The sequence below is a fragment of the Perca fluviatilis genome, chromosome 1 (genome assembly GCF_010015445.1).
Source record: "Perca fluviatilis chromosome 1, GENO_Pfluv_1.0, whole genome shotgun sequence".
Lineage (NCBI taxonomy): Eukaryota > Metazoa > Chordata > Actinopteri > Perciformes > Percidae > Perca > Perca fluviatilis.
Genome location: NC_053112.1, coordinates 23,752,409 through 23,881,314, shown reverse-complemented (window position 1 = coordinate 23,881,314; position 128,906 = coordinate 23,752,409). Strand labels below are relative to the sequence as shown.

At 40.3% G+C, this 128,906-nt stretch overlaps 2 protein-coding genes across 4 annotated transcripts; one reads left to right on the top strand and one right to left on the bottom strand.

The window, feature by feature from the left end:
- Positions 1-9,895: 9,895 nt before the first annotated feature.
- Positions 9,896-60,103, bottom strand: plppr2b (phospholipid phosphatase related 2b). 3 transcript variants are annotated; one of them, XM_039814944.1, is made up of 8 exons: positions 59,503-60,103; positions 55,099-55,209; positions 36,724-36,912; positions 17,705-17,825; positions 16,990-17,240; positions 15,314-15,490; positions 12,696-12,826; positions 9,896-11,982 (listed from the first exon to the last, which is right to left on the bottom strand). In XM_039814944.1, the coding sequence occupies exons 2-8, from the start codon at positions 55,207-55,209 to the stop codon at positions 11,874-11,876; spliced, it is 1,089 nt and encodes a 362-aa protein (XP_039670878.1). In that variant the 5' UTR covers positions 59,503-60,103; the 3' UTR covers positions 9,896-11,873. The 3 variants fall into 3 exon arrangements, with proteins under 3 accessions (XP_039670878.1, XP_039670887.1, XP_039670897.1); XM_039814953.1 differs by having other exon boundaries at positions 12,680-12,826; positions 59,503-60,102; XM_039814963.1 differs by lacking the exons at positions 55,099-55,209; positions 59,503-60,103 and adding an exon at positions 48,604-48,629.
- Positions 60,104-70,293: 10,190 nt separating this feature from the next.
- Positions 70,294-108,459, top strand: palm3 (paralemmin 3). The gene is made up of 9 exons (XM_039794043.1): positions 70,294-70,723; positions 96,697-96,749; positions 97,888-97,968; positions 102,486-102,607; positions 103,210-103,282; positions 104,481-104,511; positions 105,442-105,483; positions 106,504-106,654; positions 106,689-108,459. Exons 2-9 carry the CDS (start codon positions 96,705-96,707, stop codon positions 107,497-107,499), a joined length of 1,356 nt encoding a protein of 451 aa, XP_039649977.1. The 5' UTR covers positions 70,294-70,723; positions 96,697-96,704; the 3' UTR covers positions 107,500-108,459.
- Positions 108,460-128,906: the final 20,447 nt, after the last annotated feature.

The window sequence follows — 128,906 nt, the reverse complement described above, 5'->3', positions numbered from 1 at the left end:
TGCAATGAAATGTTGATTTTCTAATTTATAATACTTCGCAATAATGCTAATGCTCCAAAAATGTAATTCAGGATGTTTTATTCCAACACCTTTGCTACCTGATTAATCAGCCAACCCTGACGTCCAAGAACTCTTCAGACCCACACCTCAACTTGATCAATAAAAGACATAAACATCCATCATTCTGACTAAAAATAGTTTCCCATAAAATCAATCAATCCCTTATTTCCCCACTGGCACATGGACCCAGTGAACCTAGCTGCAGTGTGTGTGCATTCATACATATGGGGATCTGTCTGTATGCTTGTTTTCACAAGATCCATCAATCCCATATTTCCCCACTGGCATGTAGATCACGTGAACCCTCATGCAGTTTATATACACGTGCGGGGGTCTGAGTCTCCATCATGACAGCCAGTCAGCTGAGCCGAATGCTGAAATGTCAGCCACGGGTGCAAGTCTTGACATGTCCTCATGTGTTACTGTCTCCTGTTGCTGCTACAGGCATCAAACTCTCACACATTTTTAGCATGAGCTGGGGAGTAAAAAATAGGAGCGCAAGAGTAGTTGGTAGTGCAGTGGGTTGATCGGTTTTGCACAGCTAACAATGTACCATCCCATGGCATCGCAGTCATTTAAGTCCGAGGAGCCAATTTTGCAAACTTCCAATTTCTGTTCAGTATGAGGAAAATGTTTTGTGGAGAGTGTGAAGGGCTGTGAAAGACACTCATCAACTGATAAGATTATAGGCTCACTTGTAAGCACGACTGACTGACAAGGGTATGTAATCAAGAAGGTTTGGAATTAACGTCTGAGTCTGAAGACTTTCGTGTTAAGCTCCCTGAACTAATGCCCGGGGGTTTAGCTTAGTGGCACGGTGCAAGTCCTCCCCACCAGCAGTTCTGCAGGAGAGGCTGAACCTGGCCAGCGAAACAAACTCATTTCCTCCACAGGTGTAAAGAGTGACATGGTTGATAAATCTACGATGATAAAACCTTTTCAGTGGCTGGATTTGATTTGGCTAGTCCTGATTGCGTTCTATTTAAAAACCTCTCTGATTGAACAAAATAAGCCTTTCCCCATAAAAAGTAACCTCTGGGTGCTTATTAATTAAAAACAGCCCAATGTCTGTGTCACCTGCTCAGCTTGGCCATACATTTATACTGTATGTGTCTGCCTGGTTTCCATTCTTTGTACTCTACCGAATAGAGTTCTGCTTTTGGTCCACTGTAGACGATAAAGCTTCCACTCGACTACGCGTATTCTCAAGCAATAACATCCACATCTGTATTATCAACCCAAGAATACCCGTGGTCGAGACCGGAGCAAAGAGGCCCACCTCCTTTCTCTCTCCTCTCAGCTCTGGATCTCATTCTCCTTGTTTGCGTGCATCCCTTCAGCTCCTGCACTCTGAATAAGATTGCAGTTTGGACAGAGGAGGTCTGTCTATGTGGAGGCATATCTTTAAGAACAGCACCTAGAATAAGAGAGACAAAAGAGATCATATTTATCCTTGAATAACAATGCAGCAGTATTGCTCAGGGGTTATAATACACATTTCACGCACACCTCAAGTCACATCTCGAGCTCATTGTTAGACTAATAACCAGGTTGTAAGCTTTAGCCACACATGCATGCACACACACACACACACACACACACACACACACACACACACACACACACACACACACACACACACACACACACACACACACACACACACACACACAAGGCAGCCTGCTATGCATCTACAGTACATGAGCTGCAGCAAGTAAACAGATTGCACTGCCAACAGCTAGTCCTTTTGCTCTCGCTGGTATCAAGCAACCATTTAGCCAAGCGCTGAGGGAGAGGGCAGACTCACCAATTATCAAATAGGTGTCAGTGTGTGTTACACTGCACTGAGGGGAGAGACTGATTACCAAACAGATGTTCAGCTCTCACCTCCATACCCTCCTCCTCACCTCATGTCTTCCTTCATTCCATTTTCCATTCCTTTTTTTTCCATCTATCTCTGTCTCTCCTCTCCTCTCCTCACTCACTTATTGTTGGAAGGCTCCCTTGTATGTCCCCCATCTCCCTCCCCCTCACACTTCTTCTCTTTTCCTTGGTCTGTCCCATGGAGAATAAGCCTGGCTCTTCCCTATCCACACTTGCCAATTAGAGACACAGTAGTTGTCAATCAACAGCTGAGGAGGAAAAGAGGAGGTGGGAGACACTGTGTGTGTGTGTGTGTGTGTGTGGGGGGGGGGTTTGCATCAGCCCCACAGACAGCTCCCCATGGAAAACTCAGGCTAGTTTACAAACATGACTTGACTGTCTCTCTTTTTCTTTTTTCTCACTTCCCCTTACTTTTGCCCCTGACCTTTCCTCTCTAATCATTGTGATCCCTCTGTCGTCTTTCTCGCTCGCGCCCTGTGTTTGACATTTTACCCCTCTCTTCCCTACTTTCCCGTCCTCAGATCAGTGCGTAGATCCATCCAGACGCATGTATAAATCATACATCCATCTCTGTATCCCTTCACCTATCAAAGCTGCACACCATGAAACCTGACACTCCCGGAAAGATCTCATTTGCCTCTGACAATGCTTTCACTTCTCACACCTGTGGCAGTCTACATCCTAATCCCCTGTCATTGCAAAGGAAGTAACAAAAAGTAGCCGGGGCCATCATGTCTAGAAGAAGATCTTGACACTCGTCTTCCTCATTACCCATACTCCTCTAGTTCTCTCTCCTCATCTATTTCTCCTCGCCTCTTGCCTCCATCCTCCATCCCAACTGTCCATGTCTGGGCTGCTGATGATGACAACTCAAGTGGACGTGTCTTCTGTTCTCACCAAGAGCTGTGAAGAGATGCACGTAGGTGTCAGAAATCTGGCGTAAAAATACACCCTGCTGCTGCCCTTTTCACTACACAGGACCGGTCTGTGTCTTTCTCGCTGTCACTGGAATGTCCCTTTCTAATTTGAAGACATGCTTCAGTGTAGTTTTTTGCAATGTGGGGGCTAAGCTACGAGGGAATGACTCTCACATACAATGGGTGTGCCTGCAGAAGCCGTTTTGAATGTATGGCCTTTTTTTTGTCCCCTCAGTTTTACTTTTCCATTCCTATAATCTGACTCTGCATCCATTTATTTACAATGATGCCTTTATTCCCAATAATAGCTATGTAGACTGGATGTGAACTTTATTTCATGGTGAAAGACATCTGGTGTGCATTTATAAGAAAATCCATTTCCTGGGTTGACTTGATTGAATGTGAACTGGCTCCAGCTGGAGGGCCTAATGAAAGACAATCGGTCTGTGTTTGATATTTATGTCTGATGCAACAGACTTATCAATCCTTTAATGTACCTGGCGTTTCGGATGGGATGCAGAATCACAAGTGGCTGTGCCGGAGGCAAAGACAAGACAGGCTTGAGATGGAGACAGAGACTGAGCGGACGCTGCTGCTGCTGCTGCTGCTGCTGCTGCTTGCACATTACTGCTTAATTGCTTGGAACTAAAGGCGCTGTTATGAGGATGTTTATGCTTATGCCTGCAACAGCAAATCTTTCCAGTCATTTCGGCTACACTGTGGAGTCTAATAGTCACTATACCAGACAAAAAACAAATGACCCAGAGATGGCTATTGCAACAAATTCAGCCTAGAGTGCAGAATAAGAAACTACCCTCTCTGCCTTTGGCCACACTTTCAGTGACAAACTTAACAGAGACACTTTGGTTTTCTTAATCTTGCTGGGCCTAAATGCATGGGCTCGAGTTGGCCTACTAGCCCAGATAACCACACACAACCACACACCACTGTAAAATCGCAGACAGCCAGCACCTGTCTTCTACGTGACAGGCTTGGATATTAAGCTTTCTTTGTTTGTAAATACATCCGCTCCCACTGACAAGGAGAACCCAGTTCAGAGTGACAAAGCGTGGATTGAATCTTTAACCCTTTGCAGGGTGTGTGAAAGGGATTTGAACCATCTTTGTTTTTTCATCTAACAGGCTACAAAGGAGGAGCTGACATGCTGTTGGTTAAACATTAAGCTGCGTGCAGTTGCAGGTGCAATTCTCGTCAAGTAATTTGGAACTTGGGAGTGATGCTGATAGGACCAACCTGTTCAGTTATCAAATCATAAAGCGTGCCAATGAGATCGGGCGTTTTATCCCATGCCATTCAGTGCTAAAAACCGGCTCCTTAAAGCTTACATCTACAAGTCTTGTTTTCTTCACTTAAGGGATTTTCAACAAATATCTCTCTAATATTAGGACAGTGTTAAGTAATGTGACCAGACGCAACGCCGCGCGATGTGTGTCCAAATCGGGTTTTTTGGGGGGGGTTTCATGGTAAATAGCGAAAAAAATATTTAACTTACCGCTACCTCCACCTAGCTCCCCCTGAAGAAGACCCTCCATATGCCATACATTGTATCCATGCTGAAGTGTGAGAATTGTGCAGGGAAACGCCCCCCCGCCCCCTCCCCTGCTAGTCCTTTCTCTCGTGTGCGCTTCTCCTCCTGCTAGTGGGAAATCACATAACCACTCCTTGTTTTTTCCGTTTTCTCCGAGGGAGGGATGGAGCGATGGAGCCTCTATATGCAGCAGCATCAGCATCCCATGCAACTCTGCTGCAACCTCTCACCTCTCCTCTTCTCCTCCTCCTCTGCTCCTCTCCTCCCCCTCTCTTTCTCTCGTGTCCATGTCCAGCCCTGGAGCCGAAGAGCATGCCCTCTAGAGCGACGGTTCCCAGGCTTGGGTCCGGGGACCTCAACGGGTCCACGATGGAGCTCTGCCGTAGCAAAATAAAATAAAAATAAAACAGTTTGGGGTTGGCATAATGACCGCACGTGTTAAAGTGGCAGTAGGCTACAAATAGCTTTTTGTAGCTACTGACGCTTACATGGGGGATCTTGTCAGATGGGAGCCTTGAGGTGTTTTGTGACTTACAGGGTGTTTGTGTTTCTCACTAGAGAGTTAATTGGACCTGTTCCATGATGGTTTTAATGTCCCTAGGTTGACATCATAATATAAAATATTAAGGTGAATTATATTGCATTGCATCTCTCTATAGTATTGTTATTAATGGAGGTGGACAGACCTGAAAAATACAGTGCAATCCTGTGCAACAGCCATGTAATAAATAATTAAGTCTGCTGCCTTTTTAGAGGCTTATAATGTTGTAAAATATATTGCTTCAACTCCATGGTCATATTTGAAGTCAGAGTTTGTAGGCTATTGGTTTGTTTTTGTTTACACCCTCAGGATAAGTTAGATGCTTTTGGGCAAAATAGCAAAAATGCTTACAATGTGCAATACAATATAGTATAGTGGTACAATTGTTTCTATTATTTTGTCCAAGAAGTGGACACAACAATATTAATACAATATAATAGACTTACAATAGGGATTGTAATATAATGCTGTCCAAAAACACACATTAGAAACCGACAGCTGTTGACACAACGTTAAGGCTTTGTTGCTAGGCTATTGCCTTATACAATTTTGCATTTGCAAACATTTACAGATCTACTATTAATTTTACTTGTTTTACACCTTGTTTTGATTCTTTGACTTTATATTTCTTTTTTTTACATATAAAAAAGGGACAGAGGTGTATCAGATGCAGAAATAGAAGAACATCATGTGAGACAAAGCCACCGCTCTGTCAGTCATTAGTGCTGAAATCATAATAGACTGAGATGGGATTCAGTTTGCGTGTCCTGAATGGTGTTCCCTGCAGGGTCTTAACAGAGGTTTCTACATGAGTTGAGGTGAGTGAGAGTGTGTGTGTGTGTGTGTGTGTGTGTGTGTGTGTGTGTGTGTGTGTGTGTGTGTGTGTGTGTGTGTGTGTGTGTGTGTGTGTGTGTGTGTGTGTGTGTCTTTTTGTGTGTGTGTCTGTGTGTATTCCTACTCCCTACTCCCATTCCTAATCCAGTCTCCTGGGACCTCTGTATCCGGTTGATGGTCTTCCTTAGCAGACATGCTGGATGGGATTGGCAGTAAGGCCTTTTATAATCCTCTCCTCGTCTGGTGGCCTGTAAAGGAGCTGCCCCTCAAAACCCAAAATGTGTGTGTGTGAGTGCTGAATGCTCAGTAATGATCCATACCAGCTAAATTGGCTTTGGTCTTTTCTGTAAGTTATTTTTTTTAATTCACTTCCATTTCTTCTCTTCCCTGTTTCTTTTGGTGAAAGATGTCAGAAACAGAACAGCAAACCGACAGCAAACATGTAAATGTCATGTTTTGAGAGTCCAAGGCTGAAGCTGTAAGGTTCTGGTGCCTTCAAGTCCATAAAATACCCATAACAGCATATTTCCTCAAATAAGCAGCCTTTTACTTTCCCTCTCTTTCTCTCTCTCTCACACACACACACACACACACACACACACACACACACACACACACACACACACACACACACACACACACACACACACACACACACATGCACATACACACCACACTCACACAGTGTTAATGGCTTCATAATTGTCAGAGGCAGACCATTGAGCATAATCAGGAGACTGCAGCAAGGCGAAGACCAATATTTGTAATTTACTATGACAGATAGTACATTTTTATTACCCAGGGGCTGCTGGTTTGTTTTGGGTTGCGATAAACCCACACTCATCCATATACTTTGTATTACTGTCAGTTCACATGCTTTTTTCTTTCTTTCTTTCTTTCTTTCTTTCTTTCTTTCTTTCTTTCTTTCTTTCTTTCTTTCTTTCTTTCTTTCTTTCTTTCTTTCTCTCTCTCTCTCTCTCTCTCTCTCTCTCTCTCTCTCTCTCTCTCACACACACACACACACACACACATACACACACACACACACACACACACACACACACACACACACACACACACACACACACACACACACTCTGGTTCAGCCCCAGACAGTGTGTGACCTCGGGGTCAGGAACATTACGCCAAACAGACAGACACTGAGTCAGGGAGCAAAGTTCAGCTCATCACAGGAAATCACACACACACACACACACACACACACACACACACACACACACACACACACACACACACACACACACACACACACACACACACACACACACACACAATCCCACTTTTTATTTATTTTTTTAACATTATACTCCTATAATATTGCCAGACTCATAATGGGCAGTTTTAAAATTCCATGCATTCCCATCCTTTTTGAAACTACAATTTCAAAATTACCCACAAATCAACTCAACTGTGTTACAGTATGATAGAAGCGGCTAATGTATCTTCGAGCTGCTAGCCTCAAGCAAAGTTGAGGAGCGGGCTACAGAGGTCTTTTAACCTTATTTCTTTCTCAACGTTTAAAAAATATATATATATTTTCCAACTTGTCTTCAGCCCTAAGTGATGCTGACTCAAGTGACATCGCTTTTATATAGTTATCTATCAGATTTATCAAATTTCGCGCAGCTCCCTCTGGAGCCACAAAAGGCTTTAAACTACTTTTTTGCCCATATTCAGCAGTTCTCTTACCTTGCCTGGCAGCTGGATATCCCGAGATCACGCAAGAACACATATCATACGAAAATCCATCTTGTCAGGCTTCAAGTAATGTATTTGTGTCTGATATACCAGCTTAGAGCTGATGGCAGCTCTGGGCATGGTTTAGGTGTGTGTAACCTTATAATAGGCCTACATGTGTGTGACGGCCGCAACTGTTCGTTCAAAACAACAATGCCGGACAAGATAGACTCCATCCAATCACCTGCCAGGTGTTTTTTTTTTAATTGTCTGCCCTTTTCCAAACAGTTTCCAAACAGTATCCAAACAGTTTCCAAACAGTTTCCAAACAGTTTCCAAACAGTTTCCAAACAGTCCAATGGCGGCTTCTTTGATGGATCTGTGTAACAAACCATGCTGCAGGTTAGTAGTTCACCCCAAGACCTAAAAACAGACTTTGATTTTTTTTAAATTGATGGAGTTCCCCTTTAATATGGTCTACCACACATACATGTTTTTTCTTAAAAGATAGTAACCTATGTACCATGTGCTAGCGTACATGTTTATGCCATAACGTACATAACAGTACGTCATGTCACTCCCGCTCATTTAGGTTTGGCAGCACTTAAAATAATTGATGTTAATGTGGAGGCAACTAAACCAAATAAAAATCACTTCTGTATCTGAGTAATCACTTTCAAACGTTTAAGTTATCAAATAACTATGATGAGAACATTAAATTACAATAAGTAGGCACAGCATTTATAATTAAAAGCTTGTTTGCACAGAATGCCCAAATTTAGGCAAAGATTGTATGAATAACCAAAATTAGTTTCTCATTTATCTCTCATGGAGTAAACCCGGCCGGCTCACAGCAGTGACATGACATTTTATAAAATATCTTGTTTTCCCAATGTGTAATTTTGAGAGAGAATTACTCATGTCCAAAACACTGATTTAGAATACACATGTCAATTATTAAATTGAGTGGTGCACTCTGATGCAGAACTTTCAAATGTCAGTGATTCACACTCTAACTGGAGTGGAAGGATGCTTGTGCTGCTCGGTAGTCAGTTTGTAGGATTGGGAATGGGGAAGCTGGCAGTCAGGATGCAGAAAACAGTGTGTGTGTGTGTGTGTGTGTGTGTGTGTGTGTGTGTGTGTGTGTGTGTGTGAGTGTTAACAAGAGAGACAAATAGGAGACACAAATAGGAACAGAGAGAGAGAGAGAGAGAGAGAGAGAGAGAGAGAGAGAGAGAGAGAAGCAGGTGCATCACTAATGGCTTTTTAAAAAGGTTACAGCGTAGAGCTCTTCTTTTCTAATGGGGCTCCGGCTGTGCTTGAGAAGCAATTTCCGGAAAAGATAATGTTGTCGAGAGAGTGCAGAGCGTTCTCTGTTTGTGTGTGTGTGTGTGTGCCTTGTCATTAACAAGACTGACAAACACAAACTCAAAGGAACACAAAGAGGGGGCAGGGAGACACTGGGGCAATTGAGAAAGCGAGAGAGAGAGAGAGAGAGAAAGAGAGAGAGAGAGAGAGAGAGAGAGAGAGAGAGAGAGAGAGACATTGCCTACATTTCAGAGTAATTGTGCCATTGCATTGTATGTATTAACTTGATGACTATTGCCTAATGTGGGGCAGCGGAGGTCTCTGTGAAAAACATTTTTGGTTTCCACCAGGTTTCCACTTTCTTCAGGTCAGCATGGTAAACACAGCCACCTGGTGTCCACAGCACCTTACTGCAACTTTTTGAACTGAGGTGGTCCCCCATCTTTGCATAGAGGAGTAAATCCACTATCTCCTATAGTACATTTTTCAGAGCTTTCCATCACAGAATTTACTGTACACATATAATCGTATGTCAGAAGACATATACTAATTACACATTTTAAATCTAAATTATAATATATAATCTCTAAGAATAAACTGGGTAATGGCCACTAAGGGGCTGTACTTTCCCATTAGTATGTCTCAGTTCCTGATTTTCATGGGATTCACATTGGAAAGCTGACACAATTAACTACATTAATAGTAAATAATATTGTTTGAGTGTATCATGTAATCAATTCTATGTACAGAAATTGGGACACAGCTCCATGTTTTTGTTTCCTAAAGCCCTAATACAGATCTCCAGCCTTTACAACCTTTACACAGGTGTAAATAATACATGAATGATGGCTGAATTCAATGCTGCTGCTTCAGTTTCAGGGTCCTGGTGTTGTGCATGTTGGCTCACTGTCACACTGCCATGACTTACTAGGACATTAAATAAAACAGAGCCATTGTTAATGTTATTAGTGTTATTAGTGTGACCTGTGCTTTTCCTACTATGACAAATCATAATGTCTGCTGTCAAAAAGGTATCTTGCTAGACATAACCTCACTAAAGTGTGCAACAAAAAATCAAGTGAAAATGCAACTCGGGCAGCGATGTGTGGTAATTGTAATTTATTTTGATAAATAAATACAAAACAGAGACATTTTTAACATGAAAATAACATTTTTTGAACTGTTATGGTGTTCTCTACCTCTTCAGTTCTTTACAAAAAATTCAGACTGAAAAGTTTCACTGTAGGTAATCTCAGAGCTATAATGAGCACCTTCTGCTATAACAGGCATTGTTAGGACGCCTTGGCAGGGGTCCTTTGAAGGCCTGCATTTACACACAAGCACAAGTGTGTAATTATAGCAGCTACTTTTGACAGTTTAACTTAAGAAAACAGATTGCACAATTAACAGTTATGCTGCCATACAGTGTGCTCATTATGAACATACACACAAATCCCTATAAGCACACACACATACACACACACATACATTCACACACACACACACACACACACACACACACACACACACACACACACACACACACACACACACACACACACGCTTAATAAAACTGTAGCAATGTCTTCTTTATATAACCCATTGTGTACTGTCCTACTAGAATAACCTGCCTGCAGTGTACTTTTGAACAGAGCAGAACCAAAGCAAATTGAGCCAAACACACCAGCTGTATGCTGTTAGGTTTTTACACACCACCGCGCTACATTCCTGCTTTAGACCAGGCAACTACTCATTTTCCTACAAGACAGCTTCAGGTATAGCTTCACATTGTTCACACAATTTAAACATAATGATAATGTAGTATATACTGTGTAAAGAAACCTATATACTGTACAAAACTATACAAAACTCAGAGGTCTTACCTGTGTCGTACACACTAGTCTGTGCCATTGGTTTCCTAAAGTCGGTGTAAGGAAAGGATGGTGGACTGAAGCAGGAAATAACTGGATAGATGAATAAAGAGTGGCATCAACAACTGATGTCAAATTACTCTTATAAAACATTCATCTTTGGAAAGCAAAGGGAGTAAATACATTAACATTTAGATAGAGGTAATTTAAAGAAGAAAAAAAGAACAGGCATGAAAGTGTTAAAGGGGGTATGGGAAAAAGAAAGTGAGAAAACGAACACAAACAAAGAACTCCACATGGTAATAGGCAGTAAGTGAAATGATAAGACCTTCCAAATATTTCACAGCATGGACGTAGAACCTACCGACATTTAGAAAAACACACCTGAATAGTAGATAAAAGATATTTGGAAAGTAAATACAAATGTAGTAGTTCACTTCAGGGATGGATGAACTCATGCCCTAAAACAAATGTGGCATCACAAGCACAGCTCTAGTGTGTATAAATCTATCTTCTGTCACTTAAAACAATATACAGCAAGAGATCAAAACCAAATCCCCCAAAACAAATAAGATCCAACACAGTTTACTGAACACTAAATTGGTCCATCTGTGCTAAAATTTACAAAGGTGCTTTCCTCTTTGACCGCGACTCGACAGAAATAAAAATCTGTACCCTAATACTAGACGGTACCTGCATTTTGATTACATAAAGGTCTTTGTTTGTCCCTTTTCCATTGTATTGTCCTGAGAGTTGCAAAATGGTCTGTTGAGGACGATCCACCAGTGATTGGAATTCTCTTTGAAACCCTTTTTAGTTTTTTTCAATTAAGTGTTTTATCAAGTCATCACCAGCCAACAGTCTTTAGAGTCACTGTCAGGTCTTTGTGGAAAACAGGACAGGGAAAGAGGACACAGTATTGCTTCAACAGCTCTGGCTTTGGCGATTCTTTCATTCGGTCTTTTACACCTGAAAGAAAAAGGAGGCCATCTTGGAGGACAAACAGGACAGAACAAGACAGAAGGACATGTATCCCTCTCCTATTGGTCCTTAGCGGATGACAGGTTTCAGCCATGCTTGCAATGCGCAGATGTTGCTGCTCTGCCTCCTGTGATTGGTGGACCTTCAGACCTGCGTGGATTTGACTCGTCTGAGAGGATGTCGTCCTACGGGGTGGGCAGGGCAGGGCGGGGGGCATTCAGTGGGCAGGTCTAGACTGCGCTGGTGAGGCAACGCCGTGAGGGGAGGAGCACATCGGGAGGGGCGGGGGACGGGATTGGCTGATGGTCATGTGATCTCAGAATACGGTAGCCCTGGAGTCTAACAGGAGGGAAAAGGACAGAGAAAAGATTAGGAGAGATAGAAAGGGAGAGAACTAAAGAGTATAAATCATTTCAAAACTAACGAAAATTAAAACCCAAGGGAATAGAGCAGATACATTTTACTTGACTGAGACAGCGAGAGACAAGAATGCAAAATGATGATGTCTAGAAATAGGGTGCACACAACAGAGATATCAGACAGAAAGAAGCATAAATCCAGATACAATGCAACAACCAAGGTTATCAGTGAGGACAAAATAGAGTCAAAGATAGTCCCATACACATTTAAAAACAAGACTGAAGGTCTAGAGCCATGCTAGCGTCTCTGTGAGGCTGTTTTTCAGGCTAACATCAGTATGCTAACAGTTTATCATGTTAATATGCTAACATATGCATCTCTAAATGCAAAGTACAGCTGTGTCTGATGGGAATGGTATTAGTTTTCTAGGTATTTTTACAGGTACATTTACGAAATATTTCACGTCAGTAGGATTATTCTTCTGGGAAACATGAATGACTCATAGAGATATTTCATTTTGGAGCAAAGCGGTGGACTCACTCATCGACATTTCCAAAGCCATGTCGCTAAGACACTTTTCAGTCAAAAACAAATACATCATGGACACTTAGTGCTGCTATACATTATTTCAACTATATGGTCAATGTTTTTCCATAATGTTTTTCCCACCCCTTACCTGGAGGACACTTAACTTTTCGAGTGGACTCTCCACGCGGGGCAAGCTGAGGAGAGGAATTCCGATCGGGGCCTCTCGACGCTGTGGGGGTGGAGGAGTTGGCATTGCTATCTGAGTTTGCTGGAAATTGTTGATCACACATGACACCTGATGGAGTGGAGAGCATAGAAAAAAGGTAAAAGAAAAAGGAGGGGTAAGATTCGCTCCACTGCACTACGAAGATGAAGGATGGATTTTCTGGTGCGTGAAATGCCTGTGTGCATAGGAACAGAAACTAAAGAGGACACTTGCTCTACATGGGAGGTATAGAAAGAGATAAAAGAAAGAGAGAGAAAGACATATTATGGGAGGAAAGAAAGGGATGAATCACAGGGATCACTTTGATCTTTACACCCTTTCCCGAAAATAAATTTTTTATTAAGCGAAGAGGTCCCAAGACCAAATTACACTATTTAAATGTACCACGGTAAAGATTCAGATCAGTCCATTCACATTCATAGATGTGAGAAAGTATGTGTCATCTATCACACAGGCAGTAAGGCTCTTTCAAGCTCGCCTTAATCATCAGTTCATCCTCCATCCCTCCTGCACCTACAGTATGTCACACCTTTCTTTTACTGTCTATGGTCACACCACACTGCTCTCCCTTCTCTGATGCAATCCTTCCCCTCTCTCTTCATTATACTATCCTGCCGTACAAAGACAAAATGCAGTAACTAGCTATTTAGCCAAAATGAGTTAAGGGTAGATTTTTTTATGCCTGTTTTACCATCTAAAGAATAGTATGCCACAGAAAGGAAAACAGCATGTAAAATTAGCAGTAGCTACACACTCTGTCACAGACCTAAAGCAAGCAAGCTAGGCTAGGCTATATCAAGTTCAAGCTAGCGAGATAGCCACAACTAGACTGTTTCCTCATTCATTTAAAGACAATTTTTTGGGGCATTTTGGCCATTAATTCCACAGGACAGATAAGGGGCATGACATGCAGCAAAGGGCCACAGGTCAGAGTCGAACCCGGGGCCGCTGCGTGTAGGAATAACCTCTATGTGCACTTGCTCTACCAACTGAGCTAACCTGGCCAACCTCATTTATTTATTAATTAAAAAAATATCCACTTTAATAAACTGACATCATTAGTTAGGTAATCCACATAACTACACATAACTACATTTTAGCCAGAGGCAAAATCAACCATGATGAAGAGAAAAACCCAGCTAAACTCCTGCTAAAGCTAACTAGCTTACAGAAAAATAGTTAGGCCTACTGATATCCCAGGTTTTGACTCTAGTGAGATTCATGCCAGTTAGTGTTATTAAGCTACCTATGAGTCACATATTTAAATGTATTAAACTGTAAACAGATGTATTTTACTTACACTTGTATTATACTTTTAAATATAAATAATAACAGACAGACAGACAGACATATAGCTAGCACAACAGATAGGCTTACTTAATTCCTATGAACCACGTAATGTAAATAATGAAATTAGGTAAGTAACACTTTATTTATATAGCACTTTTAAAAACACACACATGCGGTTCATTTTTTAAAACTAGTTAAAGGAGCAGTGTGTAGGATTTAGGCGGACGGCATTAAAAGACAGTCGTCATGGAGGTCGAGCAGCACAGAACAGTTGAGCAGGATGAGCATGATTTAAAAGAAGCCATAATACAACACCCAATGGTGACAATATAATCGCAGAAGAAAAAACCGGTTATCTCAAGGTGGCTGAGTAAAAAAGGGAGACGAACAACGCATGTACTGGGGATTTATAGGGGGTGGGTGCCATAAGGTTCTACCCCTTGATTGAGCGATGAGTTCAGAAATCTTTTTTAGGATGCCGAGGCGGAGCCTCACGAGGGTAAACCAGTGGGGTAAACCAATAGCGAAGCATGTTAGAGTGCGAAGTACATACAAAATAGAACTAAGAATTGTTGTGTTTTCGAGGGAGTGGGTTCTCTTGGTCCTCTTCCCACGGAGCCTGCCATGTTGCACTGCCATGTTTCTACAGTAGACCCGAACAGAACGGCAAACCAAACGCTGGCTGTAGAGAGGGCATTTTGTGTTTATACGTTACCCGAAGGCCACCACTGAATGCTTGGAAAGGAAGAGGTGACCAGAGGGGTATTCAGTTGGTTGCAATCTGCAACCTCACCACTAGATGTCACTCTACACAATGCTCCTTTAAAATGGACAAGAGAGGTGAAAGAACACAGCTTGTTTGTATGTCTTCTCACTTCTGAAGATAATGAAAAAGCAGAGTTTAGTATTTAAGGTGTTATTTAGCATATATTTTATGTCATTGATAAATAAATCTGCTTAAATGTCATAAAAGCTAATAATAACATTACAACCTTTCCTATCAGAATAGGAACCTTCCTATTCAAACACAGTTTTCAAGCCAGTCTAAAACTCTTTCGACCATTCTTTTAATCAACTTCACTGCATCTGTACTGCCTTCTTTGCCTTTGTAGGGCAACATCTTTTACTCTTGTCTTTCTACCCTTTTACATCCATCTACCACTATCTCCCCTCCCTCCAACCTTTTTTGATCCCTGAAATTACACCCATCTCTTTTTACAACCCTCCTCTCCCTCCCCATACCACCCTCCCTCCTGTCCTTCTCACCAGGAAGGCAGCAATGGCCCCTCCAGTGACAAACCCAGCCAGGACATCATTCCAGTGGTTTCTGTGTTCAGTCACCCTCACCACCCCCACCAGCACGGCTAGAGAGAGCAGCACCAGGCACAGGGTGGGCTTGGTCAGACGCGTCCCTTTGGTCCGGAAGACCAGGGTCACGTACATCTGAAAGACAAATTTATATTGGAAATTAATCAGGTACAAATCTTCAGTCAGCCAGCTGAGATAATTCAAACGGTGAACAGCTTGAATAAGCCACAAGAGGCCGCGCTCTGCAGTGATTTCAGAGCAGCTGAAGGGTTTGATAAGGTACAAAAGAACAAAAACAATGCCATGTTTATTCAATGCTTCTAAAAAATGACTGGAACACGGCACTGCAATTAAAGAGAGAACAAAGGCTCTGTGCAGCAGTACTTTAATCATAACTAGATGTTTCTATGGATGTAATAATAGAAACTCACATGCCCAAGGTTTATCCTGGGAAAGGAGGTCATGGTGTTCAGGTGACTCCCTGTTCCTTTTTGATTGTGGAATGAGTTTTTTTTTTTTTTTTACAAATTACATTTACTTTGACTTTACTCATGTAAAACTTTGTGTACACTAAAGTGATTGAAAAAATGTGATACATAATTAAGCAATAAAGTCCTCTTTGTTATATCTTTATTCACACTGACATTATAGCCATAATTTAATAGTATTATGTAAACTGACCAATCAGAAATTGGCCAGCTGTGAGGCTAGTAGATGTCAGTCGTAAAGAAAGCACTTAATCCTTCCCTTTGGAAGAATATAGTTTTTTTTCTGTCGTGTCTTTATTGTCTCGTGTCTGTCGAGGTAACTTTTCTGACACCTCCTGCTTAAAACCCAAAAAGTCAGAAGTATTGTGCAACATTGTTAGCTTTCTTCAGAAACTTTGGTACTCCTTGCTATTAGGGGAACCTTTATAAAGGGAGGATATGTTGTAACTTAAAGCTTCAGTGCGTACATTTTTTATTATAACGAACATCCGTTACATTCAAGCCATTGCCAAATGAGTTGATACAAAGCTAATTAAGACCATCAGCTCCACACAACTCTCTGTATTTATCAGTATGGCTATGTTCAGAAAATGGTGTAGTCCGACGACTTTCGTGCACAGAAGCTCCAGTGAAGATAATTACCTCTTCTGAAGAGTCCAACATGTTTTTTGAATCCTCTGTGTCCTCCTTGGCTACTAGCAACTGCGTGGAGGAGGGGTGGGGGTGGTGCACGATCACGGAAGGCTTGTGTTATGTGGATGCGCTGACAGTGGTGTTACTTAGAATTCCTCATTGGGGAGACAGAAACTACGCACTATAACTTTAAAGTTGTATTAATGGTAAATAAATCATATAATACTGATGCTTTATAAATCAGTTAAGAAAAACTTTTGGGCTGCCAGGTTGTACATTTTGTTTAAAGTTATTCTTTCTAATGGCTCTTAACTGATGAGGAAAGCACAAAATGATTTACCAAAACTTTTTTTCTAAGTTGTTCTACTTCTGCTCTAGTAACATTTTAGTTAGTATAGTTAATTTGTTTGACCAACACAAAAGTCAGGCATCAACATACACAACATCATCATCATATCCCACAATATCTCTGGTGTGTCTCCCGCCCCCCATCGCCCCCCAAAAGTTCCCTACCACTGTGTAGATAGCGGAATAAAAGCTGAGCGCTGCGTCTTTGGAAGGGAAGGATTTGCGGGCGGACGCCACCAGGTATGGGTTTCCTGTGCAGGCTCGGCGCTCTGCGATGTAGTGCAGTGGAGACTGGCAGCCCAGAGCCGTGTAGTTTGGCCTGCAGGCAGACAGGAAGTGAGGCGTCTGGTTTCCTGTCACCACTTGACCTGCATTGGCAAAGATGGTGGTGGTGAAGAGGCCGAAGGAGTAGACACCTATGTAAAAAAAAAAAAAGACGGACAAAGTGAGAAAGAGGAAGAAGTGTTTGTATGTAAACTCAAAATAAGTGAATCAAATGAGACTAGTAAGAGTCAGAAACAAGCACTTAAATGGGAATTAAATGCTTGCGCTGACTGCTAACTGTGTGGGAGTGATAGGCCAGACAGACATAGCCTTTTGTTTTATGCTTTATATCTACAGTCCATCACTTACATTTTTATTTATGATAAATAAATACAGGCTACAGAGATAATCAAAAAAAGATCACAGAACATCAACAGAATAGGACATAAAGAGAGGGGAAATGCGTCTACAGGAGACCTAAACTAAGGACAAGGGCTCTTTCTAACCTCATGTTAGAGGACTACTGGTGTAAGTCCAAATGAGCCTTGGTCCTAGAGAACAGAGGCTCTATTGAGTCAAAGCTAAAGAACCTCTGATATTTAGAACTATAACTGACCCAGAAAACGTACTATCCTTCGGAGGAGAGGGTTGAAATAACAGCAGTCAGCGGTCACTATGGTCTTCTCCTGAGCTCCCTCTGCCTTCACAAAGAAACTGGTCACTTCCCCAATCAGAATCTGGGACAGAAAAAGAGACAGAGAGAAAACAGAAATGTTTTTCTTTTGTCAAACAGAAAGCCAAAATGCGTGGTTTGATCAGCTTCACTGAATATTCTGTCAGTTAAATATGGTGCGCAGCAAAATTATTCATGAGTGTTCCTCCCTCAGCCTTGCAACCATTACGTTTTTCCTTGGCCAGCCTGCTTTATGTTTCCCTCACCATTTGGCCTATTTTATGTTGCTTTAGTAAATCCCAACATTAATACCTCCCATTCACCACATCAGTGGGAGTCTCATAGACCTTCTATCTCTCCATTTCTCTTTTTTATCTGTACACATTAACTGCAGCTCTATTAAAACCATGACTACACTTTGATTAATAATGTCATGCGGGTTAATACCCTCAAAAGCGAGCACTGTGGGTTTGCCAGATAACATAAATCTAACACATCTTATACTATTTTCATGAAATATTTGAAATGTATTAACAAATGTTTTACCCACCCTGATCACACCTACATTATATTTTTACTATTATAGCCTTGACACATTTAAACCACCAATGGAAATTTCAGTGAGAGCTGTGGCGCTTGTGTGTCAACAGAAATGATGTCTTTGGAGTATGACGCGACCCGAGTGCTGCAAAGCTATGCAGCCCTGAAGTCATGTGGGTTGGTGAAAGTGGTTCTGGGTTCCTTCAGACATCATTTCAAAGATGTTTTTGCAGTGATCTGCTCACCTTCTGCATAAATCCACAGTAACACTTACTACAAAGTTCTGGCACTTCATAAATTCTTATAGACAGGTACATTCGATCATTAACTGACGAGAAAGAACATTAAATTTTTGGTTCTTTTATACACAGTGAAAACCTCACCTCGAGTATATGGCATGGTAGTGGGCTTTTTTATAAATAAACAAAGAGAGACAATGAGTAACATTTTAACCTGTTCAAACAACTGTCAAGATGTCGTGGAGCAAATCTCCTATTAGGTTAACCCTTACTGGACAGCCTCAAGGTGAGATTGTGTGTAAAATGAAACTGTTAAAGCTCAACAAACCTAAAAAAAAAACTATAGAGAAAGAAAAAAAATCTACAGAGAATTGAAATGGTCTTCAAAAACTGGCGTACAATAAGAATTTGCTTGAATATTCTCTTCAACGAGCAAACACAAGTTTGACTATGTGTCATTTTTTATTTCTGCAGGAAGGTTTGTGTGTAGGGTCAGCTATAAGTCATTATTCCTGGAGCTGATGGAGGATTTGGCACCTTGCTTATGGCAGGGTTTATGGATGCCAAAGACTAGAACGCTGGATTATTTGCAGCACATTTTTACCTCCAGGCTGCTCCAAATTCACATCACCCACTGCCCATGATGAAAATGACTCCATACTCCCACCAACGGTACAACTGAAAGCCTTAAGAAAAAGCAAGATGAATGGGTATCAGGTTTGGATGTATGCTAATGTTTTATAGTAAAAGCAGTGTTCATTATGTTCGATTGTTACGGTCTAGAATTGGCTTGATGCTAAAATTGGTATACAACTGTTAATCTCTTACATCTTTTAGCTGACAGTCATTGTACAGCCCCCAAATGCACAACAATACAACAGTATATAGATTAGATCCATCTTATTGTTTGGAACCTGAATGGCACAGCCTGGTCTGGCACACAGGCTTAGTTATCATCCCTTTTTTCAGTCATTTCTTGGGTCAATCTTGTTTTTTTCTTTTTTAACTTCATTTGGGCGGGGACTGTGTTCATTCATCCTCTCCTGCAACGTCTCCTGCAGAGAGCTAGATGATGCCTATCAGTCCCAAAGTGCAAGCTTCCTGTTATGCAACAGAAACAGACTTGCGCGATGGCCTTATATACACTCTACAGCAGGTACTGTGAACAAATGGTCCTACTTGTCCCAGTGAGTATTAAATGTAAAATTGCCTGAACCTGTTGAGCCCGGTCTGTGCTTATAAAGTACGGTCACAATGAGTTCCATTGAGAAAGCAACACTACAGAGGTCTTGGTTTCCACAGGCCTCAGATTTTCAGAGAGGCTGTTTCAGAGCTTTGAGCTGCAGGAAACGAAAGCAGCCTTCCCTCAATTCTTTGAGCTGGATTTATGTGGTATAAAATTAAATCAGAGCATCTGTGACCTGTGCCAGAACATGTGAGGTGATTATATACTCAGAGAACAAGACACCATGAAGAAAGTAACATTGCAGTGTCTCTACAACAGAAAATACTGTGTGACCAACTTTAACTTTAAAGATTGACGTGTGCTCTCATCTTGGCTCATGTTAAAACTCTGGTAGTCTATATCTTTGACGTTACACTTCCAGGATTGATCCAGTGCAGCAGGAAATTCGGCCGGATACATGTATTTTCTGTTTCCTTCCGCTTTCTTTGTGTTGGAATTTTAAATTCGGTAGATTAATGAGGACTATTGTTGACTGCTCCTCAGATCTCTGCATGGTAAATGGAGACAGCTAGCTGGACTATCTGTCCAATCTGAGTTGTCTCTTGCACGACTATTTTGCAGCGGCTCTGTGCGGATCTTAGCGCCGCCTATGGCAATTCTGACTGGTTTAAAGAAATGTCATTAAACCAGAGCACGTTTTCATCCCATCCCCGAATGCTATGTGGAGTAGCCAGACTGGCAAAGTGAGACTAAAACTCTGGCGACAGTGTTCTGAAGAAGCTGTTACTGTCCTGCTGTATTTCTGGGAGATGTTCTTGTGAAGTGAGTGCGGAGGAGAATAAGAGGAAGAAAAGCAGTGGAGGAGACAGCAGCAACTGATGATAGTCAGCTAGCAACCAAAAGGGCAGAAGGTGCAAGAGACTTGCAAATGATTTTTGTTGGCAATTAATCACCATGAAACTGAGATTACAGATGAAAGAACAGAGGCTGATTGCAAGATAATTCAAACTAAAAACTCATTCTAAACTTCCCAAACTGGTTTCAACAGCTGTCTTTGTGGCAGCGTGTTTAAAACATGTTTAAGTGGTGTGCATTACAACAGGAAGATTCATACAACAGAATTTTTTTTAGAGTTATAACTAGCATAACCTCAAAAAGGAAGACATCTCTGCTGGGCGGCAGGATGTGTAACCAAAACGGCTGCTGCAGCAACAGACCTAATTAACACCCACGACGTGTACTAAATAGCTGCTGCACATACATATCCATACACAATGGCCAAAACATAAATGCAGTGATGTTGAAAACAGTGACAAAGAAAGCGAATGAATAGTGTTGAAATATCTGTATTTGTCAACGACTGGAGCCGATTTTTTTAAAGTTCCTTAAACAAACCCAGGCAGGACTGCTTCGTCCCAATTTCTGTGAAACTCTGTGAAACATTAACTCTTTGAAAATGTTTTCCAATTCTCAAGACTTTGCTTTTTACTAGATTGTCAGGTTGCATAGTGACAATAAAACATTTTCTAGAACCAGCCGACATTCATGTTTTTCACTCCATATTTGGATTCAACAGCGTGGAGCCTGAGGCCCCTGATGATACCTTGAAGGCAACATCAAACCGAAGGAATAAAATTCAGAGAGACTGAAGGGCACAGTGTAGGAACACAGAGGGAGGGATTTTGTTGAGAGCTTGTCAATGATATAGAAGCTCCTGGTGTTGGCGCTGACTTGTTGAAACATGCATTTGAGGGTTTACATTTGAATGAATTATTCATTTTGCTTTAGAGCTTGTTGTATCTTATAAAGCTAAAAGATCGGACACTGAATCGTCTTGTTACTCCTTCTCTGGCATGTTCTCTCACTGTGATGGAGCATGAAGTCTACGTCCTCATCAGGAAAGCGGTTGCCATGTCCACTCCTTTATCATTCGCTCAATTACTTTTTTCAACTACTTCCAAGCTACATTCATGGGCTCCCATTGAGTTGTTATATGCTACATTTCTCCCACAGCCATGTATTCAAAAGTAGCTAGCATCAATACTAATCCCTTTTCATACTGATCTCACTGAAAGGTTACTTCCTGCTGTTCCACTTTAATCACAATAAAAGGTCCGTAATAGAAATAAATAAAATGTATTGATAGCACTGGGCTTTGAAGTAACCTTGGTTTTCTCCAGCAGCTTGTAATTCTAAGTCTCTGTGTAGTGATCAATATACATGCAAAGAGCAAAAGCTACAATCGTTTGGTCTTTTATACTGAATGTTATCAGCTTGCAGATATTTAAAGCCTCTGAACACCCACACAGGTAATTTCAGTTATTCTGGCTGATTAGACCTCTGCTCAGGTTAAAGGGGGGCCGGAGCTCAGATGGGAATTTATTAGGTCACAAATCTTTTCTAATGAAAAGAATGATAAAGCTGCAATTTGTCCTGCAACAGGTGCAACAAAGCTAACATAACATTCAGGAACATGTCAATCAATCAGTCTAAACACACCCACACGGTCCTGGGAAGAGGTCCAATTAACCAGATTAAATGAAAACGCCTGTGTGGGTGTTCAGGGCCTTTAACAGACTTTTTCGCGGTGCCTCTGCATTTAATTGGATATCTAAGTAACAGTCAGGACAGGAAGTTTAATGTTCTGCACCTGATACTGACAGCTTTCTACTAGCATGAGCCTGGGTTTTTGTTTTATTTTGTAGGTTCTTCTCATGTGTCATGTCTTGGTTTACTTCGTCCCTTGTGTGTTTTCCCGCCTTTGCGATTGTCTGCCCCACCCTGATGTGTTTCACCTCTTGTGTCACCTGTCCCTCGTTACCACCCTCCTCTCCTGTGTATATTAGTCTAGTGTTCTCTTGGTCGGGTTGTCTGTGTTTGTTCCTGGCGCTCGGTGTATCTTCCTAGTGTGTTTCTTCCAGTGTTTTGTCTTTCTAGTGTTTCTGAATTTTCTTTTTCTGCCTGCCTGATTTTGATTCAGCATTTTGTTGTTAAAGCTTGCTTTTTCTATCAACCTGCCTACTGGTCTCCTACATTTGGATCCCCCTTTTGAACTCGCAAACTATGACATATACTTAACGAATGCCTTGAATTGATATTTGTTCATGCGCACTTGTTACATGTCTTCTGAGCCATCGTAATGGCGTTTAACAGACAACGAATAACGTCCATGGGATGGGATTCCTATCCTCTCACTGTTTTAAATAGCAATCTCACAAATATGTCACCGGAAAGTTCTCCTGAGTTAGTGACCAGCTGGTGAACATAGTGAAGCATTTAGCAGCTAAAGAGCCAAATGATACCCTCAGAGTTGATGAAGACCAAAACCGAGCTAAAAGGAGGGCGAATATTGAACTTACATTTGTCAGGTGTGCAGAAACACAACCCCAAATGAAAGCTAAAGTTGATCTGTGTCTGTCGGATGTGTAAATAGGTAACTATTTAACATTTTCACCATAACAGCTTTAAATAGTGGCCAAAAAAATGCATTAATGCTGTGGTCTTATGACCTGCAATTTGCATTCCACGTTGTTTTTCAGGTATAAATTATTATCAATTTTGATTAAGTACATTTTAAGGGATCACATACAACACTAGCACCAGGATGTTTATGCTAACATACAATGTGCTGTAATGGAATGTATTATGATTAATAAATAGTCGAGAAAAGAGCCTATGGATTGCAAATATACATAAGACATACTGTTTAAAGTTTTTTACACTGAATAATCATTGTGAAAACTTTGTTTGAATCAAACATGACAATAATATACTATCTTGCTTCATTCGGCAGCGTGGCTCTCTGTCTGCCTGCTTACATTCAGACCACAGCTTAATTTCAGCAGAATTTCTCTCAAACCTACATAAAAACAAAGGGTCATATGCACTAATATAAAGTTAATGAAAAAAAGGTATGAGTTTGTGTGTATGTGTGAGAGAAGTAAGATTTTTTAAGAGACAAGATGATCAGACAAAGTGGGGAGAGATTAGAAAACAAAGCCACAATTTAGAGGAGGAAGATTGGATGGGCCTACATTCAGCGATCCTGAAATAAAACATTAAAAAAAACAGATTTCCTCTGCTTCAAAAGTAATAGGCTGCCTATGAGGAGAGGATGGTAATTTGAGCTGAAATACACTCTGTCCATGCTGAGGCATTCAGTCTGTGGATATTACTTTTTAAACAATGCATGGTCAAACTTTTGTCACAACAAAATATGCAAGCAAAGAAATGCCAGAGCAGCCTCTAGTTACCAACTAAATAAATGTAATGCCATGCAAGTCTTCGCTATGTACTTCTGGCAGTGTGGGAACTTATTGTCATCAGTGATTCTCTCCCCTCATCTAAACTCATTTAATTAAAATGGTCTGTCAGTTATATTAAACTGGAATTAAATCAACAAACAACTAGAAACAATAGTGCAGCAACCCTCAAGTCTCTCACTCCAAACCAGCTATTTAGAAAATACTCAAAATGGGTCTTGATCCTGGTTTGAATTTGAACATATTAGTCACCATGATTGTGAACTAAAACACTGAAATAGTCAATGATGACAGATCCTGGTTGACACGAGGATACTTCACTCTTGAGTAAGAGTAAGATCATTTAAAGCAGATGCTTCTGTTTGATAAGGGAAATAAAAATGCATCCAGTTTCAGGTGCTGTGATAGTATTGAAGTAGCCAGTGAAATATGTTTTCCTAACATCTAAATGCACAAGGCTGGTTATGAGAGCCAACGGGTTCAACAATAACTTTGAAACTATATTATAATTTCTAAAAATAGTGGAAGCTAAAGTTTTATTCTCTACTGGAAATCAACTGGAACAATGTAAAAAAATCACTTGGCAGCCAAATAGATTGGAATAGATGTTGACTGTGTTCTGGAGGCAATCGCTATGCTTTTTTTTATGCTGCATTTATTTCACCCTCGGAAAGTCAGAGTGGTAAAGAGGGATCTCAGCTCGTTAGAGGAGATGGTGTGATTAAGATACAGGCAGACGTTTGTGTGTAAACATCTGAAGAAAGAGAAAGGGATGAGAAGACAGAGACATGATGGAGAACAGAAAATAGGGCGGGAGAGAGTTGGAGTTGATGAAAAAGGGAAGATGAAGAATGACTGATACAAACCTTCTAAGAGAGCAGAGATCACAGTGTCTCCTTCGTTGAGAAAAGTAGTGCACGTGTTTGTGCACAAACGTGTGTGTGTGTGTGTGTGTGTGTGTGTGTACGTGTGTGTGTACGTGTGTGTGTGTGTGTGTGTGCGTGTGCGTGTGTGGAAGCTGTTAGTGAGAGTCTTTCATCAAGAGGATAGAAACTCTGTTTTTTCCAACTCTGACAACTATATTATTATATAGATAAGTTGAAAGGGTGAGGGGGGACACAGAGGAAGAAGAACACATGAACGTGTTTGTAGGAGAGTGATAGGAGAAACTCTGGAGGCTGAGTGCGACTTAATTGGCTTTCTTTGATTTTCTATCTTTTTGTGACAAGTTGACGGTTGATTGTAGGATGTTCTCTTTGCTTTTGTGAGCGTGACTCCAAACAAGCGTGTGTGTGTGTGTGTGTGTGTGTGTGTGTGTGTGTGAGAGAGTGTGTATGTGATGAAGTGTGCAGTCTTGCTAGACAAAAGGAGGATTAAAAGCCGAAAAACGTGAAGAAAGAAAAGGATGAAAAGGTGATAGTAGCATATAAGGAAGGGGACTTCAGGAGAAATACAGTCAGAGTTGAAAACCTAATTTACCAAGACTGTGTAGCGAGACAATAAGCTCTGACTGTACAGACGGGAACTGTAAACTGGTGTTTCTTTTAAATAAAAGTATCCTGGAAGCTCATTCAATCATCACTTTCAATTTACAGCCCTTTCTATAAGAAAGACACAAGTGGCTTAAAAAAAAGAAGCTTATAGAGACACATTTAGGTAAACATGTAAACACATGTAAACACCATGTACTGTGAGTTAATACTCACAGCAATCAGAATAGGAACAAGTGATGCAGCATTAAATGCCGGTTTGACGTCATAACATATAAAAAAAGACACTTAAGCTCAAGGGGGAGTGTGGAAATTTACGCTAGTGTCTCCATGCATTTTTTACAGATATGTATGGAATTTATTACAATTAACAGCTTGGGGATATTGTGAGAAAACACTAAATTTAGATACGCATTTACATCATGAACTGCTACATGGTGAATCATGTATCTGGTACAGTGTTAGATTCCTAATCTATGTGTTTCTACGTATGTGTGTCATTTACAAGTAAAGTACATTCTAAAAACGATGTAATTCTGACTGAAGGCAGCTCTTCAATGTGAAAAGAAACACAAAAACCTTCATTAGGATTACGCCATGTCTGCATAAAGTATCACATGACATTTGTTGACATTGCAAGCCCAGTGCTCTCACACACACACACACACACACACACACACACACACACACACACACACACACACACACACACACACACACACACACACACACACACACACACACACACACACACACACAGGCAGTCTTGTCACACACTGGTGATGGTAACCATGACAATTTAGCTGCTTCAGCTTCAACATCACCCACACTCTCTCCATCCATCTCCTTTTCTCTGTCTCACCCTGCTTTTATTCTGTTATTTTTTTTCATGGCCCAGCAGCTTTCCCAGGTCTTTGTGGAGGACAAATTAGGCTACCAGAAACATTACTAACAGTTTATTTCTTCCTTGATTCAAATATAAATTGTCCTTTCTCGCCTGCTTGATGCTCTCTCCTTGTACTCAGTGAGGTTTGAGGTATGACCCCGTTAGTCTTTCCCCCCCTGTTCTTTTTTTGTCTCTTTGCATTTTTCTCTTATCCCTCGAGTCTCTCCTTCTCTATCTTTATCCTGCTTACTCCCCATCTCTCTCTCCACCTCCTCATATTCTCCTTTTCTTTCTATAGGTTGTGTTTATTTCGATATGCCTCCCCTTAAGAAGAAACTGAGGGATCCTGGATCCATGTGGGAAGAGACCTTGAAGCTAATCTACCATAGTGTGAGTGTGAGTGTATTGCTGGATTAGGGTTCTCATCTATGGGTTAGAGCATGTCTTACAGCCTATTGCAGTGGGAGTGAATAGCTGGTCAGGCGTATCGACATGGGGCTACATGGCCTGCTGTCTTCATCTCACAATCCTCTATCCAGTGTGATTGGCAGTGACAGGATAAAGCCGTGATTATCCCTCTTATCCCTGCCCTTTTTTCACTGCTCCATCTCATGAGCACGACTGCTGACGCACTGATCGGTCTGGCTTTCTTTCTCTCTGATTTTCTCTCTCTCTTACACTTACAAACACACACAGGAAGAGGAAGAGCTATACATGGATGGACGGTCAGACAGATGGTCATTGGCGAAACAGAGTATACCAGGATTTTGTAAATTCTCATTTAAGAATAAAACCTACTGTACAGGCCAAAAGTTTGGACACACCTTTTCATTCAATGTGTTTCTTTATTTTCATGACTATTTACATTGTAGATTCTCACTGAAGGCATACAAACTATGAATGAACACATATGGAATTATGTACTTAACAAAAAAGTGTGAAATAACTGAAAACATGTCTTATATTTTAGATTCTTCAAAGTAGCCACACTTTGCTTTTTTTGATAGCGCTGCAAACCCTTGGTGTTCTCTCAATGAGCTTCATGAGGTAGTCACCTGAAATGGTTTTCACTTCACAGGTGTGCTTTGTCAGGGTTAATTAGTGGATTGTTTTCCCTTATTAATAAAAAAGCAAAGGGTGGCTACTTTGAGGAATCTAAAATATAAGACATGTTTTCAGTTATTTCACACTTTTTTGTTAAGTACATAATTCCATATGTGTTCATTCATAGTTTTGATGCCTTCAGTGAGAATCTACAATGTAAATAGTCATGAAAATAAAAAGGAAACACATTGAATGAGAAGGTGTGTCCAAACTTTTGGCCTGTACTGTATATTAATAACATCTCTATAGTCAACAAGAGCAACTTAAAATCTGATACAGTTAGTTCCATTATTTTTGGACAGCACTGGCTCGTCCACGTAGCATTCCAGCATGGGAGAAAAACGTGCTCTAGTTAATTGGCATGTCTTTAAACCAATCACAATCATCTTGAACGGAGCAACAGGGCCCCTGCAAAATAGCCTCGGGAAGCAACTTGTTTTGGTGGAACGTGTACGTTTAAAGGTTGTTTTAGTCGTGCAACAGAAAAACTCAGATTGGACAGATAGTCAAGCTAGCTGTCTGGATTTACCCTGCAGAGATCTGAGGAGCAGTTAGCCATAGGCTTCATAAATTGACCGGAATTCAAAATGTCAACACTAAGAAAGCAGAAGGTGACAGACATCCGGCCGAAATGAAAGACATCCAGCGGAATTTCCGCTGGCACCTAAACAATCCCAGAAGTTAAATGTCGTGGATATAAGCTGCATCTCATGCCCCTTATTTGACAGGTCCTCGACTCCTCGGTCCTCGGCTGAACCAGAAATTGTTTTGTCCCTCCTCAGTGAGGGCCTTCTCAAAGCTCTTACTTCTGCCCCGAGGACTGAGGAGCGAGCATCGAGGAGCTATAGCCGAGGATACACGAGAGCAGCCTTCCCGGAAGCCGTGCAGCTGAAGGAGTTGTTAACTTCGCCCATACAGCTGACACATTCATGTGACGCTTCAGAGGAAAGGGCTTCTCATTCCCCTAAAACACATTTGCTCGTTGCCTCTCTCCTCCGATGATTTCCTGGGAGGCAAGTGGAGGAGTCGGGGATGCAATTTAATGGCTATGGGACGTACTTGACTACCGCCTGGAAACACCGGAACAACAACTCGGAAAGCTGACGAAACTTTTGGTACACGACTTGTTGAGTTGAAGTAATATTAAATGTTGGGTTGATGGTAAAAAACTTTTTATTAATACACGCATTGCATTTCATTTTCTACTCACATGTTATTGGCAATATGGTATTAGGTTGTAACCGTCCTAGTCAGGTAAAGCAATATTTTAGTGGTTTTAGGGAATGTACTGATGCAGCATCAAGTCATGGAAGCTCTGAGCAATACAATACAACACACCTTCCGTGTGTTTCCACTTTACGATTTAGGAACACACTGAAGTCGGAAGAACAACTTGCCAACTTAGGAGATGGGACCAGGGGTACTTAAATTCCCCGATATACCAGCCACTTTCCCTCCGCTCCCTGCTCCCTGTACATTGTCTTTTGTGCTTCTTCTCTGTCTGTCTGTCATGCTGTAAATTTTGTTTTAATTCAACGAATGCTTGTTATGACATCCAAATAAAAATCACATCAGGTCTTACAGATCTATCAAGTGAAAAGTGGACAATTTAGCTACTTTGCTAAAACTCAGATACAGTAGGTGTATTTCATAAAAAAAATGTTGGGCCCAAAGACAATGTTATTCCAGGGGTCCCCAAAATATGTATCACAAATAAAGCTAAAACAGCCATGAATTGTGACGGGTGGCAAAGCATGATGTCACGTGCCACTTCGCCAAGCCATGTCATAATACATAAGATATTGTCTGTTTTTTGATTCTTCATACATACACATGTAAACAGTGCCACAGAGTACAAGTAATGTGTTGAAACACAGTGTCTTTAATGGTATCTACACTCATTGTGTTTTCACAGCACATTTCACACCAAAATCACTTTTGTCTTTTTCCTCTCTTCTACATCCTCCCTGAAGAGGAAATCATCAGGGAAATGATCTCCCCACAAGCCGATAGAAGAGTTTTAGTGTCACACCCAAATCTTTTCTTCCGCTCGATGGTACTTCCCAATCCTCCTCTGTCTGTCATATGTGACTCCATTATTCATGAAGGATTGTCCCAAGGCTTAACGGTATTATCTGGACAATTTGCATATGGACATTGGACTGATTGGTGTATAAGGAGTCTGTACTAGTGTGTGTGTGTGTGTGTGTGTGTGTGTGTGTGTGTGTGTGTGTGTGTGTGTGTGTGTGTGTGTGTGTGTGTGTGTGTGTGTGTGTGTGTGTGTGTGTGCGTGTGTGTGTGTGTGTGTGTGTGTGCGCGTGTGTGAAAACACTTCCCTAGCTTGTGTGGTAAAATACAAGACCGATGACAATTGCAAGCAACTGGAAAAATTTCAGAAGAAGAAAAAAAAAGGATGATAGCACGAATGAACTCCTGATTGAGTTCAAGATCTATGAAGACGCTTACTTCAGTCTTACTTTACAGTGCATACGTGGGAGTGTGTCATTGTACGTCTATGCCAATGGTGTGTTTGTGTGTGAGCGGATTTCTTTTGGGTTGCTTGTCAAAGATGACAACTCTGATTACAATAACAATAGAAGGTAAATATAGAATAGAGAAAGGCGAAAAATGAGAACAGGAAAAGCCCAGATTTTCTGAACAACATAATTTGTTAAACATTAGCATAACAATGTAGCAGTCAGGGAACTATGCTGTCGCAGGGCTCACCTACAGCCTCCCACCACCAATCACATGTGTCTACCTCAAATACCTAAGCAGGGAGAAGACAAGTAAAACAATTTCTACATTCAAGTGTTTATGACGGCGAGAGAACAAAAGTGTAGCCGACTACAGTTAGATCTAACATTTCCATCTTATTTCTGAGATTCAATCAAGAAGATTGAATGTGGTGATTTTGCTGCATATTATCATAGCTAGAAGACTAGCCAAATTAGTTCATGTCTCCATGTTTATCTGTGTGGGGGAGAAGAGAAACCACCAAACAACAGAATCAACATTTCTAAAAACAGAGCCCTGCTTCCTTTCCCTCTAGCTCACCCTGACCTTTGGCCTCTGGAAGCAAAAAGGATCACCTTCCTTAGCATCCTGCATTTACTTAATTCTGCATCTGCTTTACTTCTGCCAGACTTCCTCTTCAACCCTGACCATTGTCCCCCTTCATCTCTTCCCACGGATGTTGGACTACATGAAGACTATTAAAACACACAAAATGTGGCTTTGACCACATCCAGCATCTGTTTTCGAAGATATGACGGCAACAACAGCAAAATGCAGTTATGTGTATCAAGAGCTCTCACTTAATAAACTCTGGCATGGCGTGAATGATATGGTTTGCCTTCATGGTTTGCCTCAATCCCCATCTTGCTGTCACATGGAGCTGCATAATGCACGAAGGCTTCTTCTCAAGGTTTACCAGACAGCAAACAAAACTTGGAGCAGCGAGTTGCCTCTGACTGGTATCAGGCAGACTCTCTTGTTCCCTCTTTCCTCTCCTTCACTCCTCCTCCTTTAGCTGTCTCCTCTTTTAGGTTCAGCTTTCTTTTGTTTCCTCTCTGGTACCTCTGTTTCTTGTGTTCCTCATTCTTCCCCTTCCTCCCATTGTGTGCTGCATTTTGAACCCAGCCTGTCTCTCCTCTCAGACAGCACCCTCCCTTTGCCTCCCCGAACAGTTTGAAAGGCTTTTTTTTTTAGCAGCATTAGCTCTTCAAGGCAAACGTATTTAGCATTATGCTCCTGACCCACATAAAAAAGGTGGTGACTAAACCTCTTCAAAACTTAATTCATTCACCGCCTCATATCCTCTTGCTTGAGCTTACAAGTGTGTGGTGCAGTGTCAGTCTCCACATGCTACAGAGGCTCACATTGTGCCACATGCATCTTAAGCCTACAATTACCACCATGTCACCTGTAGCCTACTGCTACATGATGTTGCGTGTATTGTATATAGGCTATACACTGTACCTGTGTGTATGTGTGTGTGCGATATAGATCGCCTGTAGCCACTCTGACTAGTATTCAGATCCTAGCACTAGTCAGACACACACACATCAACTCCCACCTGCACACACAAAAATGTTTAGTGGCAGTGGAGGAGAGTGTGCCGTCATCCGCCCACACACTTACCTTCACTGATCCACTGAAACGTACAGCACATTTGCCAAGTACCACACAAGTGCTTCTATTTCACTCACCCTCTCACTTCCTCTCTCTTTGTCTCTCTCTGCCTCACACACACACACACACACACACACACACACACACACACACACACACACACACACACACACACACACACACACACACACACACACACACACACACACACACACACACACACACACACACACACAGTATTCTGCTCTAATGCTAATCCAGTAACTACATCAATATTCAAATTGTGTCGATTCTGGCAGGTGTTGCTTAAATCCTACAGGTTCAGTTTGACACGAAAGCCCAGAGAGATCACAGCTGCTTTTCAACATTGTCAGTTTCAAGACTTTTGATCAGGCATAAGAGACGTTGTTGATTTTGTTTTAACCTACTGCTGCATTATAAAGCCCAAACCCAATTATGGTACAACTCACATTTTCACCTTTCAATGGCCTATGAGTGTCATAAGCTGTTTTTTATACCTTGGCTGTAATTGATAAATGTATAATGTGGGCTGTCTTTATTGTCCAATGAATGAGTTGCTGTTCTTTAACTGTTACTACTACTACACTTGGCAGTTTCCTGGCTTGAGTGGAAATTAACTTCAAAAGCCATGTTTACTGTACTGGAACGAAATGTGAAAGTGGAGCTCAAAAACAATAATCATTGAGAGAAATTGCAGCGGGAGTCACCATTAGTACAAATCCCCAAGCTGACTGGATATTTCGAAGCTGCGAGCCCCGGGGTTTAGAAGGCCAAAAACCCTCCAGCATTATAGTAGCAGAGTTGGAAATTGAAAGGATACCGGCAAAATTTCCACCTGCTTCCACAGTTTATCTAGCAGGCTTAGGTAGTTAGCTAGTTTTGCATATAGCCAGACCTATTTCCACACTTCAATTTAGTGCTGTGCCAGCGCTGGAAAAAGTAGTAGGCCTAGAAGTAGTAGAAGTAGTAGTAGTAGTAGTAGTAGTAGTAGTAGTTGTAGTCGTAGTTAGCTAATTAAGTGGTTCCAAAACATTTTCACGTGAAGGACCCTTAAACTGACACAAATTAGAACACGGGCCCCCATTTGATAAGATTTTTGCTTTTAGATGTTTTATTTCAGATAGTGTATGAAACCTTATGGATGGAATTATAATGAAAACTTTATTATTTATAAAAAAAAATGATTCCCCTTTTTGCTGGGACCCCCTGGAACACCCTCAAGGACCCCTGGGGGCCGGTTACCCTACTTTGGGAACTACAGAGCTAACTAACATTAGTATAGTTATGAATTCAGGGATTCAATCTATTCAAGCACATAAAGCCAGGACTTTAATATATGAGGTTATAACTGGTTGATTCGTGCAATATTCTTATACTTGCACCACTTGTGAGTGGACAGAAGGAGGCATGCAGGCTTCACCTGCCAGTGTTGTATGAGTTTTGTTTTTGGACATTGTTGCTCTCTTGTATTATGTCCATTTAGACTTTATGGCATTTGAACTTATTAAGCAAAGTGTGTGTGTGTGTGTGTGTGTGTGTGTGTGTGTGTGTGTGTGTGTGTGTGGTGCATTCCTGCGTGCGTGCACATATGCGTGCATTATTTGTGAGAGAGATGGATATTGGCCTACAGTGAGCCAGCCTGTACCTTTTGGTGACACGATTTCAGGCTTCACTATGGGTTTATAATAAATATATAACTTGTATTTTTTGCTGAAACAGTCATACAATTTAACTGCAGTCATTAGTGATTGTTGATGCAATATTGTATGCAACCCAATCTGTCAGTACTGTATATGGAAGACTGCAGTTGTTTACTTAAAAAAAAAAAAAAAATGTATTCCTCACTGCAAACACTAAAAACACACACACTAGTCTTGCATTGCCAGACATTCACTCCCCGTGTCCTTGAAGGGGGGGTTTGCCCCCCCCCTTTTTCCCTTACTTTCTTTCCTCAGCGGGGGGGGGGGGGGGGCGGGGCACAGCATTCTTTGATGGGAGAAAAACGTGCTCTGGTTTATTGCCATTTCTCGTCATGGGTGGGGCTAAGCGCTGGAGAGAGCCGCGGTGCCGCTATAAAATAGCCTCAGGAAGGAACTTGTTTTGGTGGAACATGTGTACGTTCAAAAGTTGTTTTAGTCGTGCAACAGAAAACTGAGATTGGACAGAAAGTCTAGCTAGCTGTCTCAATTTAGCCTGCAGAGATCTGAGGAGCTGTTAACCATAGTCCTCATAAATCGACCGGAGTTCAAAATTCCATCACAAAGAAAGCAGAAGGTAGTGGACATCCGGGTGAAAAGAGCGTGATCCGGCAGAATTTCCGGCAGCAACAGAGCAATCCCGGAAGTGGAATGTCATGTATATAGACTACACACACACACACACACACACACACACACACACTACTGTCTAGCGCATTGATGCTATGCTGGGCTTTTAAGGGATAAATTATGTGTAAATTTGCAAAAAATATGTCAGGACATCCAGAGTCGTGTCTATGATATTGTCTCACCTCACTTTGTGTGCAAGCAGCCAAATGCAGCCTTCAATAACTTTTATAAAGTCATGAATGTACAGTACACGTCAAGTCAAAGCAGCATATAGTAGATTTTGAGAAATGAAAGTAATTACAGAATGATTTACGTTTATGTCACTTTCAAGCTTTCATTTGAATAGACTTTAATGACTTGGAATCAAAGCTCTACCTCTACAGTGTGCTCTAATATGTACTGTATGTGTGGCAAACTTGAAAGCGGGGGCAGCATCATAAGTGGCAGGTGTGGGCAGGGCAGTGGCTACCACAGTCTCTAAGTGGAGTGGACTACCCTCAAAGTATTATATTCTCAACAAAGATTTAACAGATTCACTTAAAGGCGGTGCAAATTCATGCAAAGACATTTCTAGAGGCACTCCACTGATTTTTCTCATCATGAAGGTTACTACTCAGCCTGTGAAAATGGTTCACTGAATAACTTCTTCAGTGGCTCTGTAGGGAGTTTTGTCAAAGTTTAGAAAATAACCCTGGTGATCTGGGTTATCTGTGATTAAGCTAGGAGAACTACAGATTTAGGCAAACAAACAGCTTGCACTACAAACAGGGGGTGCAGGCAGGGAGGGTCTGATGAGAGACATTTTTGAGTTGCATTATGGAAAGTGTAGGATCCAGCATTTATTGGACTTGACCCACACTAAGGAATAAAGTTCAGGATAACTCAGTCTCTGCTGCAATGAGCTGACTACTGTTTTTATGACCTGTCTGCCACTGTATGGAAGTACACACTAAATGGGTGGATATTGTTTTAAATGTTTCAACTTGAGCAGGAAACTGCGGTTTCCCGAGTTGTATGCCTCCCCCATCATTATACAAAGAGACAGCAGCAAAAAGAAAGAGGGTCTGGAGGAAGAAGAAGTTAAAAATCAGTTGGAGCTGTCACACAAACAGACAAAGTCGGTATAAGCCAGTCGAGGAACTCGTCCATTTTCTGTTAGTGGCTAAAAGTCTGAGTCAAAATTGAGAGAAAAGAGAGATGAATATCTGCTTCTTCTTTTTTTATTGTATCTGAACAGAGGCTCGTGGGATGGAGCGCTATCTTGGAGCGAGAGAGAACACAGATGCTCTGACTTTCAAAAAAGCCGCTTCACACTCCAGGCAAAATCACGCTACTCCGCTCCCACTCTGCACAGCTCGCAATCCCTGGTGCCTGCAGCCCCCATCCAGTCCAGTGCATGTTCAGCTCCAAACAAACACACACACAAACACATACAAAGTGCACCTGTGTACCTCACTGTCATATGTGTTCATTTGTGTATATAATTGTGTTAGATACAATCACTAGAATGTGTCTCTCCTTAAGCAAAATCTCTGATCCAAAATGTAAACCATATGATAGTGCTACAACCAAATTTCAAAATACAAGACTGGAATCTGGCTGGAGCTGCTCCCCCCGCGACCCGACACCGGATAAGTGGACGAAAATGGATGGATGGAGGACTGGAATCTCCTATCACCCCCAAATTGACAAACAAGTCTCAGAATAATACCCTAGAAAACATCTACAAATATGTTATAATTGTCATAGATACAGGAATAAAACAGGCCTATATTTTCAATAGTATAATAAAATAATATGAGAAAAGATGAAAATGGGGTGATAGAAGAGGAGATTGGGGTCTCATCTATACAGAAACAAATGACCCAGGGCTGCCTGTATATTTTTGTGTGATTATGTGCATCTGTTTGTGTTATACTTGTACTTGTGTGTGTTTGTGTGTGTATGTGTGCTGCCCACTTTTGTGGCTCAGAGGCAGCCATGTCGTAATGCCGCTTAACTGTTAGGACATCAAAGAGACAAGCCCTGGGGGACAAAGACAGTCATGGAGACAGAGCTTTGATGAGAATGTGAAGCTATGTTTCATTATTAATAATATAAATATCCCACTCTACTAACAAGAAAGTATGGCCACTGTAAATTAATTTAGTATAGACTCATAATAATTGTGCCTTATTCATAATATTCATGTTAAACTGATTTGGTGAAAATGAATGACTTACTGTACATCAATGAATGGCAAAAATCGAGCTGTTGAATATTTATATTTGATTCTTTGCATGTTGCCAAGAACTCATGACCTACAAATTGCATGTGCATGTGCAATGATGTTTAATTATTAAAGGTGCTTCAATATGCATTTCAAAGCCTTGGATGAAGATGGTTCGGCAAAAAAATATCAAAAACTGTGCCTCTTCTTGTGCACGAATAGAGCTGATGTTTTATTCTGTTTTAGTACCATGGAATCTTGAAATAAGGACAGACTCTCTGTACAGTGTAGCTATCTCTGACTGCTCTATGGAGGACAAATATAGTGCCCGTTGCCATGGTTATGACAGAGAACGCATCCACACAAATGGAGCAGTGAGACCACGAGGATACACACCTACACAACTCTCCCCTCTTTCAATCCACAAACACCACGTGTAAATGAGGAGGAACTACCGTATATGTATGTGTATGCATGTGGGGGATTGTCATGTCTGCTATATGTTTGCATGATGAGCACCTGTGGAAGTACTTTTTTGTTTTTACAAGTTGAACACAGACTCACCGTCACAGTGGGAATGGCGGTGACTAGGGAGTAGACAAGTACAGGCGGCGCCTTGCTGTTGTCCTCTGGTCCTGGGTACGGCTTGGAGTAGGCTTTGTCGAAACAGAAGAAGCCCTGGATGTGCACGGGGAACGTGTCTGTGTACTCAAAGTAGTACGCCAACAGAACGGTCCCTGCCATGATGACCAGCTGGAAATAAAACATATTGGTTCCAGCTTTAGGATTGGGTCCACAGAAGAGAGTGTAGGAGTTGGAAAAGAAAAGACAGCCGTAAAAAGAGAGAAGTGAAAATTGTCACGGATTTAAAAAAAAAAAAAGAAAAAGGAGAGATTTTTCCTTCACAGAGCAAAATGATGGATGCTTCCGTAATGTGTAAAATGAATCAAGTGCGCGTGGAGAGATAGTGAGGGATGAGGATGAGAGAGAGAGGGAGGGAGGGAGGTAGAGATAGAGACAGAGGGAGACAAATAAGGAGAAAGACAGATAGAGAGGGGGAAAGAGAGAGCACTGACAGAGATACAGAGCGAGAGAGAGATCCCTTCAGCGGTGTCAGTATGCAGAGTGGGAGGGTAAAAAAATAAATGGAGACCGATCAAAGAAAATAACGTTGTATGGTGAGAAAGAAGAAGAACTGAACAAGGATGGGAGAGAGTTGGGGCGGATGACACAAATGGGGTTAAAAAGAGTAGAGCGGTGGAGAAGTCAAAAAAGGAGAGAGAAAAAAAAACATCCCTGGGAAAAGCAGAAGACGAGATGAATAATATATACCGTATATGTGTGTGACTATCTGCATAACTTACATTTAAAATACCAGCTGTATGCAACGCACAAGCCATGAAGAATAAAAATATGACCTTCGTAACTATGTAAAAGAGTATTTGTTTATTTTACCTTTATTTAACCAGGAAAGTCCCATTGAGATTAAAAACCTCTTTTTCAAGGGAGTCCTAGCCTGGTAAAAGAGTATTTGATGATAGATATGTATTAGCAATACATAACAGATTCAACTGATCTACTGTAGGGCATGACAAACATATAAAACATCTAAAAAAGAACATGCTATTCCGCACAGATGAGACAGATGCACAAGTACTAATTATTCATTTATACTCCAGTAAACAGCATGCTAACTCCTTTGCCTAGTTCCCTACAGGAAAAAAAATCACAGATTTACAACTGTACAGTTAGCTTCTCTGACAGAGAACTGAGGGGTTTGTGCAGTATTTGTTTGCCTTTAAGGGGAATACGCCTGAAACCAAAACTACAAGTTAAAAAAAGGAATGTGAGTTTAAATATAGCGAGCTGCTGATTAGTAATCATAATCTGCAGCGAGATGAACTTCTATTGTATGTGAAGGACAAATTTATCAGCACCAAAACATGAGGAGCTGGTATGAAGCACATGAGGCAGGAAAGAAACAGCAGCTACAAATTGTTCTGTTACCTTAAAGGAGTTACAATATGAGTCGCATATAAAGGTTAATAATACAATACCATTGTATATTACCAGAGAAATAATACTTATTATTACATGTAACTAAACAAAAAAGACCTCAAGCAAGGAGGTGGGCTGAATAAATCTTTTTCACAGCAGCAGACATTTTGACTTGTCTATCACAGGTGTAACTAATGACATTATGAATTGGTGCATTGCAATAATTACTGGAAAGGAGACATAATTTCTGTTATTATTTCACCTGTGCTCTTCCTGCACGACAGGTCAAAACGTCTGTGGATCTGATTAATTTGGGAATGACAAGGAACAAGAGTGTTCTAATTATGACAGCTATTAAAAAAAAAGAAGCAAAAACATGTGTAAAGTCCAAGATGCACAGTGTTTTCACAAGACGAACAGACAATGTTCATCAGCAAACAACATCAGTCAAATACAAAATATGAAGTGGATAAACACTTTGGGCAAAATTTGACTTTGGACAAATTGACTATGATTAACTAATAAGAAACAAGCTGTTCCTGCAGTTTTTGACAATGTTATTTTAGTAATGTTGAAATAGGGCAGCGGATAGCAATAAAAAGGGTGTGTTTGTGTGGATATTTGTTTCAAATAAGTGATATCTACTGTGAGTGAAGCTTTAGAGTAATAGCTTGACATTTTGGGAAATACACTTATACAATTAAAAAAAAGAAAAATACAATTTGCTTTCTTACTGAAAGTTAGATGAGAAATTCCACTCTCATGTCTGTGCATGAGCTGTGCGTTAAGCTAGAGCTAAACCTAGGAGTCGATTAGCTTAGCATAGCGTAGCATAAAGACTGGAAGAAGGGGGGAAACAGCATCCCTAACTCTGTTCAAAGGTTGAAAAATCCACCCACGAGAACCCCTAAAGCTCACAAAAAGACATCATATCTGCTTTTTTTCCACTCTGTACACAAACTGAAATTTAAAAAATGGGGAGTTACTTGGCAACCAGCGTAACACTGTGCTAGGTGACCTTCTTATATAGTGCTCAACCGGAAAGCGGACAAGTATATTTCCCAAAATGTCAAGCTATTCCTTTAATTTTTATCTTTTAATGCGAGAACAACATCTAAGACCACATTTGTTTTAGTAGTTTAAACCTTTTAGCGCTTTTCGCTTTTGTTTTTATTTATTCAAAATGATATTTTGAAGGATTTGATGAAGAATCCTCTTTATGGTTTACGGCACAAAACAGGAAAAGTGGCAGATGGCTGAACAAGCGAGAAACCACTGAGAGAACCTCTTCCAACATGTTTATACTCTTCAGCAAAGTGACAGAGTACCTACTTGAAAATGCTATAGGGAGGGGAAGGGGGAACATGTAATATGTAACACATTTCAGCTTTAAACTGAAGAGTCATAATGAACCAGGGAGAGAGACGGTGGTGACCTAATTCATACCCCTTACATTACACGCTCCGCTGGCAGATCCTTGGAACTTTCCTTTTACTGTTTCCCTTACAGCCACTGAAAATATGTGAATGATTCCCTTTATGAATTGGAAAAATCAAATAATTGATCTGTACGTTCCCGTGGCTATATACAAAACTAATCTATTTAAAGTTGTTTGTGGCAGACGATGTATTCGGTGACAACACACATGCCCCGAGGCCTTTAGAAGCAAAATCGTGAGGGACACAGAAACACACGCAAACATGCACACACACATTAACACATGCTGGCAAACCATACAAACACCCCTAGCTTGTAGTTTATATATAGTCCAAGAATACCAAGCAGCTCCATATTTTTCCATGTTCTTTTCTATCTACATGCGCTTTGTGTGTTTTTGTGAGTGGGTGGGTGTGTGAGTGTTTATCCATGTGTGTGTTTGAATATGTCTGTAGGCATGTGGGTGCATTCCCATGTCTGAGGAGGACCTCTGACACAGGCACGCTGTGTTGAAAATTTCTCTTCTTGCCAAGCTACAGAAGGCTTGAGGGAGGGAGCGAGGGAGGAAGGTGTAGAACGGTGGGAGCAAGCGAGCGAGGGAGGTCTATGTACACCCATCAAAGTTTAAACAAACATTTGAAGACAACAGCGGAAAGCCTCCCTGGGAGATTATGCATGTTGTTTTGCATCTACTTCTGCGCTACATAAGCATTCACATTGGCTGTGCTGTTATTGAGGATGTCAGTCTGAGAGATTTAACAACCGTTTGTGCAGAATAATACATGAGCAGACACACGTTATAACACTTAATATTCATTCTGGGACAAGATTATTACAGGAAAACTTCTCAGTATGATTAAAGTACAAACATTCCAGTAAATGGAGCCATATCTTGTCTTGTTATCACAAACAGAAACTACATGTCAGGGTTTTGGGTTTGAGTTCGGTTGGTTTTGAGGTTCTTGTTTCCTGTTTTTGTTGTGTATTTGTTCTGTTTTCTGTTGTAGCCCGTGTTTCCTCCCTTGTCTTGTCTAGCTGTAGTTCCTGTGTGTAGTTTTCCCGTGTGTCTGTATGTTCTGTTTCCTGTTTTATTTTGACGGTCTGGTTTTCTGTCTTGTCTGGTTTACTTCCTGTCTTTGGTTTTCCCTCCTTTCTGATTGCCCTAATGTGTTTCACCTGTTTCCCAGCCTATAGTGTCACCTGTTGCTTGTTATCTCATTACCCTCTGTATTTAGTCTTGGTGTTCCCCTTGTCCAATGTCAGATCATTGTATGTGTTTGGAGTGTCTGTGTGTTCCTGAAGTTTTGCCTATTCCTGATTTGGATTATACCTGTTCTTGTATTTTATGTATTCAGCCTGCTTTTCCTTTTGTTGTTGGATTTTATTGAAATAAATCCTTGAACTTCCTCTTGTGTCAGCCATCTTGCACTTGGGTCCTTCATCCCCTGAAACTGCTGACACTACAGGCTTAGAGCTCTTAATGACATTACATCTCCCTTCCCTGCCACATGAACAAATATCAACTTCCTGTATACTCTGCACTCTGTTGTTTGTCTAAATATTAATAAAGGTCAAAGCAACTTCAAGTTGATGGTTTTTAATTAGCACATCCTGCACAGGTCACCTTGGAATAATAATTTGCATAATAAATTATTTCTAAAGCACCGTGTGCATGTGCAGTATTAAACTATTGTGAAACTTCAGCAGCAGGCGGGTCAGGGAAGGTCAACGCAGGCCAACGTCATTCTGTCTCATCTCCGCACAGGTTGTTTATTCGGGGTCGTCACAAGGCAGCTATCTCTAAGTGTCAGTACACACTTTTTGAATTTCACACAGAAACCTATTTTTCACAGCCAGAGCCAATTCATTTCTGTTTTATTGTCCCCAAAAGCTCCCGATCATGATTAAAATAAACAACATATAAATGATTTTTGAGTGATAATATAGAACTGAATTTCTTGTCTGATATGCCTCATCCTCAGTCTGTCACCTGTCGTCTCCACTAAGAGGACTGTTCACTTTGTTGGTCAACAAGTCCTTACCTGACCCTTTGAGTCTCTTTCCTTCAGACTTCAGACATCATATCAACTACCTCCCCTTTCAAAATGTGCGAGTAAAATAAATTATTTTTGTAGTGTATTGTAGGAGAAATGAGGAGAATAGGAAAATATGTATTTGTAGGAGAAACATTTCAAAGCAGTATGTTGCTGTTCTAATTCCAAAGTTTTAATTCAATTTAACTTGTACTGGCTGTATAGTACTTGTCTGTTCCAGATTTACTCTCAGTGATCTCTCAGCTCGATCCAAATCTTTAGTGATCATTTGGGAAATCTGGCTTGCAGACAGGGTTTAAGGCAAAGCACCTACAGTGACAAATCGCCACGTTGAATGGAATTGCCAATTGAGAAAACCAGCATCAGAGTTACATCCATATAGTGCAACAACAAGTCCTCCAAATTAAAAGACAAAAGCCGTCATTTGTCCATGCCCTCTAGGACAACACATAGAATTGTTTTCCGATCTTAAGCTCCTATCGGCTGGACAACATCATTTGTCTTTACCTTTAAGACTATTACAAATCAGTTTTATGATGACAACTGTATGGTTACAGACTGGTTGGGTTTAGGCTCGAACACAACTTGGTTAGATTTAGGGTAACATCAGGATTTGGGTTAAAATTACTATTTTGTAAAGGTAAGAGGACAAGTGGACAGGACAGGTGGTAAGAGCGGTCGCCTATACCAATCGGAAGGTTGGTGGTTCGATCCCTGGCCCTGCATGTCCATGTCGAAGTGTCCTTGGGCAAGACACTGAACCCCGAACTGCGCCATCGGAGTATAAATGAGGTGAATGGTTCCTGTACTGTATGTAAAAGCGCTTTGAGTAGTTGTTAAGACTAGAAAGCACTATATAAATACAGTCCATTTTCATTCCCATTCATGGTCATGGTTACAAAACAACAATGTTGATTATTAGTAGAGAGGAACAAAGAAACAAAGTCTCCCGTGTTAACGTCTACGACCTCATTCCTATGCAGACTTTGTTGCTCTGTAATAACGTCCCCTTACTTTCTTCGTAGTTATTCTGGCTGCTAGAGGGCTTTGTTTCTTCTCCAATGTAAAGAAAAATATAAACTAGTGTAGGTGGTTGCTGGTACGGCTAATCCCTGAAAATCAACACCCTTAACACACCCAAAGCTCTGTGCAACTTTTAACCATTGTCTGCACATTGTTTTCATACTCAATTGTATATAGATGAGAAGCTCTGTCACTCAACTTCCTCAATATAAAACTATATAGACAGCTGCTCCCGGCACACAAGCACACACAGCAGTTTCTAGTTTATTCATGTCCTAGATATCCCAATCCTACTACTTCCAAACACAAAATGATATAAAGTTGAGGTAAACTAAAGTTGATTATGTATGTATCTATAGCAAGCTAAAGACCCATATGTTCATAGACTTAAACACATGGAAATGACACAATGTTTGTTGTCATCTCTGACTCTGAATGTGAAAATTATTAGTTAGAATGGTTCAGCGGTGCAAGCATTAAATCTGGTTAATCTGTTCTTGTGAAATGACAGAAAAGGAAAATTATCATACAAGATTTCCCCCCTCTCTCTCTCATTCTGTTTCATCTCAAAAGATCTGGCAGTTTGAGATTAAGACCTCAGACGCTAACCCTTTCTGTGTCCTCTTCTTCTAGCAAATCACACACTCTTATCTTTTCCTTTTGAAATCAGCGGTACACCCGTCCAACTATAGAAGGACAAGGGCTTCTGTCCACATGTACATTTGATAAAACAAATCTTAAGAAGTATGCTTTTCAAAAATGAAGAAAAGAAAGCTGCCATGCATCTATGAAAGCACAACATACAATGAGATTTCAAAGGTTCATGGATTAAAAACTCCCACTCAAACATAAACAGCCTTGGAAACATTCAACTCAAGTGTGAAAAATAAGACAGCAATTTTACATGCTTTTCTTTGATAGAAGTCGAAAATGTTGGTCACACTCACTGTAATAAACAAATGTACAGAATGTGTACATGTCTGATGCTTTCTGCACTTTTGACTTTCAAACCAGACCTTGCTTGTATCACAGCCAATGTAGAAATAGGTGATTTTTGTATGATTCATACATTATGATTCATACATAGATTTGGTATTGCCAACTAACAACTTTAAAATCTGGGGTGGTTTCACCAACAGGCATGACAAATGAGCGACGTAATGGCGCCGCCGTTGATTTTTACGTAGGTGGGCCGTTCAATTCAGTAGGCTGTGAGAAAGTGAAAATGGAACTCGTGAACAGAAAAAGTGTTTGACAGTATTTTCAGTCAAAAGAAGGCAATTCAAGTCGAGCTACATGTTCAATTTGCAATGCAGATTTGTCTCGTGATGGCAAGGACCCTAAACAATACACAACATCGCCGCTGTTAAAACATTTGCATATGAAACATCCAAAAGAATATGAGTTGTGCATGAAGGAATCTACAGACAGCAGCCAAAATGCAGCAACTTCAGGTACGGCAAAGGAACAGTCACAGCTAAGAACTTGTGTTAACCAGACGATGACGATTAATGTGTTTACTGTGTTAATGGACTGAGGATGGGAGTAGAATTTAGTATTTGGTTTCAGATTCGACAGAATCTTAACCAGTGGATTCGGTATTCGGCCAAACTCCAAAAATCTGGATTTGGTGCATCCCTGAAAATAAGGCACATTAAAAATGATGACCCCTTTCTAGCTGAGGCCGTGTAATTAGGACTTAATGCTCATACCTCTGCACTTCAAAGGGAGTAAAAGCAAGGAAATCAAAGCTACTAATACAGTATGGCACTGATGCCCTCAAAAGCCCTTTAACCAGAAAAGGGGATAATAAAATGTGACAATGTCTCCTGGGGCCAAACTGTGAGCTTGCACATTGTTGGATGTCTACCTTTGGCCTGTGTGGAGTGGCCAGATGGCAGAAAAGTCAACTGATAAAGTCAAACATGTTTACAGAAGGTGAGAATGTGTGGACGGAGGCTGGTGTTGAGATGACAGCACCCCGCTGGGAGACGACGAATCTCACACTGCTCAGGGAGAACAGGAGACATGCTGCTTTGTTTTGCTCTGATGATGTCTGATGTGTTTTTTGTCTAAAACGTTTTCTGTAACTGCTGATCAATCCTACACATTGGCTTGGAGGATTTTGGTCCATTCCTCCTCACAAAAATGCTTCAGCTCAGTGATGTTGGTGGGCATGAACTGATCTCTTCTGAGCTTTCCACGACATTTCAGTTGGATTAAAAGTTCAGTAGGTAACTTTTACAAAAATAACTTTTTGTCATATTTGCTGAAACTGTCACTATATCCTGACAGTAGCACATGAAAATAACTTTCTTCTGCCTTCCCCTGGTGCTCATAATGGCAATTGCTAGTTTTCACCGCACCCAGAAAGAAACAAACACACACCACCCTCTCCTCACACATACTCACTCATCTGCATAAATCACATGTAAATGATGGAAAAAAGCCACGAAAACAACCTACTGCATGTCATAGAATCAACATGGGTAACAAGCAAATGAATGGGCTTGACTGCCGCCTGCTGTCACTGGATTGTATTACAACATACCGAGCAAGACAAGTGCAAGATAGATGGGCCGACTGATAGAGGAAAGTGGACGAGCCAGAGGGGTCGAGCCTTAAAGAGAGAACTGGGAGAAGCAGCAGAGGGAAAGTAGAAGAAGATAAACAGATGGATAAAACAGTTACTGAGACATTAGTATATCACAGAATACACCGGGGTGAAGCCAAGTGTGCTGCTGGGAAATAAAACCAAGGAAGGCAGCACAGAGAAGAGAAAACAAAAGGGCAGAGGAGGTGAAAGAGAGCAAATGAGGATGTATGAGAGGGTGAAGTGGAGAGAAAGGAAACATACAAAGAGGGAACAAAGGAAAGGGAGAGGATCAAAGCAGGCATTCATCTTCTGGGCACCCACATGCCCTCCCCTCTTTTCTCCCTCTCCCTTCTTCCACCTCTTTTGTTTGTCTGGGTGTGTTTTATCACCATGCCTAGTTGATCTTAAACTCATCGGCTTTTTTTTATCCATTCGTTATCTGTCAAAAAACATCTTTACCCAAATCATTTCTTAAACCCACGCGCTCTGTGTATCGCCCCTTTCTTGCAGCATTTCCCTCCATGTCTCTCAATCATCCTCACTGTCAAAACTCTATCTGCTCTCAGACACAAACACTTTGTCTCTGTATGTGCTTCGCACCCTTCAACCATTCTTCCTCATTTTCACTTATCCCTCTCTTTAGGCAGCAACAATCAAATAATTCTACAAAATCCCCAGTCCTTAAGCAAACATGCCCCCGCATCTTACAAACGGAAGAATAAAAGCAGATGCAGGCTCGCACACAAACATGCTCCCTGAATAAAACCCTACAGTGCAATTAAACGTTTCATTCCAGAGCTCTCTGCTTACATATATAAACAACTATTATAATGTATTCATTTTTTTAAAATAAACTATTGTCTGATTTGCATTCCTTTATTCAGAAATAAAGAGGATCGGTGTCTTTTAATGTGTTTTTTTAAGCACAGGCAATTCAATAATTTCACTGACAAGTTTGACTTTGATGTAATCTGTCCTTGAGCTGGAAAGGATGCCAATTTCATAAATGGTGAATATCTTGATTTTAGAACTCCACTGTTTCAATCTATTTAGCTGACATCATTCAGAGCAACATGGGCAGCAGTAAGAATCAGTCTGCATTTCTGTATCTTATAATTGCATGTACTGTAGCTCAGAAATAATCAAGGGGCAAGATTGTATCTTACATAAGCAAACATTTTTTTAAAGACTTACTCCAGCAAAGATCTAATATTTCTATTTCTGATAAGATAATTTGGCCACGGCACTGCAGCCTAGATATATAGGCAGCTATTCTATTCAATATTCGCAGATGATACAAGCCTATATTGTGATAAACGGGGCCTCTCATCATCCCTCCCTTCCTCCCTGAATTGATAACAGGTGGGAAGCAGCCAGCTAACAAGTGTTTCAAACATCCACCCAGAGTGCAGAGAAATCCCAGCGCAGCAGACAGGCGGGCAGGTGCTATTCATAGAGTCTGAGAGATAATGAAGGGGAAAGTATAGGGAGAGAATAATGTGAAAACGAGCTGTTACTGTGTCTTTGTGGCGGGGTGTGTGTGCATGTGGGTGTTGAAGAGGGAGGTGACACATGAAAATAATTTGTGCAATTATTTTCAAAAAATGAGCATGAAAACACCCAAGAATGAATCAATACAATTATATATATATATAAATAATGCGTTCAGGGATGTGATTAATTATTTTCTCTTTGCTGACTTTCTTATGTGTTTTAGACATGTTAATGAGAAATAGATTGATTAAAAAACAAAACGATGTTAAAGATAATCATTAGTTGTATATTTAAGAAAAAAAATGGCTTCATTGAAGTTAAGCTGCTTCTACATCAAGATGTAGTCTAACAGAAGAATTTGTAAGGTAAATCTGGAGTTAGTATGAAAAGGAGCACTACTAGAGTAGTTAAGTAAGCATATTTTCTGCTTAGATACGAAGAAAGTACGGGTACAGTTTGGTCAGGGGTGGTCTTGGTACAAGTACAGCAAAAAAAAACATCTTTAGAAAAGAGTAAACACATGCAACAAATGGGTTGCTCGGGGGAAGAAAATGTACTGAGGAATTATCAAACCCAGCAGGGAATATGGATAAGGTAAGCACATGTAGAGAGTATGATGCTTTGTTGTAGGGAACTGTAGCAGTAGGTCTGATGCATTTAGGATGCTGTTCATTATTGGAGCAACTGATGCTGTGCTGCCATCACACCAAAACCAAAAAACTGTGAAAGATGTCAGTTGCTGTCTGTGCTCACACACAGCAACAGAATCCTGTCAACAAGCAGGGTAAGGTGTTTCTTGAAGTTGATGCACTTGGCAGCAAAATCAAGCACTGAAAAATCTATGATCAGCAACAAAACAGATGAAACACAACAGAAGTTTGGTCTGAAATAATTTGGAGCAACCCTTTCTCCTAGAAATTATATTTATATACTACTATTTTTGCCAAATATTTAATGTAGGAAATGTAATTGCCTTGTTGGATTATGTTCAGTGGCAAAGCTTCTTTAAATGAAGGAAAAGTGGTGTTTGTGTACCTAACACAAGTTGTAGAGGGTTGGTCACACATTTAATATCAACATTTTGGAACTTGACAGATGTGTTTAACAATGTCTGCTCAGTATGTTGATAGAAAACCTAGTTGGGCATACAAAGTGCAGGATACCGGGATTCACAAGGATCAAAACTGATGCAGCAGAACCAGCGATCATTCTACTTCCTTGTCAAAACCTGGCACCTACGTTAAATCACAATGTAGCCTCAAGCTGCTAGCCTCAAGGAGAGATAAGGAGTGTGCTACACAGGTCTGGCCTTGTATTCTTCAGCCCCAACCAACGCTGACTCGAGTGACATCACTTAAGGTAGATTTTGCGAAGCTCCTTCTGGAGCCGCACAAGACTTTATACAACTTTTTTCACATACAGTATGCAGTAGCACTCCCAAAGACCTGTAAACAGACTTTGACATGTAAAATTGGTGGAGTTCACCTTTCATTTAGTACATAAACATAACCATAAAAAAGTTGAATCCTGCTTTAGTTGCTACAAGCGAATATCGCATTGCAAGAACTTGCCAGATATGTTGAACAACTTCTCCTCAGTTAGGGCTGGGTATCGTTCAGAATCTTTCGATCCGGTGCCAATTTCGATACCTCAGTTTCGATACCGATTCCTAACGATACTTTTTTCGATACCATATGTTTTAAAATCCATTTCAACATCAACAAAAATACATTAAACACAAAGCTTTTATTTCCACCTTAATTGTGAATCAAAACAGTTATCAAAATTTAAAAAATCTGGTAAAACTGCTCACTCAGAGTAACATTAATAAAAGTGCCTTGCCTTGCAAGCTCAGCCTGTCAGTCAGTCATCAGGGCAGAGAAACCACAGTTGTGGCTGCTTGTAAGAGGAAGTGGAACGTCAACAGTACCGCGACCGCTTTCGGCTCGCCATTAATATCATATTGCAGCAAATGCTGTCTGCGTGAAGTTTTAAAAAACTGTAACTACACTTGAAACCAACCGTGACTCTCTGTGACTTCAACAAAACTGCAGACAGTTTACTCCGTCCGCACCTCTCCGTGTGCGTATGTGTGTGTGTGTCGGTCGGAGCTCCGCTCTGTGTCAATATGCAGAGAGGACAGATAAGCTTGCGCTTACACGCTAAGACGCTTTTGGAACCGAAATTTGGCACCGAAAGATAAAGAATTTTTCGATACTCATAGGATTGGAATATTTTTTTCGATACCATAAAAGTATCAACGTTCGGTACCCAGCCCTATCCTCAGTATGTTGAAATAATACAGTTGAGGCAGAAATATACTTCCTTTAAAACGTATTTGCTGTTGCAAAGTAGCAGTATGTAAACTGAGACAGAAACCTATGCACCAAATTTTTGCATGAAGTAAAAACAAGTCATGAGAGAAATATTACGGATTAGGCAGAAATGACTGAGCAGGCACAAATTAGGTATCTATAGGGAAGCTGGGCAATGAAAGATGCAAGCAGACATGAACCGAGACCTTAAAGTATCATCACAGACAGCATTGGGCCGTAGACCTACAGTAAAACATTATGTGGTCCGATGCTCAGCAGTCTGTTTACTCTACATAACTGGCTGTACCACAAGAGGATGCAGCCAACAAGGCATGAGGAAGGAGCAGAGAAGAGGAGGAGGCTCAGCTACTCTGAGCTGGCAGTCGAGGCTGAACAGAAAAGCCGCAAAGCCAGGATATAGGATACACACTGCAAAGGCTGGGTGCCATGAATTAGCAGCTACATTACATCCACTGTGATGATTATCTTACTATTTTTACAGCTGATACCACACACTACCACTCACTGGATGTAAGTTGTATGCTCAGTAAGATCCACTCAAAGAATCCACTTGTAGTCACTCTGACTTTCAGAAGTCAGCTTCAGTACAAATGTTCACAGGAGGCCTGTCTGGCCTAGATCACACCAACTTACAACCTTCCTTCCATCCACCAGTGTCTGTAGCAAGTCAGGAATCAGTTGTATCAACATTACTTTTTAAAGAGGGTCCTTTGAAGCAGTGCATCTGTTAGGCTGCAGACCAGTCTCTCGTGTGGCTTTGCAGCACGATGGCAGCCACAGCAGTAGCATGGAGTGAAAACAGGAGAGAAGCGTAAAGACACAGAGCTACAGTATGCAGCTAAAAGCAAAATTGTGTGAAATCTCACTCGTTTGTATTGGAAACTGATAAGGCCAGTTGTCACATTTTAATCTAGAAGAAGAAGAAAACAATTACTATGGGAGACAGAGGGAAGACAGTTGAAGGAAGAAACATGGAAAGTGTAAATAGAGGAGCGAGAGATACATTAATCAAAGTTAGAGACGGTAGACAAGCCTTGAGATTAAGCAGCGTTGAACTGACAGCGGGATTTGACTGAGAACTTGGAAAAAGGCCATCAAGATAAAATGATAAAGGAAGAGAGAGCCTGACAGTGAGAGACAGAGAGTTAGATTGTGGTAAAAAGAGGGAAAGAGAGAGGGAGTCAGCAGAAAGATCACAAGAGAGAAAAAAGAAATAAGACTGGGCATTTGAATCGGGAAAAAAATTGGGTAATGAGATGCTAATGTAACAACAAAAGAGTGAGTGCCCTCCGGGGGGAGCTATGCTACAGCAAGCTGCTTCAGTATGAACACATTAGAAGGGGGAATTGAATTTAAAAATGCCCTTTATTAAACTACTGCAATGTACACAGATTCATTCAAGCGCATATATAGTCATTAAAGTCAATTTAGATTTACATCTCCCCACCTCTGGCCCTGTTTAAACAAAACAAAAACAATGGAGAGAGGGGTGATTACAGTAAGGTGACAAAATGGTATAGAAACTGCAAAGAGCAGAGACAGTATCAACTGCACATAACTCCTCCTGCATGTTACCTTCCGTTGTGTGATATGAGGTGAGCATGAGGACAAGGTCTACGTGCCCTGAAAGGAAGGGGTGAACAGAAACGAGGGTAGAAATGAAAAAAACAACGAAGAAGCGATCGAGACCCATGAGGGAATATGAAGCTGGAGAGGACGAATGAGGAGAAAGGAGATCTTTGTGATAGCAGACAGGCTTGTGAGTGGGAGGAGGAGATGAAGCTTTACAAGTAAAGGGGAATAATGGAGAGATCCATCGTGCAAAAGATGTAATTACTCAAGGGAATAAGTGAAGGAGAGAGGAGTGATGTGGAGGATCTGAATAAAAACAGTGACTGGGCAGTACTCAAGAGACCCTCAAAGAGAATACTGGAGGAGGGGAGGAGCACCACTGACAGATATAAGCCTAAAGATAGCATAGACGCACTATGAAAAAATTAGAAAGCTGGAAGATCATTATAACAAGTTCTCAAGAGGATGCTGAGAATGAGCCAATACCAAAGCACAATGAAAGAAAAGAAAAGAAAGCCTAAGACCTGCAGGGATTGTGAGATATTTGTGCTATAAACAGATGCAGCGGTAACAGAGGTGTGTGTTGTTGAGGAGTGTTATGTGGAAAGAGCATAGGATTCATGTATTTAGTGAGGCACAGAGAGCGGATGAAAAAAAGCTGTACTGTGATCTCAAGAGGATGTTGTGAATGAGTGAATGAGTACAAAGAAAAGAGAGGAAGAACGAGGTTGAACAAAATCCTTCAGGAGATTCAGTTGAGGTGCTACAGCAGGTACACTAAAGAAAGATGCAGTTTTCCAAAGACAGTTTACACTAGAAACTTTAAAAAACCCTAAACAAGGCCAGGTTTTCACAAGATCTGTGTTTACCTAAGTTTGTTCAACCGGTGGGACACAAAAACGTCCATATCTATCCTCAGCTCTCTTGTTTGGCTCTGGGCTATATCTACAGTTGCAAAGCCTGAACCTCTGACTCATCTATTCAACTTTCAATGGCACCATTTGACTTTCCACCAACCTCAAGCTTTAATATTTTAACCTGTATAAGAATGCAACATCACATTGTTTTGGGTGAATTCAAATTTTTTATTTTTTTTTTATTTCATAAAAACAGCTAATTCAGCTATCGTTGCTGTAGCTCAAAGGACCTGCAGGCCTGGAGCGTGTTAGCGGCAGCACAGGCTAATTGGGTTTCCGTTCTTAATTAGGCCAATTAATTAGAAAATGCAGCTGAGGCCATGAGCGCTCCATCAGGTCATTTAGGGATTACAAGGAGAGAAGAAGAGTCGGGGGAAGGGCAGAGAAGTGGAGAAAAGGTACTGAGCAAAAAGGTCACTTGAGAGGGTCTTTTTTGCGGGAATACCTCAGCGATAGACCACTGAATGTTATCTCAAATTGATTCACAGACTGAGGGTAATTACCCATTTGTGTAAATGTAGCTAATTCATCCAATTTCCCAATTGAAGCTCATTGTTGTTAATCTGCCATGAGAAATGTGAAATGCTGGAATAAAGAGATGTGGGAAGAAATAGAAGAGAAGAGGAGCATTCAGAGGCAGAAGATGGTAAATGTGCTTTCAATGTGTGTCCATCAGTTTGCTCTGTGTGACTCCACACAGTATATACTGTAGCTAACGCTTCATTTCTGCCCACTTTCATGTACAACCTGCATCTACACAGCATATTATGCAACTTTACTGTAGGGCCTTGTCCCCCCAGCTGCCCCCCTAACTTTGGTGTTCAAAAAAACTGTGCTTGTAAAAACAAACTGCCACTATGTGCACAAGCTTCTTAAAACATTGAAACAAACAATTAATTTATATTAATTAATAATAAATAATAATTGTAGATGTGATCTTAGCCCCCTGCCCCTCAAATACTTAGCTACATCCCTGCATCAAACATGCAGAGCAAGCGTTTGCACAGTCTGGCTGGAACACAGAGAGTCTGCTGCGGTGTGGCGGCCCTGCAAAGACCGGGGCGACTGAGCTGCCCCCGAGCCTCTGAAGGTGAAGTTTAAAAACACGTTTAATTTAAAGTTAAATTTGTAATAAATGTAATGTATGCTAAAGGCGAGTTAGCATCAACATTCAGCATTCTGCCCTTAGATTAGTTTTCATTTTAGATTTAAAGTGGCCATATTATGCTCATTTTCAGGTTCATAATTGTAATTTGAGATTGTATCAGAAAAGGTTTACATGGTTTAATTTTCAAAAAGCACCATATTTTTGTTGTACTGCCCATTGCTGCAGATCCTCTTTTCACCCTGTGTCAGGTCTCTGTTTTAGCTACAGAGTGAGATATCTCAACTTCTGTAACATTTTGTTGGCAGTCGCACATGCGCAGTAGCTAGGTAAGGGTCATAATTGCTAGCTAGCTTTTTCTCCAACTTCTGCCTGTACAAGGCAGGATTAGCTGGGAGACTTCTTCTAAACGAGGGCGCACTTCCAACTTTGCGTGGAATACCTGCAGAAAAGGGACATGTAAGTAGTTTTATACAATTTATTTTGTAGATTAGGCTGAATTTCTATGTGTTGTAGCAGTGTTTTGCCATCGAGAACGAGCTAGCATGCTAACGGTTAGCCCCCTAGCCCCCTCGTTTCGGCTAGTGACGTAGAAAGCCGTGCAGATTTTGAACAGCTCACCCGGAGATTGAAGACAGGACACATTCAGAAACCTGTATCTCACTCAAAACAGCATGGATGTTTTTTTTTCAAAGATTGTATGTGTGTGGAAGCACCAGAGACACAACATAACACCCTGAATCCCAGAAAAAGTGATTTTTTTGTAATATGGGCGCTTTACAAGAACAGCATACAAAATATTACAAACTGGCATGTTTGAATTCATAACGTTTACAGAGGGTCGCTGTTTCGGTGGCGTTACGTTACAACACACTACACAGTGCTTGCTGAGACCGATCATTTGTATGTGATTAGTTAAGGAGTACTCATAATCAACTTTCTCTCACATATCACGGTAATAAAGCTCCACAAATTAAACCAGGGGACATCCTTTACTGTCAAACTGGGAAAACAACAAATACAACAGGATTAAGAAGGCTAGTCTAAACATAACTGTTGTGTGCATGTAATAAATGTCTTCTGATGTTATGTTTGTTAGGCTATTTATTAGCTACAGGGCCCTACAGTGTAATGTAATACAAGGATAACCACAGCTTTTCACATCTTGACTTTTGCAGGCCAGAGTAGCTGGAGATATTAGCTGAAGCGTAAAAGTGGGGATACTGCCAGCCAAGAAAATTCTGAGTAGTGTACAGGACGAAGAGAAGGGGGGAAATAAAGAAGGAGAAGGCAGTAAACTGGAGAGACCAGGCGAGTCAGAGCAGGAGAAGACCACAGAATGAGATGCAGAAATAAGTGAAAGAGAAAAGGGAAAGGAAGAATTGACTGTGAGGAGGCTGCAGATTCAGAGAGAGGGACAGAGGCGGGGAGTGATCAGGAGGAGGCAGATGAAGATGACAGGGAGGAAGAGGCCTGCAGTTACCCCTGGACCATATGGTTTGTTTATATTCTCCTTCTATATAAATTGCAGTACAGTAGCATAACATGTCGTGTCACTGACTGACACGACATGTTTTTTGTCGTTCAGTTTTTGGCTATTTCCATTCGGTTGTATATGTTATAGGGTTAGATATGTAAATATTTACATATACATAATAAACAATGTTTTACAGTTTCTCTATCATAGCATTTGTTTGACTTTTGTTTGATCATAATTACTGATAAAATAAGACACATTCTGTTCTATTTTCTGTTCTATTTGTCTGTATCAGTAAATATGATCAAGCCATGTAATTCAATTTCAACTAAATTCGATTTTATTTATAGTATCAAATCGTAACAAATCGTTGGTTCTCAAGACACTTTACAGATAGAGTAGGTCTAGACCACGCTCTATAATTTACAAAGGCCCAACAATTCCCCCAAGAGCAAGCATTTGGTGCAACAGTGGCGAGGAAAAACTTCCTTTTGGGCAGAAACCTCAGACAGACCCAGGCTCAGGCAGCCATCTGCCGCTGCCAGTTGGGACACAGAGACGGATACAGAGATACAGATATAGAGAATTATGATTCATAATAATTATGTCAGTTGGTATGGTGAACGGTGGCAATTATAGTAACAATAAAGATAATGGAACTATGACTAGAAATAATAGTTGTAGCAGTTCAGGGCGTAGCAGGGTGTTGCGGGGCATAGCAGTGCGTTTACGTATGGGGGTTCCCATTTACCGTCTTCCCCTGCCACCCTGGCAAGATCTCTCGCTACGCCTTTGCCACCCCATGTAACATTTTCTAGATCCGCCACTGCAACTTTACAATATCAGCACAGTCAAGTCTGATGAACACAATAGGTGAACCATGGTGCTGCATGCTGGTCCCTTTTGAACAAAATGTGTCCAAACACTCACCTCCACAAAGAGGAAGCAGGGCACGATGTAGGTGCTGGTCTTCTGCTGGCCGCTGTCTTCAGGAAGGCTCCTCATCGCTCTCCTCTGTGCTGACAGCTGACTGTCAATCATCTGTGGGGTAAAAAGTCATTGCAAAGCTTTACTTTACTTATTTCTGTTTAAATCGAAAGGATATGCTGGGTGCAGAGCTACTGGGCAGTAAAACACAAACTACTTCATGTTTGTCAAAAACTAAAATTGCAAATTTTGAACTTGACATCAAAACAATATATTATCACTCAAGCACAGACAAATATGTGAAATTTAAATAAATTTGTGTTGATCATTTTAATGTAGTGCTCATAATAATAAACAATAAATACAGTGTTTACTGTGAGGGCAGCCTGGGTCTTTAAGAGAATTCAGAATTCAACCTTAAACTCATGCCAAGCCAACCTGTACTGTAAGTTTGGCTGTGGATAATAATTGGCTTGACTTGTTGGTAAGGAAAGAGACCTGACTGGCACCTCGAATTAGTCATAACCTTGTGACAACAATGAGTCACTAAACAGTCGTATGAGTTCCAGAAGAACAAATAGTCTTTTTATATTCAGTGTCGGGCTGAGAGTAAATCTTAGGGTGAGAGTTTCTTTTTTACCTGAAAGTTCAGTATCTAAATCCTATTTACACTTGTTTTAAAATGTGTTTTGGTGATCCAAAGACAAGTGGACAGCCAAAGCCGTTCACACCTCATACGTCTCTAGCTGACCACTTGTGTTCAGATTTCATTACTGCCTACGTCACTTCCACTAGAAGATTAAAGGGCCCCGTGCACAGTTATTACGCCCACACGTGAGTGGTTGTGACGTTACAGCTGGAGATATTGTTGACCAACCAACAGAATCGAACACATCTCCTTCATTCCTTTTCTTTGAGCATTTGTGTCTTGCCTGCATGCTATTATGTCCAATGCCAACATTCAAGGCCCATCTCAGCAAATAATTAACCTTAAAATCAAGCAGTGGTGAAATGTAACTCAGTACATCTGCTCATACTTAAGTATTTCCACGTTATGCTTCTTTATGCTTTCACTCCATTTCAGAGGGATACATTGTACTTTTTACATTTCGACATGTATCTGACAGCTGTAGTTACTAGTCACTTTGTCGATTCAGATTATTAATACAAAATCAAAATCTAATGCAGTAATATGTGTGATATCAAACCTTCACCATAAACAATAGAAGTCCATGCATTTAACCAATTAAGATCTTCAATCATTATAAACACTCCTTACAGCTGGAGCTCATAATGTGATATCCACCCATTAGTAAACCAGGGACCTTCATCACTGCTGATAGCCTGTGCGCGCCATGTTGTAAATTTTATGAATAATTATGTTTGAGCACGAAAAGAGAATCCTCTCATCATCTCTTATCAGGGTTAAAGCACCTATTTTTTATGCGCACAGCTACATATACACATGCACAACACACACAAACTCACTCACTAATACGCAGAGATGCCCACAAAGATACATTCTGAATCAATGCAATCACATGCACAGGTGCGTGCGCACAAACACACACGCGCACGCACACGCACACACACACACACACACACACACACACACACACACACTGTAGGCAATCAAAAGAATTGGGGTTGAGGTTGAAAGGAGGAGAAGTAGAGTGGAAACAGAGGAGCGATGATCAAAAACAAAAACCTGACAGAAAGAGATAAGAGAGACAAAGCCATGATGCAGACGTTCGGAGACTCTTCAGAAGTGAAGAGGGTGGGGTGAAAGCCAGCAGACTCAGCAATGGGAAACAACAGCAATCAGGGGATAACAGGTAGAAGTTGAGGAAAAAAGCTTTGGTCCCCAAAGTGAGAATAGGAGGAGACAGAGAAGAGATGGTGGGGAAAGTTCTTGCAGGAAGGCCAGCTCATGAGATGCTTAGGGTTTTCTGACATGCTGAATAATGTCAAAGTTTTTTGTTTTTCAGTTGAGGGACGCCTCAAAAGGCTTTCAAGTATATCCTCTTTGAATCAAACAGCAAATGCAGTTTTTCTAAGAACTTTGAAATCATGATTTTATCAATCGTAAAGCCACTGCCCTCAGCAGTCTTCAATATGATTTATCCATTTAAACACCAATTGGTTCTCCTCTCAACTATCGAGCCTATTTTTTCCATCTCCTTGACAACAATTATCTTGCTGACTTTATGCCTGAGGGGAAATCTCCGCTGCTGTGTCAGCCCTTTCCCCAATCAATGGTCGTTTTTGGTGAGCGGGGAGGAAGCCATTTCACAAGGTTGGAATGCGTCCATGTCTTCATCAGTGATATAGTAAAATGATACATTTGAAACAAGAAACATTGACAGGAACCACATTTGTTTTTTATCTTGGAATGAATCCAATTCTTCAAAGTTCTTTTAAAGCAAAGCATTATAATTCATGTTCACTGAAGATGCAAAGTACTTACTATTAAGCAGTCTTGTAGTACTCAAGACCGGTCTTGGTCTCAAGACCAATTTTTGAAGGTCTCGTTTCGGATTCGACCGCATTTTTAGTCGGTCTTGTCTCGGTCTCAGTTGAAGAGGACTCTGGATTTTATTCCAAGACCGGTCAAGGCCACAACTGCAGGGATTTCGCTAAATTGCCTGTGCAGTGTCTGATATATGCCTATGTGTTAAAACTTGCGAATGTAACCAGAAACTCAACTTATATCTAATTTGAAATGTGTCACCGTAAACCCCCCTCTCCCTGCCCCCTTTACACACACTCCCAAGAAAGTGAATGCGGGAGACAGGAGAAGAAGCTCTGGCTGTCTAACACAAATCTGGTCTTGGTCTTGAGTCAGTCTCAAACCCTCAAAGTCTTGGTCTTGACTACAACACTGCTATTACGTATTGCTGCAACATGTTTAAAGGATAATTACTTTATATGCATTAATAACTAAACCATTAAAGATGTAATACTCCCAGTAACCTAAATTCACTTAGATCCTGTCACATCTCAAACAGTTTAATCTAACAGAACAATTTAACATACATACATACATATTAAAGATTACTAGACTCCTAAACCAGCAACAAACAGAGATTCAAAGAATTATTCAAATTTAGATATCCTTTTAAAAAGTGTATACAAATTGTAAAGCAAGCTCCACACCAGCTACTGAATAACGTTCCTTGCAATTTTCATGTTGGGGATCGAATCATTCCTGCAAAATCACCTCACCTTGAACTTCCATTATCTGGCAATGAAGTCCCTCTTGGCTGTCTCTGTTCCACATCAGAGATTTATCATCACAGTCCCCTATTTGTAGCTTCACATGAGACTTGTTTATAGCAGCAAATGGTTGAAATGTCTGTAAATTCAAAATAAATGTATGTACAATAAATAAAGTAAATAAATAAACTTAAATTTGCACAACCACACATACAATATTTCAGTATGCATTGTGCAATGTTAGCTGAGTGACAGAGCAGTACAGACTGCACTCGCTGTGTTTAAGTGTGTTAATTATTCAGGCTGTGGTTCATGCTTGTCTGCTTCATAGGACACACTATCCCACTACATTACATTACATGTCATTTAGCTGACGCTTTTAGCCAAAGCGACATACAATTGCTCTGTATGTCTTGCTCAGGGACACATCAGCTGATGTATTGCAGTGGGAATTGAACCCAGATCTCTCACACCATAGGTATGTGCCATATCCACTGCGCCACCCCCACTATTATCCCTCTACTCCAATTTAAGTACAAGCTTCTACTATAGTCGAGCCTCAGTACAGCACAAAGTGCTTTGATTAGTGAAAGGCATTCATTGATGCTAAGTAAAGAGAAAACAGGTTGTGTACACACACACACACACACACACACACACAATGAGAAGCAATGTAAGTTGGCATGACTGACTGTCTCTTCTGTTGCTGTCCATGTTGTTCACTATGATGTGCATCTTTAAGCTCCGCACTGGCACCGCGGCAACAAAAGACCCACTCACTATGTCGCTGGCACACACACTGGTGCATACACACGCTTGCAGAGACTGATATTTAAAAAAAAAACACCTGTATGCACAGGCTCACTCACACACACAAGCAAAAGTGACCATCATCGCAGTATTCATTACACGTCAACTTGTCCAACAAGTGGTTCCTTCACGGCTGATACATGTGCGTGTGTGTGAGAGACAGAGAGAGAGAGAGAGAGAGAGAGAGAGAGAGAGAGAGAGAACATCATGCACATAATTGCTCCTGCTGCACCTCAGGTTCAACAATGTTGGTCGGAGAGATGCACACACACACACACACACACACACACACACACACACGTTTCCCAGAAAAACAGTAAAAAAAATAAATAAATAAGAAAAAGGTTAGAAAAACTGGTTACTGGTTAGAAAAACTCTCACCTTAAATCTCTGTATGCTGGAAACAGTGCTGCTTCCCAGTGACCGCTACCTCCTCCGAGTCTCCGTCTCTAGGAGGATTTGCTCCTGCAGCAGACTGCCATTCTGTGGTTGCGTTGTGGTCTCGGCTCTGCTTCTTTCTCTTTTCCCCTTTTTGTCTCTTTCAAAGCAAAACCACCCCTCACTTCCGCCGCTCCGCCACTGAGAAGCCCGCGGCACTGAGTGAGAATAGAGAGAGAGAGATAGAGAGCTTGCCCACTGCCAGGCACCCAGCCTCCAGCCAGCCTAGTCTATATCTGTCTGCACTCTGCCGCTAGGTCGCTAAGCTAAATATGATGATCTTCAACAGCACTTCAAGGCTAATTAGTCAAGTGAAGGGATCCACAGGCTTGGTGAGGGAGGCTGTTGCTGGTGGATACAAAGATAGAAGAGAGAGAGAAGGAGAGAGAGAATGTGTGTGTCCATCTGTATGCATGTAAGAGAGAGAAAGAAAAGGAAAGGCAAATAGGAGGAGGGAGAAAAGAGTGGGAAGAGGGAATAAGAGAATGAGACAGCTGGAGAGGAGATAGAAAGCAGAAAAGAGCCAGCATGTGTATGAGAGAGAGACAGATGCAGAGAGAGTAAGGGAAGGAGTAAGGGAGACAGAGAATGAGGTACTGTATGTGTGTCAGAGTCTGAGGCAACACAGTGGCTAGAATGGGAGCTACTGTGCACCCCACAAAACCACTTTGATACTGGAAGACACTATAGGCTCTCTGAGAGTGTGTGTGTGTGTGTGTGTGTGTGTGTGTGTGTGTGTGTGTGTGTGTGTGTGTGTGTGTGTGTGTGTGTGTGTGTGTGTGTGTGTGTGTGTGTGTGTGTGTGTGTGTGTGTGTGTTTTATTGGAACACGGAAAGTCAAAGCAGGAGGGGAAAAAAAAGACATGAAAGTACAATGTCAGTGTTTTGGTGTTTGTGTATGATGACAATAATAACAATGACAGCTCAGGTGAGCTGAGATCACAATCCGGCTCAGCCCTGTGGACAGTAGACAGCGGGTTAATGATGCGTCAAGTGGAAAAGTGGAACGCATTCTGCACATGGCCTTATGTGGGTCAGAGGCTCAGGTGCAAGCTCACCAGCAGCATTTGGCTGTGTGTGTGTGTGTGTGTGTGTGTGTGTGTGTGTGTGTGTGTGTGTGTGTGTGTGTGTGTGTGGCATGGGTTTACCTTTAACAAATGTTCTGCTAAAACAAAGACAGTGAATGTTTCTGTACATATATATACATGTATTGATGTGTGTTTGTACATGTTAAGAAATGCTACAATGGCACCAGTGGATTGTCAGACACTGGGAAATTTCCCTCAGGCATTGCCACATACAGTAGGTCTGTACTTAGTGTGGAATACTGTACATAATAGGGTGCGTTTCCAGCCACCTGTTTTGGTGCACATTTCATCATGTTCTTAATTTTTCCCCATCATTTGGGGGTTGACTGGCGCTCTTTTAAACATGTCATCTCATTGCAGCCTCATCTTCTGCAGTGGTTAAATGGCACGATATCTCGATGAACTAAATCCCAATATTCGCTTAACAGGATGGAAAGGCACATAAATTCACATTTTCTTTTGCTGATTTTCTGAATATTCGGTTACAATTTGTGTTTCATTTGGATGGAAACCAGGCCATAGTTATTCACGGCTGGCATATTGAGGTTTTAAGCCTTCAATTTTGCATTGTATGTGAAATGTATTTAAATACTGGTCAATCCGCTTACCAGTACCTCTAACACTCACTACTTAGCATGTTATCTTCTTTGTTTAATTCCTACTTCATTTCTTGACCAGACGCAGTCACTTCCTGGAGTTTCAGATGGACAAAAAGAATAGTCCAGCATATAATCCCCCATAGAACCATGTTAGTTGTTTTACTTAGATTTTTGTATGGATTAAACAACCAAAATATAACATGTTAGTTAGTGAGCATCAGGGGTTCTTGTTGTCAGATTTAGTTACCTTTGGACAGAGCCAGGCTAGCTGTGTCCCCATTTCCAGTCTTTATGCTAAACTAAGATAACCAGCTGCTAGAGCCTCATATCTACCATACATACACGCGAGTGGTACCAATCTTCTCAACTAATCTTTGGTACAAAAGTAAATATTTCCCAAACTGTCAAACTATTTCTTTAACATTTTAGGAAAGTAAATTTTATCGCCTCTCATATTTAAAATTTAGAATTTAATAAACTCTTAGGAGAGTAGGTGGCAAAGGAAAAACTGCATCCCTCTTGCCAATATAAATTTCCAAATACATATCCATGTCTTACAAATACTTTTTAGCCAAATGTGGAAGGAAACAGCATTATAAGAGCTGTCCACCCTCTTGCTGTACTCAAACAAATCGTTTACAGCTGTGGAGGGCACGGAACACTCAAAGTAAAGTGTCTTCTTTTTTTCTGACTGAATAATAAAATCACATGGTGTCACGGATGTCATAGTTCCCATGGCAACCCCCTGCATCCACAGAGTGAAACGACAAGCGACGAAATATGCAGATATACACATACACATTTTAAAGTACACATTCCAGTGTAGAGGAAACAAGGGCCAGTTAAAAATGGCATTACTACAAACCATTAAATTCCCATAGCTGAATGACACCCCTCCCACAAGCTCACACTTAAACACACATAATGTAACTAGTCTAACTCAATGCTGTCTGAGGCGACCAAAAAATGTGTGTGCAGAAGGTGTGTTGAGGACAAGCAGCACTTGCAAGAAAATAATCTCAAACTGCAAGAATGACATGACTCTGTTGACAATTTTTAATCTCTGACACTGTGATCAAAAGCTCAAAACAATAAGATCATACCAAGCAAGTTAAGGCACTGTAATTTCTTCCTCTTCTTCTTTTACTTCTCATTATCATCATTATTACTGTCACTTAAATAAACCCTAAACGTCCTCTAAAGCCACCTCCCAAAGCCATCCCCCATTGTACTGTACAGTTTCCATAATGTGAGGCCATAAGTGGCATCGCCTCTAAAAACTCATGAGAGGTGGACTTTTCCACAAATTAAAAGGTTGTAACAGCAACTGGTTACTGCAAGGACACAGAAACAAACGCAGTGTATCTTGGTGACTATATTAATATTTGTCTTTTACAGCTTCCCAAAGGGCATCTATATTATCCACCCCATCACTTTAACTCACACTCTGCAGGTGTGTGGATTTCAGGAGCATCTCTTTCATGACGGTTGATGCCTTTAGATATGTCTCTCTGGTTTTACACAGTGATGTACGTGATCAAATTAATCAGGTAGCATCATACATTAAAAGAATGTAACGACTGAGAGGACTTGTCAGTCAAGGGCGAAACGGGGAAGGTGCAGTAAGACTGAAAATAGAGCAAGTACACAGAGGTGGGCATGTGTAGCCTGCAAATAGTTAGACACACACACACACACACGCATGCACGCACACACACACACACACACACGCACGCACGCGACACACACACACACACACACACACACACACACACACAAACATGCAGGACATTGTCCTCTGTTAACTTTCTTTTTTAGACACTCCTTTGCAGTATCCCTTTAGTACATCCAGTGCAGTAGGTATTGTGCCCTATATTATGTAGTGAGGTGTAATGTTAAGTTGTGGAGGTTGGGCTTGGGAATTTGGTATTAATGCAATCGCATAATTCAATGCATAATCAGCCAAAGTCTGCATATTTATGCGGGGGCCGCATTTTTTCAAATACGCCGCACTTCCGCCGCATAAATTGCCGATTTCCGCGCAAAATATGCGGGGCTTGCATGATTTCATAATCCCCGCATTTTCGTTGCAAAAAAGTCACATATATCTTATACATTTTCCCGTTGCCATGGCAACATTATGAAGTGACGTAATTACGTGACGTGAACATCATCGAAAAGCAGGGTGTTGGGGGAATCCATCGCATTTTTTAAGAAAACGTGCCGCATAATCAAGGATTTTTGCCCGGAACAATCACAAAAAACCTCTTTTCCTTTTCTGGAAGGACTGATTATCATCTGTTGTTTTCAGACAGACAAACTAGCTGGTGAACACTAGCTTTGTGTCTGCTGGATGTGTTAAATAGGCAACTGTTAACAAGTTCACCATATCAACTTAAAATGTAATGTCAGTTCTGTGTTGCTTGTTTTCATTGTCCCCAAAAGGCACCAACATTTGTTTCTGTAGCTTGTTTAAGTTATCTAACCCAAACCATAACCACACCTCTTAAATTGCAATTGCCACGATTTTTCTCTAATCTTAACCATACCATAGTTGCTATATGCAGGTATTGCATAAGTGAGAGTCTTGTAAAATCAAAGTCCAGTTTCCAATATTGACATAATTGACTGGTCAAATGTTTGGAGCCCTCCTTCGCATACGTACATAACCATGCACAAACAAGTCTTCACATTAGGTATTTTCACACTCACTTACTGTATATGGCACTAGGGTGGCTGAGTGGTTAGACAAACTGACCTTCAGCTCGATTCGACAAGCATCTGTCCTGTTAATGGTTTTCATGAAATCTAGCAACCCACATGGAACCTCACATTGTAAACCTCTGATCATGTCTTTTTTTTACATTTGTATTGTATGCATACAAACAAACTCAAGGACACAAATGGTGCTGTTTCTACAGTATTCTACAAAAGCACATACAAGCAAACAAAGAGCAGTGTTTAGAAGGTGCTGGTACTCATATGAATGAACACAGGGACAAAAGCACATGCGTGCAGTATTGTAAGGAAAGGTTGCTATACTGACAAATACCGTCCCCCCACACACACACACACACACACACACACACACACACACACACAGTTTTGCCATATTGTTTAGGGGATGCTGTGTGATATAAGCCTGTGTGCTCCTACTATCTGGCTGTTCATGTGAAGACTCTCTCTTGTCTTGGAGAATCAGAAGTAGGCCGAGTCAGTGGATGTGCTCATTTCATACACTATCCCCCCCCTGTGGATCAGAGCCAAGGACATTCTCGTTTCAAATTGCCATGCTGGGGAATTTCAGCCATAAAGAATTAATCAGAGTTTTTGCAAAGTGGGATATATAAAGAAGATACAGCACAGGTCAGCTAAGCTGTAATTCATATGACTAAAACACTGACCATCTAAAGACGCTGTTATGATAGTACTTCAGGCGTTTCTACCCTAGATTTGAACAAATTAAAAAAGCAATTAATGTTGATAAAATGATCCTGAATTATATTAAAGTATAAATTAAAAACGAGTAAGTTATAATAAAATATACATAAAAATAGCTTGACCTAGTTGTATTTCATGGAGCTATAGAGTAGTTGAATGGTGGCTTTGGCCTGTCCTTGTTGTCACTCATGAACAAAACTTTTTATCTTTCCCATTCCAGGGTCAACATAGATATTATGTGACATGATGTAATACAGGACACTTCAAGGAATTGTTTTGGTTTGTACCTAACTACACTCACAAAACTAAACAGTATAACACAATTCACACAAAGGAATACAAGTTCAGCCTACTGAAAAAAACACAGCTGGAAATGAAATCTTGCATCCTGGCAAACCCAGATGAATGTGTTGTGTGTAGTGTATTTAAGTTTGACTGATGCTTCAAATTAAAAAGAACACGCCACAAAACCCTACCTAAGAATACGACACACGTTTACCCAGTAGCTTGAAGGCACTGAAAAGGTTTAGGGCTTGCCCCTTTACATAGGACAACAGCAGCAACTTGGATTATAAGGGATTCCCACATTGACCCTGTATCACAAAAGGGAAAGAATTATCAAAAGAAGTCATCTTTCAAACCACATCTGCAGCATAATCCACTACTTCTTGTCTGTCAGTTCATGACCTTTGTATTTTCCAGTCACTCATATTTTCATTAAATATGCCAAAACACAGATACATATACACAGATTTAAGTCAACTTTGACACATTCACTCAATGTCAATTTCAAAATATTTTTAATCCAGCTATAAACAGATACAACTAATTAGGGTGGGGCGTATATATTTTTTTATATAATTTCTATCGCGGTGTTAAAAAGAAAAACAGCGGCCAAACTGTGTTATGACAATATTTAAGTCATTTGGAAGATGCTTTACGTTCTGATCCTTGCAGTTTTTAATAAAATTAGAAAATACTCTACACTTTTTTTAGATTAGTCAATTTAAATTTTTCCTCTAACATGCTGAATTGGATGAAGTCCTATCTTATAGATAGGGTTCAATGTGTAAGGATGGGTAGTGAAACATCACCCTTTATGATCAATGAGATGGGTGTGCCCCAGGGTTCAATCTTAGGACCTCTCTTATTTAGCTTATACGTAAATGACTTGCCATCAATTTGTACAGGGTGTGAAGTTCAGATGTATGCAGATGATACTATATGTCCATGCAAAAACCAAAAAAGAAGCAGCTTTTAAACTTAACACAGCAATGGCAAATGTAACTACATGGCTTGAAAATTCTCACCTGTGTCTAAATGTAAAGAAAACTGTTTGCATGTTCTTTACAAAGACACACTCCGCATCTGACTGTGATCACAAAGTCTGTGTGTGGTGAGAATATTCAAGTTGTCTCTCATGTCAAATATCTCGGTATCATCCTTGACTCCACCTTGTCTTTCAAAAAACAAGTGAAAAAAGTAATGTGAATAACTAAATACAATCTAGCCAATTTTAAGTATATAAGAAGCTGCCTAACAGCAAAATTATATTTGGATTCAGTGATCATCCCCCATCTACTATATTGTATGAAAAGCTGGACGCAAGCAAAAGATACAACCCTTAAGCCTTCTCTCTCTGTATAAACAGGCCCTTAAAGTGCTAGACAGAAAACACAATACTTATCACCATTGTAAAATTCTTAACAAATATGCCATCCTTAGGAAAATCGAATCAAATACAATAACACCTGCCTAATGTTCAAGATCCTGAATGGCAAAGCTCCTCCACCACAATACTTTTATTAAGCAAAAAGATTCTTACAATAGAACCACTAGGTCTGTTCTGAGAGGGGACTGTGTGACCCCTTACAGGTCCCGTTCATTTAGTCAATCATGCTTTTCTGTTAGAGCCTTGTGAACATTTTTAATCTCCTGGTACTTTTATATTATTGTTGTTATCACTGCTGACCTGCTGCTAACATGTTTGATATCTTGCCCGGTATCAAATTTAGCCCGTCCTGCATTTCTTGGGTATGTATGAAAAATGTATTTGTATTTTAACTATTTTACCAACTTATTAACCTGTGCTATATTAACGCCTCCCTCATGTGTGATGTAGCCTATTTCATCTTTTTATTACTGCTTGTTACTGCTTTGCATGGTTGAACGGTGCAAGAAGATGGCTCGGGTCTGTGTTGCTTGGCTGTGTTTTGATGCTTGCATGGCTTCTTATACTGAATGTGGATGACTTACTGAGAAAGCTTATTTGTTGCTCTAGTGTCTTGTTGACTTCTCTCTGTATAGTTTAACCTGTACTAATGTATTGCTGTTTCCTGTTGCTCTGGTCTAAAATCATCTGGCCAAAGGACTACAGTTGAAAATTAGCTGGCTGGCTAACACTGGCACATTTACAGACATGTTGATTAATGTGTGTTGTCCTTTATAAAATAAAGAATAAGACTTTTAGCAGCATTATTTAATTCACACAGGAATATACATAATACATAAATAAGTGGTTATTTCATATGGACAATTTATTTATTGAATTACCAGAAAACATGCTAAATCCTTCGTGATATATATTGTTATCGAGATATGAAATTATCTGATGATGATGATAGAAGATTTTGGCCATATCGGTCAACCCTACAATCAATAACTAATATCCTCTCTAACGTTTTATGGTCCTCTAAAGTGTTATATTTTTGATCTTTCGGACATTTTTAATTCCTAATCTTCCATGAAAATAAATGGATGGTGAACTATCAGTGCTTGTTATTGCAGTTCTGTTTTTAAAATGGGTAAAATTGTTAGACTTGTATCCAGAATTCACCTCTGAATACACACAAGAGCGACCCCCCCCAAAAGCACTGGATTATTAGAAAAGTAGGGCAATCGTTTTCATTTTAATATTTTGGAATCCTTAATCTGAGCTGAAAGGGATTTTACACTTTTGAGGCACAGCTTTCATTCAGAGAAGCGTTTTTCATTACATGTAAGTAGTTTTTGTTAGTGCCATATTCTGGTTAGACTTTTGTTCATGGGATATACAGTATAATAATAATAATAATATTAATAAGTTTATTTGATATAGCACCTTTTACAGACAAAGTCACAAAGTGCTTCACATGATAAACATTTGTAAAAATACAGTAAGATCCAACAGAAAATAAGCAAGGAAAAAATAATTGAAAGACCAATGAAAATCATTTAAAAGATTAAAACCTAAAGTTACAAACATGAGTCAAAAGCAAATTGAAACAAGCTTTTTAAAAGCTTCAACAGAGACTGCAGAACATAAGACAATAGGAAGGGCGTTACACAGGTTTGGAGCCACCACTTCAAAGGAACAGTCACCTTTAGTTTTTAAGCGAGTGCGCCGTGGGACCACCATTAATCCCTGGTTAAAAGACCTGAGTGACCTGTTAGTAGTGTACGGATGGAGCAGGTAGAAAAGACATAAACAGGTGCCTGACCATGCAAAGCTTTATAAGTCAGAACAAGAACTTTAAATTGGATCCTGAACTTGATTGGAAACCAATGTAATGAGTATAAAATTGGAGTGATGAGCGACATCCTGCTGGACCTGGTCAACAGCCTTGCAGCAGAGTTCTGCACCAGTTGTAGACGGTCCTGGGACGACTTGCTGAGACAGGTGAAAATGGAGTTGCAGTAATCAAGCCGAGATGATATAAAACCATGAATGACCATCTCAAGCTCAGAATGCGAAACAACAGTTCTAAGTTTGGCAATGTTTCTTAATTGAAAGAAACATGTGCGGTTCAGTGATTTGATATGTTGATCAAAATACATGTTATGATCAAATATAACACCAAGATTTCTCAGTTTGGACTGTATCACTGAAGAAAGGGACCCCAAAAGCTGAATAACTTTGGAAGCTGTAGTGTCCGGAGCAACAATAAGGACTTCAGTCTTATCTTCATTTAACTGTAGGAAGTTGTTTGCCAGCCAATCCTTGATGGAAGTCAAACATTTAAGCATCATGTCATCTGCATAGAAGTGATAACAGATATGTCCATATTGGCTAATTATATGATCCAGGGGAAGCATATACAATGCAAATAAAATTGGACCTAACACAGAACCCTGAGGCATCCCACAGGAAAGGGCAGCAGTTTCTGAACAATAGGGACCAAGTGACACAGAAAAACTTCTATCTGAAAGATAGGGGCTAAACCAATCCAGGGCGCTCCCTGAGATACCAACCCAGTGCTTAAAGGAACACGCCGACTTATTGGGACTTTAGCTTATTTCCCGTATCCCCCAGAGTTAGATAAGTCTATACATACCCTTCTCATCTCCGTGCATGTCGTAACTCTGTCTGACGCCCCCACCGCTAGCCTTGCTTAGCGCAGATCCTGGAGGTAACCGGCTCCATCTAGCCTACTGCTCCCCATAAGTGACAAAATAACGCTATTTACTATTTACATGTTGTGATTTGTATAGTCACAGCGTATATATGTATTAGCGCAACACCTGAAAAGCACCGTTGTTACTCTCTGCTCCTCACCACAGCCTTTCTCAGGTGCTGTGTGCAAATCACTCAGCCCAAGTAGCAGAAGTAGCAGTGCATCGCCTTCTGAGAATATAGTTCCCAGTTTGTATATGGTTAGAAGATGGTTGTGTCTCATGTGACCTTGTTATTTGTACACATTGTGACTATACAAATCACAACATGTAAATAGGAAAATATTGGCGTTATTTTGTCACTTATTGGGAGCAGTAGGCTAGATGGAGCCGGTTACCCCCAGGATCTGTGCAAAGCAAAGCTAGCGGTGGGGGCGTCAGACAGAGTTACGACATGCACAGAGATGAGAGGGATATGGACTTATCAAACTCTGGGGGATACGGTGAATAAGCCAAAATCCCAATAAGTAGGTGTGTTCCTTTAAATCTTTCGAGCTAGATGTTGTGATCCACTGTATCAAAAGCTAAGGTCCAGCTGCACTAAAACCGAGCATTCACCCATGTGAGAGGACATTAATAAATCGTTGGACACTCTAACAAGAGCGGTTTCTGTTGAGAACAGGTTACCACGAAAACATTAACGCTTTTGCACAGATGCCTCATTTCATCAAAATCACTTCTGATAACATGAAATGGCCTTGAGCACCTGCAAGAAACAGACCACATGGTGAGGCTGATGTTGAATTTTAAGGTTGAGCAGTTGCACCCAAACATGCACTGAATGTGATGTCTATCAATAAAAATAAAATATATATACATTATTAAAATGTACACAAGACTATGCTATTGAATAATCATGTTGACACTTAAATTAACTGCTCAAATTAAAACAAAAATGAAGTTAATTTGTATAGGCTATAGTTTACTTTGTTTTACAGCTTGACGGAGCCAAAAATAAAAGTCAATATCACAGTGACTTTGAAATGTCTCTCTACAAAATTGGTTTCAATCACCAGCATGGCATGTCATATTGGTCGAAAGCAGAAAGCATCGACATTCGAGTAAAGGCTTTTTATCTGCTCTGCAGTCATTCAGAGAGACAACAACAGGAAACATGAGGCTGCTGCTGTGTGGAGGGCTGGCCTCACGGTAATAACTGGAGTCAGGTAACCACCGGACAGACAGACTCTCTATTCCTCCACACAGACGGGTTTATACACGAAGGGAGGCGGTGTGAGAGCCGCTTGCCGGGACGGTTTCACTTTTTTTTTTATCAATGCCGCGACCTAGCTTCTCCTTAAAATAAACTTTACTCTACTGTAAAAGTTTGATAAACTTAACAACGCGTCGTCCGGTGTTCATGTCCACGAGCGTAACATTGTTAGGAGTCAGCTCAGCGCAGAGGCTACTCAGGTGTTCAACTTCACGGAGAATTTTGTGTCGTATTTTAGCTTTCTTGCTAACTATTTACTAATTACGCTAACGTTAGAAGCAAAACTCCTCTCCGTCTTTTTTGTCGTGTCAAATATCTCCAGTTTTCTACTTGGTTTCGTTTTCCTCCTTCTGCTTATTGGACTTAAAATATCAAGTAGCCAAGTTTGAACAGGTAAGTGTAGCCGATGTTCGGCCAACATTTTTCTGCATGAATTTTAACACGTTTGGTGGTGCCTACGGGGTCGGTTGACACCTTTTGAAACGGGGCCAATAGGTGGAAGTGAGCTCAGCAGTGTTGGACAGCCCCAGCAGCTGTTGACTTGTCTGACCTCTGTTAAGCATTGCAAACCAACGAGTCCTGTATTGATTAATAAACCCTTTGAGATATCATGTGGCAGTTCAAACATCACAAGGGATGTTTTCTGACACTCTTTGGCTTCTTTAACGCTGACCTTAACTTCACTAAAAAAGTACATTTTGCCCTTGATACAAGAACAACTTTCATTGTGCACAATTGTGAGTTTACAATGGCCACCTTATCATAGTTATTGTAGTTTTTATCTTAAAAGATATGCCGTGGTGCGTGTACAGTATCACACATCTTACATTTCTTTCAGCATAAGTGTAAGACTAGCTGTGGCTCTTTTCTGCAAGTATTTTCGTCAGTTTTATGAGTAATTAAGTCCAAAAGCCTCAAATCTACAGGGCATTTACAGCAGTTTTATGATGCAGTGGTTAAGATAGTGGGGCAATCTTTTGACACTTTCCTAGCTGCTGTTGCAGCTGCACCTCCCTACCAACACACAAATACAAAACATGCACCATGCAGTCAAGATGTCAAATTCTGCACATCAGATTAACCACACATTTTTTGTCTGACTTGCATATGTATGACTCACCTATTTTACGGCAAAAGACACCGCTGTTTCATCACTTTCAACCACAGCTATGCTGTGCTATGGCTTAAAAAACAACAATTTCTGCCTTACAGGCCATCAAACAAATGATGCTTAACATGCAGCTGAGTATACTGATTTACAAGCAGAGATCCCAGCAGGAGATCCTGACACGGCTCTTCTTCTGTCAGGCTGAAGAACTGAGGGCCTTGGGGCCATATCAGGGGGGATGTTACTCACCTCTGGCTTAATTTGACTTTCAGGATACAGTTACTTTCTTGAGGGTTTGTTAACAAGCATACTTATGCTTGAGGGTTCAAAGAAAAGCTGCACATAAAGGATCACTGCATAGGATACATGAATATATAAATGTCACAGTAGCCAAAGAAGCAAACTGATTACAGATCAGCACTGCTGTTTTATGACTGAATAAATAGGATAATCACTGACCTGGGATAATGAATAGGCTATATGACATATGGAATAAACTTCAGTTAGTGTCAACCTCAGACAAGCACTCCTAGAACACTGGATTTATAAAACATTTTTTTATCATCACAACAGCCGTGCAGAGATGCCGTAAATGATATCGGTGTTACCGTTACGGCTGTCCCATCTTAGTCGATTAGTTGACTTATCGCTCGTTTTGGTCTTAGTCGACTAAGATTTCTTTAGTCGATCAGTCATGTATGCTTTTTGCATGTTGAATGACTTAGGCCGGTTACACACTGGATGCGTCGCACGAGCGTGTCAGCTGCGCGGCCTGTCCGTTTATATTTCGGCTCCCGTGTTAACAGGTTAGAGCTTACACACTGCCTGCGTGACACGCGCGTCTCCGCGCCGAAAACGTGTGCCTGCTAGAAATACAACCGACGCCTATTTTTCACGCAAGCGTGTTGGAAGCGTTTAGGCGCAGGCATAATAGAATACGAAAATATGTTTATATGTCATTTTGAAACAAATACATATTAATAAATGACATGATGTTTGAAAGTCTCTAGGTTTTTATATAAATGCAGATATAAATGTAATAAAAAAACAAACAAAAAAAACGATTTTCTAATATTGCACCTGTCAATACAGAACGAAATATTCTGTAGCCTATTTAGCCGTCAATACTGCCGACGTTGTCTTTGCTGTAATCAAATCAGTATAGTTTAATATGGTATTTCATTTTATCAAGGCTGGCGGGAGCAGCACTGCGTCAGACATGTTTATGGTATGTAAAGACATATCCAAATACATATACAAAATCCACACAGCTGACACGAAACCGAAACGCCACGCAGGCAGTGTGTAACTGGCCTTATTTCCAAGAAACTTGTGAGCACATCTCTGGTAAACGCATTTAAAGTCCTTTGCATGATTCTTTGTGGAGAAACCCGGTTTTACAGATCTGTTATTTTAAATCAACTAATTGATTACGTATGAGTGTTAGGTGACTAATCATTTCTTTAATCGAGGACAGCTCTAGTCACTGTAAGTGATCAGTTCAGCTATGCGGTGACTTTGCACAGGGTTTTGATACATCCATTTGATGTCCACATGTCACTAGTTTTGTCATTCTGTTGTAGTGGAAATGATACTCAACCCTGCCGTGCTGCTGTTTGACTCCACTGAGTGTTGTGGTGACTGTTCATGTCTTGTATACACTGACACTTTTTAGTCTTACTCCTAAAGCTCACTGCTGTCTTCTGTGATTAGTGAGGCAGCCTATCGGTCTACTCCAGTCTTTCATCTTTAAAATAATCAACATTATTTGTAACCTACATGAAGTTTGTTTTCAAATTCAAGTATTTGGCTGTGGTACTGAAATATTTGTGCCATTTTTGCTTTCATGAAAAATTAGAGTCAGACCAATATTAGCTCATTACAGATATATCGTATCAGCGTATATATCAGCCGATAAATGACAGAATAAATTGAAGTACAGAAATGCCAAATATGAGATGTTTTACCCACCGGGGAGTAGTGACACGTTTATTTTTCAACAAATGTCTTGCCCATTTCTTGGTTGCAATTGTTTAAAAACAATAACTCTAAAATATCAATGTAAGTATCTGCGTCAAAAATCCTGTTATCGGTCGGGCTATAATGTCAATGCTATCTTGAATGCAGTGTAACCCAGAGCTTGTTGAGGTCATACCTCTCTTGTATTGTATTGTATTGTATTGTATTGTGCAACAATCAAATAAGATATTGCTTGTGTAACTAACACTGTTGTCGTTTTTTAAAGCCAAATTCAGAGTGATTTCCCTGTCTGATCTGCTGGCCTGTTTGTTGCTGTTCAGCGGAAATGTTTTCCTCTTTGATGCATGCAAAATATAGCATAGAGCCTGGGCCGACGTACCAGTCACTTGCTAAGCAGTTTGGTTTTGAATCTGCCGAAATTTATTCAAATGTACAGAGGAAGAGAGACTGGTAGAGTGGGTGAGATAGTGGTTAAAGACAGATAAAAGGGCAGGAGAAACTATGTGGTCGTCTGCACCACCAATCAGCAGAGAGTTTTTTTCTTTTTAAATTGTGTTGAAGGGAGTAGGAGACAGACTAGTTGGACTTTAACAAGGTGAAGGGAGATTAAAAATCAACAAGATAAAGAGGAGGAGACAAAAGAGTAGCTGGGAGAGATGGAATCCACCACTTCTTTACGTGGCAAACTGGTGATGGATGGATTTTTAGCAGGAGGGAAATTCCTCACTGCCACATTGCCCCCAGCATTTCTATCTGTCCATTCTCAGTTGAAGTTGTATTGCATTTTCACATCTCTTTTTACCTTTAACATTGTTCAGCATTGTCATCAGAAACACACTCAACTGTGACTGTTGGTACCTTTCCATGTTTCAACCAAGTTGTTTACATGGGTTAAGAAGCATAGCCTGATTAATGATGCCCCGTGAACATGACAGTACTCTGACTGTCTGTGACTGTGCTTCAGGCTGTTATTATTATGGCTATACAAGAGATTAGACTCAGACACAGATGGTTCACCTGGAAACAAGAGATCAGGAAGACACAGGCCGCAAGGTTATTTTGTTTTTAGTGGTAGAGAAATCAAACAATGGAAGTAATAATTATATATAATAATTTGTTCTCAGTGGTTCAACTTTGGCACAAAAATGCTAAGAAAACTCACACTAGTCATGGTTTGATGTGTATACAGTACAGTATAGACTATATTATGTAGCATGCTTTTTGTTAATGCAGCTGACATTGGAGTAATCTGCAACACTGTTAGGCTTCTTCCAACTATGACTTTGCTCTGGTTAATGTTAAGATGAGATGCTATTTATACTGGAGTTTCTGTCTGAAAGTGCTACTCCATCAATTTTGTATTTCACTTCTATCAAATTGGAAGACTTGTGAAGAGAGAAATTCAAAAAGAAAGCTCAAAATGTACTAGAGGCAGAGATATCTTGGCAGAGTTTAATTTAATTTACATACGGAAGTTAAAATAAGTCAACGTTGACTTTTGGTTTCACACGGGAGACGAGCAGTGGGCTCCTGGGTGAAAGTCCTGGGTGTGTTTGACCCTCCCATCCACCCCGACCTCCTCCCTACATTTACTTAGTTGATCAGAAACGCATTTGTGATACGTCAAAAGCAAACGTAATTTGGGATAAAATATGTAATTGTGAATGCAGTAAGGGAATATATTTTTTAGGGGACAGGGCTGCACTATTACTTCACCAGCGTTATTTTCTCAGACTTGAGGAAGCTTCTTTATTTGGCTGCGTAGTACTCACAATGATGAGTGTATTGATATTCATGTGTAAGAATATTGCAGTGTGTGTTAGCGACATGTGCGATGGGTTCATTATTTTTTGTTTTTGTGAGAAATATTGACGTTGAGACATAAATTGCTCCCCAGTGAGCCCCTTTGAACCACAGCATGTTTCTGCATTATGTCACCATGTCAGTCCTAACATACCTAAGATACCAGCCACGTCCCAACATTCAAGTGTGAACTATAGTCACAGACTCGTCCTTTTGTCTGTACTCTTTTCCTTTTTGTGTCTTTTTGTGTTTAGGCACAGGAGGCTGTTTTCAGAGACGCCGCTCTTTAAATCATTCTGCTTGTGTTTGTCTGTGTGTGGCATTCCTTTTCATTTGCAATAATCTGTTGACTCAAAGCCTACATAATCCTGGCCAACAGTTAGTGAGAGAAGTAGGAGGATAGAAAATTTTTTTTTTTTCCATTTTCAGTTTACTTATGTCTGTTGTACACAGTACGCATGCCCTTCTTTTGACACCGGCAACAATGTATTAATCAAGCAGACAAGGATTAGACGGTTAAGTAATGTGTTGTGGCTGTGAAGGTAATGGTCTATGGAGATAACTTGAGCTCTGTCTGACATCACAGTATTTTAACTTCTCAGCTTCCCAGCATTTACCTTTTCTCATGAAAGTCTTAAGATTGCAGTCTCCATTAAGGAAGCTTTACCCTGCACTTCAGTGGCTTGTGATTATGAATGAAGACAACCTACTGTAAATAATGCAACCTCAAGACGCCACACAAAAACAAATACGCATGGCTGTGGTTACTAGGTTACTATGTCTGGTTAGCCGTAGAGGTTCTGTACACAGTAACCAACAATTACCTGAATGATGCTTGTTTACTGAAATGTGGGTACATGTATTTTAAATGCTGGCAAAGTATGAGTGCACTTTAGACATGGGGATATGCGTTGGGTTCGTGCACCATATTGATTGAACAGAACAAATTAATGGATGGCAGGATTAGGCCGTGTGTGTGTGTGTGTGTGTGTGTGTGTGTGTGTGTGTGTGTGTGTGTGTGTGTGTGTGTGTGTGTGTGTGTGTGTGTGTGTGTGTGTGTGTGTGTGTGTGTGTGTGTGTGTGTGTGTGTGTGTGTGTGTGTGTGTGTGTGTGTGTGTGTGTGAGAGAGGTGGAAGTGTTGTCACAATTTAGCGATGCCAGCAAGCTGTCTAATGTTACCCGTTCTTCCAAAGCTCCAGCTAATTTGTAATGTTGTTGTCTTGTCAGTTAAATGGTAAAAAAATAAAATAAATTACTGCCAATTCACAACTAATTTGGAAGACATTCACCTGTTGCTGAATTGCTCCAAATGCCAACGACAGATCCGCATCCCACACTGAAACAAACTAATTTTCTGTGTGGTTTTGGTAGCTGTGGTTTTGAAATGCACGCCACATGTACAGTATAAACCTTTTCTTTTCATCATCAGAGGCATTCTTTTTCTCTGGTGTTCGGTTAAACAAAATATTCCAACTCTTTTTCTTCTTCGTTTTTATTAAGATTTAAAATCAATAGAAAATCGGAAAGTTGCAGAAAGAGCTGTTACAAAATGAAGGCACAACCTTTGTTATGTCAAAGAACAAATGGGAGACTGAGAAGTGGATGAGAGGAGAAGTAAGTGAGAGAGAAATGAAAAAGTCAAGAGCAGAGGAAGAGGGGAAACCTGAAAATAATGTAAATCTAATTGAGTACCAAGTATCTCAATAAAACCTTTTGTGAATATAAAGAGATCATCAGGTCTGTTGAAATGAAATATAACTCGGTGGGAAATTGCCAAGGAGACACCAGTTCCAAGTGAGATATTAAACAGAGAGAGCAGCAGTCGAGATTCTTTTTTTTTTTACATCATTTTACATTCTCATTTATATGGTAACAACAAGTCTGGGTTTGCCACCTAAGGAAGAGATATCTAACATTAATCTACAGTACTCCCAAAGGTGAAGTCAAATCAATGCACAGCTGAGATTGGGTCTGATCCTGTTTACATTAGGCCGCTATGAATGGGATTTTGATCATGTCTCTTAAATCGATACTCCTCAATCAGTGCTGAAATAAACATTTTCTACATTTGTTTCACAAATCATTTTCTGAATTCATCCTACATCGCCTTCACAACTGGAATCTCAGAGATGGTGAACAGTTGTGGGTTGAAAGACAAGTGTATTGCCTCTATAATTTCTTCAATGACGGGCTGGAATTCAGTTTGTTTGTAGGAAAGTTAAACATTAGGTGGCCCGACTAAACATTCAGAAGGTGACTGAGCACTCTTGCATCGCAAATTGACACAAACTCTATAGCTCGACGTTGCAAGGTCTTATCAGCTGGTAGCAAATGACCTACAGATGTGTTTGTAATGTACTGCGGTGTCCTGATGTGGTTTGATTCGGATTTAGGCTACACTGTGTTTTAGCCGATATGGGTGTATTTGTGACTGAGCTGCGAGGCCCAGAGGCACACAGGCCTTCAGGCTTTTGACTCCATGACAATAGCGAAAATGAACCGAGACTGGATTACACCAGTCCTGCATTCCTGTCCAAACCGGCTACACACACACACACACACACACACACACACACACACACACACACACACACACACACACACACACACGCTTATCCTGTGTACACAGACAGACAACTCACCGAAGCAAGTCAATACATGTCTTACACACACTTTCTGAAAGTGCCAGGAGAAAAAATACTAACTGAAAACATAACAAGAAAACATATTAGTAAAAAAAAAATAACTAGAATAGTTCTATCATCAAAAGTGGGCCAAATCATTGAAAAGTATCTGCTATGGCACTGTTGTGTGCTAACTTAATAAGTTAAAAAAAAAATCATTCCTAAGCCAATCTGCATTCACAGTATTGTCAAACAAGGCATTTTTTAATTGACTGCTGTTTAAGCCAGATCCAATTCACACCCTTTGTTTATTGTAAGCCATTGCACTGTGGGAACCCGTCAAAACTTGTTTTCCATTAACACAGTTGAACCCCTTCCTCGTGCACAGCATGGTGAGTGATTAAACCACAAAGCAGCACGGACGAATAACCTGCAGCCAGCAGTTTCAATGAAGACCGACACTGACAGAGTGCGTCACTAAGCAGAGGAGGCAGAGCCACTTTGGGTTTAAAAAAAGGTCGCTTTGCTTTTTATTTATTTTTTTTCAGTGGCATTTTGCAGGTGCACTATGCGTCTAAAGTATCTGCCTGCTGTAACAACCACGTTTACTTGAAAGGGATCTGTTGGATCCTTCCGGTCACATCAGCTCAATAATTTTCATTATCCATTAATATGTTGATTATTTGAGTCTTGTTTGATGCGTTGTGTAGCATATAGCCTAAAAATGTTAAACAAAAATAGCTCAACATGGATGGAAAGTAGTGCTCTCGTTTATTTAAATGTGACAGTGCAATTAAAATATTTTCTCCCTAAAATCAATGAATAATCTTGATCTCAATATTGCTCAAAATAATCGTGATTATCAATTTGGCCATAATCGTGCAACCCTAATGTGAGATACTGACGAAATGGAGACTGGCACATATTGTAAAGCGTCTCGGTGGGTTAGTCTTTGAGCTGGCTTTTGGTGGAGATGCAGGCAGAATGTTTATGCTGTGTCGCAGCCTCAAGTGTCTCATCAGGACTTGTCAGAACAGGTGTCTCAAACTCTGATCCCCTTCTTCCCACCGGTTCCATTAGTTCAAGCTCTCTCTTTTTTTTTAACCACTGGTTCATTGCAGGATCTTCCATTTATATGATGATTTATATTTTCTCACTTCTCTTCATGGCTTGTCAGCTGTAAGACAGGTGAGGCAGGTTATGAGGACTCTGTCTTGTGTCAGTACAGGTTCTTGCACTGGGTTTTGTTTGAACAGAGACTCTGAAAGTCTACAGTGGTGACCTTTTACTTACACCTTATCGGTTTGTTTTTTCTCTCGCCATCCAGTTACATCACCATTTGATGCCATCACATGGCGACTTGACTTAATTCAAACTGTCTTGAGATTCCCTAAAATTACAGGTACACGTACGCTGCTTGAGACGTTGTGTGTATATATAGCATATTTCATGCATGACACTGGCACGGTTTACTGAAGTCAAATACATTGTAAAAAGGCTATTTTGACGTCAGTTAGTCGCTTAGGTCAACATTGCCCTCAGTCATGCTGTCTATGTTTCCAGTGAAGCATCAGCTAGCCTGTAATCTTCACTCCTTTGCAAAGCATTAAACACACACGCATACTCTGCATTCCAAGTCAGGGTTAAAAACCGTGTTCCCCTCTTAAACGCTAATATGTGCCTCAACCGCCTGTGCACACTGTTTGAGATGAAGCTGTAGATAGAAGAGTTCATGAATGCCAAAACATTGAGACCACGGTGATTCAGTATGTCTTGCAGCATAAGGGCGACAGTTGATAACCCTTTGTCTCCTGCTTTTAAGAGCGGCAGTACACCAACACTTCACTAATACTATCATGTTTGTGCATTTCTGCAGGTCTGGTCGTTATGTTATAATGTAAATATGTGCAAGACAAAAATTTGTTTGAACAATAAAATGTCATATAAAATGTAGTGTTATATGTAATTTCATATATAAGATTATGATATTAATTTCTCATCACATATCAGCCATTGTTTTTGTTTGAAATAATCTGTTAACACGGTGAGTATTTGTACATCCAGTCAAATAATCCCTTTTAATTTTTACTCTAAAGATTCCCTAAATTGACTGCATACACACCTTTTTACAGGAGTAGAGCAACTTCACTGTTCACAAAGCTGATGTCATTTAACTGATTGACACGTCCAAAATTGAGCCATTCTAGGAAATGCATACACTTAGACCAATTCAGCAATGTGACTTCTTCACAGTCGGATTGAATAGATAAGCCTGCATGTTAATCATACTCTGTGAGGCAAAATGACTCATGCAAGGTGCATATCAGGTTATTCTTCAGCTTCACCGGGCATATGTATGTTCCGGATGACCATGTTAATCTCTGTAGCCCTCTGCTGATTTGATGGTTGGATGACAAGGTTTCACAAAGGCTTCACCATGCTGTCACTTTTGATCTGAGGCTTAGTTTAATGGCTGCGGAACTGATTTTCTCACCCCAAATCCTTCCAGACTTAATATTCTAAATGTGTGCAGCAGATGGTGATTTTGACATGGCTAGTGATCAGAATCTTGCCCATATTGGGAACCACGCAGAGGACAATATCAAGCTGTAGACAGCCATAAACAATATTTAACTTTACGTCAACCATCTGTGTTTGGCTGATGAAATAATGGCTGACAGCGTAGAATATGTCAATGGGCACAGTAAGACAAACCTAGTGGATAGAAGGTAACCATAGTAAGTCTTTGTCTTGGCTACTTTTACACCTAACCTTTATTTCGGTTCAACAAAAGCTCTGGTGCATTTGCTTGTTTGGGTCAGTTCTTTTTGGCTAGACAGAAAACTGTCAGTCAAACACTTTGTAATTGTATGCAACATGAACAGATTATTTCTAGGGCTGCAACTAACGATTATTTTAATAATCAATCTGATTATTTTTTCGAAGCAAAAGCATTAATTTACATCAACTCAATACATACTTGTTGTTTTAGTTAATAGTTGTGTAAAGGTAAGTAACCCAAAGAGCAGATACAGACAAGACACACACACGTTCACTTGAAGCTTATTCATAAAATTATTACCATTATTGTAGTAAGTGCAAGTTAAGTTCATTTATTCACCACATTTAAACACAGCTTAAGATGACCAAGTGCTATAAAAGAACTTTAAAATGACATTAAAAAGTACAACACCCACACACATATTTGTCAACAATAACTGATACGGGACAAAGCACAGAATATATACATGATAACAGATTGAAAAATGAATGGACCACAAAAGGCGAGTGAATAAAAACGTGTCTTTAGTCTTGCAAACTATACCACCCCTGCTTTACTACTGTTATTAACGAGCTAACGCTAGCTTGTCGTGCTTGTGAAGCTGGATAACGAGTAACACCACACCAGTGCCAGCTACTGGAGGGACGTTACGTTCCTCACTTCAAAACGGAACAAAAGTAGGATTGTGTAGTGACTTTACCCTGCTGTTGAACTCCCTTCCTCCTCATCAAGGACTCCAACATGTTTACGTTTTAGGTGTTGAATCATCACCGTGGTGTGCCCGTGCCTTGCCATGTCGCTTTTGCTTATCTTGCAATTAACACGTTTTCGATTTATTTAGTGTGAAATGCTCCCACACCTTGGATGACTTAGGTCGTACTGATTTCTGTGTGATTTCTATATGTGTTTCAGAACAACGTTACGGGTCTCTCCGGTCTCTCTCTGTATTTCCTCTACCCCCGCTCTGTTCTTTTTTTTTTCTTTCGTGCTGCGCTTCTCTGCTTTGCGCGCGACAATTATTTTTTTATCTCTGCGACTGAGTGCCGTAATAGTTGCACGACACAACGAGTTGATAATGAAATTCGTTGACAACTTTTTTTAATAATCAAATTTGATCGATTCATTGTTGCAGCCCTAATTATTTCCACTGTTTACTTGGTGATCATCGCGACAAAAGCTAAAATAATTATTGTAGAGTTGTACAATCCTGTCCCAAAGTATTAGAAAATCCTGAGCAATGTTTTTGGCATCTGAATTGCCTCCAAAATCAGTGATCTCTTACCGAAACTGGACTTCATGTATCATATGTCATGTTTCACTGGTACATGTACCTGAAGCAACACTCCCCCACCCAAGCAGCCCCTTGCATTTCCGCCCGTGAATCCATGTAGCGGTAATGATGCAGATAACTGTCCAATGAATGCTTTCCCTGTCAGTCCATACATCAATTTCACACCTCCTGGTTTAGTCAGTCAGCGTGAACACACAATGGACCAGAACTAAAAGGAAAGAAATGGGTCAAACTGCAGGTGTGAAAGCAACCCAGCGACCTTAATAGTTACACTTAGAAACGTCCATGTCACATTACTTTCTAGATCAGCCCAAACAGAGCTCATAAGTGTTCTTTTACACACTATAGGATACTGTAGGCAGAGCCAGGTTAAGAACAGCCTACCTCCTGATGAACAGAGAGATTCTATTGTAGTGGATGTGTGTGTGGTATCTCACAGAACCCCACTGATCCCCCCTCAATCCTTTTTTTATGGCTGTCTAACGTAGAGACAAAATGAGAGCAAAGGAATTTGCTCCTTTGAGACGCTATTGTTTCATCATAGTCTCTCCTCTCTCAACACGATTTAGTCAAATTGTCAGCACGTTAAACTTGCTTTAGTCTGAACACTGTTGGAAGATTTCTTTTGATATTCCATTGCAGCGATGCCTTTGATACTCCCGAGCGCATGTGTCTTGTTGTGATCATTTGTGCAAGCATACTGTACATATCTGCACATTTACTACTACTACTTGGTAGGTTAATGCCATTTTTATGCTTTGAAGTGCACGCATGACTTGAACCTAGGTTAGACTGAAGTAGGACTGTCATGCCTGTGAAGGGCAGAAGTGATAAATAACTGTGATGTGTGTTGTTGACTTTGGTTATCCCCAACACGCTCCAAAACCGACTACACTGTTAGCTCTGTGACGTAGGAGTTGCACACATATCGCACATTAACCTTCCATCTTTCAATGATATACACACACACACACACACACAAACACAGCAGTGTAATGCATGAGTTTTCATTCCTGTGACCTGGACTGTCAATCAGAAGACTTGGCTGTATGCTGTTGCAGTAGCACCATCCACAAATTATACACACACACACACACACACACACACTTTGAGTGCCCCGTCTCCAAAGAAAAGTTATATCTAGGAATTTGTTTTACAAATGTGCATCCTCTTCTGTTGTCAGACTCGTCCTGAGCGATGGCCAGTGACGACAGCAGAGAATGCGAAAGTTCAGAGATCAGGGTTGTTGCGATTGCATGAATGGTCTCTAATCGTCTGGAGGACGGCGATGTTTGTACTCTTCCTGTTCCCAGACACATGGGTGGAAGGATATTTTCAATTTGCATTGGCCTTGGAATACTCTCTATCTCTCTCTCGTCTTGCAGGCCTGAAACTGTCCTTCAGTCAGTTCAGCTTGTTGTTATCTTGTTCAGCTCGCTCTTTTCAGTTCTGCAGTTTACATCCTACACTCTAGTACTGTACTCTAATCCCAAAGAGTTGAAAAGATCATAATGTTGAATAGAAGCAGGATAATAGGACATGTAGAAGCAGCGCTGTAAATGAGCATCTAGCAGATGAACTCCAGTTCAAAGTAAAGATGATTCCAGTGTGGCATCACTAATACTGGTATTAGAAATTAATAAAAATATTAAAGATTGTACTAGGGATGTAACAATACACTCAACTCACAACTCAATACGATTCACGATTTTAAGTTCACAATACAGTTTTCTCATGATTTTTAACAGAATGAAATGACAAAAAAAAAAGATTTCCTTTATTTATAAAAACTGTGCAAAACAGCATTTTGTTGCGATGATCACCAAGTAAACAGTCAGAAGTGCAACTGAAATAGTATTTTATCTTAAATAGCAAAAAAAGAGGTTTACTGCTAAGGCCATATGGTTACATTTAAAGGATTTATTTAAAATGTAATAACAACAAATAGCAAGAATGATTGCAGGATGGCAGAAGGGTATTTTACAACAACATTGAATGCAACACAAGCTTACAGAGCCGGACCCAAACGCAACACCAAGGCTGCGTTTACACTGCCTGCGTCGGCCGTCCGACGTCCTGCAAAAACGCAGGTCTTCCATTCATTTTGAATGGGGGTAGTGTGTTTAAGCTGCGGCGGGGGTTGCCACAGGAGGGACACTCAACAAAACGCAGCAGGCCTGCGGCAAAAAGTTGAAATGCAACCCCACTACGTGCCAATCATGTAACCCAACTTGTCACTTGAGTGTTTTGAGCTATGTTTTGAGGCAGTGTGAGAATCCCGTACAGTAAACAGGAAACATCACTTCCTTTATCGCTGCCACAAGAAAAACACTATGAGGTCTAAAAAATGAAACACAAGTACTGAACTGCCCGGGAGTTTGTGTAATAGCTGAATGTTTCCTGCAACAACAAAGCACTCGCTATGTCTCGCTCGTCCCTTTTCTTTCTCTCTCTCCACCTGTGAAATAAGCTGCCTTCAAATGTTCGATCAGACGGAAAACTAATTGTGAAATATACCCACTAAGTCCCATCACTGTTTATCCAACTGAGGCAGTGTCCATGCTTTCTCAAAGTGAAGCTAGTCTCGTCTGTGTCTTCAGCTGCAGACTATTGTACGTTCAGTTGTTGGAATCCTTTTATAGTGGAATACAGTCACACTTTACACTGTTTAGCTGTCAGCATCTTAACTGTGTTTAAGCCAGCTAACGTTACTAGTGGTATGCTAACGATATGCTAACATTACCTGCTGTATGTTAACTAGCATCATACCCTAAGACGTATTAAAATTGCATTGCGATTTATTTATTTTAAATCTCAACCGGTTGTAATCTTTAAACATTTAAATACATTTTTAACCGATTCATGATGCATCCTTACGTCCCTAGTTAGTACTCAAATGCGCTTACATCACTGTATGTGATTTAGGGCATACAATCTAAAACTCCAACCTTACCGCTGCCTCCCACTCTCTTTCTCTCCTCTGTCTTCACTACAATCGTCTCCAACCTCCATCCTCTAATTTCTCCAAGAAATGGAGCAGAAACTTCAAAGTGCAGAGAAGCCGGGTGGCAAGCGGTCTAAAAACAGTGTAATTTCATCATTACACAAAAACAAAATGTCATTGGGTGGCCTTTTAATGACTCCCCCAACCCCTATAGACCTAAAGCTTTCAGCAACTGGTTGTACACTGTGTGTTCAGGGGCCATTATTTACAGAATCAGCCAATTCAGAAGACTGTTGCTCTTTGATCTTTCTACATACCTTCCTGACATTAAATGCATCATATACTGTATGATAGTAAACCCCAATAGCTTGGGGTTTTGGACTGAATCAAACCGGCAATTTGAATACATCTCCTTGGGTTGACGGAAATTAAAACATTGTCACTTTCTGACATTTTATGGACAGAACAAGCAACTGATTAATCAAGGAGATAATCTGCAGATTGATCTTGCATTCATGATATAATGATAATATATAATAATAATAATAAATAATATAAAGATTCTCCATCAGAGTTTGGCAAGCAATGCCAGGATTGACCGATTCCTCTGTGCCGCAGACTAGAGTCTCATGACCGAACGGTCACAACTTTCATGTTCCACTGCAGCCCATGTCTATCCCTGTGAAGTCAAAGTCAACAACCCTGCAGTTTTACCTTTCTAATAAGTGCATCCATAACTATGTTAGAGTGGAGTATCGTATTTGGATATAAGCTAGTCCATGATTCCTTAGTGTCACATATCGTGAAATGGGATTTGACTTCCTGAAACATGCTTTTCATAGACAACTTATCTACATTTCATCTGGCATAGCTCCTGTATCTGATGTTATATTGGACATGCCAGTTAATACAGAGCAACATTAGGCTTGTAGGTTGTAAGTGCAACCACCTAACATTGTACCTCTCCCACCGTCTTTTCACCAAAATGACATGCTAATGCTTGTTTTTTTTTATTTTGCTCAGTTTGAAAGTAATGAATACTTTTTGTTACATGCACTGTATGCACTGTAATCTGAACACCAACATAGTTTGTGGAGAAGGTCTGATGATCTTTTTATTTAAAAATGACAACAAAAAAGACTGCAGCCACTTGCCTTGTTGGAGTAGTATAGCTTAAAATTTTCATTCTTGTATGCACTCAGTTGTGCGCGGTCTGTGAATGTCTCAGAGAAATCAAAGATCAGTGAGCTGTGATACTAAATGATTCTTATAGTTTTTCATTCCAGACACCCCACTGTTTTTCCATCTGTTCACACAGAGCTAATATCACTACACCAGCACTCGGCATACAGACTTCATGGCACCCCACTAGGCAAATATACATTGTTATATAAACATGCACACATACACTGAAGGCAAATATACATTCTTTTGCACCAGGGCTGGAGGAATGTTTCATGCTGAAAGTTTGCAGGAAGACTGAGAGGCAGCTGGACTTAGGAAATTCCTGGACCTTCCTATACTGTTGAGCTCCCGGAATTTAAAATAAAAAAAAATCTGATTATTTTCAGGTCCATCTGTTATTTTTGATTATAGATCATAGAGCTGTGATAGTTGTTGGATTAATCAAATACATTAATGACAGAACATTGATTGGTAACTGTTTTGATAATTGTTTACATAATTTTTATGCAGAAATGCCAAAGATTCCCTAGTTCCAGCTTCTTAAAGGGAAACCACCAATTTTATACATCAAAGTCTGTTTACAAGTGTAGAGAAGTGTATAAAGCCTTTTGTGGTTGCACATACAGTAGTTCCTCAAATTATGTCATCTGAGTCGGTTGGAGCCGAAGAATAGTTTTCAATTAAGTTTCAAAATAAATTTGGGGGTGTGGAGTTGGAAAGAAGTGAGCTTACCAGACCGTAACCAACTCCTCATCTTCGCTTAAAACAACCCCCCATCCCCCTCCCCCCTTCCCTGCATTGTGTAACTAAGGGCCCTATCTTGCACCTGGCGCAGCGTGGCGCAAAGTGTCTTTGCTAATTTAAGACAGTCTAGCACCAACGTCGTTTAAATAGCAAATGCACTTGTGCCCATCTTTGTGCCCATCTTTGCGCCCATGGGCGCGATGGTCTTACAGGGAGGTGTGTTCAGGTGAATTCTTGCGTATTGCTATCTTGAGGCAGCGGGAAGTGATCGTGCCATTGACCAACAAAAACCTGGTCTAAAGTCAATAGCATTTCATTGTTATTTTAACAGCGCATTAGTAAAATGCACCTAGGCTTATGCACAGCACACACACTATGCTTGTTACACCCACCCATGGAAGCGCAGTAGCACACAAACATGCAAAAGATTACAAATAAAAAAATAGTACTGTGCAAATCCACCATCATTATAGCAATGCACCAAGGTACAAACATGCCTGGCTTTTAAAAGGAATGGGAGATGACACTGATTGGTTACGCCCAACACACCTATGAATTAATGAAGACACTAAGTACAACCCTTTTGAACCATGCGCCTGGCGCACGGACCCTTTTGTCCGCCGTCAAACAACTTGCTCAACTGTGTGTTGGACAGAAATGGCAAAAGTACTCACTTCCCGTACTTAAGTAGAAGTACAGATACTTGTGTTAAAAAATACTCTGGTAAAAGTAGAAGTACTGATTTAACTTCTTTACTTAAGTAAAAGTAACAAAGTACAGGCTTTGAAATGTACTTAAAGTATAAAAGTAAAAGTAGCCTTGCGAATGACAACCACCTTTTATGCAAAGCTACCTGGGACCACACACACACACTAGAGTGCAAGATGAGAAACTTCAGTGGATAAAAACCAGGCTCTTTATATGCCATTGTCTACATTTTAAATGGATGTCTGCCAAACATCACATATATGATTATTGTGACAGAGACTGGGACTCCAGCTTAATAAGATTCTGACTGAGTAGCAAGATATGAATTCAATTGTGATTCTGTGAGAATTCACAGATCCAGTTTCTCTTTTTTAATCGTCCCCTTAACATTTAAAGGAATCTACATGTATGTGTGTGTGCTCAAATATAGAAAGAAAATAAAGGATACAATATGAATTACTAAACATAGATTAATTAAGAAGTTCCCCATACTTTTAGAGTTACACAGCACATTGGCCAGGAGTCATACTTGATGCCTCCTAGCCTATCTCAAACATCTCTCTCAGATAAGGCCAGGGATGATTGGGAATGTCTTGCTGCTTGTCTGCCTAATCTCTGGGATCTCTGTTTTCTTCATTTTCAATCATGTGGCGCCCATCCATACTACTAGTGCGCTAGCGTTACCACCATCAAGCTGCAATTATTTGCCGCAAATGAATGCGGCCGAATCTGTCGAGTCTGTCTTGTAGTGGTGCGTTACAGCAACGTAGCCTACAGTATATTCCCATTCAATTAGATTGAATTCGGTATTGATCACGTGAAAAATAATAACGGTAACTCCAGCGAAATTATTTGAAACTTGTTAGTGAGGACTAGATTAGGACCGTATTTAAGTTTCAAACTTCGGACCCCCCAGTTGTGTCTGTAAAACACGGACAGAGACAACTTCTCTCTTTGATGCTTTACAAGCAACGCGGAAGCCTAGCTAACAGGTGAAGAACACAAACAACTAAATCACTAGCTAACCTACTTTAACTGTGCAGGAACTATAGACCAATACAACAACAGGCTTACATGAACTGACAACATAAGTTATACGACTTACAGTTCTGGACACGCACACAACGATCTCAACTGATTATCCTCCGGACAGCAGTCTCTCTTTCTTTTTCTCACTTTTTTCGTGTGCGCAGCGCGCTCGCTCGTGTAGAGGCGCGGGTCCGCTATTCTCCGACATTACGACCTTTTGTACAAAACTAAAGTAACGAGCCAATTTTTAAAATGTAAGGAGTAGAAAGTACCGATATTCGTGTTAAAATGTAAGGAGTAAAAGTAAAAAGTCGCCACAAAAAAAAATAGTAAAGTAAAGTAGAAATATCCGAAAAATCTACTTAAGTACAGTAACGAAGTATTTGTACTTCGTTACTTCCCATCTCTGGTGTTGGACATAAAGTTATTGCCTTGAAAACCAAAAACCAGTAAGTAAGTTTTTAATGGAAGTGAAGCCGATTTTAGTCATCTAGGGTCGTGGCCATCTGCCATATTGGTGTTTTACTGCTGCTGTTTGGTTCTGAGATACAAGATATAGCTGAGATATTGGATATACAGTAGTGTGCATTAACAGAGGCAAGGGTGCAGGAAACCAGTCCCACATCACATTTGTTAGTTGCTGTGCTTTCTGAATACCACAAGAGGGTTGTGGGAGTTGTGTGAAAATTCACAGTTAGGTGCAAAAATTGGTTTTATAATGTGGACACTTCCCAATAAACAACAGGCATGATTTATAGTAAATCCTGAAGGATTTTAAGTATCTATAATATTGTCCCCCTACATTTCAGAATTGTAAAAAGCTGAATATGTTCACCTATTTGGGCCACTGACAGTCAGGGCCGTACGCAGGGTTTTGGAAAAACTGAGGTCCAAAAACTGAGCTTGCTAGGGGGATTTATCCCATTTTTGATTTCCCTGATCTGAAGATATGCATTTTTAGACGCTCCCTCTCTCTTTCATATCCTCTTATCTCTCTGCCTTCAACATTACATTATTTCTGTTAATTTCTCTCTGCCTTCCACTTTGTTCTCTCTCACCCTATGTATTCACTGTCTCTTTCTCTGACTCCTAGTCTCTTATTTTAGTAATCTAGTATTCTACCGATTATTTCTTCGTTAATTGAGTAATCTGATAAGAAATACTTTTGCTTTGTAGTAAACAGCAATAGTAAATATAGAAAAAGCAAAAAAATAAAATATTTCATACAATAACCGGGATAGATGCTAATATTTTTAAGCACTGGCCGCATGGGCCACAAAGCCCCTTATTTTGTTGGCAAAAGTACATTTTTGGTGGCCCAAATGTAAATCTTTTTCGCCTTCTTCCCCTTCTTGCCTCTGGCTCTTTACACTGGATATGCAAAAGAGCTGTTCACTAAGTCCAGGTAACTGTTAGGTAAATGTGACTGTACAAAGCTTACATCAGAGCTATTCAAATACACTGTTCAGGGGGACACATTTTAAGAAGGCTAATACTGAATGAGGAGAAAGGATAAAGAATGCAGATATCACCGGGCACGGTCCAGTGATGTCATTCATGTGCATATTAAGTTGCCATGAGGTTAACCGCTTCGGGGGAGGATCTGGTTTGTCTCTGACAGCAATGACTGTGATCACTTGTACAATATCTTTGCTAGGGCTGGGCGATATGGCTGAAAACTGTATCACGATATAAGTGTTTCATATCGGTCAATATCGATAATTATTGATATTTTTTTATGACCTATTTAAAATAAGGACCAGGAGAAAAATGTATTAAATTTAAACATTTTTATTTTAAACTTAACCTTCCTCTGATAATAATCCCCTCGGTTATAAAGGCAGAAATGTCAACACAACCATGGAAAACACACAGATAATTCAAATGTAAACATAAGTCTAAAATCACAATGAACACTTAACAATTATCTCTTAACATTAAGGTGCAAAATTAAAGAATACGTAAGAAATGCTTAATAAAGTGTAATAAAATAGTGCAAAGTGTTAAATATAAACACAGAGAAACCTGAGACCTGAGAAGAACTATTTTCTGCAAGTTTAGTGCTAGGAAGTTCACAAGCTGATTCACCTTCTGGTGAATAAATTGTTTTAAAATATGTGTTATGTAAATGTAACCCTATCCGTCAGGCCGCAAGCCCCAGCAAAGTCTGACTCTGCGTTGTGTTTATTTAGGATGTTGGATATAGCAGGGACAGGAAAACAGGAGTCCAAATGGTGGTTGAGACAAGCAAAACTGTCATTTATTGAGCTTTCGGAAAACAAAAGAGAATATGACACAACCAGTTTAGAAGAATGATTTCGCCCATAAATCACATAAAGTATAAAATAAACCTTAGCTGCCCCTCTTGGCAGTAAGCACAGTTATTAAGCTAGCTTGCCACACACACACTTAGCTAGCAACTAGCATTAGCTGTGGATTTCTTAAACATTGACTCACACTGTCCACATATTCTGCTCAACCATCTACACAGTGAAACTTCAAACAGGTGTAATATACAAAATCGTTGCACCAACCAACCTATTTATAATTTAAATCGTTTCAGTGTTACAGTGCTCTGATACTGTATACTGTACTGATTCTGATTAGCTGTTTAAGTTTAATTACTAATGTTATCTAGCATTTAGGGCTGGGTACCGAACGTCGATACTTTTATGGTATCGAAAAAATACTCCAATCCTATGAGTATCGAAAAATTCTTTATCTTTCAGTGCCAAATTTCGGTTCCAAAAGCATCTGAGCGCGTAAGCGCAAGCTTATCTGTCCTCTCTGCATATTGACACAGAGCGGAGCTCCGACCGACAAACACGCACACGGAGAGGTGCGGACGGAGTAAACTGTCTGCTGTTTTGTTGAAGTCACAGAGAGTCACGGTTGGTTTCAAGTGTAGTTACAGTTTTTTAAAACTTCACGCAGACAGCGTTTGCTGCGATATGATATTAATGGCGAGCCGAAAGCGGTCGCGGTGCTGTTGACGTTACACTTCCTCTTACAAGCAGCCACAACGGTGGTTTCTCTGCCCTGATGACTGACTGACAGGCTGAGCTTGCAATGCAAGGCACTTTTATTAATGTTACTCTGAGTGAGCAGTTTTACCAGATTTTTTTAATTTTGATAACTGTTTTGATTCACAATTAAGGTGGAAAATAAAAGCTTTGTGTTTAATGTATTTTTGTTGATGTTGAAATGGATTTTAAAACATGGTATCGAAAAAAGTATCGTTAGGAATCGGTATCGAAACTGAGGTATCGAAATTGGCACCGGATCGAAAGATTTTGAACGATACCCAGCCCTACTAGCATTTTAGTTAGCAATAATTAGCCTGTGCCTATGTTATCTCCTTACATATACCAACGCTCTCCGTCTCTGCAAGATTGGGAATGATTGAGATTTCTCTTGGCACAGCTACCAGAAGACTTTCAGAGGTTGCTCACGTCATATCTACGTCTTCGAGCTCAGTTGGAGGCTGCACAGTAACGCTCAGCTATCACCGGAAAAGTGCTTCTAATATCCTTCACTGGTCTCCGTCCAGAGCAACAGGATCTGTTGGTCCATTTTATATATGTCAATGGTTTCTTCCGACGAAGAAATGATCGAACGTTTTATCGAACACATTTTTTATTGATACTGATTAAGTGTCTATCGCGAAACATATCGTTATCGTTTTATCGCCCAGCCCTAATCTTTGCTGCACCAAAGTAAAGTTATTTTTAGACAATTCACCTCAGTCCGGACCTCGGTGATCTCTGGTGAATACGGCCATGCTGACAATCCTTTGAAATGAAAGTATTCAAGATTGCAAAATTTGGTCTGGCTGGGAGCAGGTTGACTGGAGTTTGCTTGATAATGATCAGGGTGTTATGGGAAACTGAGTAGACTTAATATAAAATGTCTCTATTCTTCCAGTTCTTGAACAATCTCTTTTTTTTCTCTCTGTGTGTCACAGGTCGTCCCAGTTTGTGGACATAAAGAGAATCTGAATCCCAAACCAGTTGCTACATTTCCCATCCCCCCTCATCTTCTCTTTCTCTGCCGCTCTTCTCTCCAACCATCTTGACTTTCTCTGCCTCTTAACTTTTTGACTTTGTCAGCCTTTCCTTCTCTACCCTCCTGTATCATGTCTAATTATCGGAGTCAGTGTGTGTCTACGGGGAGCTCCTCAATACCTCCTCATCAAAGCCTCTGTTTGTGTTTGCTTGTTTATCTCTGGATGCTATTCTAGGCGCTCTCCTGGAGCCCTGATGAGACACAAGCCTTCACTCCCTATGGAGGCTTATACTGTAAGCTGTCACTGCACCTCCAGTCATTCAAAACACTGCCAAAATGAGATTTTGTCTCTTTCTACCTCTGTTGCTCTTGAAGGGTATCCTTTTTTTTTTTTTTTTTTTTTTTTTTTTTTTTTTTTTTTTTTTTTTTTTTTTTTTTTTTTTTTTTTTTTTCTCTCTCTCTCTCTCACTCTATATATATATATGCGTATGCATATTCTCATGTCTTTCTGCTCATCCCCCTCCCCCCCTCTGTCTCACCACCTCCAGTTCTTGAGAGGCTTTCAGTGTAATAAAAGGCATGCTACGTTCTTTCCCCATCCAAATGTGTTCCCTTCCTTCTTTCATCCTTCTGTTTTCCACTCCTTACACATTACACCTACATATTTATATTGTTTTATGTAAGCCTTTTTGCCCTACGACACGGCCACCTACCCCACACCTTGAGGGTGCCAAAGGAGTCCTTTAGGTGTTGGTAAGGAGAAGTTTCTCACTGTGCTAACTATCACCCCCTAAGGGCCTGAAAGATCTACCATGTTTGAAGAGCAAATATAGTATCAGCTCTACCGAGTTGCCTTCTGAGGAGAAATGAGAAACCTCATTTGCACTTGCGTGCATGCATGCTTTTGCTGGTCAATTAATTGTCTCAGAAATAATTGTGATTAACAATATAATTGGATCTTTCAGTGAAATAATACATTTTTTATTTATTTATTTTTCAAACAAATTAAAGTTTTTAAATGAATCCCATGATACATCTTTTGTTATATATCACTTATGTGACTAGGGCTGTCACAAACGATTATTTTTTTAACGATTAATCTAGCGATTCTTTTTTCGATTAGTCGGCTAATCTAACGATTAATTTATTTTTATTAATCTAACGATTATTTTTTTATTAATCGAACGATTAATTTTTCAATTAGCAATTATTTTCCCATTGCTCAATTATTAACAATTTACACAACCAATTTCAATAAGGTTCAAGTCTCTATTTATTAAAATTGTTTAACACTGCAGATGTAAAATTAATTTGTAGTGCAACCTGAAGCCAGATGTAGGCTATCAATCCAACAACAAAGTCACTTTCAGGAGGAATACAAAAATAAAAACTTAAAGTAAACGAAGCAAATGCAAAAAGAGTAGCTTGTATTTGCTTTAATCTTACAGTAAAAAAGTGCAATTTTTTCAACCTGTGAAATCAGATGTATCAAATAAATCCAACATAAGGCAAGTTGCAGAGTGTCTAATATAACAGTTTGTAATCGATTGGGTCACTAATGATGATGGTATACCAAAAAAATAACACTGCAGACTGACAGCATTTGATGATGCTTAATGTTAAGTCATAGCGGGGCATTAAAATGAATCAACGGACTAACGTACCGTTGGGCTAATACATGGGCCGTTATAACCGACGTTATAAAAGACTCGTGAGATATCTGAAACAATCTGGCCTGGTTGCGCAATTATCGAAGACAGTGCTACAGATGGGGGAGACACGATTTAGCACAGTTTACCTCACACTCAAGTCAGTGCAGGACCTCTACCCAGAGCTACGGGAGAAGCTGGAGAGGCATAGCTTTCTCCCCACCCAATTAGGCTAATAAAGTAATGATTAAAAAAAACACAAATACTTGATGAAGGGCCCGGCCCGGCCCGAGGATAGTGGCAGGACATATGGGCCAGACCCGGCCCGTGGGTCAAGTTCGGGCTCGGGCAGAGAATCTAAACTCTACTTGGGAGGGAAAGGGACAAAAAGGTGAGCAGAATTTAAGGTGTTTTGCTGCTGTTATCCTGACTCAGGGAGGCATTTTACAAAGTCTACAGACTACCACGTTGTTGTTAGCATTAAGAGTAAAATACTCCCACACTTTAGAAGACCGTGTGTGAGCCTTTTTCTCAACGTGTTGTTGAACTTGCGAGGAATCCATACTTGCGCTGTTGCTGGAGGCAGACGGTTATTTATAGATTTCTATGCTTGACGCGTCGACGCAAATTATTTGTCGATGCATTTACGTAATCGATTACGTCGACTACGCCGATGAATCGTCCACAGCCTACAAAGTAAACCACGCCTCTTTATTGTCATAAAACACTGTATTTTTTGCTTAAATTAACAAAAAATTGAAATTAGAACATATAGAAACAAATTAGAAAAGTGTTTAATTTCTATGACTTTAGACAGCTACAGCCCAGGATGTTTGAGTGACAGCTGCCGATGGCATAGCTTTAGCCAAATAGTCCGACTAATAATCACTTATATAATTACAATTTGGCACATTTAAACAAAATCAACAATTACCATCAACAGTCATAACCCATAGGACCTTAGCAAAAGTTAGCAAACAAGTTGTTCTGTACAGATTAGAAAAATAAAAGCACAAATCTCCGTGGAACAAGCTACATTAGCATAACGTTAATTAATGACGGCCATTTCCGCTACAGCGTCGTCATTAAACAAAGCACCATAGTAGATTAAACACCACAGACAAACTAACTACACTACTTAAACACATGTATTATTAGAATTGTTGGGGCTTTGTAAATTATAAAGTGTGGTCTAGACCTACTCTATCTGTAAAGTGTCTTGAGATAACTCTTGTTATGAATTGATACTATAAATAAAATTGAATTGAAAATTGAATGTAAAGGTGGTTCGGTGGATTTTTTTTAAGTTCAAAAGCCGACTAGACTTCCAACTGCGGGTGGGGCGTCATCTGGTAGGAATCCTATCATAGGTTAGCTAACGTTACTGTTAGGTGATGCTACGCCGGTATTGCAAACGCGTTTGATGGATCCAAACAATAGTGTGACCAATCTTATTAAAAAAAATGCTTTTAATTGTGTTTATACAAAATAACTGTGATTGTGTAAAATAATTGCAGTTAGACAATTATTTAATAATTGTTACAGGCCTAGTGTTCAAGTATTAAAAGCTCTGTGATGTAGATTAAGGAACAACAACTGTGACAGTGTGGTATTTCTTAGAGAAATAGGCAGGCGCCGTATTGCTCAGGTCTCCCCCAGTTGCTGTGATGGCTAAGTGTGTTTTTTGGTGTTGGACAGATCTCTTTACACACCACACCGGATTGATACTGACTGGAAGATTATTGCTGCCATTGCGTTTAAGGCTACAATTTCCAATAACAGTGTTTTCACTTTAATTATTCTTATCACATGAAGTCTTTTTTTATGAAACCCACCCAGTGCAGAATTCCATGTGTGCTAAAAATAAGTGTTGTTTCTCTACTGGGAAGTTTACTAAAGCAGAGTTATGGCTTGTGATGGCAGGAATTCACTAATGAATGAGTTGTTATGAGCTGGTTGCTATGTATGACTCTTGTCTATGCTCTCTCATGTGCCTTTTGGGAGCTCAAATATTGTCCCATTTAGTCTCAGCTGCAGGGGAAAACAAATATTGCTTGTGTTTATTTTCTTCAAGATGCCATAGGCTGTGTGATGCCCAAAACAAAAGGCTTAATGGGGGTGTGGGGGAAAAGGTTTTGGTAAGAGTGGGAATGGTGTGGAGGATTGTGGGTCATGATTCACGAAGGCACGTACTGCCATGATGCTTGTCCAATTGCATGCTTCACAAATTGCAAAGGCTGAAGTGCTGTGTCTGATCTTGTGTCCCCACTAATCAGCTGCCTCTAGATCGTCTGATGTAGCACAGGTGGGACTCCAGGAGAAAGGCTGTTTGATTCTCTTTTTCACACACTCTGAATGAATATCTCAACATAAGAAAGTGTTAAATGGGGTTTTATGAGAATTGCAGAGGGTGTATCTGAAATAATGGCCTGGGAATAAATGGATCCGATTCTTGTACTCATATTTGTTTAACCTCTGACCTCTAACCTTCAACCCTGTCTTGTTGCGTCACAGGTGCCGGGATGGATGAGACGGAGAAGTACAATCAGCGACTGAAGGCCATTGCTGTGAGTCCACACACATTTATCCGTGTATAGACAAATCTGTATAGACAAAATTGTTAGAAAATAAGATTAGTTTGAATGTGAAAGTTGTGTGTGGAGTAGCTGATTAACCCCAACAGAAATTACTTATTAGCTTATCGATTGAAATCCTCAACTTCCATGATTTCTTGCATTGAAATCTGAAGAAATGCATAATTTAATCAAAAACATGCAATAGCGTTAAAGTCATATTTCAGCTGCGAAACATAGTACCAACCTAGTGGTGTGATGGTTCACCATTGGCCTGGGGTAGGCAGGTTGCTCAGTCTTTGTTTCAGTCTCAGTTCTGGTCTGTGCTTTTTCGGCAAGCTGCTCAGAATGCGAAAAATAACATGAGAATTTAATGGAGATTTATGAAAGTAAAATTCACTTCATAGAGCAATGGCTTGTGTCTTTTACATTCCATTAAAGCCACTGATAATACAGCACAGAAAAGACGCTCAACTGTCTGTTAAAACTGTTTAAAAAGTTTAAGTTTTAGTATAACCTTCATTTTAATGGAATTTGTTCACTACATTTTTAACATATAACCATTTCTACATGATATCCTGGTAAGTCTCTTGCTAAAAAAACAAAAAAAGTGAAATCATCATCAAGTGAGGTATCTACTACTTTCTACTTCAGATTTGACTACACAGAGAAGGAGAGGATAAAGACAGTTAGTTCTCTGATCTGTCCGTAACTCCTAAATAATATATTGAGTGTTCAATGTGGTGAGCCAGGGTGTCCCTGGTCCCACGAAAACAACACCAGGTTGCCATGGGGACAGCTGCTCTGAGCATTATGGGATATAGAGTATACCTGATGTCTATGGTGACGGTGTCCTTGTGACAGATGGTTGACCAGGTGTCCCCATTTTACTCTTTCCCAGTGACGTTTTATTCACTGCCGTCCCTTCCCTTTCTTTGTTTCTGTTCATTAATTTACATAACAGTTTGTTTATATGTATATGACTGCTGATCTGCTGAGTTTCTCCATATTTCTCTTCATTTGAAAAACATTGTACTCCCCTTGCTCTCACTCCCTCTCTACCTAAACTATCAATATGTTCATTCTCTTTTTTTGCAATTTCTCTCCTACCATCCTTCGTTTCCTCCGTCAGGAGAAGCGTCGGCTGCAGGAGGAGCAGGACAGAGCCAGGAGAGACATGGAGGATGAGAAGCTCAGACTACAGCAGCTCAAGGTCTGACACACATACACAGGATGATCTAACCCGTCTCATTAGTTCACAAACGCACACATGCAGTCTTAATTTCACTCAGCCAAAATCCTCTGGAGACTCATTTCAGTTTGATAGCAGGATAGCCCCAAAATATGTTTTGCACACACACACACACACACACACACACACACACACACACACACCCATACATACACAATACAACCATCCACACTTCCTGATTCTGCTCGTGTCTAGCAAGGTTAGAGGCAAGCCTTCCTTTGCTGAAATCAGTTTTCATGTGAGTGTTTACACACTCTGCATGTCACAGAGCTGCTCTATTGTTTTCACATCATTTCCAGACTACCATTCCCACTTCCTACTCCACTGTTGCACTGCCTCGCTGGCCTGGGGCACATTCCTCAAATTGTGTGAAATCTGTGCAGCGTGTGTTTGTGTGCAAGCGGGTATGCATGTGTGTGCCGGTGTGGTCATGCAGGAGAATATTTAGCATATGCTGACCTTATTTGTGTGTTTGTGCATTGTGCTCCAAACATGACTTGCATCTATATAATCATTTTGCAAGAGGCTTCATTTTAAACCATTATGTCGAGGCTTGCTCCATGATATCATCATAGCTTTCAGAACATTCATTAGCTTTGACATTGCCTCTAACCCCAGGGTAGATGTAAGGATGTGATAGGTGGGAGCAGCAGCTTATACACAGCTCCTGACCTGCACGGAAGTTTAGAGAGGGCTGTGTCCAGTCAGCCAATGGCGCAGGGAGGGGAACAGAGCAGGACTTGTTCTGCACTGCAGGAAAAAAACACAGAGATGGTTTTGTGACGCTTATAAAGTAGGTAGCTACTGGCTAACACTTGCCAGATATTGGAAACATTGGGCCATAGGCTGGAGGGGAGTATGGGTTTTCCGATTTTTCAGTTTTCACCTCCATAGTAATGAGAAGCTTAGAGACACCACCTGGCTTTACACAGTAAGAGAAAGTATAGCTGCTGTGAGTACTTTGTACTGGATTTTATTGCATATAGCCACTTATTATAATAAGAATGATAATCTTGGTAATTTTATAGATTAGATTTACTACAGTAAAAGTTCACTGCAGACAAACTTATTTCCACTTGTCAGGGTCAGTTGAAGACCAGCGTTTCTAGAGCTGGCAAGAATTTAGCTGTTGAACCAAGGTCAACACGGCTGTCATACCTACTAAATGACCCTGCAGCCCCGGTTATTAGTCCTGACATACAGAGGAACACAAATAGTTTATTATGTTTGAGTGAAAAATGTGTCTCCTTGACGGTGTCCTGCTTACAACTATGTTAATGAAGTGTTTAATATCTTCCCTTGTGCAACCATTGAATAGTTTCCATTCATTTTAGCAGATCATCTTTAAAAGTGGAATTTATTTGTCTGTGAAGAAGTTATGCAAATAGCAATGTAATTTGTGGAGTAAATCATGGCAGGCTTGGTTTGCAAAGCCTGACAAATGGCACTGTAAACCCTATCATCATAACATAATTTTCATGTCACTTTCATCACCAGGGTTCTCTTTCTGATTGTGCAGTAGTATACGACCACGTTTGTTTTGATTTCTTGATATAGCATGAAATATGTCCAACTTTTGTTGAAGGACAAATAACTTTCCAACGCTTTCCTTGTTGGATAATCATCATTTCCTATTCCTCACAAAATAAACGGCCTGTATTTTACTCTATAGTGAGTAATTGAGATTTACATTTTTGAGTCATCATCATTTTTACATTGTAACAATAAGTGTAATGTGGCATTACTGTAATTTTTGTATCTATGCAGCAAATTGCATTTTGGCTTTGTAAGTAAACAGCAAGCTGTGTCCTTATTCCATACTACGTACAAATTCTAAGCAGTTTACGTAGTGAGTTTACATTAGAAAAGTGACAATTATAATATATAATAAATATATATTCAAAACAGTCACAGTTCATACAAAAAACTTGATTTTTGAGTTTGCTGCTGATATACATGATTTTCCCAAAATGACCCATGTACAAAAACAATTAAAGACCAGCTTATTTAAGCAGCAGATATAAAGCTGGAAAAACATTTAGATTTATCCTTTTAATTTAATGGCAGGGGCAGATGTTGGATTGATAACGTGAATTGTTGACTTGTATAAATGTTGACTTGTTGTATAATAACTGCAAAAACGGTACTACAGTATAAAGATTAGTAGCTATACAGTACATAGTGTAAATAGTTAGTATGTGGTATGAACTTTGGACACAGTGGTGTTGTCATGGTATGGGAACTACTTTTTTCATTTTATTGTGTATTTTCTTGAGGACAATAAATGCATTTATTTTACACTTTGGACACTCAAATAATATGGTGGAGGGTAAATAAAGTGCCTATCGCTACATATTTACAGTCTACGCAGTAACTTCAGCCGTAGGGACAATTAGCTTACATTGTAGGCTAACTATTGTAATAAGCGGGATGTAATGTAGAGCAAGGCTCTCATTATAGTGACCCCGACAGGGTGATGCAGGACCCCAACACGAAGCATACACATAGCTAGTTAACAAATCAGGAGTGATAATGGACACAGCCTCTCTCTTCTTCTCACCATTTTGCCACCAGCAGTTAGTTTCAGTTGAACATTCTGTTGCTAGTAGCAACCATAGATGTATTAAGAGAAGTACTGGCACAGTTGTATAGCAGTTGGGAGTTACACTGAGATTGTTGGCTTCATCTACCACTCTGTGAACAAGCAAATATTGACAGGCATCTTTTAGCTATCTACTGAAAAAATACGCTTTTTGGACCATTACTTGTAGGTAATCCATGTATTACAGCTTCTCTATGACGGTTGTTTCAAGTGTAGCTAGCTAGCTATGTAATTCTAGATGTTAAAGGAGTTTTTCTGTTCAACTAGCTAGCTAAGTGCTTATACCAGGCTAGCCATATCATACTTACTAAGCTAGCGTTAGCTGGCCATTGCTTCAACATTGTAGTTTGGTTAATGTTAATTTACTGTTGATAGCTTGAGGTAATACTTTGTTTCTGATTTGTAAGTAAGTAAGTAGCTAGCTAGAGCTTGATCTGTAAATCGACAGCCTGATATCGGCCGTATTAGCTTTTATACCATGGTCTGGGTGAATACTCGATTCTGATTGGCTGCAGGGTGTTCATAAAAAAAGTGATGTAGGACACCCAGCTACTAAAGGAGTTTCGGTGAAACTGACTGTTTATTGTTCAAAATGAATGCGCTATCTTGTGGATCTGTTATTTCCAACTCGTCCTCTGAACACCACAGGATGGCGCTAACACACAAGCTGCAAGAAGTAAGTTATACTGCCTGAACTGACCATAGAGAACTGACGTTATCTCACATCCCTGTCGCTACTTCAGGCTGCGGCCGACAGTAACGGTAGCTACACATCGCGGATTAAATTGTTCGTAAAAGTCGTTATATTGTTTTGGGGACAATGACATGGCTGGATAGCTAGCTAGCTTGCTTGTCTTGTTGTTCAACACACTGTCAAATTATTTTTACTGATTGCCAACTGTAGCTACACAATGTTATTGACTTTGGATCTCGCTAGCATAGCGTTAGCTTTCTGGCTCTTAGCTAGCTGAGTGGACTAGCTAATTATCTTCCGTTGTATCGAGGTCCTTCCTATTTCCTGGAGGAGTGAACAACGTTTGCATTGCATAAGAACGATTGTTCCAGGTATTAGTCAAACCGTCAGGCGTAACCATAACCAGGGAAACATATTTATTGTTTGTAAAAACTTTAGATTTCGAGTGTAAAACTAATTTAAATATAAAATAATGTATATTAAAAATGTTATTTGGCAAGTGACCATGGTTTAAGCGGGTTAATGCCCTTCGAGGTGTCCATTGTCGCGTATTAATGGACTTCGGCGGAGGCAACCGTCCTTCGCGCAGCACGCCTCGCCACCTCGTCGAGCATTAACCCTTAAATAGATATATCCAGTGTTGGAAATGGTGCTGGTGTACTCTGGAAAATTAGGATAATAACTGAAGAGGTTTTTACATTCACAGATTTTATTAAATTAAATAAATCCTAGTCAAGTGCATGGCAGAATAATGGAGGATATTCTGGTAAAATCAAAATCGGGATGCTTTTATACCTTGATATTGATACGTATATCTTGATATAATAGGTTTTCAGAAAATTCATTTGATTCAACAGTTTGTGAATAAAATCACCAACCTGGTCTGTCTGTTTTGGCTTATCCAGCAAATTAAGCACCAAATTAAAAAAGTCCATCACAGTGATGACAATAACATAAAAATCCGATATTGCCAATAAGCCCTTTTGCTCATTGATTTGCTGCTGCTCACAATGTTCTGATACAACCAGAGATATTAGAGGTATAGCTACTGTGGTAAAACAGAATTGTATAGCTAAATCTGTGAACCTCAACAAATTTATATCACCTCAGAGTATGAATTACAATTTGCTTGTATAACTCAACATCATGTTCATCTTCCTCACCTCCTCTTTCTTACTCCAGAGGAAGTCTCTGAGGGACCAGTGGCTGATGGAGGGAGCTCCCTTGTCCCCAACCTCCCCGGACTCCCAGAGCCCCCGCTCCCCTCTTTGGGGCGCCCAGGAGAATGAAAAGCGCATTGACAAGTACTGTGTGTGTGTGTGTGTGTGTGGGGGTGTGTGTGGGGGTGTGTGTGAACACACTTTGTGAGCTGACAGAGCTGGAGAATACTGACACATTTTTGTTGTATTTGAATAGTTGAAACATGTATAATTGATAGTTGCAGCATTCCCTTTTCTATTTTTGTTTTCTTCTAATTGTTGTTGTTGTTGTTGTTGTTGTTGTACATTATGTATATGTATGCCTTGGCAAAGTAGAATTTTAATTCTGCCAGTACTCCACTGAATGCAGGCAGAGAGTGAGAGGGTGATCCTACCTGCACACTTGCCAGACAGGGCTAGACTTTTCTTTATTGCAGTGGACAATGTTGTCTAGTCCCTGAGGTCTACACTCCAAGATCCCAATCTTATTATTGCAAAGGTCCGAGGCTCTGCTTGTCTTTCCAAGAAGACTCCTCACACACACTGCACATGGCCTCTAGGGGAATCTAAACATGTGCCTGCTGTAGTGTTAGTTAGATCCTAAAATAAGACTATAATCATATTTAAGCATCACATTAAAACAAACTAAGAGTGCATTTTTTAGTATAGATTTGATGTTTGTTTTTGTGTGTATGTATATATCTCAGGTTGCAGTCAGAGAGTCAGCAGTTGGAGGAGGAGGAAGAGAAGCTGAAGGAACAGATGAAGCATGGCCAAACGGTGAGGAACGCACATGCACACACACACACACACACACACAAAATCAGCCATCATTTTTTTGGACACAAAGGGGTTTGGAATATGTGTTGAACAAGCTTGCTCCATCATCTTCCATTACGCAGAAAATTTCCCACGACTTCTGTCTATGGCTTTTTGCCATGAATAATTAATTTCCTCTCTTAATGTACCTTTGATGTAGCACCTCTTGTTCAAAAGCAGGAACTTTGTGAATGTAAGCAGCCCTGTTACATAAACTATTCAGCAATTAATCCACTCTGGAATTATTGTTTCGACTCAGGCCAAGCGCAAGTATGTTTACTTCACCTCTTTATAGTAGAACATAAGAGTTGTCCCTCCTCTCCTGCCGTCCACTACAGGGTCTATTTAGTGAAGTTTTTCATCGTTGTCATATATTCATCTTAATCTTGTCTGTTTGAGTTTAGCTCACATTAACTGGAGACCTAAACAGGGGATCCTATTTTTTATTAGCTTTACCAGCCTGTGATGGAGGAGAATGTATGACCTTATCCTCGGTGTGAAAATACATCACTGTAAACAGGCCCTGCCAGCAAAGCTTTGGTTTAGTGGGCAGACTGCGAGTGAGTGACAGCTAATATCTGGCAACTCAAACAGATATTTTTATTTTTTATTTTTTTATCACCTTGTTTGCCTAATGCTTTCTGATAAGATTAGGGATGTGATGATATGTTCAGGAAAAGCTAGATTTGAACTGTAAAAAGTACACACATTTACATGACCACTAGTTATGTATAAACAGATCTGATGTAGTTAAGTGCATGCCACACCAAACTGTGGAAAGGGGTCATCTTTTCAGAGGGCAGGTCAGGCTTTTCAACTCAATCACTCCCCCTTGTGACCAAGCCGCATGTCATGGTCATTTAAAATCTAAACTCATCACTATCACAGTGGACACATTAACTATTTTAGTACAGTCTGTGCTGTTAAGAGTGTAGGATAGAAATGTATTTAGATGAGATGAGGAAAAATATTCTGCATTGTGTCTGTTTCCTTAAAGCTTCTGTGATGTGGATGTGCCAGTATTTGCATTTCATTGTTTTGTTTGTCTTTTTATATTCCCTTCAAAATACACTAGATGTTCAGGCAACACAATACAAACAGTTTCACCATTTTGAATCACAGTAAATTAAATCCCTCAACTGTCCCTCTTACCCAACAGGAGGCAGTGAAAGTGGCAGAGGCTGGAGCAGGTAAGTGAGATCAGATGAACCTTTTGGTACAGAGAAATGTTAAAATTTCATTTCCATTAGCTTTTTACCAGAGAAAGCAATACACCGGTGTAAATTACACACTGTATGAGTTAACATGAACATTTTCAAGCAATTTGACAAGCTCAGTGTAAGACAAGAGTGCAGAACGAAGCCTTGCTGTCGTCGATCTGAGCGCCACTGCTTTTCTGGCTACCACCACAGCTGCGCTTCTAATGGCGTTTTCCATTACATGGTACCTGCTCAACTGGACGCACTGTGCGTCCGTTTTCCATTGCAGATTTTAGTACCGCCTCTGCATGGCTGGTCATCATAGCGGTGCCGCAGTAAACTGCCGTGACCTAACGCGACACACACACACACACACACACAGAACATCGAAGGTGTGTTGTTGTTGTTGTTGTTGTTGCCACAGCCAGAAGACACATTTTGTTTCAAAAGAAGCTGGAGGCAGCAAAAAAAAACACAGCTGGCTAAACTATTTAAAAATAGAGTAGATTTCATTTGTTTAATGCTTTGACTGCTTCCCATTGTTCTCTCTTTGCTTGCAATGATGAAAGTAACTTATATACCACCTAAAAAAAAAAAAAAAAAGACGCACGTTCTTAGTTAGGATTTTGTCAGCTTTTAATGTTGCACCTGTGCATCGATATCATGACAAGAGAAGTTCTCCAAAGAAGCACAGGTGTGTTGATTAAGCCACATTAATGTAATTCTGTCTTCAGTGTAGACCTCATGATACAGTTACATCTTAGTTTGACTATTTTAATTTAAAGGTACAGTAGACTTAATGGTGTCCTTTTCAGGGAAACCCGTGCTCCTTCGTGTAGTACTTCATGATTTCTATACTGCATGTCTGACTGAAAAACACTGCTACCTGCAATAAATACACATTTTTCTTTTCTTCCTCAGAAATGGTTGTGCAGAACGGAGACAACAATGCAATAGGTTTGGGTGGGTGAGGCGTTGACTCATGTGTCATAAGATGCACACAGACATACGCAACGATATTCTCATAAAGCTCGTGTGTGGAATGCAAACCCCCAGTTAACCTGAAGAGAATCTTGCACACATTAAGTAACGTCTGTATTCTTATTGATGTTAACATCTCATCCTTTTCATTCTTCCTCTTAGTTCCTTTCTAATCACCATCTTACCACAACCCCTTAAAGACCATAAATCCCTAATAGAAATATATGTCTGTATGCATTGTATAAACTGACCTTAAGAAATTTGCATTATAAAGACAGGAGTGGCGCAGGCATACCTATTACTTCACAAAAAGTTCATACATGCTTTGATGAATAATTACCCATGTTGAATGAGATTGTGCATATAAATGTATGCTAATAGGCACTCAAGTGCATAACTTGCATTCTTAGAGGGCAGATTGTACGTGGACAGCTACTCAGCTGCTGAGGTGGACAGGAGAGTTCTGAAAAGGAAATTGAGCCATCCGTTTGTATTTAAATCATCTAGCATTTATAACTTTAGACTGCTCTTGTAGTACAATAAATATCCACTTACATTAAGTTATTACATTCTGCTCTGTAACAAATAGAAGCCTTTGTTCATTATTAGACACTTTATGGCCTGGATTTAAAACCGTGCTACCCTTTTATTAGCTTCTGCTTTTTATATTCGAGCAGAGGGGAATGACTTTTCTGTGTTATTGCATTAAGATTCATCGCTGGCAGAACCTTTTTAACTGCATTACAATACATAAAGTAGCTGTATTGAGCACTGACATATTTCAATCATTTTCATAATGTCAATCAAGTTACAGTGCGTCGACTACCTACAATTAAAGCTAATAATAAGTGTAAATGACGGCGAGGCAGGTTGATTGCAAATTCACTCAACATTTAAATGTATGAACAGCACTACATTTTATAATGAATGCAATTGCACATATATATCCTCCTTTACTCACAGTGATTTTTATTTTTTATTTTTTTCCAAAAACAACTGAAGATAAAGTAAAGACAAACCAAAGCGCACGACTGGATGAAACCGCAGCTGTCCTTACCAATGGCGGAGGAGACTTGGAAGCAGACCCCACAACCACCCCACCACCACAAAAAAAAAAAAAAAAAAAAAATCACCCCCCCAAAAAAACCCCCCCCCCCCCCGCCCCCCCCCGGGGGGGCCCCCCACAAGGCGCCCCCCCTGGGTGTTTCTGAGGCAGAGCCTGGTCGGGTTCTAAATGCCAAGATTAATGGGGAGGAGGAAGAAGGGACCGTGGTGATGAGAGCAGAATGTGTCATCATCACAGATGACGGGGATGATGTGCCGAAGGATCTTGCACCACAGGAAGATCAGCAGGAGACCATGCAGTCAGAGGAAACCCCTCTGCCGAATCCAGAAGGAGGCCAAGATGGAGGGGAGGCTGTGGAGGAGGTAGTAGAAACAGAAGCCGCTCCAGAAACTTTCACACAACCAGAGAAGAGTGAGGCAACTGAACGCATTGCGGAGGCACCACCAGCAACTGGAGATGGAGACGTGCAGCGTGGTGCGAAGACAAACGAAAATGGAGATCGAGAGACGAAAACTGAAGGACAGCACAGACAATGGGAAGACCCAGCCTCTGTGCAGGTGCAGTCCCCAGCCAATGCTCCAGATGGCACTGCAGTGGTTTTGGTGCCAGTCTACTCTAAGGTGCAACCCTCTACTCTCACCCTCGAACTAGAGGCTGAGGCTGAAGCTGAGGCAGCATTAAAAGCCCAAGACCCTGCCCCCATGCCCGGCCAGTTCCAGGAGGTGCCCCTGGCCGATCCCAAGGAGATCCAGAGGACAGAGGCAAGGCCCGAGGAGAGGGAACCCCTTCTGTCACAGGCCAAAGCCCCCGACACCCAAGCAAAGCCAGCAGCAGCTGCCAGCACAGAGACACACAGCCCGACCAGGGCTAGCCAGGGAGAGGAGACCCAGGCACCCAAACACAAAACCTGCCAGTGCTGCTCTGTCATGTAAATGCCCTCTCTGTACATTCATATCCACTCTCCCTTTTTACTCTGTCCCTCTGCTCTTCAATTCATGAGACACTCCTTCCCTCGTCTCTTTGTTTTATGCACCCATCCTTTTTCTGTCTTCAAGTGACTTAATTTTCCTCCCCTACTTTCTGTCCTCATTCCTTGTATTCATCCTGAATCCCACTCTTAAATTTGGATACTCCAAAGGAAGTGGGCTCTCGACTCCAACATGAAGACAGGGTGGGGGGGGGGCATGGACTGGACTTATTGGTGTTTTAAGTGCCTTAAGGAGCTCTATACCCATAACTACACTTTGAAATTCTTTTTTCACACAATGTGGACAAAAACATTTTTTTTTTTAAACATTGTTTGAGTTTGATTTAATTTTCCTGGTTAGCAGATGAGCCAGCCAATCTACATAGGATCATAAAACCCACATATTAAAGATGTATTATTTTAAACTGTTGTATCTACATGTATAATTCATTGGGTAATATTCATAATCTTAATATGAGATTCAACATCCAAAGATCTGGAAAGGTTCAGAGAGGATATTCTTCTAATTGAATGACTATAACGCTGAATTAATTTTTGATTTTGGACTTTTGTTAAAATACTTTTAATCCAAGTATAGGGCCTGAACATTTTATTCACTCTGTAATACACGTTTTGACAATACACAGACTGATGTATGAAATGGCCTTTGTTTATTAACCACAGTGAATATTTTGTGGGATGTTGTTAGATTTAAAAGAGAAATTATTTTAAAATGCCTGAAAGTATGCATTTGATATTTTTATCAGATGTGCTTTTGAAAGAGGGGTCCCAGAGCTCCTGACGTAGCTCTGTGTATGGCTGTATTAACTGTATACAAAAACGTGGACTTGAGAGTGTCTGAGATGTCAGCTTTGACATGATTGATTAATGGTTTAATGATTAAACTGACATTTGTGATACATTGCTTAATGTAATTGATGTTCATCCAGCATCTGTTCTTCAAACAGTGAATTTGTCCCAAAACAACATTGCTTCATACAAAAACTAACACACTGGATAATGTTTAACCATTCATTTCATAATGTTATTTATTTGTAATTCCCTCTGTCAGAGGAGTGGGAGTCTGCAGTTACCCTCTGACAACTGGTATGTATCTATCCATGCAGCTTTAGTTGTGGTAAATGTCCCCCTGAAGGGAAGAAGAGAACTAACAGGACGTATCTAGGAGACATTCTGCATTTCTCATAAATCCTCCACTTACGCAAGTGTCAGAGCCGCTTGAGGTCCCAGCAGTGGCTCCACCTGCCCTTGTAGTAGTTGCATGGCTAACAGCACAGCCATCTCAAGGACCAAACCAAAGCCATTGCAACAAAGGATGTAGCAATGGGCTCTGTAACTCTGAAAATAAGTCCTGCTGAGCTGAGAGCTCACAGGGGGTCCTGCCCAACAGCAATTGGATTTTTCAGAGAACCATTGCATGAGGAGCCACTACCTTTTTCATATATACTGTAAATTTAAAGTTTTTTTTTTTTTAAGTTCTTCATAATACAATTTGCAACAAACTATGAGAAAAAAAAAAGAACCAGATGTTGCTGCCTGTATTCACAGATGATACATTTGTAGATCCATTGTGTCTAATTCCAAGCATAAAAGCAATGAATCTAAAGGGGAAGATTGTGTGTACTGTTGCAAAGATGATACTAGTGTTTTGGCTGTTGAGTTGGCGAAGGCATAATAACCTCCCACATTCACTGAATTATTCCACCAAAAAAAAAAAAAAAACATTCCTAGAAATTGTCCTTTGCATGGGGATGCCAATAAACAAACAGTGACCGGGATTGAACTGGAACTTTCCCATACAATTGTCAGCATGAACCTTAGTTTAAAATCTCAGTGCAAGTGAGTTAAGGTAGACACATCCTTGATACAGTAACAGTGCATTATTTTTTTTAAGATTATTTTTTGTGGCATTTTAGACCTTTATTTTGACAGGACAGCTGAAGACATGAAAGGGGAGACGGGGGGGAACGACATTCAGCAAAGGGCCGTAGCTCAGAGTCAAACCCACAGCCGCTGCGTCAAGGAGTAAACCTTTATATATGGGTGTGCGCTCTAAGAACTGAGCTACCCGCACACCTGCAGTGGATTAGGTTTTATAGTGATTTCAACAAACAAGCACCCATTGATGTCGTACATTGAAACAGTTTAGGTGATTGGTTGCTATTTACAATATCTGAGTTACAGTGAACTCAAAAATTACATTTGAAAAGAGTTAGAAAACTATAAATCAAATAATTCTAATTGTCCTGTCACAGAGAACACAGTTAGACTCTGCTGCTCTCAACCATTTTTTCCTGATGCAGCTATAAAACCAGACAACAATCTATACTGGGAGTACTTTCAGGCAGTTGCTGCAGTGCCACAGTCCAGCTGTACAGGTATGATTTTGACAAGAAGAGACATGTCTGCTGTGTGCGCCATCACTCTCCTCTGCTTGATGTCCCTGAGCCATTCAGCTCCTCTTGACTGTAAAGACGTCCAGCCTTTGGATCAAGCGGATCCTCGTCACTACGAGGGCACATGGGCTATGGTTGCAAGCAATCTGAAAATCGTTAAACCTGAACATCCTGTAATACCAACCGACAGTATAAGAATTGATTTCTACAACTCAACATCCACCCAATCCAATCGTTATGGTTTCTGGTGCACCTCTTTTTCCAGTAACATCTCAATAGAAGGCCCTAACTTACAGATTGGGCAGATGTCTACCTACAATGGGACCCTCTTCAATACGTCCTGTTCAGACTGTATGATTCTTAAGCTCGTCATGGATACACCAAAACATAAGACAGTGGAGGTGTGCCTGTTCAGCAAAAGGAGGGAGGTGGACCAGAATGAGTTGAAGGAGTTCAGAGCTCAGGTGGAGTGTCTGAATATGCCGACACCTTTTGTGATGGATCCTACCAAGGAGCTTTGTCCAAAGCAAATCCTGCCGCAGCAGCTTTAGACACTGAGGAGAAAACAGAGGATCCAAAGGCTTAGGAGACTTTGGTACATGATATCTGTTCACAGTGTCAATAACATGTATGTCTTATACAGTGTCTGTTACTGCTTTAGGGCAGATGGTAAAAAGTGAATGTGAGATTTCATGAATAATCATAAAAACCTTCCTGCAGTACAACAGTGAATGTGTCTTTATCATACAGTATTATGTTTCATGTTTACAGAAAGATAGATGAACTGCTTGTTAAGCCACAATCAGTTCATCCCCTCCATGCGTATCTATGGGAGCTACAATAACCAACTTTAAATTCTTAAATAAATGGGAAAATAAGGCTTTCTTAATGAGATATCATCAAATAAATTCACTTGATTACAAACACATGTGAAGACCATTTTCTTATCTCCACACCATCCTATGAGTTTGATATAATAATAAAACATTAAAATATGCCTAATGCAACCACCACAGAAAAATTCAAGTATTTCCCTTATAGTGAATTGGCTTCATCTGAACTTACTAATAATTTCATTTTCTTATGAAATTAAATCTGGGAAGGTAATCTTTTCAATACACCACTCTTTGTGAGGGGTCACATTTAAGCAGATAATACTGTATAGCAAGCAAAGTGCCGGTAATAAGCATACCAGTCTTCTTGTTTAGTTTATCTTAATAAAAAATTTCAGTTTTCAAGAAATTTCCATGTAGGACATTTTGACATGTCACAGCAGATAAAGTACTGGTGTAAATAATAAACCAACAGTGCATTGTGATTTCAGCAGTTTGTTTGTGTGTGCCACAGCTCTCTTACAGGAAAGTCGGTTATATTCAGAGACGTGTCTCCCTGTAGGTATAAGGAATGAAGAGATTCAAATTTGAAAAGCACATTTTACCTTACATATCTCATTCAGTTTGAAATAGTTATATGGCACTAATCTCCAGACTTTAACAACCAAGAACTTGCAGTATGCTAAACAAAGTATAAGCACATTTGAATACTGTTTCAGTATAAACCCTGAATATGTACAGAACATATATCCAGCTAAAGTACAAGAGGCAGACCTTTTTATTGATTGTATTTGATTAACAATAAAGGCAGAAAGTTGTCAAACTTTGTCTAAAATTGTAAGTATGTATGTTCATATTTACAGTATACGTATGTCCATGTGTATTTTTTATATATGCATATACACTAAGCAGCATAGTGTAGCCAACTTGTAAGGAGGGACTAGTGAAGGATCTTGTCTTCTATCTTTCTTTGTGTGTTTTCAATGTGTTTATTAATGTTGTTTGTTAAAAAATGAATATATTTTTAAAGTTTGTTAACTCAAATATTTTGTTCACACTAAATTAACAAAGATACTCTACAAAAATGTTAATATACAGCTTTTATCCATGACCAGTTTGTGCGCTTATTTTCCTCAATATGTGTAATTATACACGTTCAGATAAAGCCCACATCTTTAATCCATGGTTTGATTTGTCAAGGTTTCTGAAATATTTCCATAATTTCACAATCACAGAATGGTCAGGTGGAGAAGGCACTCTGCACTCTGGCATTGACAATGTTGCCAAACTGGAGGTTTCTGATCCAACTCAGTATATGGACACACCGAAAAACAGGGAGTAAACATCCTTACCTCTACCTTCATGCATGTACAATATAACAGTTGATATGTTTTGTTAGTCTACATACACACTATATGTGTGCAGTGTCTCAGACAGCTCAATGTGAAAATGAATTTCAAATCAGAAAAGCAAATCTAAGCCGACAAAGTGAAAATCTATTATAATTCTATTGAGTTTGAAGCAGTTATTATCGCTTCATACTTCAGTCCTCCAGAGACTCAGATGTGTTTTGATCACCATAAGTTTAATAAAAAATACCACCAGAAAATGAGTGTGTGCAGCTTGCATTCATAGACCACCTACTGTTAATATCTGCTACTTCTGGTATTCCATCACAAATATTAATTTTACAGAACTTCAATCCAAGAGATGTAAAGAGAACTAAGCAATGGATTCCATGGTTTTCTCACTGTGTACCCACAACAGTGCCAACTAGTAAAACTCTACAAACAAAAAATAGTGACAGACCGTACTCAAAACATTCATTCATTTCACAATCATAGAATCCACAAGGGGAAAAAAGGGACTCTGCTCTCTGGTATTTTTCTGAATTATGAAACTGGAATTTTCTGATATAACTATAAAAGCAGCCAGATCTCTTTACCGGCCACGTTCTCTGTTAAACACAACAGTGTGACTGACAGCGACTGCCCTCAAACAATACAATGTTTAGTGCTGCGTGTGCCATCACTCTTCTCTGTTTGGTGTCTGTGAGCCGTTCAGCTCCCCTGGTCTGTGAAGTCTTGGTCCAGCCTTTGGTGCAACTGGATCTGGGTCGTTTGGAGGGAAGATGGGCTATGGTTGCAGGCACTCTGAACAATCTCACGTACCTAGAGCGATTCAAACAAAGGGAGAGTGCCACCGTTAACTTCTCCAGCAACACCAGTGACACTAACGTTTCCTACTCTAGCAGCATTCATTTAAATAACAAGTGCCTGTACCATTCATACAACATCTCCCTGGAAGGCAGCAGCTTCACCTATGATGGGACAGACAAAAGCAACCTCACCGGAAACTTTGTTCACACTTCCTGTCAAGACTGCTTGCTGATGCGCTTGAACGTTGAGTCTGGGAAGCGGCAGCACTTCTACCTGTTCAGCAGGAGGAGACAGCTGGAGCAGAAGGAGATGGAGGAGTTCAGAGCTCAGGTGAAGTGTCTCAACATGCCTCCACCTGCTGTGCTGGATCCTACCAAGGAGCTTTGTCCACAAGAGACGGCCGGCGATCCAGCAGCCAACTGAAGAGGAAATAGAGGCACAAAACAATTGAGAGACAATTAAAAAGACCAGTAGTCCCATAGTGTTGATAACATGTACTATATGTCACCATCAGTGGATGTTTTGTGGAGATGTTAAATTGCCTTTTCTTTTGTTTCTGAATGCACAACAGCCTGGCACCATCTAAAAATGTCAATGACTTGATTTGACAGATTTTCTCTGTTATGTTATTAACATAATACAGTAGAGGTTACCTATTGGAAACCATCACATCTGTATTTCTATACAAATCTATATAATGTATACATTTAAACTGGAAATAAATGCATTTTTAAGATGCAAATTTTTGAAAAGAGTTTGTTTTTCAGATCATTTGAAGATACTTTGAACATGGTGAATAACAAAATACGAGCAAAATGAACTAAGATGGCGCTGGACCTCAATTTTGAAATGTATTTTGGAATTTCAATTTTAATCATTCAAATTCAGGGAGTTTTGTTACCTGAGAGTGAACTGACGTAGCTCTGTGCATGGCTGTATTAACTGTATACAAAAGCGTGTGGAATTGAGAGTGTCTGAGATGTCAGTTTTGACATGATTGATTAATGGTTTAATGATTAAACTGACATTTGTGATACATTTCTTGATGTAATTGATGTTCATCCAGCATCTGTTCTTCAAACAGTTAATTTGTCCCAAAACAACATTGCTTCATACAAAAACAAACACACTGGATAATGTTTAACCATTCATTTAATAATGTTATTTATTTGTAATTCCCTCTGTCAGGGGAGTGGGAGTCTGCAGTTACCCTCCGACAACTGGTATGTATCTATCCATGCAGCTTTAGTTGTGGTAAATGTCCCCCTGAAGGGAAGAAGAGAACTAACAGGACGTATCTAGGAGACATTCTGCATTTCTCATAAATCCTCCACTTACGCAAGTGTCAGAGCCGCCTGAGGTCCCAGCAGTGGCTCCCCTCCCCTGCCTTGGTAGTTGCATGGCTAACAGCACAGCCATCTCAAGGACCAAACCAAAGCCATTGCAACAAAGGATGTAGCAATGGGCTCTGTAACTCTGAAAATAAGTCTTGCTGAGCTGAGAGCTCACAGGGGGTCCTGCCCAACAGCAATTGGATTTTTCAGAGAACCATTGAGGAGCCACTACCTTTTTCATATATATATAAAAAAAAAAAAACATATTTGTTTTATCATGAGCAGACTTTGAACATCACTGATCATTTTCTTCAGTGAAGTAAAAAAGGCGAAACAGTTTTTTTTTTCAATTCTTCATAATACAATTTGCAACAAACTATGAGAACAAAAGAATGTTGCTGCCTGTATTCACAGATTATACATTTGTAGATCCATTGTGTCTAATTCCAAGCATAAAAGCAAAGAATCTAAAGGGGAAGATTGTGTGTACTGTTGCAAAGATGATACTAATGATTTGGCTGTTGAGTTGGCGAAGGCATAATAACATCCCACATTCACTGAATTATTCCACTAAAAAAAAAACATTCCTAGAAATTGCCCTTTGCATGGGGATGCCGAAAAACAAACAATGCAAAAACAGTGACTGGGATTGAACTGGAACTTTCCCATACAATTGTCACCATTTTGACAGGACAGTTGAAGACATGAAAGGGGAGGGGGGACGACATGCAGCTAAGGGCTGCAGGTCAGAGTCGAACCCACGGTCGCTGCGTCAAGGAGTAAACCTTTATATATGGGCGTGCGCTTTACCAACTGAGCTACCCGCACACCTGCAGTGGATTAGGTTTTATAGTGATTTCAACAAACAAGCACCTATTGATGTGGTACATTGAAACAGTTTGCGTGATTGGTTGCTATTTACAATATCTGAGTTACAGTGAACTCAAAAATTACATTTGAAAAGAGTTAGAAAACTATAAATCAAATTAAAGCTGCAAGCAGCGTTGGACGGACCCTCGCGCCTCTGCGTGTCACCAATGAAAAGGGAACTCCCTGCTGAGTTCAATGATACCTCACACAAGACTCTACGTCATACAGTTCATTAGCTGTGAAAGGCGGCGTAGCCTAAGCATAGGGGTCGGGGCAAACCTTTACCAATAAAAAAGGAAGTCTCTGCTGAGTTCAGTGATACCTCACATAAGACTCTACCTTAAACGGGTCACCATTTATGAAAGGGGGCATGGCTTAAGCATAGGAGACGGGTCAAACCATCACCAATCAAAAATAAACTCTCTGCTGAGTTCAATGATACCTCACACAAGACTCTACCTTAAATGGGTCACCAGTTATGAAAGGGGCCGTGGCTTGACCATAGGGGGTGGTCCAAACCATCACCAATCAAAAAGAAACTCTCTGCTGAGTTCAACAACACCTAACACAAGACTCTACCTTAAACGGTTAAAATGTTATGAAGTGGGGCGTGGCCTGAGTAAGTGGGCGTGGTCATATTATAGGGTATCAGTATCACATGTAGACCACACATTCTAAATTTCATGTAAATCGGATGATGTTTGTCATATAAGGCTGATTTCCTGTTGCCAGCAGGGGGCACTATGACCAAAAGTCAATTTTGGCCTGTAGGTGTCCTCAGGCCTGGACCCTTGTCAATCGTGAGAAATTTCGGGCAGATACAACAACGTACACTCAAGTTACAACAACTTTTTGTTCATCACTAAACACTCAAAATGGCCGCCCCGGCACGCCCACACCGTTTGACGAAAAGTTTTTCTTTTAATAACTTTTCATCTTTAAGGTGTTGAGATGGTACAGACCAAATGTGAAGTCCATAGGATGAAATCTCTAGGAGGAGTTTGTTAAAGTATAGCACTTTGACTTTTAGGCCTACTTCCTGTTGCCACTAGGGGGCGCTATGACTTTAAGTAAATATCGGCTTTTATTTGTCCTCAGGGTTGGACTCTTATGAATCCTGAAAAGTTTTGAGCCAATTGGACAACGTACACTCAAGTTACACCCACTTCCTGTTTTGATGGCGAAACGATCAAAATGGCCGCCCCACGACAGCCGAAACTATGACGAAATCTTTTTCTTTTAACAACTTTTCATCTTTAACATCTTAAGATGGCACAGACCGAGTTTGAAGTTGATCGGATGAAATCTCTAGGAGGAGTTCGTAAAGTACAACATGTGGAAATGGCCAAAATCGCAACTTCCTGTTGGGTTTTGGGTATGGCTCCCATGACGTTTCCTGTGCTTCTTGACATGATACATATGTGTACCAAGTTTCGTGAGTCTACGTTAAACGTACTGCAGGGGCTCAATTTCTTTAATTTTGTAGGAGGTGCTAGCGAGCCATTTCTGCGCCTATCCCCGAAACCCTTAAAATACATACATTTTCACCAGGATTGATGCGACCGCCAATTTTGGTGAGTTTTTGTATATGTCAAAAAGGCAATTCATTCAGAAAAAGAAAGAAAGAAAGAATAATTCTTTCAGTTTCAATAGGGCCTATCGCCGCTGTCGGCGCTCAGGCCCTAATAATTCTAATTGTCCTATCACAGAGAACACAGGTGGACTCTGCTCTCAGTATTGTGAAATCTCCTTTTTTTTTCCTGATGCAGCTATAAAACCAGACAAGAATCTACACCGGCAGTACTTTCAGACAGACACAGCAGTGCCACAGTCCAGCTGTACAGGTATGATTTTGACAAGAAGAGACATGTCTGCTGTGTGCGCCATCACTCTCCTCTGCTTGATGTCCCTGAGCCATTCAGCTCCTCTGGACTGTAAAGACGTCCAGCCTTTGGATCAAGCGGATCCTCATCACTACGAGGGCACATGGGCTATGGTTGCAAGCAGTCTGAAAATCATTAAACCTGAACATCCTGTAATACCTTTCTCTATTCCTTATGCCGACAGTCTACGAATTGATTTCTACAACTCAACGTACACCCAAACCAATGGTAATGGTGACCTGTGCCACTCTATGTCCCAGGAGATTTCAATAGAAGGCCCTACCTTTAACGCTCAGATTGGGCAGATGTCTACCTACAATGGGACCCTCTTCAATACGTCCTGTTCAGACTGTATGATGCTTAAGCTCGTCATGGATACACCAAAACATAAGACAGTGGAGGTGTGCCTGTTCAGCAAAAGGAGGGAGGTGGACCAGAATGAGTTGAAGGAGTTCAGAGCTCAGGTGGAGTGTCTGAATATGCCGACACCTTTTGTGATGGATCCTACCAAGGAGCTTTGTCCAAAGCAAATCCTGCCGCAGCAGCTTTAGACACTGAGGAGAAAACAGAGGATCCAAAGGCTTAGGAGACTTTGGTACATGATATCTGTTCACAGTGTCAATAACATGTATGTCTTATACAGTGTCTGTTACTGCTTTAGGGCAGATGGTAAAAAGTGAATGTGAGATTTCATGAATAATCATAAAAACCTTCCTGCAGTACAACAGTGAATGTGTCTTTATCATACAGTATTATGTTTCATGTTTACAGAAAGATAGATGAACTGCTTGTTAAGCCACAATCAGTTCATCCCCTCCATGCGTATCTATGGGAGCTACAATAACCAACTTTAAATTCTTAAATAAATGTGAAAATAAGGCTTTCTTAATGACATATCCTCAAATAAATTCACTTGATTACAAACACATGTGAAGACCATTTTCTTATCTCCACACCATCCTATGAGTTTCCTCTCATGTTAATATGTTTGATATAATAATAAAACATTAAAATATGCCTAATGCAACCACCACAGAAAAATTCAAGTATTTCCCTTATAGTGAATTGGCTTCATCTGAATTTACTAATAATTTCATTTTCTTATGAAATTAAATCTGGGAAGGTAATCTTTTCAATACACCACTCTTTGTGAGGGGTCACAATTAAGCAGATAATACTGTATAGCAAGCAAAGTGCCGGTAATAAGCATACCAGTCTTCTTGTTTAGTTTATCTTAATAAAAAAATTTGGTTTTCAAGAAATTTCCATGTAGGACATTTTGACATGTCACAGCAGATAAAGTACTGGTGTAAATAATAAACCAACAGTGCATTGTGATTTCAGCAGTTTGTTTGTGTGTGCCACAGCTCTCTTACAGGAAAGTCGGTTATATTCAGAGACGTGTCTCCCTGTAGGTATAAGGAATGAAGAGATTCAAATTTGAAAAGCACATTTTACCTTACATATCTCATTCAGTTTGAAATAGTTATATGGCACTAATCTCCAGACTTTAACAACCAAGAACTTGCAGTATGCTAAACAAAGTATAAGCACATTTGAATACTTTTTCAGTATAAACCCTGAATATGTACAGAACTTATATCCAGATAAAGTACAAGAGGCAGACCTTTTTATTGATTGTATTTGATTAACAATAAAGGCAGAAAGTTGTCAAACTTTGTCTAAAATTGTAAGTATGTATATTCATATTTACAGTATACGTATGTCCATGTGTATTTTTTATATATGCATATACACTAAGCAGCATAGTGTTGCCAACTTGTAAGGAGGGACTAGTGAAGGATCTTGTCTTCTATCTGTCTTTGTGTGTTTTCAATGTGTTTATTAATTTTGTTTGTTAAAAAATGAATATATTTTTAAAGTTTGTTAACTCAAATATTTTGTTCACACTAAATGAACAAAGATACAAAAATGTTAATATACAGCTTTTATCCATGACCAGTGTGCGCTTATTTTCCTCAATATGTGTAATTATACACATATACACATGTTGGGCTTTATCTGAACATGATAAAGCCCACATCTTTAATCCATGGTTTGATTCGTCAAGGTTTCTGAAATATTTCCATAATTTCACAATCACAGAATGGTAAGGTGGAGAAGGCACTCTGCACTCTGGCATTGACAATGTTGCCAAACTGGAGGTTTCTGATCCAACTCAGTAAATGGACACACCGAAAAACAGGGAGTAAACATCCTTACCTCTACCTTCATGCATGTACAATATAACAGTTGATATGTTTTGTTAGTCTACATACACACTATATGTGTGCTTGCTCTCATTAAGGGAAGTCTTCATTTCCAGAGCAGTGTCTCAGACAGCTCAATGTGAAAATGAATTTCAAATCAGAAATAGGGCTGAATGATTTTGGAAAATATATTGTATAGTATGAACAACATATATGATTAGATAGATTAAACAAACTGTTCTTTCCTGGAGGCCAGGCCTGTATGTGATGATGAAATTAGGTGATGCATGAATTTATATGAATGAATCTTTTATTTAACTACTTCAATCACAGTAGTATATTGAGCACTGACCAAGCCTGGTGGAAACATTCATATGAAAGTCAGAAACAAATCACACAAACTAAAGTGCAGATTCAGAAATATAAAAACAAATATGTGGCTTTACCGTATTTAGATTATTATTTACTGTAATAAACATATGTAAACATGTGGATTGCACTTTGTAAACACTGTCTTTGAACTTCACTAGATAGTTAATTAAGTAAAAATTAGTATATATTACTGATCTCCAGTCAGTAACAAAACAAAAATGCAGAAAATAAAAGAAGAGAAATATCTGCCTGTACCTCTTTGAAAATATTTAGGTAACTCAAAGTTAAATGTAATCACTGTCTGAACATTAATATCTAAATATGAATTGTAATTATCTCTAGTCAGTAACAGCAACACACAGTGCAGACTAAAGTGCAGTGAGTATGGCACTACCAGCCATAGTGATCCTGATCACACAGGAAGCAATTTCTCACCATTAGCAATTCCCGCTCCCATCAAATCTATCTATCTATCCGGCGCTAAACAGACGCTTTGTGTAGCCGTGAACCCAGGCTTGGTGACCGTACTAAGGGGCATCATGTCTTTGGCGATAAACTCCGTTACTGCTTGAGTAATTTCCTCATTCCGTTTTAAAGTACGTTCATATGGAGTTAACGTTACGCTTTCAAACATTTCGGTGAGTGATGGCTGTCGGGTAGTAGTTTGCTTACTTGACAAACTGGTGTTTGGCATTTTAGCCATGCAACTGTCGTAGATGGCTTTGTGTTGTTGTTTTTTTAAGTGCTGCTGATACAGGTTCGTAGTGTTACCCCTGTGAGGTAGCAACGTTAGCCAAACAGGTTTTGCACAATACCTGAAGCTGCGCATCATCTTCTTTTTTTTAAACCAAAACAGTCCCACACAAGTGACATACTGTTCCTATTTGGGACTAAAGTTTCTGTTGAGCCTGAGGCCATTGTACAACAGGTCGAGGTACGGCATAGCGTTAGCGTGCCAAGTTGATGCTTTCTCGGCAGAGTGCAGCCTTTGCGATTAGAAAATCGCATTTTTAACTAGAGATGGTCCGATACCATTTTTTGCTCTCCGATACCGATTCCGATACCTGAACTTGCGTATCGGCCGATACCGAGTACCGATCCGATACCAGTGTGTCATATATTTTATTATGTTTTAACAACTGTATACTACTATCCCTGTATGTGGATAGTGGTATGTAATATTATTTCTATCTTTCACCACTGAGGTGCCCTTGAGCAAGGCCCTTAACCTCCAACAGCTCCAGTGGAGCTGCTCAGTGGCCAGCAGATCAGACTGTGGTTGTACTGGGCAGCTTCCAGGTATGAATGTGGAACTGTGTGAATGTGACAGGTCGTTGTTGCAAATGAGAAGTTGTTCTCAATCAACTTACCTGGTTAAATAAACAGAACTTTCCTTTATTATGCAGTTTGACAGTCAATTATAAAGGAAAAAGAACATAAATAAACTACTTTAACGTAGATTTTCTTTAGGGCTTTATTAAGTGGTATCGGATCGGTGCATAAACTCCAGTACTTCCCGATACCGATACCAGCGTTTTAGGTAGTATCGGAGCCGATACCATCTCTAATTTTAACATATCGCGATATTATTGCAAATGCGATTAATCGTTCAGCACTAATCAGAAAAGCAAATCTAACCCAACAAAGTGAAAATCTATTATAATTCTATTGAGTTTGAAGCAGATATTATCGCTTCATACTTCAGTCCTCCAGAGACTCAGATGTGTTTTGATCACCATAAGTTTAAAGGGGTGATAGAATGATTATATAGGGTATTTCACACTGTTCCTTATGGTCTCCTAATGGGGTATGTAACATTGGTTGGGCTGAAAATGGCCTGGTTGATATTTTATTGGCCCTTATGCATCCCTGTGTTTTGGCCCTATTTGTAACAAGAGCTTTTCTTCCAAATATGGTATGGTCATGAATATTTAGATGAGCTGCGCGCTGATTGGTTGAGCGACTTGCCATACGCAGACATTAGAGACACGCGCTGATTGGTTGAGCGAATCCCCAATATACATACATTAGAGAAGCGACAGAATCTCATATTCCAGACACTGCAATGTTTCATTACCAAATTCACTTCCGGACTTTTGCTGGCGAAATCAACTATATAAAGCTCAAATATGGGCCGCGTTTACAAAAATTTATGGCTAATTGCAAATTTGGTAAGACGTGTCGGACTTTAGGAGCTCCACACAGTCTGACGGAAAGCAACAGCCTGCTGGGCTCCATACCCAGGGCAAAGTCACCCTTTGTGGATACTGCATACGGGGCTCAGCGGCCAGCGCTGCGCGGCATAACTATATCTATAAATAATACATTTACGGTTTTGAATGTCCCAATGTCTTATAAAGCTAACCGTTGTGTCCGTTTGATTTTAAGGCATTTTTATGAACGCGAGGCGTCTTTGTAGGACAAGCAGCTGCTTGCTATATGTCCCATTCATTACAATGGGGAAATACCGCAGCTAGCTAGCTACATTGTCATCATAACGAAATTATATTTACAGTTTGAATTTCGTCACGCCACTTATACAACATCATTCCCCAATGTCTTATAAAAAGCTAACCGTTGTGTCCGATTTGATTTTAAGGCATTTTTATGAACGCGAGGCGTCTTTGTAGGACAAGCAGCTGCTTGCTATATGTCCCATTCATTACAATGGGGAAATACCGCAGCTTGCTCACTTTCGCATAACTAAAGTATATTTACAGTTTGAATTTCGTCACGGCATGAATATTACAGGTTCCTCAAGGTCTTGCAAAGCTTAGCTAACACTTGTCCGATTTCGGATTTCAATTGAATGTATTTTTGTGAATGTCAGAGTTAGGAGGAGGCTAGCTAGCTCTCATTGATGGACTCCATCTCACCGCGGATCTATCAATGAGACTCGCGGACAAGAGGCGTTTATTTCCCCGATTGTTTGTTTAAATAACTCAACACACATACCCATTATAAGATTAACTGGAACCTGCGGGCGCGCGCGGTAAAAGATTGCGGGCGCAAGTGCTCGCTGACACTGTGGTCAGGGCGGCGATGTAGCAACCCAGGCAGCACCAACACCGGCACTAAACTCCGCACACAGTCGGAGAAAAATTTTGCAATTAGCCATCCATTTTCGTAAAGTGGCCCATATTCGAGCTTTATATGGTTGATTTCTCGCATAAAAAAGTTTCAGAAGTGAATTTTGTAATGGAATAGCAGAGATCTGCGTGACCTAGCTAGATTCAGAAGACTACCTGATCTCAGGTCAGTTGTGTAGCCTATGTAAATGTTGGGGCGTGACTGTTCTCTTAAGGTTCCGGATTTTGAGACGTTTACGCAAGCAACTCAGCTTTGTTGGGATTCGCCCGTTTTCAGAGGCAGTTTCAAAATATGAGATTTTCATAGTAAAAGGGGTGTCAGTGGGATTTTGAGCTTCTATGTATGTCCTATTTACCCACCGAACTGTCGTTATTCAACTATGACAGGGTAAAATCGGTTTTGCATTCTATCACCCCTTTAATAAAAAATACCACCAGAAAATGAGTGTGTGCAGCTTGCATTCATAGACCACTTACTGTTAATATCTGCTACTTCTGGTATTCCATCACAAATATTAATTTTACAGAACTTCAATCCAAGAGATGTAAAGAGAACTAAGCAATGGATTCCATGGTTTTCTCACTGTGTACCCACAACAGTGCCAACTAGTAAAACTCTACAAACAAAAAATAGTGACAGACCGTACTCAAAACATTCATTCATTTCACAATCATAGAATCCACAAGGGGAAAAAAGGGACTCTGCTCTCTGGTATTTTTCTGCATTATGAAACTGGAATTTTCTGATATAACTATAAAAGCAGCCAGATCTCTTTTCCGGCCACGTTCTCTGTTAAACACAACAGTGTGACTGACAGCGACTGCCCTCAAACAATACAATGTTTAGTGCTGCGTGTGCCATCACTCTTCTCTGTTTGGTGTCTGTGAGCCGTTCAGCTCCCCTGGTCTGTGAAGTCTTGGTCCAGCCTTTGGTGCAACTGGATCTGGGTCGTTTGGAGGGAAGATGGGCTATGGTTGCAGGCACTCTGAACAATCTCACGCACCAGAGCGATTCAAACAAAGGGAGAGTGCCACCGTTAACTTCTCCAGCAACACCAGTGACACTAACGTTTCCTACTCTAGCAGCATCCATTTAAATAACAAGTGCCTGTACCATTCATACAACATCTCCCTGGAAGGCAGCAGCTTCACCTATGATGGGACAGACAAAAGCAACCTCACCGGAAACTTTGTTCACACTTCCTGTCAAGACTGCTTGCTGATGCGCTTGAACGTTGAGTCTGGGAAGCGGCAGCACTTCTACCTGTTCAGCAGGAGGAGACAGCTGGAGCAGAAGGAGATGGAGGAGTTCAGAGCTCAGGTGAAGTGTCTCAACATGCCTCCACCTGCTGTGCTGGATCCTACCAAGGAGCTTTGTCCACAAGAGACGGCCGGCGATCCAGCAGCCAACTGAAGAGGAAACAGAGGCACAAAACAATTGAGAGACAATTAAAAAGACCAGTAGTCCCATAGTGTTGATAACATGTACTATATGTCACCATCAGTGGATGTTTTGTGGAGATGTTAAATTGCCTTTTCTTTTGTTTCTGAATGCACAACAGCCTGGCACCATCTAAAAATGTCAATGACTTGATTTGACAGATTTTCTCTGTTATGTTATTAACATAATACAGTAGAGGTTACCTATTGGAAACCATCACATCTGTATTTCTATACAAATCTATATAATGTATACATTTAAACTGGAAATAAATGCATTTTTAAGATGCAAATTTTTGAAAAGAGTTTGTTTTTCAGATCATTTGAAGATACTTTGAACATGATGAATGAAAAAAAAAAAACGTGCAAAATAAACTAAGATGGAGCTGTTGTCATGACGGACCTTTAAAATGTATTTTGGAATTTCATTTTTTAATCATTTATTTCATGGTTACTGTTGCTACCCCTGTCAACATCACCATTATTGCACAGCGCATTATGCAGTTTACAATGATACTGTACCAGGGGCTGATTTCCCAATTGGAATTCTTTGTAATTTTTAAAACAACATGTCTTCAATTTTACATAGCAATAAACATTACATTACATGTCAATTTATATCCAAAGCGACTTACAATTGCTATAAATGTCAGAGGTCACACGCCTCTGGAGCAACTAAGGGGTTAAGTGTCTTGCTCGGGGACACATTGGTTGATGAAATCAAAACCCAGGCCTCCCACACCGAAGACACGTGCCATATCCACTGCACCATCACTACCCTAAACAAAAGCAGGCTTATCATTTCTAGCCAACAACAGTGGACAAGTGGACGAGACTATTTTTATTCAGACAGATTGCGTTTTCTCTCGTTAGTGTTATTAGTGTGCTTTTCCTATTTAAAATGTCTGCTGTGAAAAAGCTCTATCCTCTCTTTTTTTCCTGATTGCTATATGACAGTGGTCACAACTGAAGCCACATTAACTACACTCTAACTACAGTCAGCATTCCCAACAGTCACCTGAGCTAAACAGTTCTCATCACTAGTAATAGTAATAGTGTTCTCAACACTATGAACAATCCTCACTGAGATAACACACATTGTCACTCAGAACACACTGAGAGTAAAAACACTAGCATCAAACACCAATACAGAAATTAGAAACTTTTTACAGTTTAAATAATTTCAGTGATTTCACACAAATCGATATTTTCTTTAAAGAAAAGAGTAGCCTGCAAATGAAGCTCAGTGCAAATTCTTTCAGGAAGACTTCTAATCACCGCTCTCTCTTCCTAAATCTATTCAGCTGTTTAGAGGTGTTCACTTTTCAGTAAACCAACCCAGTACCCAACCACAATTGGCCACGAAATTGACCTCCTGCTTTAAATGTCTTTTCTCCGTTGCTGTCAGCTGTCTTTTCAGGCAAATGTGCAACCCTCCTCCTCCCCTTTCACCTCTGGTCTTCGTCAATCATGGCACCCTGAGTCCCCTTCCGGCAGACCGCTCCTTCGTTCGGTCTTCGGGTTCCTTCTCCATCATCACCAGTGTCTACGCTCCATCGGGGGGGATACTTCTTGGCTTCTCGAACCCTTTAAAAATATTATTTTATAACAATGGAGTCTAATCTCCAAAGACTCTGTTCATTTCATATTATGCATATGTGAATAAATCTTTTCATATCTGCAACGAAGTCTCTCCTGATTTAATTATTTCACATGAGCTATTTCATAACATAACCAGTTTTTAGGTAAACAAGAAGGAATGAAAATCAGCAGTTTGCTTCAATAGATATATTTTTTATTTTGTCTGTAGTAATTTACATAATTACTGGGAAAAAAAGTTACAAACTAAAGGTACATAATACGTAGTAACAAAGAAATGTGGGGCTAATCCTGTCTCTCTCCAGCATCAGGCCACACCTTTTTATCATTACATTGGATGTCCTGGCTTGCCATGCACCTGCATCATCTATAAATACAAATGCATGTGGTGTTTCTATTGCTTACACCTCCATTACTTTCTGAAAGTAGACAGTTTTACTCAGAGGTGTATAGTCCAGGTGCCAGAAAGTAGAAATCCTGTCCAGCAGCTGTCCCAACCATCACTAAACCAGCTCCTCTACCAGGTAGATGAGCTCGTTAGTGAAAACACCTGTTCCAGATGTAGAGGCAGATCCAAAAACATGGCAGGATTTTTACTTTCTGGCACCTGGACTATACACGTCTGAATTTCAGTATTTGTGATGGTAGTTTTGTAAAGTAGATTAGAATTGTATTCTAAAGTACAGTTGCTGATATTTTAATTTGAAAAGTCTGTGTAGTGCATCCATGTCTCGTTTGGAAACTACTGTATACCGTCTAAGATGTGTTGGCTGCTGAACAGACGTGTATAGTCCAGGTGCCAGAAAGTAAAAATCCTGCCATGTTTTTGGATCTGCCTCTACATCTAGAACAGGTGTTTTCACTAACGCGCTCATCTACCTGGTAGAGGAGCTGGTTTAGTGATGGTTGGGACAGCTGCTGGACAGGATTTCTACTTTCTGGCACCTGGACTATACACCTCTGGTTTTACTGTAGTAATTCTAGTGTTTTTCAGATGTTTTATAGCTGTGTATGTAACCTCAGACATCTCACCTGCATGCTGGTATCTTTGCTCTTTTTCCCATTCACTGTTTCTCGCAGCGTTACAGCATATAACTGTGTCATTCTTACTTGGTATTCTTTATTTCCCCAAAAAACGTCTTTCTGAGCTTTCCCTACTGTATGTGTTCACTAACAAGTCTGAAACAAGACAACTCCTTAGGCTTTCAGCTGAAATTGCAATCAACAGTGTTTGAAATGCACCAGGCAGAAATCCATTCTGTTTTGAATGTGTGGTTAACAGTTTTGACAGCAGTGTGTTAGCATTTGAACAAAGTGCTGTAAATTCACAGTGCTGTGCAGGTTGTGGTTAAAGCCATGGGATACATGTTTTGAAAACTGTGTCCAATTGATGAAAAAGGAACTAGAGTTTGGTCCACATGAACTGCTGCTGTGCAGACTGTAGTTAGAGTTTTGCACGTGTCTCCAGTTTTTCTCCAGTCGTTTAGCAATCGAAAAAAGCTGTAAGAGAGGATAGAGCCCTTTCACAGCAGACATTTTAGATAGGAAAAGCACACTAATTAAACTAACAACGACTATGTTCTTTTTAATGGTCCAATGTGTAGGAATTTCTCCCATCTAGCGTTGAGATCATATATCGCAATCAACTCTCTCGCATCACGCAGTTCAAAGTACGTATTACAGCTACGGTAGCCTTCACCTTCAAAAAGCCGGTCTCTCACTCTTTTCAATATGCTTTTTCTTTGTCTGGGCGAACAAGAAGACTCCTGTTCCTGAAATTGGGATTTTGAATATGTGTGGTCCTTCATGTTTCCTTTTTCAAACTTGCCGGGGCCGGGAAGCGACGATACCCATTAGCAGCATTAGCAGCACCTGTGAGTTTATCATGTGACAGTAGAGCAGTATGTCCTGTATGTCCCTTACCGGCTAACGTATTTCAAGATGGCGCATGAATATGGAGCGTCTACCCCAGTTCATGCGAATGCAAATGTAAAATTTCAAGCCAAAAGGAATACTTGGAATTGATGGTGGTGGTAAATTTTCATGAAAAAAGGACAAGTTTGTGAACGGGCAACACAGATTTTGAACAACTAAACACGTTACACACTAGACCTTTAAGTGAGAGAGCCAGTGAGCCAGATGCACAATACAAGAACTCTGAAATCAAATCAGCTTCATCATTACATCTGTGCTTTTCCTACTGTGACATGTCAAAATGTCTTCAAAGAAAAATTATGTAAAACCCTGATTATTAAAAATCAACCAACAGCAGTTATCATTCAAATCAGCAGTCTTCCAGCATTCCAAGAGAATACACAAAATATTCTCAGAATTTTACCTAATCAAATTAGAAACACAAAATATAATGGTTTTATTATATTAATAACACGTAGAACACAGTGAACCCACAACACTGCAGAGTTAAAAGAGAGCCAATAAGTAAACCTCTTGTGTAAACGCCTAAAAGTCACAGTACTCCAAACATTATTTCATTTCACAATCACAGAATTTACAGTGAAAGAGGGACTCTGCTCTCTGGTATTTTCTGTATTGTGAAACTGGAGGTTTCTAAGACAACTATAAAGCTGCCGGATCTCTTTACCGGTCACATTCTCCATTGAACACAACGGTGTTACTGACAGAGGTTTCCCAGCGACCGCCTTCAAAAAACACAATATGTTTTTTGCCGTGGGCACCACTGTTCTCCTGTGCCTGATGTCTGTGAGCCATTCAGCTCCTCTGGCCTGCGAAGTCTTGCTGCGGCCTTTGGATCAACTGGATCCTCATCATTTGGAGGGAAGACGGGCTATGGTTGCAGCCAGTCTGAGTCATCTTCCATTCATGGAGCGATTAAGAAGCAGTGAAAGTGCCTCTGCTGACTTCTCCAGCAACACCACCAGCGAAAACAACATCACCTTGAGTCGCAGCAAACGTGTAGATAACAAGTGCCACTATGTATCGTACAACATCTCCCTGGAGAGCAGCCACTTCACCTATGACAATGGCAACGTCACCACAACCTTCATCTATACATCCTGTCATGACTGCGTACTATTGCGCTTTGATGTGGAGTCTGGGAAGCGACAGCACTTCTACCTGTACAGCAGGAGGAGGCAGCTGGAGCAGAAGGAGATGGAGGAGTTCAGAGCTCAGGTGGAGTGTCTCA

What these genes read in the sequence shown, in the direction of transcription:
- plppr2b (XM_039814944.1), bottom strand. Translation starts at nt 55,209, where the DNA reads ATGATTGACAGTCAGCTGTCAGCACAGAGGAGAGCGATGAGGAGCCTT. An exon ending in ATTCCGCTATCTACACAGTG is followed by an intron (nt 15,491 to 16,989) that starts GTAGGGAACTTT and finishes TTTGTCTTTCAG; the next exon opens with ATGTACGTGACCCTGGTCTT. An exon ending in GTGGAGAGTCCACTCGAAAA is followed by an intron (nt 11,983 to 12,695) that starts GTTAAGTGTCCT and finishes CCCTCCTGTTAG; the next exon opens with ACTCCAGGGCTACCGTATTC.
- palm3 (XM_039794043.1), top strand. Translation starts at nt 96,705, where the DNA reads ATGGATGAGACGGAGAAGTACAATCAGCGACTGAAGGCCATTGCT. An exon ending in AGTGGCAGAGGCTGGAGCAG is followed by an intron (nt 104,512 to 105,441) that starts GTAAGTGAGATC and finishes TTTCTTCCTCAG; the next exon opens with AAATGGTTGTGCAGAACGGA. An exon ending in CAACAATGCAATAGGTTTGG is followed by an intron (nt 105,484 to 106,503) that starts GTGGGTGAGGCG and finishes AAACAACTGAAG; the next exon opens with ATAAAGTAAAGACAAACCAA.